At 43.8% G+C, this 144,179-nt stretch overlaps 3 protein-coding genes, 1 non-coding gene and 1 pseudogene across 4 annotated transcripts; 2 read left to right on the top strand and 3 right to left on the bottom strand.

Moving 5' to 3' along the window:
* LOC121578977 overlaps positions 1-1,343 on the top strand; it is a 1,568-nt pseudogene extending 225 nt beyond the window's left edge.
* A 30,090-nt stretch (positions 1,344-31,433) lies between these two features.
* On the top strand, positions 31,434-38,778 carry LOC121579457 (T-cell leukemia homeobox protein 3). Its single transcript, XM_041894057.2, has 3 exons — positions 31,434-32,154; positions 34,344-34,581; positions 37,291-38,778. Exons 1-3 carry the CDS (start codon positions 31,713-31,715, stop codon positions 37,502-37,504), a joined length of 894 nt encoding a protein of 297 aa, XP_041749991.1. The 5' UTR covers positions 31,434-31,712; the 3' UTR covers positions 37,505-38,778.
* A 1,477-nt stretch (positions 38,779-40,255) lies between these two features.
* Positions 40,256-44,860, bottom strand: LOC121579458 (nucleophosmin). The gene is made up of 11 exons (XM_041894059.2): positions 44,747-44,860; positions 43,321-43,400; positions 43,078-43,197; positions 42,873-42,966; positions 42,557-42,663; positions 42,262-42,305; positions 42,139-42,184; positions 41,976-42,056; positions 41,621-41,761; positions 41,393-41,467; positions 40,256-41,132 (listed from the first exon to the last, which is right to left on the bottom strand). Exons 1-11 carry the CDS (start codon positions 44,793-44,795, stop codon positions 41,082-41,084), a joined length of 888 nt encoding a protein of 295 aa, XP_041749993.1. The 5' UTR covers positions 44,796-44,860; the 3' UTR covers positions 40,256-41,081.
* Positions 41,207-41,278, bottom strand: LOC121580393. Its single transcript, XR_006003050.1, has one exon. It is a non-coding gene; the product is annotated as a small nucleolar RNA SNORD61 (small nucleolar RNA).
* Positions 44,861-65,419: 20,559 nt separating the features above from the next.
* Positions 65,420-117,907, bottom strand: LOC121579456 (Kv channel-interacting protein 1). The gene is made up of 9 exons (XM_045224408.1): positions 117,024-117,907; positions 116,716-116,881; positions 67,999-68,123; positions 66,931-67,000; positions 66,740-66,810; positions 66,503-66,610; positions 66,310-66,414; positions 66,081-66,143; positions 65,420-65,818 (listed from the first exon to the last, which is right to left on the bottom strand). The coding sequence occupies exons 2-9, from the start codon at positions 116,801-116,803 to the stop codon at positions 65,771-65,773; spliced, it is 678 nt and encodes a 225-aa protein (XP_045080343.1). The 5' UTR covers positions 116,804-116,881; positions 117,024-117,907; the 3' UTR covers positions 65,420-65,770.
* Between the last annotated feature and the right edge of the window lie 26,272 nt (positions 117,908-144,179).

The raw sequence follows: 144,179 nt of genomic DNA, 5'->3' as shown, positions 1-144,179 counted from the left end.
AGGGAGGGCTCACCACACTACACCTCAGTCACGGTGAAGCCGGGGGATACAGAGTTTGACCTGAGCCTTTTTGAGCAGGCGGTGTGTAATGTCCTGGAGGGACACAGGCCTGGTCCAGATCAGAGAGCTGGTGCCCATTCTGAGGGCTGCCCACAGCTCCACCCGCACCATGCTCTCCATTATGCTGGAGGACCGTGCCCTGATGGCACAGCTCAAGGACTCAAGCTTTGACCTCATGCTCACAGGCCCTGGCATGCCTGATGGTATCATCTTAGCGCATTACTTCAACCATGGTCTACAATATGCGCTAGATGAGCTTTGGAAAGGGCCATTTCTCCTTATGTGCCTGTACCAGGCTCTGTGCTCACTGACAACATGGGTCTCCTCCAGAGGACACAGAACCTCATGCATTACATAATCAACCTCCTCCAGGAGTGCCTGTTGGACCTACCCATTTACAGTGACATACTGTATCAGCATTTCCCCCTAGGGACTGACCTGCTGGCCATGCAGCAGTCAGGTGACGTGTGGCTAATGAGGGTTCCCATGGCCCACGATGCCTAATGTGGTCTAAATGGTGGGGGTGTTCCAGTGCCGACCGGCAAAGCCGCTGCCTGGGGAGCTGGATGCCTTCATGCAGAGCTCTGGAGAGCAGAGGGTGGTGGTGATGTCCCTGGGCACCCTGATCTCTGCTCTGCCGAAGGAGGTGACAGGCTGTTGCTGCTGCCTTCGCCCAACTGCCACAGAAGGTGGTGTGGAGGTTCATGGGAGAAAGACCGTCCTCTCTAGGGTACAACACCCTGCTGCTGAACTGGCTCCCCCAGAACGACCTCCTGGGCCACACAAAGACCCATGCATTTGTGGCCCATGGAGGCACCAATGGTGTCAATGAGGCCAATTACCAAGGTGTCCCTGTGCTGGGCCTGCCTCTGCAGTTTGACCAGCAGGACAACCTGGTGTGTTTGCAAGCCAGAGGGCAGCCCGGGTGCTGGATGCAGCCACACTCACTGAATGGGAGTTCCTGGAGGCGCTGCAGGACATCCTGAAGAACCTCTCTTACCAGTGCAGAATGAAGAGACTATGCATCCTACAGCGTGCTGCCTTCTGGGTGGAGTATGTGATCAGGAACAAAGGCCTACAGCATGCCCTGGTACTCCTACTACAGCCTTTATGTGCTGGCTCTACTATTGACCATCCCACTGGGCTCTGTAGGTGCTCTGTTCTCCTTTGTCAGAATGCTACTCAAACGGAGGTCCAAGAAGACAATGCCCCAACCAGATAACACAAAGATGGAGAACAAACCTAAACCAAAGGGGGAGAAAAAGGTGAAAACACACAACTAGATAAAAAGAAAACAGAGAAAATGTCCCATGCAGATAGGAAAAAAACATAGAAAATCCAGATAGTGAAGAGCAAAGCACAGTTAACTGGACAGATGCTTTTAAAAAACTATTTTTAGCCCTTTTTCTCCCCAGTTGGTAGTTACAGTCTTGTATATTGCTGCAACTCCTATACAGACTCAGGAGAGGTGAAGGTCAAGAGCCATGTACCCTCCCAAACACAACCCTGCCAAGCCACACTGCTCGCTTAACCCGGAAGCCAGCCGCAGCAATGTGTCGGAGGAAACACTGTCCAGCTGGCAGGCACCCGGCCCGCCACAAGGAGTCGCTAGAGTGCAATGGGACAAGGAAATCCCTGCCAGCTTAACCCTCCCCTATCCCAGACAATGCTGGCCAATTGTGCACTGCCTTATGGGTCTCTCGGTCACGGCCAGCTGTGACACAGCCTGGGATCAAACCCGGGTCTGTAGTGATGCCTCAAGCACTGCGATGCAGTGCCTTAGACTGCTGCGCCACAGAGACAGATGCTTTGATGGAGATTTTAAAAACAAGGTCAAGCAAAATAAGTTGTACTGTAGTTCTTACTCACAATTCACTGTGGATCATATGCAAAAGGTGCTTCTACATCTGCATTGCTTTCTGTTTAGGGTTTTAGGCTGGGTTTCTGTATAAGCACTTTGTGACATCTGCTGATGTAAAAAGGGCTTTATAAATACATTTGATTTGATAAACAATACTGGTACATAATATAGGTTGTATAGTGCATTGCTGTCACTTTAATTTGTTTGCTGAAAGAAAGCTTATCTCAACAGTGATGAAATACCTGTCTAAAAAGTACGGAGCAGCATGAAACGTGCTGAAAATAAAATTGTATAGTATTGTTTTGTCAATGTTATAACACAAATCTAAAAACAAAATTATCTGTACAAATTGATACATTTGTTTTTGAGTGCATGAAAATTAAAAATCATAAGGGAATTTAAGTGTTTTAAGTCAATTGGTGATGGATTAACAATGCGTTTAATAATATCTGAAGTGACAGTGAAGATGCGACTCCGGGATGCTGATCTTCTAGGCAGATGTTGCAAAGAAAAAGCCATATCTCAGACTGCCCATCTAAATCCTTTCCTTTTATTGGCCATCTGAGATATGGCTTTTTCTCTGCCTAGAAGGTCAGCATCCCGGAGTCGCCTCTTCACTGTTGATGTTGAGACTGGTGTTTTGCGGGTACTATTTAATGAAGCTGCCAGTTGAGGACCTGTGAGGCGTCTGTTTCTCAAACTAGACACTCTAATGTATTTGTCCTCTTGCTCAGTTGTGCACCGGGGCCTCCCACTCCTCTTTCTATTCTGGTTAGAGCAAGTTTGCGCTGTTCTGTGAAGGGAGTAGTACACAGCGTTGTACGAGATCTTCAGTTTCTTGGCAATTTCTAACATGGAATAGCCTTCATTTCTCAGAACAAGAATAGACTGATGAGTTTCAGAAGAAAGTTATTTGTTTCTGGCCATTTTGAGCCTGTAATCGAACCAACAATAGCTGATGCTCCAGATACTCAACTAGTCTCAAGAAGGCCCGTTTTATTGCTACTTTAATCAGCACAACAGTTTTCAGCTGTGCTAACATAATTGCAAAAGGGTTTTCTAAAGATCAATTAGCCTTTTAAAATGATAAACTTGGATTAGCAAACACAACGTGCTATTGGAAGACAGGACTGATGGTTGCTGATAATGGGACTCTGTACCCCTATGTAGATGTTCCATTAAAAATCAGCCGTTTCCAGCTACAATAACCATTTACAACATTAACAATGTCTACACTGTATTTCTGATCAATTTGATGTTATTTTAGTGGACAAAAAAATGCTTTTCTTTCGAAAACAAGGACATTTCTAAGTGACCCCAAACTTTTGAACGGTAGTGTAGCTAATAGAACTAATGCGTTAGTAAACCCATGCAGTAAAGTTACAGTCACTAAGCAGTTTAGCGGTTACACCGGCGGGTCCCGGTGGCAATAAATTAATCAAACCAAAAGCTTACCTTGAATTGGAAGAGTTCCAGTGTTGTGTTGGATAGTCATAGCCAGCTAGCTAACATAGCATCCCTCTGTTTGAGCAGGGTGTTTTGAGTAGGCTAAACTAGCTAGCTGCATTTTCTAGCCAAGTAAGTGAAACTGAAAGTGAAAAAAAAAAATCTCTCTCTCTCTCTCTCTCTTGCTTCTCCTTCATTTTTAAAGAAATTAATTTCTTTGAAACTGTTCACTATTGTCTTTCTCTCTCTTTGAGTCAACTACTCACAACATTGTATGCACTGCAGTGCTAGCTAGCTGTAGCTTATGCTTTCAGTACTAGATTCATTCTCTGATCATTTGATTGGGTGGACAACATGTCAGTTCATGCTGCAAGAGCTCTGATGGGTTGGAGGACGTCCAATTACTGTGTAAGTCTATGGAAGGGGGTGAGAACCAAGAGCCTCCTAGGTTTTGTATTGAAGTCAATGTACCAAGAGGAGGACGGAAGCTAGCTGTCCTCCGGCTACACCATGGTGCTACCCTACAGAGTGCTGTTGAGGCTACTGTAGACCTTAATTGCAAAAAAAGTGTGTTTTAATCAATTATTTGGTGACGTGAGTATATTTAGTATAGATTTATCTAAAAAGGATAACTTTTAAATGTTTTACAATTTTTATTTTTATGAAATTCACTGAGGAGGATGGTCCTCCCCTTCCTCCTCTGAGAAGCCTCCACTGCTACTGCATGAACATTGATGTGTAGTCTTACTAAAAATTAAGTGTACATTTTGGTTCTCATGTCTCAGCTGCCACAACCACCACAGTCAGTTTGACAAAACAATATGATTGTGGGTTGTCGGAAAAGCATGTTTAATGTTGTAGTACTCAGTTTTGACTGTTGAATTCTTTGTAGCATCCACAATGGCACTAATTTCCATCACCTGTTGTCCCTCTGACTCTACAGTACTCATAATGTCTTACTGCATCTCCAAGGCTGAATATTGACTACAGTACAGTGAGGGGAAAAAGTATTTGATCCCCTGCTGATTTTGTACGTTTGCCCACTGACAAAGACATGATCAGTCTATCATTTTAATGTTAGGTTAATTTGAACAGTGAGAGACAGAATAACAACAACAAAATCCAGAAAAACACATGTCAAAAATGTTATAAATTGATTTGCATTTTAATGAGGGAAATAAGTATTTGACCCCTCTGCAAAACATGACTTAGTACTTGGTGGCAAAACCCTTGTTGGCAATCACAGAGGTCAGACGTTTCTTGTAGTTGGCCACCAGGTTTGCACACATCTCAGGAGGGATTTTGTCCCACTCCTCTTTGCAGATCTTCTCCAAGTCATTAAGGTTTCGAGACTGACGTTTGGCAACACGAACATTCAGCTCCCTCCACAGATTTTCTATGGGATTAAGGTCTGGAGACTGGCTAGGCCACTCCAGGACCTTAATGTGCTTCTTCTTGAGCCACTCCTTTGTTGCCTTGGCCGTGTGTTTTGGGTCATTGTCATGCTGGAATACACATCCACGACCCATTTTCAATGCCCTGGCTGAGGGAAGGAGGTTAGCAGAAAAACACCCCCAAAGCATAATGTTTCCACCTCCATGTTTGACAGTGGGGATGGTGTTCTTGGGGTCATAGGCAGCATTCCTCCTCCTCCAAACCACAACACTTTCACCCAGTTCTCCTCTGAATCATTCAGATGTTCATTGGCAAACTTCAGACGGGCCTGTATATGTGCCATTTTACATTGTCCATGATTTCAAGTTTAGTAAGAGGCTGTAGAGCAAATCCGTCTGTCTACACCCGTGTCTCAGAGTTCAGAGATTTCATCAACAACACCATCCGCTTCTTCTCTCCAGAGCAAGACTATAACCTGAGTGCTATGAAATGCTTGTCTTGGCAATCCCTATCAATTTAAAACAATTATTTTCTCTTATCTGCTCCTTCAATTTAATATTTCTTCAATTACTTCCAGTCTCTCCATCCTTGTCCCATTCCACTCCCTTTTTCTCCCCTACTTACCTCTGTTTCTTTTATTTTTGGGGTATTTTCCTCCCCTCTAGTTCATTCACCCTTACGTTTTCTACTTGTCCCTCTGTTATGCAGCATCACCTCTTGAGGTTGCTTTTTTCATTGCAAATTGAACTTAAATTGATTAATCAAATTACAGCAAGCATGAACTCACTCTGGTCTGTAAGAATTGTTATGTCACCTTAACCACATGTTTTGCACCCATTTTCAAGTTTGCTCTTTATGGCAGAGTAAAAACATTAATCCTTTAATGACAGTATTCAACATGATTTCAGAGAAATATTACTGATTGCAAGATATATTTGTGTTATCCTAAAATCACCAGCAGAGGGGGACAGAGAAGGGTGTAACACTCAGATGAGATCCCTTCCCTGAGCTTTCATCTTCGGGAGTCAAACATTCATACATAGATGGCTAGCCTGGATGAAGTGTTCATACAGCACAGAGAAAAAAGAAAGATGGAGAAAAACCCATACAAATAAAGAGATTGAAGGATATAGAATGAAGATAAATCACTGTAGCTAACTGAAGATGAACACTGAGACTGTAGTCACTAATGTAAGTTTCTAATGACTCCTCTTATCTCATTATAAGCTGTCTCTCCCTCCCTCCTCCACCCCTCTACCCTCCTCCGCCCCTCCTACCCCCCGGTTGGTTGGCGATGATGGGAATAGCAATTAAGACGCTGCTCTCACAAATGGCTGTTTTCATTAGCTTGGTCATAAGAGAGGGAGAGAAAGTGGGAAGGGAAAAGTCTGCAGATAGGCATACACAAACACACACAACATGCATGATGAGAGAGAGAGAGAGAGAGAGAGAGAGAGAGAGAGAGAGAGAGAGAGAGAGAGAGAGAGAGAGAGAGAGAGAGAGAGAGAGAGAGAGAGAGAGAGAGAGAGAGAGAGAGAGAGAGAGAGAGAGAGAGAGAGAGAGAGAGAGAGAGAGAGAGAGAGAGAGACTGATGGTCTTAATAACAGTTTAAGATAGCAAGGTCATTAGCCTGTACTCAAGTGATGAGGAATCCTGCAGGTCACAGAAACGTATTACAACAGCCTACTTAGTGCTAACAGAACTGCCCTATTTGTATTAACCATGAAGATATTAAAACTGAAAACCAATTAAGAGTAAGACAGCACGATCAAACCCTTACCTTCGAGCCTGACCATTCATATCGCCACAGTTATCTTTCCTGTCACTCTCAAACCCTTTCACTGACTGACACACACACACACACACCTCTATTTTCCACGCTCAGTATTACACGTCTCTCAACTGTTTCCATAACAGTTAACTTGTTGTTGATTTGTTTCTCACATGAAATACTCCTGTCTAAATTCCTTTAGGGTCGCTCACTGTCCCAAAACAAGTCATCCTTACTGCTCATTTCTCCTCTCCTCTTCAACTGCCCCCTCTTGCCCCATTTCCATTCCTTTCTTCTCAAAGTCCTTGGCTTGAATCAAATTGGCCTCTTCACTTCACTAATGTGGATGGTGTCTGGTATAAGGGGTTTTACAAGAGAGCGGTATAAAAATATTGACTCTAAGTCTACTTTCAGTATGTTCTCTACCATTCTTAAGTTTTGCCTACTGTTTTACTGATTTAATTTGTTATTATGAGGAAGAGATGTGAAGATTTTTCATTTAATGTTTCATGGTCTAATAATGTGCTCGCTCTCACTCTCCGAGATATTCACAAACATTACTCCACACCAGTGTCGACCCGTCATTCAGGGCAGGTGAGGCAGAGCCCCAACTGTTTTGAGCCCCACATTTTTAGCAACAAAACAAGAATATACAGTGGGGAAAAAAAGTATTTAGTCAACCACCAATTGTGCAAGTTCTCCCAATTAAAAAGATGAGAGAGGCCTGTAATTTTTATCATAGGTACACGTCAACTATGACAGACAAATTGAGATTTTTTTTCCCAGAAAATCACATTGTAGGATTTTTTATGAATTTATTTGCAAATTATGGTGGAAAATAAGTATTTGGTCACCTACAAACAAGCAAGATTTCTGGCTCTCACAGACCTGTAACTTCTTTAAGAGGCTCCTCTGTCCTCCACTCGTTACCTGTATTAATGGCACCTGTTTAAACTTGTTATCAGTATAAAAGACACCTGTCCACAACCTCAAACAGTCACACTCCAAACTCCACTATGACCAAGACCAAAGAGCTGTCAAAGGACACCAGAAACAAAATTGTAGACCTGCACCTGGCTGGGAAGACTGAATCTGCAATAGGTAAGCAGCTTGGTTTGAAGAAATCAACTGTGGGAGCAATTATTAGGAAATGGAAGACATACAAGACCACTGATAATCTCCCTCGATCTGGGGGCTCCACGCAAGATCTCACCCCGTGGGGTCAAAATGATCACAAGAACGGTGAGCAAAAATCCCAGAACCACACGGGGGGACCTAGTGAATGACCTGCAGAGAGCTGGTTCCAATGTAACAAAGCCTACCATCAGTAACACACTACGCCGCCAGGGACTCAAATCCTGCAGTGCCAGACGTGTCCCCCTGCTTAAGCCGGTACATGTCCAGGCCCGTCTGAAGTTTGCTAGAGTGCATTTGGATGATCCAGAAGAGGATTGGGAGAATGTCATATGGTCAGATGAAACCAAAATATAACTTTTTGGTAAAAACTCAACTCGTCGTGTTTGGAGGACAAAGAATGCTGAGTTGCATCCAAAGAACACCATACCTACTGTGAAGCATGGGGGTGGAAACATCATGCTTTGGGGCTGTTTTTCTGCAAAGGGACCAGGACGACTGATCCGTGTAAAAGAAAGAATGAATGGGGCCATGTATCGTGAGATTTTGAGTGAAAACCTCCTTCCATCAGCAAGGGCATTGAAGATGAAACGTGGCTGGGTCTTTCAGCATGACAATGATCCCAAACACACCGCCCGGGCAACGAAGGAGTGGCTTCGTAAGAAGCATTTCAAGGTCCTGGAGTGGCCTAGCCAGTCTCCAGATCTCAACCCCATAGAAAATCTTTGGAGGGAGTTGAAAGTCCGTGTTGCCCAGCAACAGCCCCAAAACATCACTGCTCTAGAGGAGATCTGCATGGAGGAATGGGCCAAAATACCAGCAACAGTGTGTGAAAACCTTGTGAAGACTTACAGAAAACGTTTGACCTGTGTCATTGCCAACAAAGGGTATATGACAAAGTATTGAGAAACTTTTGTTATTGACCAAATATTTATTTTCCACCATAATTTGCAAATAAATTCATTAAAAATCCTACAATGTGATTTTCTGGAGAAAAAAAATCTCATTTTGTCTGTCATAGTTGACGTGTACCTATGATGAAAATTACAGGCCTCTCTCATCTTTTTAAGTGGGAGAACTTGCACAATTGGTGGCTGACTAAATACTTTTTTTCCCCACTGTATATATATATATATATATATATATATATATATATATATATATATATATGTATATAAATACAGTACCAGTCAAAAGTTTGGAGACACTTACTCATTCAACGGTTTTTCTTTATTTTTACTATTTTCTACATTGTAGAATAATAGTGAAGCCATCAAAACTATGAAATATCACATAAGGAATCATGTAGTAACTAAAAAAGTGTTAGGCAAATCAAAATATATTTTATATTTGAGATTCTTCAAATAGCCACCCTTTGCCTTGATGATGGCGTTGCACACTCTTGGATCTCTCTCAACCAGCTTCACCTGGAAGGCTTTTCCAACAGTCTTGAAGGAGTTCCCACATGTGCTGAGCACTTGTTGGCTGCTTTTCCTTCACTCTGCCGTTCGACTCATCCCAAACCATCTCAATTGGGTTGAGATCGGGGGATTGTGGAGGCCAGGTCATCTGATGCAGCACTCCATCACTCTCCTTCTTGGTCAAATAGCCCTTACACAGCCTGGAGGTGTGTTGGGTCATTGTCTTGTTGAAAAACAAATGATAGTCCCACTAAGCCCAAACCAGAAGGGATGGTGTATCACTGCAGAATGCTGTGGTAGCCATGCTGGTTAAGTGTGCCTTGAATTCTAAATAAATCACAGACAGTGTCACCAGCAAAGCACCCCCAGACCATAACACCTCCTGCTCCATGCTTTACGGTGGGAACTACACATGCGGAGAGTATCCGTTCACCCACACCGCGTCTCACAAAGACACGGCGGTTGGAACCAAAAATCTCCAATTTGGACACATTTCCACCTGTCTAATGTCAATTTCTCGTTTTTCTTGGCCCAAGCAGGTCTCTTCTTCTTATTGGTGTCCTTTGGTAGTGGTTTCTTTGCAGCAATTCGATCATGAAGGCCTGATTCACACAGTCCCCTCTGAACAGTTGATGTTGAGATGTGTCTGTGATTTGAACTCTGTGAAGCATTTATTTGGGCTGCATTTTCTGAGGCTGGTAAATCTAATGAACTTATCGTCTGCAGCAGAGGTAACTCTGGGTCTTCCATTCCTGTGGCGGTCCTCATGAGAGCCAGTTTTATCATAGCACTTGATGGTTTTTGTGACTGCACTTGAAGAAACTTTCAAAGTTCTTGAAATGTTCCGTATTGACTGACCTTCATGTCTTAAAGTAATGATAGACTGTCGTGTCTCTTTGCTTATTTGAGCTATTCTTGCCATAATATGGACTTGGTATATTACCAAATAGGGCTATCTTGTCACAACACAACTGATTGGCTCAAACGCACTAAGAAGGAAAGAAATTCCACAAATTCACTTTTAAGAAGGCACACCTGTTAATTGAAATGCATTCCATCAAGCTGGTTGAGAGAATGCCAAGAGTGTGCAAAGCTGTCATCAAGGCAATGGGTGGCTATTTGAAGAATCTCAAATATAAAATATATTTCCATTTGTTAACACTTTTTTGGTTACTACATGATTCCATATGTGTTAATTCATATTTTGATGTCTTCACTATTATTCTACAAGGTAAAAAAAAACATGAATGAGTAGGTGTGTCCAAACATATGACTGGTAGTGTATATATATTTTTTGGTCTTCCCTGTTTTGCAAGTTATTTTGGCATTAATACGTGTCACATATCAGCCATCTATGTATGAATGTTTGACTCCCAAAGATGATAATAATTTGGTCTATTTTTACCTCTTAATTTCACCTACAGTTCTGACTCGGTGGTGCACATGTAGCCTATAACCTGTTTTTGAGAAATGTAATCATTGAATATTGTAAGAGCTTTCATTGTCTGCTGATATGCCCCCTTTATTTGTCCTACGGTTCTGACTTGGTGTACAGGGAGAACACTGTAAGAATGGCCCATGTTCTGAATTCTGTCGCAAACATTTGAAAAGTGCTGAACAAATAGTCATATTGACTACGTCTGTCCTGGCTCGCTCAATAACCTCTTAAGGATCTGACCCTTTTTTCAATTTTCGCCTAAAATGACATACCCAAATCTAACTGCCTGTAGCTCAGGACCTGAAGCAAGGATATGCATATTCTTGATTCTATTTGAAAGGAAACACTTTGAAGTTTGTGGAAATGTGAAATTAATGTAGGAGAATATAACACATTAGATCAGGTAAAAGATAATACAAACAAAAAAACATGCGTTTTCTATAAAAACATTTTGTTCCATCATCTTTGAAATGCAAGAGAAAGGCCACAATATAATATTGCAGTTTAGGCGCAATTTAGAGTTTGGCCACTAGATGGCAGCAGTGTGTGTGCGCAAAGTTTCAGATTGATCCAGTGAAGCATTGCAATACTGGACTATTTTGTATCAAGTCTGCCCAAATGTGCTGAATTGGTCAGTTGATACATTTTCAAGTACATAACTATAGAGAACAGACAAAAATGATATGGTAATACAAAATGTAAGTTTACATACTACATAATCATGTCATACATTATTATCTTATACACTAACTGCCACACATCTAGATGGCCGGTCGTGGGTGTGGAGCCAGTTCCCAGTTCCTAGAATTGAATATAAAAATTGATTTTATCAAACAAACCTATGCTACATTTTATCTCTGGATGACAAATCAGAGCAAGATTACTGAATATAAGTACATTATTTACCTTCAGAGGTGAATGTATCAAATCCAGTAGCCGTGATAATTTTTTTGTTGTTGTGCACTTTCCTCAAACAATAGCATGGTATGTTTTCACTGTAATAGCTACTGTAAATTGGACAGTGCATTTAGATTAACAAGAATTTAAGCTTTCTGCCCATATAAGACATGTCTATGTTCTGGAAAGTTTGCTGTTACTTACAACATTCATGCTAATCACATTAGCGCACGATAGCTCAACCGTCCCATATACGGGACACCGATCCCGTAGAGGTTTTTAATATCTTAATCGAAATTACGGATAGCCTCTTATGCGCTTGTCGTCCCCTTATGCCATAGTTTGTACATCTCAATTGTCAGTAGAAACCACATTTGTTTAAGCTAGTCAGCAATATCGACAACACTACCATTCAAAAGTTTGGGGTCACTTAGAAATGTCCTTGTTTTCAAAATAAAAGCTTTTTTTTTGTCCATTAAAATAACATCAAATTGATCAGAAATACAGTGTAGACATTGTTAATGTTGTAATTAAAAAGCCATATCTCAGACTGCCCATCTTAATCTTTTCTTTTTATTGGCCAGAAGGTCAGCTTCCCGGAGAGCCAGTTTGCGCTGTTCAGTGAAGGGAGTAGTACACAGCGTTGTACGAGATCTTCAGTTTCTTGGCAATTTCTCACATGGAATAGCCTTCATTTCTCAGAACAAGAATAGACTGATGAGTTTCAGAAGAAAGTTCTTTGTTTCTGGCCATTTTGAGCCTGTAATCGAACCCACAATTGCTGATGCTCCAGATACTCAACTAGTCTCAAGAAGGCCAGTTTTATTGCTTCTTTAATCAGCACAACAGTTTTCAGCTGTGCTAACATAATTGCAAAAGGGTTTTCAAATGATCAATTAGCCTTTTAAAATGATAAACTTGAATTAGCAAACACAACATGCCATTGGAACACAGGACTGATGGTTGCTGATAATGGGCCTCTGAACACCTATGTAGATATTCCATAAAAAATCAGCCATTTCCAGCTACAATAGCAATTTACAACATCAACAAAAAACCAAAAAATATTTCGAAAACAAGGACATTTCTAAGTGACCCCAAACTTTTGACCGGTAGTGTATGTTTTTTTTAAAGGCTGTAAATGAGGCTGAATTAACTGTTTCGCTGCCAGACAAGGCTCCGCTGATAGCCAGGTGTAGCAGTAGTAAGGTGTTGGGACAGCTGTTGGGACTCTGCTGTTGGGACAGCTTTATGTAGGACCTAACAGTTTGTGGGCACCGTTTGCCACCGTTATAGTGCAATTCATGTATTGTTTAATGTTGTGTTGTGGCTTTACTGGCATGCATCCCACATTATTTATTTTTTTCCCCACCAAGATTTACATGCTAAAATCGTCACTGCTCCACACACAGTGTTGATTGTCATTCTCTATGACCACCCTAGTGTACAGGTTCAGTGTTTATCACACAGAATGTAAGCCACAACACACTAACACCATTCTCTTTGTGCTTTTCAAACATATATTGTTATCAAGATCTGTTAGATTGAGTTGAAGTTTGAAATAGCTCATGTCTGAGCACCTCTCTCTCACACACACCCGCACGCACGCACAGACACACACACACACACACACACACACACACACACACACACACACACACACACACACACACACACACACACACACACACACACACAAACTAGCTGAACAAGATCAGATACTATTACTGATTATTCACCAACACCAGATGAATGGTCTACACCCAAATTGGCATCCCTTAGACATAAGACCCTCCCATCTGCCATTCTTTCTCCCTCTAGTCTTTTTCCTTCTCTTTCTAAAACACCGTGGCTCACGGTCTTTGTCTGTGCTCTCTGTTATCCATCCTTCTTTTCTCTGGGTCGTCCTCTCCTCCTGCACTGTGTCTCGTCTCCCCCCTCTTTGTCATCATGTGTCCCGGGGTTATGATTCTTATGATTTATAAGACCCTGCAGTCGCTCTCTCGCTCTCTTTCTCCCTCCCTCCTCTCTCTCATTCTCTCCGTCTTTCTCTAATCGTTCATACTTGCATCCCCTCAGGCCGATCTCAGAAGTAATAATGAAAATGATTTAACCCCTATGTGGCCAACACCTCTGACCTCAGTCACACACATTCACGCACACACACGCGCGCACGCTCACACACACTCATTATACTACTACTAATCTCCTATTTAACAATAATATGAAGAGCAAAAGATGCCTTATCTTGGCATAGAAAACATCAGCATTACCCCTCTTTCTTTGTAACTATCTTCAGGGTTGGGTAGGTTACTTTCTAAATGTAATCTGTTACAGTTACTGTTTACCTGTCAAAACATTTGATCAGTAACGTAACTTTTGGATTAGCCAAATTTAGAAATGTAATCTGATTGATTTCAGTTACTTTTGGAATACTTTCCCCTTAAGAGGCATTAGAAGAAGACAAAAAGGATCCATCAAATGCATTTGGTGTGTCATCATAGTGGTCTCTGACTTGTGGTCAAACTCGCTCAGGGGTAACAAATTTGCGCCTTTTTTCAATGCTGAATTGAATGTCATTGAGAAAACAGAAAGGTGTCATAATGTACTTTTTTTTTCGCAAACATCCTTTCTGAATTAGTAATCCAAGAAGTAATCATCTAGTTTTTTGAAAGTATCTGTAATCTGATTACAATACACTGTTGTAATCAGACAACATGTAACTGATTACATGTACTCAGTTACTACCCAATCCTGGCTATCTTTACTGTCTCTCTGTCTGTCAGCCGCCAATTGAGGATTCCATACACATCCGATATTCTCAGAAATGAAGATTTTCCTAATTAGGAACTGTTAATTACACTTTTGGACTAATGGGCTTAATCACCAGAACATAATTTGCTTTCAGATTCACAACATTCCTCCCTGATTTAGACAATGATCTGTTTAGTAAACAATACAGCTTAATTGCCTACATTTGCATAAACAAATGAACTAATTAATTACAATTAAGCTCAACCTGATGAGTCTGTGTACAATTACAGTCTTCTTATCCCTGGAGTGAGACTTCACACAACACATTACGCACAAGTGTGTGTGTGTGCACATGTGCTTGTGTGTGAGCACAAGATGGTGAGAAAACATAACCAATCCATTCTTTGAAGACTGACTTCGTCATTTTTTCTTTATTTTCTCCTCCTTACCTCTCTTTTTCTTTTGGGTTTGGAGATGGAGGGACCTCTCCCCTCCTTTTCTGTGTCGGAATTTAATATGCAACTTTTTATTGGAAAACAATTGCGCGTGCCTGCGTGAATCCTGACCGCAATATATCTGTTAGCGCCCCTAATCCGATCAGTACAGGGAGGGCTATTTATCACCGCAGATCCAGGGCATTTCAGCCTTCTTTTTATTATTTTAATATATTTCTGAGCTATTAAATCACTAAATGATGAATTAGGGCTGTCCGCCACCCTTTCACCAGCTTGACAGAAAATGATGCACTACCCAATTTGAGTGGTCATTTGGACTTTTAAAGACAAAAAATGAGCAAAAAAAAAGTCCAATACTTTTCCGTTTGTATTTTTTTATTTCCCACCCCCTCCGTGCTTTTCAACTGGGTGTTTCTTAATAATGCTGCTTATTGGGGCTTTATTGCCATGTTAGTGAGGGCAGCACCAAAACTATCTTCAATATTCATCCAATTACCAAACACACACACACACACACAAACACACACAATCTGAAGACAAATAGCACACACTCTGTATTTCTGTTTTGCTTTGTTTCCTTTCACACTTGTGAATACATGCATTGATTCACTTGGTACACACCATCACATCAACTGATCTGTTCATACTTTGATTTCAACCAGTAAAACTAGTTTTCATTTTATTGCCTGATGATGCGATTTAAACACCTTGTCGGAGATGTTTACATACAACCCATACTTTCCCATTCATATTCAGACATTTCACACAGAACAATTGTTATACATAGCTAATAAACTCAATTTAAGTCAGCAAATATATCATTAACCTGGTCTTGTTAGCAGTGCCCCATGTCATTTACCGGATTCCATCGTAACATAACCATAATCTGGATTAACCTGTTCATTTTTGGCTAGCTTCTATAATTACTGTCTTTATTAACAGACAGTTTAGTTTATGCACAGGTGGCTCTACAGTGGATTTTGTTGGCATCAAGGCCTGAGTCACTATTCAGATCATCACAAACAAGATGTTTTCAATTCTTCTCATTCCCTTCTCTTTACTATCTCACGCTTCTCTGTCTGTCTGTCTGTCTGTGCGTCTGTCTGTCTGTCTGTGTAGAAGTTCTGGGATTGGGGCAGGTCTGGGGTTGGGGCAGTTCTGCTCCAGCCCAATAGAGGGCACTGGTGTGGCCATGTGACAGTGAGGGAGTCGTCCCCTGCCACCTCAGCTCAGGGACAGCTGTCTCTCCCCCCCCCCTGACCACCCTCAGGAGTCCTCACACCAATCAGCCCTGCCCAGCCAGAATCAATTAGCACCGGGAGGGGGGTGGACGAGATGGGGGAGAGGGGGGCAAGGACCCACAGAGGACGACTGTCCCCACACATGGCCCTGTCTCTGGACACTGTCTCACTCCAGAACCCCAAAGCCTCCACACAGCACCTCGCCTCGCTTTCCTGTGATCCAACCACCTCTCTCTCTTTCTCTCCTCTCCTCCCAGATCCCTTCCATCTGTTCTCCTGTTCTATTCCCCCTCGTGCATCACTACTGCATCTTATCTTCCCTCTCTTTTTATAATTTTTTCCTCATCTGTCTTTTCAATGGTTTACAATCTGCCTATTTCCTCCTTCCCTCCATCTCTGTCTTCATTAATAATGGTACGAAAGAGGAGAATATTATGAGAGGGGAGGGAGATGATACTGAAGTATAGAGCCATAGTGTGGACCTCATGAATTACCTGAGATGAGAGGAAGACTTGAGGACAGTGGAGGAGTGAACGTGAGAGAGATGGCTTAAGGAACGCTTGGTCTTTATTGCTGCTGAAAGTACAATTGAAACCAGTTAAAGATGTGTGTTAATAAATGTTAAATAGGACAGCTAGAGGGCCTGGAGTCACCTCCCTTATTGCTTGCCCCCTCACCCACGTTCCTCCTCTTCCCATCTCTCTGTCCGTCTCTCGCTCTCTCACTCCTCCATCTATCTTTCCTCTCCTTTCATTCTCACCTTGGCCCATCTCTCTCTCTCTCTCTCTCTCTCTCTCTCTCTCTCTCTCCCTTCAGAAAGTGAGGGATGAATAATTTAGCTTGCAAAGGGAATACAAAGGGACTTCCAGAATTCCCCCATATCCATTCCTTCATCTATTTTACCTCAGTAATATGTTCCTATTTGTTGCATCTCACAGTAACTAAAACACAACTTGCATCATACATTGGTAAAGTGCAGCTTCATGAACAAGTGGTACAGTATGATAAGTGGTCAGAGCGCAGGACTCTCTCTCTCTCTCTCTCTCTCTCTCTCTCTCTCTCTCTCTCTCTCTCTCTCTCTCTCTCTCTCTCTCTCTCTCTCTCTCTCTCTCTCTCTCTCTCTCTCTCTCTCTCTCTCTCTCTCTGTGGATTAAGATGGTATTGATCACTCAGGCCATTACTGGGTGATAATCACTTAGATGCTCAGAGATCTACTGACCCATTAACAAACACACTAATTGACAAGCTAGGATGCAATGGCTGACAGAGAAGCACAGACAGAGATCCACACAACGCTCAATCAATATTGACATGCCTTGGAGAGGAAACCCTAGCACTTACTGTCATACTACAGAGGACCAGTGGGTGTCAGTCCATCTGGAGCAGTGCTCAGCTTTCCTGCTCCACATATTCACAGGAGGAGGGGCTGACGCTGGTGGGATAGAGGGAGAAGCTCAGCGTCAAACAATACGCACTGACAATATTTACATGTATTTCCAACCAATATGGAGTATCTGAATTCACATTTTGGAGGAAGTGAGAGCGAGAGAGCGAGAGAGCGAGAGAGAGAGAGAGAGATAGAGAGAGAGAGAGAGAGAGAGAGAGAGAGAGAGAGAGAGAGAGAGAGAGAGAGAGAGAGAGAGAGAGAGAGAGAGAGAGAGAGAGAGAGAGAGAGAGAGAGAGAGAGAGAGAGAGAGAGAGAGAGAGAGAGAGAGAGAGAGAGAGAGAGAGAGAGAGAGAGAACAGGACATCGTTTTGGAGGAGGAGAGGGCGAGGGATTTTGAGATAGCCCTCTTCCACTCCTACTGCGCTAATTGCGTTTTCCCAGAGTAGAATTGAGTTCCAGAGAAAGAGAGAAAGGCCAGAGGCTTTTCATAATTGTATCGACAGGAAAATGAATGTGATGAATCGCGTTCATTCAGCACGTCCTAGATTTATTGTATTTTCCTCCAGGCATTAATCGCTGTGAGAGGGAGAGAGGGAGAGGGAGAGAAGGAGAGGGGGAGAGGGAGAGAGGGAGAGAGGGAGATGGAGAGAGGGAGAGGGAGATAAATAAAAGAGGAAAGGAAAGAGGAGAGAGAGCTAGGGGAAGGAGTGCGGGAGAGATCCCCACCCACCCACACACACACACACACACATGCACACACACACACACAAACATGTGCACACACACATGCACACACAAACACGCACAAACACAGAGATCCCCACCCACCCACACACACACACACGTTGAATCAGCAGCGGACCTAAGACCCAGGTTTCACAGGTCCTTTGTAACCAACAGTAACTGAGTTTTCATCGCCTGTTCATGTCTCTGAGACCCATGTGGCGGAGACTAGATGAAACTTTGTTCAGGCAAAGTTCAGTGGCTCAGTGACTGAAGAGTCATTCGCCGTCGCAATCTTCGCTCTCTCTCTCTCCCACTACTCTCCCCTCTTTTATCCTATCATCTCTCTCTTCTGCTAAATCCTTCTCCCTCCTGTCTCCTGATTCTGCCTCTAACACCCTACTCTCCACCCTTTCTGCATCCTATGACACGCACTGTCCCCTTTCTTCCCGGCCAGCTCGGCCCTCCCCTCCTGCTCCAAGGCTGAGTGACTCATTGCGAGCTTACAGAAAATTGAGGAAATCTAAACTTCCTGAGGACCTATCATCCTTTCACTCCCTCCTCTCTACCTTCTCTTCCTCTGTATCCGATGCTAAAGCCATCCGCTTTCTACCACTTTACATTTCAAGCTTCTGCCTCTAACCAGAGAAAACTATTTTCCACCTTCTCCTCCCTCCTTAATCCTCCACCCCCTCCCTCCCCCCCCTCCTCCCTCTCTGCGGACGACTTCGACAACCACTTTGAAAAGAAGGTTCACGACATCCGCTCCACATTCACTCAGCCTATTTAGTCCACTGGTCTCACTCACACAGAACTACCCTATGCCTTGACCTCTTTCTCCCCTCCTGCGACTAGTGTGGTCTGGCCACCAGACAACCTGCCCGCTCGACCACATCCCCTCCCTTCTCCAGACCCCTCTGGAGACCCTCTACTATTCCTCATTTCCCTCATCAACTCATCCCTAATCACAGGCTGCGTTCCCTCTGACTTGAAAATGGCCCAAGTCCCCTCCTCAAGAAACCAACACTTGACAAAAACTATAGACCTGTATCCCTTCTTTATTTTCTTTCCAAAACACTTGAGCGTGCTCTGATCAACTCTCTTGTTATCTCTCTCAGAACGATCTTCTTGACCCTAACCAGTCAGGCTTCAAGATGGGTCACTCAACCGAGACTGCTCTTTTCCGTGTCACGGAGGGTCTCCTCACTGCCAAAGCTGATCAATCTCACCTCTGTTCTCATCCTCCTAGATCTATCCGCTGCCTTCCACATCATGAACCATCAGATCCTCCTGTCCACCCTCTCAGGGCTGGGCGTCTCAGGCTATGCACACTCTTGGATTGCAGCCTACCTGGCAGGCCACTCCTACCAAATGATGTGGAGAGGATCTGTGTCTGCATCACGTACTTTCACTACCGGTGTCCCCCAGGGCTGAGTTCTAGGCCCTCTCCTCTTCTCTCTATACACCAAGTCACTCCACTCCATCATATCCTCACATGGTCTCTCCTATCATTGCTATGATGATGACACTCAACTACTTTTCTCCTTCCCCCCTTCTAACACCCAGATGGTGACAAGCATCTCTGCGTGCCTGGCAGATATCTCAGCTTGGATGTCTGCCCAATACCTCAAGCTCAACCTCGACAAGATGGAGCTGCTCTTCCTCCCTGAGAAGGCCTGCCGGCTCAAAGACCTCTCCATCACGGTTGCAACTCTACACAGTGTCGCCCTCCCAGAGTGCAAATAACCTTGGCGTGACCCTGGACAACACCCTGTCGTTCTCTGAAAACATCAAAGCAGTGACTCGCTCCTGCAGGTTCATGCTCTACAACATCCATAGTGTATGACCCTACCTCACACAGGAAGAGGCACACGTCCTAATCCAGGCACTTGTCATCTCCCGTCTGGACTACTGCAACTCGCTGTTGGCTGGGTTCCCTGCATGTGCCATCAAACCCCAGCAACTTATCCAGAACGCTGCAGCCCACCTGGTTTTCAACCTTTCCAAGTTCTCTCATGTCACCCCGCTCCTCCGCACACTCCACTGGCTTCCAGTCGAAGCTCACATCCACTATAATACCATGGTGCTTGCCTACGGAGCAGCAAGAGGAATAGCCATTGCCTACCTTCAGGCTATGCTCAAACCCTACACCCCAACCCGAGCACAGCGTTCTGCCACCTCTAGTCTCTTGGCCCTCCCACCCCTACGGGCAGCTCCCGCTCAGCCCAGCTCTTCTCTGTCCTGGCACTCCAATGGTGGAACCAGCTTCCCCCTGAAGCTAGGACAGCAGAGTCCCTGCCCATCTTCCGAAAGCACTTGAAACCCTACCTCTTCAAAGAGTATCTTAAATAATCCCCCTCCTCACCCCGACCCCCCATATTGAGGAAAAGTGTACTTACTATGCCTGTGATATGTGGTTGTCCCACCTAGCTATTTTAAGATGAATGCACTAACTGTAAGTCACTCTGGATAAGAGCGTGTGCTAAATGACTCAAATGTAAAATGTACATGAGTCAACCAGGTTACACACTGTCTCAGATACACCAGGGAAATGGCTAGTCTCAGTACAGTATGTGCTCTTTAGGATAGCATTTTTATGTATGACTCCAAATAGTCAACATGAAGTAAAAAATGCATTTTTGTGAACTTTAATAATTGTTATTCTGCATTTGATCCACTAATCTCTCAGGCTATTTCCTAAATCCTACCCCTCCATTCACAGCTACATCCCCTCCCTCCCTCCCTCTACCAGAGTGCTCTGACTCCAGATGAATCCAGAGCTCATAAAGTGTGTGTTTGAGACCCATCCATCATGCTTGTGTGAGAGAGGGAGGGGAGGAGAGTGAGATAGGACTGAAACAAGTGTGGGCGTTGTGTGTGTGTGTGTGTGTGTGTGTGTGTGTATGTGTGCGTGCGTGTGCACGTGTGTCTGCTTGCGTGTGTCATTGGGGTTGTGGTCGACTCCATTCCTGATATGCAATGTCTGTGTTTTAAATAGCGATGTGTACGTACCATAGGAGGCTGCTTAGGGGAGGGCGGCCCATAATGGCTGGAACAGAGCGAATGATGTATTTGATACCATTTCACTTATTCCTCTCCAGCCTTTACCACAAGCCCGTCCTCCCCAATAAAGGTGCCACCAACCTTCTGTGGTATGTACATATGAAAGTACATTTGTGTGTGCCTGCAAACTTCAAACACAAAAAGCAGGTGATATCTGGTGATATCTGGTGATAACCTGCATTTACAAAACATTATCAGTGGAGTTCATGGCTGGTTGTATTGGGCTTTAATGACTAATCCATCCATTTAGTATGTTGATATTCATAAAACCCCTTATTTAAGAATATTCCCAGTCACAAATCCCCTTCACTAACCTCTGCACCATACTGAGGCCTTCCCTGTTAGGTGACTAGCCCCCCTACTCTTTCACACACACACACACACACACACACACACACACACACACACACACACACACACACACAAACACACATGATTCAAAATCCAGAGTGTTTGGATGGACTGACGGTACCTTGCTTCTATCAGATATATTAGTCATCTCTCACTGAGGGATATTTCAAGCTAAGATTAAAAATGGAGGAGAGCACTGAGAGAGAAAAAAGGAGAGAAAGAGATGGATGAGGCCTATCGTAGACAAACAAAGCGTTAAAAAGGGTGGAATAAAGAGAGCTTTTATGAGTAGATGGTGGGCGAGAGAGAGAGAGAGAGAAAGGAGAGAGATGGATGGATGAGAGAGGTGGTGGGCTGCTGGGAGCCCCAGACGAGGCACTCAGAGAGGGGATGGAGGCAGGAGAGGTAGAAGGCAGGGCTCTGGGCTGCTGCCCCCAGGCAGGGCAGGTGGGACAGCAGGGGGAAACTGGTGGCTCAACAGCTTGCTCCACCCTGAGGGCCAAGCAGGCCAAGAAAAAGCAGGGGGCTGAAGTAACGCTGCTGCCAAGGAGAGGGAGGCCGCTGCTGGTGGCAGCTGGTCCTGGCTCCCCCCCACCAGCAGGCAGCAGGCAGGGTGAGAAGGTCAAAAGCCAGTCGTTAGGAGGACAAAGGGAGGCACAGCGACAAGAGAGGATAATCGGCTTTTATTGAGTGCCGTTGACAAGGCTCACGGTGCTGCAGACACAGACACCACACACACAGACATCCCTTGCCCCGCGGGTGAGTGTGAGCAAAACACAAACACACGAACGCACACAGACACATACAAACGAACACAGGCACACACACACGAACACACACACTCATGCACACGCACGCAAGCACACACAAACAATAACACACATTATTGGTCCATATCTGTCATTATGACCCTTCTCCTCCTTTGCTTTTCAACGCTGCACCCCATCCCACAACCCCTCACCCCTTCTTCCTTGTTTTTCATTAGTGTGGTAAGCAGCCACGCGTTCAACCATCAGAGGAGCGGTTCTGCACTCCACAGCACTTAACATCAGAGATCTGCATCATGTCCTTCACTGACCTATCTTCTAGAACTACATTCTACCTAAATCTACGTCACTACTCTTTATATGATCCAAATCTAGAAATTAGAAAACAAATCATGATAATGATTTCCCTAAAAACACACTGTATGTTCTAAGGATTTATTTTCGTATCAACGCTGTACCTCTCGTATCATGCCTCTCACCATTCTATCACTGTTGTCCTAGACACAACACCCTTCACCTCTCTCCCCCATCATGTTCTATCGTGTTATAGAGCTCAGAGACACTCAAACATTTGCATTTTAAAACAAATACAACTAATCTCCACTTACCCAAGTATACACACTACTCTTGGACACAAATCCATCTTTAACAATGACAACAAGCTGAAAAGGACTTAAGACAAACTTCAATATCCAAATCCGGACCTGAGACACAACCAACCCTGCGTTAGTGTTGTCAATCTGCAGAGTGTGACGTGTTAAGCCCTCTCACGCGACCGGGCCGTTATGTGAAACCAAAGCCCTGTACCCCTCTGTTTAGTGAGGTTACAGACACACAATCAACCATGAGGGAGACAAGGAGATCGCTTCCGATTGCAGCTCGTCTCCACAGAGCGTGGCATGTTAAACTCGGCTCAATCAAGCGTGCTCTGCTGAGCGGGGCACGGGGGGGTCCAGCCTGGTAATGTGATACACACACATTCAGCCCTGTGAACATGATTGCCATGTTACTGTCTGTCTGCCTGTCTGAGCATCTATCTCCCTTCCACCAGCCCTCGTACCCTGCCGGAACACACAGAGAGAGAGAGAGATACAGAGATTTACATTTACGTTTTAGTCATTTAGCAGACGCTCTTATCCAGAGCGACTTACAGTTAGTGAGTGCATACATTTTCATACTGGCCCCCCGTGGGAAACAAACCAACAACCCTGACGTTGCAAGCACCATGCTCTACCAACTGAGCTACAGGGGACTATGAGATCAAATGTACATGATCAAATGCAAATCTTAGAATCAACTATTAAAGACTACCAGAACCCACTGGATTCTCCAATTACATTGAATGAACTACAGGACAAAATACAAACCCTCCAACCCAAAAAGGCCTGTGGTGTTGATGGTATCCTCAATGAAATGATAAACTATACAGACCCCAAATTCCAATTGGCTATACTTAAACTATTTAACATCATCCTTATCTCTGGCATCTTCCCCAATATTTGGAACCAAGGACTGATCACCCCAATCCACAAAAGTGGAGACAAATTTGACCCCAATAACTACCGTGGGATATGCGTCAACAGCAACCTTGGGAAAATCCTCTGCATTATCATTAACAGCAGACTAGTTCATTTCCTCAGTGAAAACAATGTACTGAGCAAATGTCAAATTGGCTTTTTACCAAATTACAGTACGACAGACCACGTATTCACCCTGCACACCCTAATTGACAAACAAACAAAACAAAACAAAGGCAAAGTCTTCTCATGCTTTGTTGATTTCAAAAAAACTTTTGACTAAATTTGGCATGAAGGTCTGCTATACAAATTGATGGAAAGTGGGTTGGGGAAAAACATTATAAAATCCATGTACACAAACAACAAGTGTGAGGTTAAAATTGACAAAAAAACACACATTTCTTTCCACAGGGCAGTGGGGTGAGACAGGGATGCAGTTTAAGCCCCACCCTCTTCAACATATGTATCAACGAATTGGCGAGGGCACTAGAACAGTCTGCAGCACCCGGCCTCACCCTACTAGAATTTGAAGTCAAATGTCTACTGTTTGCTGATGATCTGGTGCTTCTGTCACCAACCAAGGAGGGCCTACAGCAGCACCTAGATCTTCTGCACAGATTCTGTCAGACCTGGGCCCTGACAGTAAATCTCAGTAAGACAAAAATAATGGTGTTCCAAAAAAGGTCCAGTTGCCAGGACCACAAATACAAATTCCATCTAGACACCGTTGCCCTAGAGCACACAAAAAACTATACATACCTCGGCCTAAACAACAAACTTTCACAAAGCTGTGAACGATAACGATCTGAGAGACAAGGCAAGAAGGGCCTTCTATGCCATCAAAAGGAACATAAAATTGGACATACCAATTAGGATCTGGCTAAAAATACTTGAATCAGTTGTAAAACCCATTGCCCTTTATGGTTGTGAGGTCTGGGTCCGCTCACTAACCAAGAATTCAGAAAATGGGACAAACACCAAATTGAGACTCTGCATGCAGAATTCTGCAAAAATATCCTCTGTGTACAACGGAAAACACCAAACAATGCATGCAGAACAGGATTAGGCCAATACCCGCTAATTATCAAACTCCAGAAAAGAGCTGTTAAATTCTATAACCACTTAAAAGGAAGCGTTTCCAAACCTTCCATAACGAAGCCATCACCTACAGAGAGATGAACCTGGAGAAGAGTGCCCTAAGTAAGCTGGTCCTGGGGCTCTGTTCACAAACACAAACAGACCCCACAGAGCCCCAGGACAACAACAACAACACAATTAGACCCAACCAAATCATGAGAAAACAAAAAGAGAATTACTTGACACATTGGAAAGAATTAACAAAAAAACAGAGCATGCTATTAGAATGCTATTTGGCTCTAAACAGAGAGTACACAGTGGCAGAATACCTGACCACTGTGACTGACCCAAACTTAAGGAAAGCTTTGACTATGTACAGACTCAGTGAGCATAGCCTTGCTATTGAGAAAGGCCGCCGTAGGCAGACCTGTCTCTCAAGAGAAGACAGGCTATGTACACACTGCCCACAAAATGAGGTGGCAACTGAGCTGCACTTCCTAACCTCCTGCCAAATGTATGTCCATGTTAGAGACATATATTTCCCTCAGATTACAGAGATCCACAAAGAATTTGAAAACAAACCCAATTTTGATAAACTCCCTTATCTACTGGGTGACAAACCACAGTGCGCCATCACAGCAGCAAGATTTGTGACCTGTTGCCACAAGAAAAGGGCAACCAGTGAAGAACAAACACCATTGTAAATACAACCCATATTTATGTTTATTTATTTTCCCATTTGTACTTTAACTATTTGCACATTGTTACAACACTGTATATATACATAATATGACATTTGAAATGTCTTTATTATTTTGGAACTTCTGAGTGTAATGTTTACTGTTAATATTTATTGTTTATTTCACTTTTGTTTATTATCTACTTCAGTTGCTTTGGCAATGTTAACATACGTTTCCCATGCCAATAAAGCCCTTAAATAGAATTTGAAATTGAAATTGAATTGAAATTTAAAATGAAATTTTGAGAGAGAGAGAGAGAGAGAGAGAGAGGCAGGGCATCTCTCCAGGGGGTGGTGGGCAGAGAGGGTATTCATTCCCTCCCTCAGGCAGACCCTCTTACTGCTCTTTGTTCCTTAAATACTCCCAACTAGCAGGTTACTCTGAAGCATGGCCCATTGTCTTAAACAGCTGTCTCTACCATTATCTGTCTCCTCTACTGTGTTTAGCCATCCCTTTCTTTCTTTCAGCCTCCATAATCAAGTGCAGCAGGCATTTCTGCAACACTAACTGTCTGACTGGACTCTGCTGGAGGCCGCAAATGCTGAGGTCTGCTTCCTCTTATTCCTTCTTCCTCCTCTCCCTCCTCCTCTCTCTCTCCTCCTCCTCTCCCTCCTCCTCTCTCTCCTCCTCCTCTCCCTCACCCCTGGGACGGAGTTAGAAGACTGTTAAAGGAAGACTGCATTACTATGATGCACATTTACCCGTTTTTGTCCATTGAACCATCACCGTCACTGTAGTTGAATTACTCTGTAAACATCCAGCGTAATGGTCAACATTGTTCGCCGGTGAAAACAGACTCGCTGCTAATCTAAATCACATTCCTGCTTTGTTGAGAAAAGTTTAATGTTGGGTTCATCATTTCACGATAAACTTTCAAATTCAATTTGATCACATTGGGAAACAAACTGACAGTTTACATTACCTTTAAATTCCAATTCCCCTAGTAGACTACTTGTAACTTTTATAACACTCTATAACTATACACATACAGTACAATAACATGACACTATGTCCATAATTTCCCAAATTAGTTTGAGTAGTGTCCAATGCCTATATCAACAGGTAATCAGACTGACAGAACAGCTGTAAAACAATACAACTGGTGTTTGTATTTAAAACCTTCCCCTTTGCTTTACAGCCATTGCATTTCTATTATATTTTATTAATTATACAATTACTAAATTAATGTTTCAAAGCACAAATTGAAGCATTTTTGCTAGCTATAACTAATAGGACTGCATATACATTGGAGACATTTATACAATTAAATGTATGACCAGAGTGTAGGCCTACTATTCATTCTTCCAGAAGATTATAGGATTGGTGTGAACATTTCTGAGTTCCTACATATCCTTGAGGTGTCATATTACTTAAGTGCCCTATTTACCCCTCTGTAAATAGGGCACTTAGATTGGTTTTACTCTCAGAATCTCAAAGGCAGATGCACATAAGATTAGAATGGAAAAACACTATAAATTCCTTTTTTTTTAAGACTCCTATAAATATGAATCAATTAATAAAACTGGAGGACAACTGATGCTGTGAATGTGTTTGTTTTGCCTTTAAATTGTGTGAATAAGTCTGATTGCATGTTATTTGTAGACCATTAATAAGTAATGGATGCCTTGTTTTAAGAGCAGATGCTGTTTGAACAACTGTGTGTGTGTGTGTGTGTGTGAGTGTGTGTGTGTGTGTGTGTGTGTGTGTGTGTGTGTGTGTGTGTGTGTGTGTGTGTGTGTGTGTGTGTGTGTGTGTGTGTGTGTGTGTGTGTGTGTGTGTGTGTGTGTGTGTGTGTGTGTGTGTGTATGTATGTCTGTTTTCTGCTAATGTCTGTGCAGCTGTGAGTACTCTGAGTGAGTCCATTGGCATATGTGTGGGTAATGGAAAGTGTGCAACAGCAGCAGATACTTCCAGACTGATGGCCATAGAGAAAACCTCATTGGGATTGATGACCTCAGGAAGGGCGAGTGGGGGAGGATGGTGTGTGTGTGTGTGTGTGTGTGTGTGTGTGTGTGTGTGTGTGTGTGTGTGTGTGTGTGTGTGTGTGTGTGCGTGTGCGTGTGCGTGTGCGTGTGCGTGTGCGTGTGCGTGTGTGTGCGTGCCTGCGTGTGCGTGCCTGCGTGTGTATGCAGCTAATTGTAGTTCATTAACACAAACTTTCATTCATTGCATTTACATTTGACATTTTATGCTCTTATCCAGAGCGACCTAGTCCTCAAATGCAGCAACCTTCAATCTAATCAGTTCACTATGTCCTTTTTCATCTGCTGACTGCAAGGAAAGTAGAGCTTTTTCAATCTATTTCTACGCATACTTCTTCTGTACAATTATCAATATTGTAGTATTGACACTGGCCACCAACGGGACAAGCTAACACAAATTGTGGTAAGAAAGGCAATAATATTCAAACAAACACCACACACCACACTGAGCTTTTTGAGGTTTATTACTGTGCCAGTGGATCCCATATTACATAACTGTATGCCATTGTGTTGTATGGTAATGTAATCCGGAGTTCAGGCCAAACACATATTACTTCACATGATTAAAACACACATTGATGTCACCTCATACCGCCAGCATGCCAAAGTGTTTAACCTTGGGTGCACTTGTGAGACAGACTGTCTTATTTTCCCTCTACAACTTTTGAAACCCACTGAGAAATGGGCGATCAAACCGATGGATTGACCAAAATAAATTAAAGCATGAAATCCCTCTATCTTCCACAAAAGCAAATAAAAAACAGGGGCATTCGAGATGTTAGAGTAATTACTGCGATCTGCATATGAGGGTGCGCGTGCCGGACCGCCCCTGGTGCTGTTTTTATTGCGTGTGTCTGCCTTTATCAATTTCCCCATGCATGGGTAATGGAAAGTCTGGCAGGCTCGCAGCTAAAGCGCAGCAGACAATATGCAAAAAAGACGACGCTGCTTTTGAATAATAAATGATGCGCTTTTATAGCGCCTCTAAAACGCCTCTGATGCTACAATATGAAAAGGCTATGATAAGTAATAGTGCATTTAAAAAGGATCTAGTATATTTTTATTACTACGTTTAAAAAAAGCACAGAATGAGTGAGACGGGGAGGGGAAAATGGGTTGAATGAGGAGGGGTTGGAGTGAGAGAGATATCAGTATGATTGCAATAAAAGGAATGGAAGAGAAAAGCGCCAAAATTCCCTCCCAGCGAAATAACCTGCTTAATGAAAGTTTACCGTCTCTCGCTCTTTTTCTGTGCCACTCTTGTCTCCTCTTATGAAATATTAACTACATTGTTATATAAAGCTCTAAAGCTTAATGCTCTTTCATATTTTGCCATTGTTTTTCTTGTCGTTCTCTACCATATTATTTTCTGGGCTTTAATGGAGCTGCTTTTAATTTGGTTTACATTGTGCGTCATATGCGCCTTCTGCGTTGTGCAGGCAGATTGACAAATAGTCAATTTTACTCCGGGATTTGAGATCAATGGCCGAGTATACAGAATTGGCATGCTTTTTCCCAGCCCTTCAGTTTTCTTCATTTCTTCCAGTCGTTGTCAATGCCCCAATAGTAGGCATAGGTCTAATTGTGATGGTGATGAGGATGGCGACTGAGTGCAATGTTTTACGTTTTTTAATAAATACAATAAACAAAAATGGGGGGTTATGCAATGTGCATTGGACACAATAAATGGAAATGATTTAAACATGCACATAAAGCAAGGGTCAGAGAGGGCTCTGGGCTGGCCATGAGGGGTTATCCATGTCCACCACTAAGCGCCATGGGATGACGTAAGTGTCCTCAGCTCAGCCACTGGCAGAGAGCAGGTCTCAGTGGAATGGGGCTTCCTAGCATCAGCACTCACTAATGGTCTATTAAAATATCAACTACTTCAAAGTAAACTGATTTTTCCTCGGTCAGCTTGAATCCCCTGAAGCTAATCAAACGCGGCGGCCAGGCCCAAGGAGCATAATCGCTTTTACGCGGCAGATTACAAGGAACCACTTAGATCCAATGTCAGCAGATCCGGTGTCCTGGCGCTCCCCATTCAGTTAACGCGTGGAGTGGAAACTCTTTTCCCCCGGTATAAATAAATGGTGTCCCCGTGCCACTCTTGACCGCCAGCACAAAGCAACCCCACAAAATCTTCAAAAACTGAACGTGAGCTCTGTTTAACATGAATTCGTATAACGAACTAATAGGCCTAATAATGGCAATATTTTCAATTCGGCAAATTGAACAAATACCAGGCCTAATTTTAGCCTATAGCCTAACCTGAAACATTGGCATAATAAACAGTTGCGATGCGTGTAATTTTCTTAATAAGCTAGTTGTTTTCACTGAATCTGAAAAATATGCCTTTTGAAAACAAAAATAAAACATGGCTTTTATGCACACAGCAGGCTAATATTTAGCATTGAAACGACCAGCGACTTCCTTGGAGTGCATGGAGTTTAGAATTTAGCAACAGCTGATCTACTAAATTACTAGACTATAGCCGATGCATAATGCATTACACAAATCTGTCTTCCAAGATCAAAGCTCAAATTCGCTATTGACATGAATCGACACGTTTAAGCGAATGAAACATATATTTTTGAATTATTTTTTAAAATGATATCCCATCTTCAGACCAACAATATATGGCACGTGAGACCATCTCAGCTCGTCATCATCAAATCAATATTCTACGCTATGTATATAATTAATAACAGCCTAATAGGATAATAATAACAATAATAATAATAATAATAATAATAATAATAATAATATAGCCTAATGTTTTTAATAGGACAGTAAATAAAATCAGTTGATTTTCGTTGTATGAAAACCATCGAACTTCCACTCTGATTTGAATCAAGATTACCGCTGCCCCGGTGAAATGTATATGGTTGTGTCCAATCAATTAATTAGTGGCTGTTTATAAGGAGTTCTGCTCCTCCCAGTTCCCCCACTTCCCACTGTGCAAAAACTGGTTGAATCAACGTTGTTTCCACATAAGTTCAACAAAAAAATGCAATGTGATGACATTGAATCAAAGTTGAAAACTGATTGGATTTGAAAAAGTTATCAATTTAAAGCTTCAATATGTAACTTTTTGGGTGACCCAACCAAATTCACATATAAATGTGTGTTATATATCTGTCATTCTCATTGAAAGCAAGTCTAAAAAGTGGTAGATATGTTCTATGTAAACTATTTCTATGCTGCCCATTCTTGAAGTTTAATTTTTTGCATCTTTTACTTTTGGTTTTGTACACCAGCTTCAAACAGCTGAAAATACAATATTTTTGGTTATGGAAAATATATTTCACAGTGGTTTAGATGGTACAATGACTCTCTACACTATACATGCTTGTTTTGTCACATAAACTGAAATTAGGCAAACTATTAGAATTTTAGCAACCAGGAAATGGTGGAGCGATTTCTGCTTAGTCATCTTTAAGGACATTTAGTGTTTTTTTCACCCAACTTTTGACCTAAATCCAATGACATGCTGACATGTTTTGTTGATTTCAATTTGAATTGATGTTAGTTGACAACTCAACCAAATGTAAATCAAAACTAGAGGTTGAAATGTTGTCTATGTCCAGTGGGTTGCCACTGATGTAGAAATACGCTAATTTGGAATGCATGCTAATCATTAGGCCTATCAAAGCATTGTCATGAAATCTCCGAAAGCATTCGGTTTTTCATAAGCCGTGGTTATGATAGCCTATAACAACACAACATTGGTGGTCGACTATAGGCCTACAGCCAATATATTAATGAATCCGCCACAATGAGCGCTTTTTAAGAAATGATGTCACTTTGGAATGTTCCTTCAGCTCGCATTCAATTCAGCAAATTAAAGTTAAAACTTCAACCAATGAGGTGCAGGAAAGCTACTCTAACCAATCGGAAGAGGAACAGAGGAAACACTATTGCGTGCGGGGGGTGTGGTGGGCAAAGTAGAATTGATCCGAACTGCGATTGTCCTGCACAGCGAAGTCAGTGTGCCAAACTTCAGCAAATCGCAAATGGACGGATCCGTCAATGCCGCGAATGATGGTGGAAAACTCGCTGCCATAGAAAGCCATAGAACGCAAACTATCCAAAACGAGCTTTAAAAGGGAAAGAGCTAGATGCTTAACTCAACATAACCCATTTTTACTCGTAGGCTACATCATACCGTTTGCAACATCGGCTCTGTCCGAGGACTGCGTAAAGGTGCTGGAAAGGTTCTGGGAGCGAGAATGGAGCGGGCGCCAAGCTCAAGCCCCAGCGGCGTAAGTCAGCCCCCACAACCTGCCCAGCATGAACCTATTAGTTTCGGCATTGACCAGATTCTCAGTGGTACCGACCAGGACGGTTCACAGAACACCACCCGGAGTGGTTCGGATACTGGCAACTTCACAAGTGGAGGAAGTTACCACCTCGGTAGTCCAACTGGAGCCAGTGCAGCGCCCTTCACTTCGCTTTCCGGTTCTTTCCATGGCATCGCATCATCATACGAGGAATCAAGTGCATACGGAGTGAACTTGACTTTCACCCCAGGAGGGGTGATACGGGTTCCGGCGCACAGACCGCTGGCCGCCGCAGTGCCTCCTCCTATAGCCAGCGCGGTACCCGGGCTAGGCAGCATCAGCTTCCCCTGGATGGAGAGCAGCCAAAGATTCGCAAAGGAAAGATTCGCAGGTAAACTATCTCCATTCAATGTGTAGGCTATTTTAGTCCAGGAGTGGTTTAATCTGGGACTGGGTAAACGGCCCTAAAAGCAGATTGTTGGGATGTACTGCAGTAGGCCTGATATTCACCAGCCTATTAAGAGGAATTCAAAGAGGAATTTTCGTTTCACTCATGGAGTTTAAATGGATTTGACCACGTCCACAAATAAATTATACAGGACTAGTCGAATCAATTCACCAGATTAACTTGAATTGTAGCCTAATTCTGAAAGCTTTATACTGAGGGAAAATGCGGATAGAAATAAAATCAACAACAACATTGCATGCAAGCAAAATGCAAACAGATCTAAATGCAAACAGTTCAAAATAAGGAAACATTGAATTATTCATTATCCTATATTATTTCATATTTCAAAGTAAGGTTTAGCCTAACTCAAAGGAGAAAGTCTGACATAAAAAAACAACTTTAAAACATGGGGTAGAAATACTGGCCGAATTAGGTTCGTTCTCTCGAAGCGATGAATTGGGCACAACAATACTTTGCAAGTTGCACCATTACAACTATGTCAATATAACAATAAGCACACTTTTCATGTAGGTTTTACCACACAATTGAACAAGCAAATATGAACTGATCACAAATATAAAACTGCAACCCGTGTTATTCTAATAAATAAACACAGGCCTATTTCATCGGAAGACCAAAACTGTAGACTCCCATTCAAATATAATTATTTAACTTTGTATCAATTTAGAACCGTTTATGAAAATAAACACATTTTATCCAAATTTGGAATAATACTTCGATTTAGATCGATAGGAGGGGTGTGCTGTTATCGACATTTCTCAGATACATTGCACAAGTGTTTCAGACTTCTTCGTTGGCTATTAGCTACATCACTTGTCTCTAGCAACTCGACCTAATTATGTTACTACTGAAGGAACAGTTATTGCTTGGATTTTGAATCCTGTGTGTGTGTGTGTCTTGCTAAACGGGACATATTATAATGCTATGTGTATTATGATGATGATGATGATGATGATGATGATTGTTATTATTACTACAATTTGGCCTATTATTATAATCATTATTATTATAATCATTATTATAATAATAATTATTATTATTTCCACACAATATATACAGTTGTTGCAGTATTTAAAACCATAATTTGGGGTACTAGAAGGGGTAAAGCCTTACATAATGTGCATTTATTTCTATTTCTATTTCTATTTCTGTTTATTCAAACTAAATGTTTACATGGAACATCTAAATGAACTAAGAGTATAAAATACTTTTAACTAAGTTATTCCTTTATTGAGAGAAATGAACGCTAAAACAGATAATTGGTCAATACTTATGGTAGGCCTACTGTTTGCCATTGTCATATTGTAATTACATTTATTGTAAATTAGACACTCCAGAAAAAAAGTAAAATAGGAGAACCTCTTCATCTGTAACGTAAAATATTTTCCCCTGTAACATTTATCAGAACCTTTGTTTTTCTTCTGGAGGGCACTATGTAAAGTGTCATTAATATTGCAGGAGGGTTATATATGATTGCCTGTCAGCGTTTTGTGACAAAAGGAAGAATCTCTCCACATCAGAAATGAATGGGGAAAAACACTCAACCTCTTTTCATGGACATCCTCAACATTATTGACTGTCAACGTATGTACATATTCTGAATATACAGCACTATTACAGCAATGTCTGCTACTACTAGACAATAACCCATAATGTAAGAGGAAATATAATACAAAGATCTGAATTTTGAGCAGTACTTTTATCAACTAACCATGGACTAAGACTGAGTTGATAATTTTGCCATGTTTCAAAATAGATAGAAATAAGTTAAACGTATGTTCAATTTGGATTTTGCGTTGATTAGAATTAGATTAGAATTATTCAATTAAATAAATCGGCCTCTAAAGACCCATAGAACACCTGTAAAACCTATTCAGCTGTACTCCAACATTCCAGTTCTATGAGAGAGAGGGGAGGGTGGTATATAGGTCAAACCAATGAGCATGTACATTTATTTTGATTATAGTATCAATTTAGAGATTTTAATGCGGACTACAATGTCCTTCAACAAATTGAACACAACATAAGAAGATCGAGTGAACCTGTGCATGACCTGCTTTTTTTGTTTGTCCAATGCCCCCACACGCATGCACACACACACACACACACAGCTGCACTGACGCCATTCACAGTGACCCGGCGGATTGGTCACCCCTACCAGAACCGCACCCCTCCGAAGAGGAAGAAGCCACGGACGTCTTTCTCCCGGGTGCAGATTTGTGAGCTAGAGAAACGCTTTCACAGACAGAAGTACCTGGCCAGCGCTGAGCGGGCCGCTCTTGCCAAGACCCTCAAGATGACCGATGCACAGGTCAAGACCTGGTTCCAGAACCGCAGGACCAAGTGGAGGTGAGACGCTGGGCTGGAGAGGGGGAGGAGGGGAAAGAGATGAGGATGAGTTGTTGTCTGAGTGGTTTCTCTGGAGAAAGACGAGGATCTAGTCTGCGTTTACTCTAGAGTGGTCAGCAGAGAAACACATCATCAGTTACCACTTTCTGATGTCAATTTTCAATTTTAAGAATTATAGCTTGAATACAATATCCGCAGTAACTTTGAGTTCTAATACATGTTATAGAGGTGTGTTAGGTCCCTACCTAACTGTGTATCAATGCTAATGGAAACCCAATAACTCAGGTGAGCAAAACCTAACAGGCATATCAAATCAAATTTTATTGGTCACATACACGTGTTTAGCAGCTGTTATTGTGGGAGTAGCGAAATGCTTGTGTTTCTAGCTCCGACAGTGTAGTAATATCTAACAAGTAATATCTAACAATTTCACAACATATACCCAATACACACAAATCTAAGTAAAGCAATGGAATTAACAATATACACTGTACAGCTCAGCCTCACAAACCCAACCTTTTTTTTACCCACCATGACCCTCTACAGCAGGGGTGGGCAAACTTTTGGGTTCAAAGGCCACATTGAGATTTCGAAATTCAACGGAGGACCGCACAGATTTTTTTTAATACAGATTTGTTTGTCAAAATCAATTTGCGTGGCAGAAAAAGGGCAGTCTTTAGAAAATATATAGGTCCATTATAATTTCTACATACTTTCTATCTAGTTATAGACGTTGAAGAGTGGGCGGGAGTGTTTTTCTAACCCAACATAAAATCGTTTTTTTACTCAAACCTCCAGCGGGCCGGATTGAATGGACTTGCGGGCCAGATCCGGACCATGGGCCATAGTTTGCCCACTCCGCTCTGCAGTCAGAACACAAGTCTAGGGACAGTCCATGGATTATGCTTTTCCTAACACCGTTCACTCAGCTCTATAGAGTGTCATTAATATTGGACTAAGTGTTTGGATCAAAGATTTTGTGACATATGGAAAATATGTCTTGACAGTTTTGGAGTTAAAACATTCAGATGTAATAGCTTAACCTATAAAATATGAAGTGGATCACTTGCACACCCACACAGTCAAATGTAATGTAGGCAACACAATAAATTGTGATGTTATATCACGAAGGAGCATTTTTGGAGCATAGCAATAAACCTGAATACAATAAACAGTGTTAAGAGAGTTAGTTTGAAAGAGCTAGCTTTATGAGTATTGCAAAGTTATGGCTCTAGTGTCGTCTGTGTTAGATTGGTTCAGTATTAAGATATGCCTACTGAAGAAGGCTTACCATTTGACTCATAACAAAAATTAAATAGCGTGTCTTATGTAGGACTAGGCTAAATCTACGTGAGCTATGTCGACACATATATGTATTTGACAAAGAAAACCATAAGTTATATAGCCAACAACTGTACAACTAGCCTACTATATGGTAATATCAGTTGTGTACCGCAGTTTCCGCAAGGTCTGAGCAAATGGGGGGCCAGCTAACTTTCCACAATTCTACACATTTTGCTATGGGGCAAACAGAAAAATGTGTCTTCTAGCTAATCTCATGTTATTTTACACATTTTGCCAAGAGGCTGAGAGAAAATGCTGCAGTTTTAAAGAGAATTTCCTGCAATTCTACACATATTGCCATGGAACAGAGAGAAAAATATGCAGTTTTATAGCTAATCTCATGCTATTCTACACATTTTGCAATGAGGCTGAGATCTTTTTGTATTTTTAAAGGGGGGGTATGCCAGTGGGTAAAATCATTATGAAACGTAGCCTATCCTAACCCACTGTATAGGCTAAGTATCTCCACCCCAGAGCCCGTGGGCTGTTGCGCTCACAGTAGCTTGGGCCTACACACTGTCTAAAAAAGATGTCAGGCTCAGCGCAAATTTATCAAACATGAATACATGCAACATTGTAGCCTATTATGTGTAGCTCAGTTGGTAGAGCATGGCACTTGCAACGCCAGGGTTGTGGGTTTGATTCCCACGGGGGGCCAGTATGAAAAAAAAATGTATGCACTCACTAAGTGTAAGTTGCTCTGGATAAGAGCATCTGCTAAATGACTAAAATGTAAATGTAAAATGTATTATGAAACAATTTGCCGCAAGATTAATGCCACTGAAATACACTGAACTTTATTATATTTCCAGAAAAATAAACGTACGTGATGATACTGTCGCCTAGTCTAGCTACTGCGCAGGTTGCCGCTGGAAAAGGTCAAACAATGAATAATAAATTACCTATTTAATATGTTTGCAAATAATCAATATGTTACTATTTTTATAACCAATAATAATAATATTTTTTATAGTGCTTTCTGCAAAATATAAAATATACACAGAAGGTTCTGTTATCTACATTATCTGCAAGACTATCTGCAAGAGTTGCTCCATCTTGAGTGCAATAATGTGCAATCATGTTCTGTTTGGCAACATTGGTTAGTGTCCTCTCTGGTTTCACCCATGTGTCATTATGGCTCATGTCAGTGTGGTATCTCTCCTGCTCTACTGTTTCAACCATGTGATAGCTGCTGACAGGTGGTTGTCATCAGTGTCCCTGTTCTAATGTTGGCCTCGATGTCTCTGGGTGCATCACATTTTCTCTCTGTGTAACCATATCCTCTAACAGTGAATCTTAATAAGTGTCCTGTCTACGTCTGTCCTGTCCCTGTCCTCTCCCTACCTGCCCTGTCTTCGTTGCCAGGCGACAGACAGCTGAGGAGAGGGAGGCGGAGCGTCAGCAGGCCAATCGGCTGATGATCCAGCTGCAGCATGATGCCTTCCAGAAGTCCTTGAGTGACTCGGTTCCGTCCGATCCACTCTGCATCCACAACTCCTCCCTGTTCGCCCTGCAGAACCTGCAGCCGTGGGCTTCTGAGGAAGCAGCAAAGATGGGCCGTGTCACCGCTCTAGTGTGACAAGGACAGGGTGGGGCCCTCTGGACATTACACACTCGGACTGGCCAAAATGCTTACTGACTGATATCTAAGAAACTGCACAAAGGTGATCAGTGAGCAAATTGAATTGAATGATTTATTATTGTCCTTCCAGAACATAGCCAAAGTGTGTCTGAGGGAGTCTGAGGATGCAACAAAAACTCCAGTTCCTAAGTACCCTGATATGATCTGGACATGCAGACTGTTTGGTGGGCCCTTTGTGTCAGATACATCCTGGGTGGTAGCCTATTACCTGTGGTGATGTACGTGACATGTCACTGAGCCAGCCCCATAATTCCAAACGGACATATTGACTGACTGACACAGCACAGATTGGCTAATTTGTTCCTCCCACGTCCCATCTGTTCCTTCACCACTACAGTTACACTATCAGCTCTGTGCCCCTGCATCTCAGAGCCGACCAGTCTGCAAAGGATGAGAAAATGGATGGGAAACGGGGAGAGAGAGAGAGAGAGAGAGAGAATACACTAATGTTCTGAGAATATATAAACCTTTGTTGTTGCATGGAATCAATCTCATCATCCTCTAATTTTCCATCTTGAATTACATCCAATTGTTTCCTCTTTAGACTGCTAGTTAGCAGGATTTTTGTATTGGGTGGAGACGGACTTAGGCAACACTGATCCTTGAAAGCCACTGAATGTATTACATGCTTTGATTCCAATCTATTCACACTCTAAAGCTCAATTAGGGGGCATAATTACATTTGAATAAGAAGGCAAACTATAAAACCAGATATCCACAAGTGAGATATTGTAGGGTCAACTGCTTATTGTTCTATTGGGCTAGTGTTTGGTGATGTCTGGACAAACCAGATAACTGCTACCTCTTTAAACAGGATCCACCCGGAACACTAGCAAGACATATACTTTGTTTTTATAATTCATTGAAGGGTTAATACACAGCTCAAGGGCTATTTTAAAATAACATTTGCAAGTGGGACAAGAAGCAATCCAGTAAAAGAGGAAGCAAATTATTTATAGTGTTGTTTTATTCATGCCAGGCTGGACCCATTCACTGGGAAGAGTAGTGCATGAGGGTGGCATACCAGACCTGAGAGGTGGAGAGTCTGGTTGACTTGTGGTGTAAAGGACTTGTCTTATGAGTCATCTGAGAATATTTGACGCAGTGTAATAGATGGATGATAACAGGATCTCTCCCTATGTATCATACTTTGTATTTGATAAATATGTAAATAACTAAACAAAACCTAATAATAAAAAATAATTATCTTGTTTTAGCTTTGAATCACTCTTTATTTTCCAGTACCCTTCTATTGGTCTCCATAGCTACTTTGTTTACATATACAGTGAAATATCTGCAGAACATGCTCATTACATTCAAATAAAATGCAAACAAAACGGCACCATAAAGATCGATACCACTAACGTTCTCTCGCACACAAACACATTGACCAGGGCGGATTTTGCCTACGACAGATCAAAGGCACTTACAGGGGGTGAGAGGAGATCCACAGAGACCATAAAAAGGCTTTCCCCATTAAATCCCCCCTCACTGAGTGCTGTTGACTCACATTCAGCTGACCTGTGGGGAGATGGATAGGTCTCAGTGTTGTGTCCATTATGAATGTGGTAAAAAAAAAGGGACATAACAAAAGGTATCTCAGCATCCCCATATAAAGCTGCAGAATCACCAATAGCTCTTTAGGTAGTAGGCCTATTCATATCCATACACACTAGAGCTGAGCAGACGTGATGGTGCAACAGGACTAACCCTCTTCCTGATAGTCTGAGAGGCCATTAGGGAGAGCAGCCATTAATAAAGCCTCTCTGCTCAGGCTAATTGATACAGGAAGTCTCCTGACCTCCTGGACCCGCTCCAGGTCTTGGGGGAGGATGAGATGAGATCACCCCTCAGGGATGCAACACAACCAAGGCTGTCAGCACAGGGCTTACTTATACACCAGCCCCCTCTGCTGGCCAGAGTCTATACTGACTCAAAGGGGAATGAGACTGTGAGTCTGTCAACCTTATTTGGGACCAAAGTAATATAGAAGATGCATAGTAGTAGTTGGGTTACTGGCTGGTGTCTTGTATTTGTCAGAGCGAAGTGGTGGAGAATGGGTTTACCTGTCAGACTTTGAACAGGGCTGAAATCATACCTCGGTGTTATTCCAGTTATTTTTATGTCCCTCAGACATTGTGTAAATGTTGATAAAACATGTAACAGTTGAATAGCATACATCTGTGTCAAGCATAACACATCAACCCTGTTACCCATAGATCGGTTAGAAATGTTTTAAGAAGTTCCAATATTGTCATGCTTGCATTCAATTTCCCCTTCCTGTTACACACAAGCTTCCATTATTTGCAGCTGTAGTCATGTCTGCATCATTGAGTTGTCAACAATGGACAGACCTGCCCAAGGAAGGAATAACAGCGCCATCTCGTAGAGTTTAAGGTGGTGGGCCAACAGCTAAGCAGATGTCTGCCAGACATCTAGGTTTATTTTCATGTTTGAGCCTATTATCAGAGTAGGCCGGTAGTTTACCCTCAAAATACCGTAATTCATAATTTCACCTTTTTTGTAATATTGCAATTCAGACTTCGGCGTCTGTATTATGGGATTAAATGGGAACGCATTGCAAATGGCATGACATTAATCCTTATTTATTGACAGTAGAAGCTTTCATCAAAGGCTTCACACTGAAATTGTTCCATCTAGTCAACCATCAATAACACGAAGCAAAAGTAAATCTCCTCCAGAACTTTTATTGTGGATCACAATATTTCTGTGGATGGAGAACTGCTCATATACTTTATGTATTACAATTCAACAGATCAGAAATTACAAGTTCACAAAGCAGGTATGATACAAATAGGAATATGTTACTTTCAAATGACATTCATGTCACCGGTGAATTAGCTGCTTTACTCTACCCTTACTGCAAAAAATATAAACTTGTGAGAATTACTTAAAACCTTTGAACAGTTAAATGAATAAAATGCTTGGCCAAATGTTAATGTCGCAGACCTTTAGGAGCCTACCCTCTGGAAGGGAAGGACAAGTATCCCCAAACTCAACACCTTACGGATGACATGGAACGGTCGTCATTTCACTTTACCCATCTTTTAAAGAATTCAAAAGGAACATATATCTTCCAAAATGCCAGAGGAACAGTTCTCGGACACCAACTGACCAGACTTCAAAATGCTACGTACAACACCGTAGCAAGGATTTCATTTACAAAATGCAAAGTTCCAAGTGGGTTTTCCCAGGTCCATCCACATGAAAGCTGGAATAGTATCACCCTTCCCGTCCTCTTTGAGAGGGTGAGGATGCTGGAAGGGCCAGGGATGATGGGGCTGAGTCCTATTAGCTCCACACTAGTCTGTGTGCCACAGCAGGGCACTGGACAGGCTAAATGCTGCAGCAGTTTAGAGTAACAGCGCACAAGGCATCGATTCAGACATGGGAAGGGTCAGGAGAGGGCAGAGTAGGAAAGTGTTTGGGGGGTGGGGGGGAATGGGTGAGATGGCAAAAGTAATCCCCCCAAAAAAAGGTTAAACAAAAAAAGTTATTTGCTGTCTTCCACAGTTTGTCTCCACTTCCACAGTTCCTCTATGGTCTGAAAAAGATTGGGGAAAACATTTACTAAAGTATAATCACAATTGTGTAATTGTCAGAAAACATGTCATTAGTGAGCTCAGAACTTCTTAGAGGTATTGGTGTGTTTTTCTCATTGCTGATCAAAACCAAATTAGTCTTCATTGCTCTTCACGGATGCTTTGATTCGCTGACAGCACTATGGTTGTCACTTTCCCAAACATTCAATTGAATCTGTGTTCTTGACAAATGTCATGATGTCCCTGAGCAGCATTAACACACCTTGGTTTCTGTGACTCTGTAGCTGTTCTTCACAAAGCTCTCAAACTTGGGCTGGAGTTTAGGCAACTTCACTCCCTGAAATAGCAAGACTTGACATTAGTATAGGTATTCAGATGTGTCCCTATACCACTTCATACACTTGGGTTAGGCCAGTCTTTCGGGTTAACAGTTCTTTAGCAAACATCAGATAAAATCAACTCATCATGACATTTCTCATAATCCAACAACCTTCTCCACAGTCGCCATCATCTTGGCCTTGAGCTCAGGGACGGTGAGGATTGGTTTGGGGGTCAGGGGAGTTTTGGGTGTTGCTTTGGGGGTCTGTCCATTTTTAGGAGTCTGTCCACCCTTGCCGCCAGGGGTCTTTGCCTGTGAAAATCAGACAAATTGTTAGACAAGACATGTAACATGACATACATAGATCACTACATTAATGCTCTCAGAAATGTTAAGTGGCCATCTTTAGTCTCAGTCTTTTGGTAAGCAGTGTTGAAAATGCGTCAGTAGATCATCAGCTCAACAAATATCATCTTCAACTAGACGCCATGTGATAGTAGGGCAGAAGATGCGTAAGAGGACTAACCTGTTTTCCGGCTGGTGTGTTACCTTTAGGGCCCTTTCCATTGTGGGCAGGAGTTTGAGGTTTGGACGGAATCTTCTTAGCCTGAGAAAAACAGAGGTTTCATGTGACATTTTCTTCGCTTTCAAGGGTAGAATGAGTATAGGCTTAAATAAAACACACTCACCTTAACAGGAGATTCTTCAGCCTCACTCTCCTCTTCATCCTCATCCCTAAAGAGGTGTCACATGTTACAACTCAACTCTTTTATAAAACCTCAGCGAGGAGCTAAGTCAAACATTACACTTACTCATCGTCATCATCCTCGTCATCAACATCCATCTTCATCTTTTTCTGTGAAGGGTGAAAGGGAAGGACATGGAAGTGAGGATGTGTGTAGCAAGAGCAAAGACTGGAGAACATTCTCTAAGAAATGGGAGTGGCCGACTACAGTCTCAGTCTTTTGGTAAGCAGTGTTGAAAATCCTTCAGTAAATCATCAGCTCAACAAATATCATCTTTGACTACAGAGGCCAACGCGATAGTAATGCAGCAGATATGTACATTGTGACAACAGCGACTTTCCAGCCAGTAGTCGGGACTAACCTGAGATTTAAGTGCCGGTGCTGATGCGGGCCTTTTCTTGGACGTTTGTACCTCTTCTTCATCTTCCTCTTCATCATCTTCATCAAAAGACTGGTCTCCTCCCATCACTGGTGGAATAACAATTTATGTTAACTTTGAGTATATAGGATACGGCATCCTCAAAAAGGCTAAAATCACTCAGAAAAGTCAATGGCCATCTTCAGTCTCAGTCTTTTGGTAAGCAGTGTTGAAAAAGCTTCAGTAAATCAGCTCAACAAATATCATCTTCGACAACAGATGCCATGGCAACACTGTCCTAGGATAAAGTTATACTCACTGACAAGGTGCTGGCCACTGATGTGGATTGGCCCGGAACCAGCCTTGAGACGGAAAACTGCTGGGGGTGTGATTGCGAATCCACCAAGACACACCTGCAGCACACAATTAACTCTTTACTTAACATGAACTCTACACAGGCCATACAACCACAATCTCCCACTCAGGGATGGCACAGAAGTATTGATGATACTCTGACTACTCACACTTGGCAGGGTGGACGGTTTGAGTGAAGCCAGCACAGCCTTAACCTTCTGACCCTCCGTGTCCTGTCCTTCCACCTCCACGATGTGCAGCTCATCCTTGGTGCTGAGGTCCACACACAGCTAAGAGCAATCAACAAGAGACACCAAGTTCAGAAATACTTTAACATACCTAGGAGGAAAAATGGATAACCAGAAAGAAATTAATATTTTATTCCATAGAAAGGAGATATCAGTAACCCTCACCATCCTTAAGTCCAGCTGGTGCTCAAAGTCATCTTCTTCTGGGTTGAAGACTACATCCTTCCCAGATTTCAACTCGCACCCTGTTGAGAAAAAGGGTATATTACATAAGAGAAAATGCATTGCTATCAACAAAAGGATCCTACGTTGGGGTGCGCAACACATACTTGTGGGATGCCATAGTGTAGTTTCAGGCTTTTCTAGACAGTTAAATAGCTGACAAAAAAAAGACTCAGTTGAAGACTGATATGTTTAAATCAGTTTGGTTTCTGCTTTGGCTGAGAAACAAGCCTGCATCCAAACCGGTCCTGTGCAAATAAGGTTGCCTACCCTGGACATCTCCTTAAAAGGTCGACTGAGGTGAGGCAAACATGTGGGTCACCAACCCACGTGGTTGAAAGAACACTGCACCCTGACCATGTTGTCAATGAAACTAGCTAGCCAACTAATTTAGGTAGGTAGACAGGCTATTAACCAACATAATAATTTGGGTCGCTGAACTACACAATTTATAAAGACATCACATGCCACATTTTATTTCAAACGTGTTTGTCCAATCAATTTTAATCTGAAACAGTTAACCCCAAATCACTGACAAAGCATGTCATCATCAATGTACTTCATATACTACTTTCATAAAGTGGAATAATTATAGATAAACATAACTTTAGCCAACACTAGTAATTTGGGCAATGTTCACAAAATCGGTTTGAGCTGCAAGGACATTTTCTAGAGGGCCTTGTGCGCCATCTTTAAATAAAGCACGTGTTGAACAATTTTATACACATGGAGTGGTACCTAGCCAGTGAGAAGCTAGTGTAATTTGGGCAATGTTCACAAAAATCGTGTTGTGCTGCATTGACATTTTCTAGAAGGCCTTGTGCGCCATCTTTAAATAAAGCACGTGTTGAGCAATTTGACACGCATGGAGGGGTACCTAGCCAGTGAGAAGCTAATGTCCATCAGTCTGGCTCAGTTAACGTTACAACAAATACAAAATCGACCAGGTCACCGAGACCTTCAAAACATAACTCACCAAATGTGGTCTCAATATGCTTGTCTAACTAGCTAGGATGGCTAGCTAACTAAAATTAGCTCACCTATGCTAACTACCGGCTAGGTGGCTAACGTTAGCTAAGTTGATATCTCGTGGCTAAACTGGGTAAGTCCTTTCCATTCCCAAATAGTGTTATGTAACGGTATTTAGACCATAAGTTGTTGAAACTCCGACATGCTCCCATTACCACTAGTTGTAGCTCTAAAGTTAGCTAATTGTGCTAACATTAGCTGGCTGTACCTCGTGTGTCTGGGGAACAATTTTTTCCCCCTTTTATCTACAATAGCTAGCTTGCTGATCTATTTATTACATTCAAGTTATTCCGAAAAAAAACAAAACGAATTATGTTACTTCAAATAGAGAGTATCTCACCATAGAGAAAGGTCTGTGGTCCCATTTGTTCCTCGTCCAGCCCGTTCATTTTCTTTGCCGAGACAACGCTCTTCGAAGATAATGAAAAACTAAAAGGCCCTCTCACTACGCAGACACACTACCCGTGCTCAATGGCCACGCCTTCTTTCTTCTTCTTCTATTGTATTTTGGCATTCCGCAAACACACATTAGAGGTGCATTCCGCCCCCTACTATGTGGGGTGAAAACTGGGAAACTTCAACACAGAAAGAACACGTGGACATAGGGAAAGTGTGGGGAAAAAAACACTAATATTATTCCCCCAAAATGTACAAAACAAAAATATATGCACTCCTTTAGTCCGATTCAAATGTCTACTCAGATCCCTACAGGCTCTGGGGCCTGAAATGGAAGAGCATCTTCAGACAGTATTCCCATGCAATGTTTCTGCTGTGAAGCCCTGGAGATCCAAAAACCTTTTAGCCACATTCACAATCATGTCCAGTTTCTTTGATTTCTTGTTTGGCTTGTACCGTTCATCACCTGCACCTTAACTCAACAGAATCTATGGAGTTAGATTTGTTTCTTTATTTAGTAAGTGTGTCTACCACGATCAGTGCGTATATTAAACATAATTCACAAATAAAGCTATGATCTGTGAATATATACAAATATTTCGTAAATAAAACCATAATTCGTGAATATGTACAAATATTTCACAAATTAAACCATTATCTGTGAATATGTAAAAGAAAATTCACATACCTCACAAATAAAACTACAATTTGAACTAATGTAGAATAATGTGACCAAATGTTCAGAAATCCCTAACATTTACAACTGTGGAATGTGCATTTGCACGTTCAAAAAGTGCTTGTTGATCTGTATTCAGTGCTTACAGAATAAAAAATATCATCATTCGCTATCAGGTGCACTTCATAGTTCCAGGTAGTTATCCATTATGGAGACAGGGATTGTGTCAAAGAGTGTATGGTTTATATTTGTAACCGGTACAGAGTACAGAGTCAATGTGCGGGGGCACTGGTTAGTCGGGGTAATTGAGGTAATATGTACATGTATTTATAGTTAAAGGGACTATGCATAGATAATAAACAGAGAGTAGCAGCAGCGTAAAAGAGGGGGTGGGGTGGGCGGGACAATGCAAATAGTCCGGGTAGCCATTTGATTAGCTGTTCAGGAGTCTTATGGCTTGGGGGTAGAAGCTGTTGAGAAGCCTTTTGGACCTAGACTTGGCGTTCCGATACCGCTTGCCATGCGGTAGCAGAGAGAACAGTGTATGATTAGGGTGGCTGGAGTCTTTAACAATTTTTAGGGCCTTCCTCTGACACCGCCTGGTATAGAGGTCCTGGATGGCAGGAAGCTTGGCTCCAGTGATGTACTGGCCATACGCACTACCCTCTGTAGTATCTTGCGGTCAGAGGCAGAGCAGTTTCCATACCAGGAAGTGATGCAACCAGTCAGAATGCTCTTGATGGTGCAGCTGTATAACTTTTTGAGGATCTGAGGACCCATGCCAAATCTTGAGGGGGAATAGGCTTTGTCGTGCCCTCTTCACGACTGTCTTGGTGTGTTTGGACCATGATAGTTTGTTGGTGATGTGGACACCAAGGAACTTGAAGCTCTCAACCTGCTCGACTGCAGCCCCGTCGATGAAAATGGGGGCGTGCTCAGTCCTTATGATCCTGTAGTCCAAAATCATCTCCTATCCCACGTTGAGGGATAGGTTGTTATCCTGGCACCACACGGCCAGGTCTCTGGCTTCCTCCCTATAGGCTGTCTCATCGTTGTCGGTGATCAGGCCTACCATTGTTGTGTCGTCGGCAAACTTAATGATGGTGTTGGAGTCGTGCCTGGCCATGCAATCATGGGTGAACAGGGAGTACAGGAGGGGACTGAGAACGCACCCCTGAGGGGCCCCCGTGTTGAGGATCAGCGTGGCAGATGTGTTGTTACCTACCCTTACCACCTGGGGGCGGCCCGTCAGGAAGTCCAGGATCCCATTGCAGAGGGAGGTGTTTAGTCCCAGGGTCCTTATCTTAGTGATGAGCTTTGAGGGCACTATGGTGTTGAACGCTGAACTGTAGTCAATGAATCACATTCTCACATAGGTGTTCCTTTTGTCCAGGTGGGAAAGGGCAGTGTGGAGCGCAATAGAGATTGCATCATATGTGGATATGTTGGGGCGGTATGCAAATTGTAGTGGGTCTAGGGTTTCTGGGATAATGGTGTTGATGTGAGCCATGACCAGCCTTTCAAAGCACTTCATGGCTACAGACGTGAGTGCTACGGGTCTGTAGCCATTTAAGCAGGTTACCATAGTGTTCTTGAGCACAGGGACTATGGTGGTCTGCTTGAAACATGTTGGTATTACAGAGTCAGTCAGGAATCAGTAAGGAACAGGTTGAAAATGTCAGTGAAGACACTTGCAAGTTGGTCAGCACATGCTCAGAGTACACGTCCTGGTAATCTCTCTGGCCCTGCGGCCTTGTGAATGTTGACCTGTTTAAAGGTCTTACTCACATCGGCTACGGAGAGTGTGATCACACAGTCGTCCGGAACAGCTGATGCTCTCATGCATGCTTCAGTGTTGCTTGACTCGAAGCGATCATAGAAGTGATTTAGCTCATCTGGTAGGTTGGTGTCACTGGGCAGCTCGCGGCTGTGCTTCCCTTTGTAGTCTGTAATAGTTTGCAAGCCCTGCCACATCCAATGAGCGTCAGAGCCGGTGTAGTACGATTCAATCTTAGGCCTGTATTGACGCTTTGCCTGTTTGATGGTTCGCCGGAGGGCATAGCGGGATTTCTTATAAGCGTCTGGGTTAGTGTCTCGCTCCTTAAATGTGGCAGCTCTACCCTTTAGCTCAGTGTGGATGTTGCCTGTAATCCATGGCTTCTGGTTGGGGTATGTATGGTTACTGTGGGGACGACGTCATCGATGCACTTATTGATGAAGCCAGTGACTGATGTGGTGTACTCCTTATTGCCATCGGAAGAATCCCAGAACATATTCCAGTCTGTGCTATCAAAACAATCCTGTAGCTTAGCATCTGCGTCATCTGACCACTTCTTTTTTGACCGAGTCACTGGTGCTTCCTGCTTTAGTTTTTGCTTATAAGCAGGAATCAGGAGGATAGAGTTATGGTCAGATTTGCCAAATGGAGGGCGAGGGAGAGCTTTGTATGCATCTCTGTGTGTGGAGTAAAGGTGGTCTAGAGTTTTTTTCCCCTCTAGTTACACATTTAACATGCTGGTAGAAATTAGGTAGAACGGATTTAAGTTTCCCTGCATTAAAGTCCCCGGCCACTAGGAGCGCTGCGTCTGGATGACGTTTTCCTGTTCACTTATGGCCTTATACAGCTCATTCAGTGCAATCTTAATGCCAGCATTGGTTTGTGGTGGTAAATAGACAGCTATGAAAAATATAGATGAAAACTCTCTTGGTAAATAGTGTGGTCTACAGCTTATCATAAGATACTCTACCTCAGGCGAGCAAAACCTAGAGACTTCCTTAGTATTTGATTTTGTGCACCAGCTGTTGTTTACAAATATACACAGACCGCCACCCCTTGTCTTACCGGAGTCAGCCGTTCTATCCTGCCGATGTAGCGTATAGCCCGCTAGCTGTATGTTGTCCATGTCGTCGTTCAGCCACGACTCGGTGAAACATAAGATATTACAGTTTTTAATGTCCCGTTGGTAGGATAACCGTAATCTTAGGTCATCCAATTTATTCTCAAATGATTGAAGATTGGCTAATATGATTGATGGGAGAGGCAGTTTACTCGCTCGCCGTCGGATCCTTACAAGGCACCCCGACCTACGTCCACGATATCTCTGTCTCTTTCTCATGCGAATGACGGGGATTTGGGCCTTGTCGGGTGTCTGTAGGATATCCTTCGCAGCCGCCTCGTTGAAGAAAAAATCTTCGTCCAATACGAGGTGAGTAATCGCTGTCCTGATATCCAGAAGCTCTTTTTGGTTATAAGAGACGATGGCAGAAACATTATGTACAAAATAAATTACAAATAACGCGGAAAAACACACATAATAGTACAATTGGTTAGAGGGCTGTAAAACGGCAGCCATCTTCTCCGGCGCCATTCGCTCCTTTGTCATTTCAATGGCATAGAGTGAAATCTGGGTTTATGAGTGTAATTCAACTGATGGTATGTGTTGCTTAGACAGAGACGACAAAAGTATTTGGTTTGGTGATGTAGAATGGAAGGCTTGTAGCGTGTTTTGGTCCAAATAGAAAGACTCACTTATTTAGCAGGTATAGAGACGATTGCGTGGTAGTCATTTTTTTTTGGCGTTGCCTAAGGGTTTGCTAAATTAAACGATTGAGAATGGTGCCGGTATGTCTATCAATAAATGGGATATTGATCCTATGTATATAAATTCAATATATGATGGTAAACTACAGCAAGTGTTTGGTGTTACTTGTAGCCTACTTAGAAAGAACAGTTACCTACATCTGCTGTATTCTAATAATGGCGGATTGGTGGTTTCATATGAGCTGTGTGTCACGGTTTCGGCCGAGGCTGCCTCTCTTCCTTGTTCGGGCAGGCTTCGGCGTTCGTTGTCTCCAGAATACTAGCTGCCACCGTTGCATGTTTCTATGTTCGTTTGCTTTTGTCTGTTTGTTGTGACACCTGTTCTCGTTTAGTGTAATTAGTGTCCTATAAGTTTCTCGTTGTGTTTGTCTAGTGTTGTGTGTGATTGATTTTCTGTCGTGTGTTGTGCTTGTATAATATATTACTTATTCGCTCGGTTGAGCTTTACTCCACTGTGTTGGAGCGTTTACGCACATGGTTTGTGCGCCTTTTGGTTTTTGTCGCCTTCGTGCGTAGTTTCTCCTTCGGGCCAGTGTGTTCGATTTTTCCCTTGTTGGGAATTGCACTAAAGTCTTTTGGACTATACTTCGGTGTCCTGCGCTTGATTCCACCACTACACCCACCTACAGCATTCCTGACACTGTGGCTATGATCTTAGTTGATTACAGGGGAAATAGAATGTAGTTTAGGACGCACAGAGAAGCGAATGTCTTATCTTCATGGGAAGTGAAGCAAGGGAATTCTGAGAATAAAAGGAAATATAACATTGACTGAGGACTATGGCAACTTTTGGTTGAGGTCACTACAGAAGTATTATGGACATACTATCGTAATAGATAAACTGAACCAAACATGACGTTACTACAGCAATTTAGGATGGTTAATGTTGTTAGGTTAGTTTTTAAACCCTACAGTAGAGGTAAATGCAGAACGCTGTTTGAGAATGTGTGTTATTTTGTCTACTTGTAAAAAAAAATGGAAGAGTGTCCATATTTTTGTCTGCTGGTGTTAACCATTGGGGCTCGCTGAAACGTGAGAGCGCTGTAAGGGACATTATGGCTTACGTTAGGTGTACAAGGATCAATGGTTGCTGTGGAGAAAGAAGTCATAGGGGGTTGAATGTTTGGTGTGAAAGGGCTAGCTAGTTAGTGGTGAGAACTAGTGACGTTTAGAGTGGTGACGTAACTTGCTATGCGACGTGGAAGTAGTTGTTTTTCCTTGCTTTGCAAGGATCGTGGATTTTGTGGAGCGACGGGTAACGGTGTTTCGATGGTGAATGTCGTCGATGTGTGTAGAGGGTTCCTGGTTCAAGTCCAGGTAGGGACGGAAGCAAACTCTTACATTGATAATGTTGATGTGCATTACTGGTTTAATTGATAACATTATAGGAAAGAGATTGTCTTACCAAAACATAGTGGATAGTATAACATAGTAATTAAAGTTGCATCGCTGTGAATAGATGTTTTATTTGTTTTGACTATAACTTCACAATAATTTATATTCTGTTGAAGTACCGTTAGATGGAAAGTCAGCGGTAGAGTATGATAGATATTGTAGAGTGTTTTCTGTGTTACAAAGTAAGTAGGTTAATTGGGAGATGTGAAAGGTTGACTTGGATTGTTTGAATAGAATGGTATTAAAATTATTATTTCTATTTAGGTGAATGAAAATATGTTATTAGGTAGTAGTGGTGTCACGATCGTCAGGGAGAGACCAAGGCGCAGCGTTGAATGCGAACATTATATATTTATTTAGAATGATCACACGATCAAAACAACAACGATAACGTGACGTCTACAGTATAACACATACCAAATCCGAACAAGAAACCACAAACACAAAGTGAAAGACAGACAGTTAAATATGGCTCCCAATCAGAGACAACCAGCTGACACTCGTTGCCTCTGATTGGGAGTCACTCAGGCCAACATAGATAGACAACGACTAGAACCTAAACAAAATAAACACCCTGGCTCAACATACGAGAGTCCCCAGAGCCAGGGCGTGACAAGTGGTTTGTGGAGACAATTTACTAATGACATGATTTCGTAAGAGGGTGAAAGAAGGTAGTGATAGTTGGGCTGTATTGACATATGTAGGACGTATTGGGATAATGTAGATCACATATCTAGGTAGTTGAATATGGAACGTTCTTTGACAATTTTTGATTATTATTATTCTATAGTTTGTTTAAACAACAGTGAGTTATGCAGACAGTTCATTAATTCTAAAAAAACGATAATCTGGTTGAGAGCTTCAAGTTCCTTGGTGTCCACATCACCAACGAACTATCATGGTCCAAACACACCAAGACAGTCGTGAAGAGGGCACGACAAAGCCTATTCCCCCTCAGGAGACTAAAAAGATTTGGCATGGGTCCTCAGATCCTCAAAAAATTCTACAGCTGCACCATCGAGAGCATCCTGACTGGTTGCATCACCGCCTGGTATGGCAACTGCTTGGCCTCCGACCGCAAGGCACTACAGAGGGTAGTGCGTACGGCCCAGTACATCACTGGGGCAAAGCTTCCTGCCATCCAGGACCTCTATACCAGGCGGTGTCAGAGGAAGGCCCTCAAAATTGTCAAAGACTCCAGCCACCCTAGTCATAGACTGTTCTCTCTGCTACCGCACGGGCAAGCGGTACCGGAGTGCCAAGTCTAGGTCCAAAAGACTTCTCAACAGCTTCTACCCCAAGCCATAAGACTCCTGAACAGCTAATCATGGCTACCCGGACTATTTGCACTGCCCCCCCACCCCATCCTTTTTACGCTGCTGCTACTCTGTTAAGTATTTATGCATAGTCACTTTAACTCTACCCACATGTACATATTACCTCAACTACCTCAACTACCTCAACTAGCCGGTGCCCCCGCACATTGACTCTGCAACGGTACCCCCCTGTATATATAGCCTCCCTACTGTCACTTTATTTTACTTCTGCTCTTTTTTTCTCAACACTTTTTTTGTTGTTGTTTTATTCTTACTTTTTTTGTTTAAAATAAATGCACTGTTGGTTAAGGGCTGTAAGTAAGCATTTCACTGTAATGTCTGCACCTGTTGTATTCGGCGCATGTGACCAATACAATTTGATTTGATTTGATTTGATTTGAGTTGTTACTATTAGGCTGATGGATTAAGTAAACATTTTTTGTAAATTCTGAAGTTATTAAACAATAGGTTTATATTTTAAAACATCTATGCAACAGGTTGTGATGATTAAATTACTAGAAAGGGGTTATAGGTTTATAGTAGAAGGTGTAGTCAACTTAATGAAACGTGGTATTATCTAGTGTCTTCTGAGTGGGAGTTTTTTTTTCCAGGATTGATGGAAGTCTACTATAGTATTATGTTAAGGGGAAAAAATAGGAGACAACGTATCAAACCATTTTTAAATAGATGCCTGGGATACAATATCAAGTCTTACTTATGTGGAGTAAGTGATTGTATTGGCTAATGAATGAAATATGACATTTTAAAGGGATGACATTAACTACAGTGGGGAAAACAAGTATTTAGTCAGCCACCAATTGTGCAAGTTCTCCCACTTAAAAAGATGAGAGAGGCCTGTAATTTTCATCATAGGTACACGTCAAGTATGACAGACAAAATGAGAAAAAAAATCCAGAAAATCACATTGTAGGATTTTTAATGAATTTATTTGCAAATTATGGTGGAAAATAAGTATTTGGTCAATAACAAAAGTTTCTCAATACTTTGTTATATACCCTTTGTTGGCAATGACACAGGAAAACAGCCCCAAAGCATGATGTTTCCACCCCCATGCTTCACAGTAGGTATGGTGTTCTTTGGATGCAACTCAGCATTCTTTGTCCTCCAAACACGACGAGTTGAGTTTTTACCAAAAAGTTATATTTTGGTTTCATCTGACCATATGACATTCTCCCAATCCTCTTCTGGATCATCCAAATGCACTCTAGCAAACTTCAGACGGGCCTGGACATGTACTGGCTTAAGCAGGGGGACACGTCTGGCACTGCAGGATTTGAGTCCCTGGCGGCGTAGTGTGTTACTGATGGTAGGCTTTGTTACTTTGGTCCCAGCTCTCTGCAGGTCATTCACTAGGTCCCCCCGTGTGGTTCTGGGATTTTTGCTCACCGTTCTTGTGATCATTTTGACCCCACGGGGTGAGATCTTGCGTGGAGCTCCAGATCGAGGGAGATTATCAGTGGTCTTGTATGTCTTCCATTTCCTAATAATTGCTCCCACAGTTGATTTCTTCAAACCAAGCTGCTTACCTATTGCAGATTAAGTCTTCCCAGCCTGGTGCAGGTCTACAATTTTGTTTCTGGTGTCCTTTGACAGCTCTTTGGTCTTGGCCATAGTGGAGTTTGGAGTGTGACTGTTTGAGGTTGTGGACAGGTGTCTTTTATACTGATAACAAGTTCAAACAGGTGCCATTAATGCAGGTAACAAGTGGAGGACAGAGGAGCCTCTTAAAGAAGAAGTTACAGGTCTGTGAGAGCCAGAAATCTTGCTTGTTTGTAGGTGACCAAATACTTATTTTCCACCATAATTTGCAAATAAATTCATAAAAAATCCTACAATGTGATTTTCTGGATTTTTTTCCCTCAATTTGTCTGTCATAGTTGACGTGTACCTATGATGAAAATTACAGGCCTCTCTCATCTTTTTTAAGTGGGAGAACTTGCACAATTGGTGGCTGACTAAATACTTTTTTCCCCCACTGTATATAAGGAGAATCAGATATTTCCTATGTTGTTGATCAAATAAACGAGAATGGATCATTTGATATGGGATCACAAAGAGCAGATTTGGGGGTTCAATAATCATTGTGAGATTTAAAGAGGATAAAGTCTGAAGAGTAATCAATTAAAAATAATCATTATCAACTCGAAGAACTTTGAGTGGTTTTCATCTTTTGAGAGATTTTATATAATATTTATCTGGTGTAGTTATGAGGTATTTGATTCATATAAACGATTATTGATGAGATAGGACTATGTATATCGGTATTATGTTTTGTGTGTACTTACTATCTTTGGATTACTGATTGTAATTGCATGTTAATGAAATGTATAATTTCTCTTCCAGGAGCAAGGGGATTTCCTTATCTCATTGGAATGTTTCACAGGGCTAGGGGGAGCAGTTTAGGAAATGTAGGCAGTTTTATACTTAAGCCGTGAAAAAGAGCTACTAAATTAACTAAGGCCTGGCTATTTTTTTTTCAAATAAACACACAACCCACCTAGGATGATTTTTATATAGGGTTCTTATTTTTGAATTTTAAAGGCTTCAACAAGTCAAAGGTGATAAGTCTTAAAGGAGCACACACAGTTAATTTTATGACGTTGTTTTCTTGTTTTGGGTGAATTTCGGGTATAAACATGATTTCTTATGAGAAGGAATGTCATGAAGACTTAATGTACAAATGGGATACACAACATTTATGGAATGTTTTGAATGTTGGGAATGATTAGTTTACTATAGAAGGGAACAATTCGTTGAATGATTTCAATGACCTCTGAACTCTGTCCTGACTTTCTAGTGTAAATTGATCACCCACACTGGAAATGCCAGAGGCATGGGAGGAGGAATTTAAGGTAATTTATTATACTGAGTTGAGGGTAATTTCTAATACTGAAAATTATGAAGAAGTTTATAATTTGGCAATAATCCCAAAAATGTATATGATTCGGACCATGACAAGGAAAGAAAAAGAGAGCTATCCCTGGATGAGGGATACCTGGAGCTAATCAATTGTACTATTATTTAATTACTTTACGGGATAAAAGTAAGTTAAGGTATTATCAAAAGTTGTCATTGTAATGTCATTTTAAATTTTGGTTTAACAAACAATGTTGTTGTTTTGTTTTGAAAGCATGAATCACGTTGTGACTCATGTGTTCAGAAAAGGGGGTAGTACTTGTCACGATCATCAGGGAAGAGAAGTAGACCAATGCGCAGCGTGATGAATGAACATGCTACTTTATTATATTAAAGCACGAACAAAAACAATAAACGACTCGTGAAGTCCACGGTGACAATGACCGAACACGGAACAAGAACCCACAAACACAAAAGGAAAACAGACAGTATAAATATGGCTCCCAATCAGAGACAACCAGCCAACAGCTGACACTCGTTGCCTCTGATTGGGAGTCACTCAGGCCAACATAGAAATACACAACCTAGAACCCCCCAACATAGAAATAGAACACATAGAATGAACACACCCTGGCTCAACATATAGAGTCCCAGAGCCAGGGTGTGACAGTACCCCCCCCTAAAGGCGCGGACTGTGACCGCGCCTCAATAAGAGCAAAACAGGGGAGGGCTGGGTGGGCATACCTCCTCGGCGGCGGTTCTGGCTCCGGCCTTGCCCACCACCCTCAATAATCCCCCATAGCGCCCCTGGTCCGGTCTGGCCCCACTGGCAGGAGCTGACCTGAACGTAGCAGGAACGGCTAGCTTCAGCTCCGTTGTGGAGCAGATGAGCGGTACCTGATTTGGCACCGATGACCCAGGCACGGGTTGTGCCGGACTGACGCACGCGCACCCCCTGGCTTGGTGCGTGAGGCCGAACGGACCGGACCGGGCTGACGATGCGCACCCCTGGCTTGGTGCGTGGAGCAGCAACGGGCCGGACCGGGCTGACGATACGCACCCCTGGCTTGGTGCGTGGAGCCGAACGGGCCTCACCGGACTGACGACTCGCACCCCTGGCTTGGTGCGTGGAGCAGCAACGGGCCGGACCGGGCTGACGATGCGCACCCCTGGCTTGGTGCGTGGAGCCGGAACGGGCTTTACAGGGCTGACGACTCGCACCCCTGGCTTGGTGCGAGTAGCAGGAACGGGCTGGACCAGGCTGACGACTCGCACCCCTGGCTTGGTGCGAGTGGCAGGAACAGGCCGGGCCGGGCTGGCGACGCGCACCGTAGACTTGGTGCGTGGAGCAGGGACAGGCCGGGCTGGGCTGGCGACGCACCCCGTAGGCTTGGTGCGTGGAGCAGGGACAGGCCGGGCTGGGCTGGCGACGCACCCCGTAGGCTTGGTGCGTGGAGCAGGGACAGGCCGGACTGGGCTGGCGACGCACACCGTAGGCTTGGTGCGTGGAGCAGGGACAGGCCGAACCGGGCTGTGGAGACGGATAGGAGACCTGGAGTGAAGAGCGGCCACAACCCGTCCCGGCTGAATGCCTACCCTCACACACTCTGTGTGAGGCATCCGCACAGGACGTACAGGGCTGTGTACCCGTACTGGCATAACAGCACGTGACACTGGAGCAGGATATCCGGGACCGCGGAGAGGCATTGGAGACCACGAGCGTTGAGCCGGCACACTCCGTCCTGGCTGCATACCCCCCTTCGCACGACACGTGCGGGGTGCTCGCACAGGACGTACAGGACTATGCCGGACCACTCGTGGCACAGTACGCCGCTCCGCATACCGCGGAACCTGCCCCGTCCCATGCTGCCTTGCCTGAGTACGGGAAGTTGGTTCCGCTCTCCATCCAGGCTCCGCCAACCTGCCTTCTGGCCCCCCTAACCCGGTGGCCTCCTCTCCAAATCGCCCTGTGGCAGCCTCCTGCTGCCCAGCCGCCCATGCCGTGTGCCCCCCCCTAAAATTTTTTTGGGGTTGCCTCTCGTCCGTCCGACGATGGCACTGCTGACGCCGCTGCTCCTCTCTCGCCAGGGCCTTAATCCTAGCCCAAGGTCCCTTGCCCCGAGCATGTCCTCCCAGGACCACGATTTGCCCACCTGGGCCATCGCCAACCTCTCCATCTCCTTACCCGGCGCTTCCTCCCATGTCCAGTCTGCCTGCTCCTGGACACGCTGCTTGGTCCTTTTATGGTGGGTTCTTCTGTCATGATCGTCAGGGAGAGAAGTAGACCAATGCGCAGCGTGATGAATGAACATGTTACTTTATTATATTAAAGCACGAACAAAAACAATAAACGACTCGTGAAGTCCACGGTGACAATGACCGAACACGGAACAAGAACCCACAAACACAAAAGGAAAACAGACAGTATAAATATGGCTCCCAATCAGAGACAACCAGCCAACAGCTGACACTCGTTGCCTCTGATTGGGAGTCACTCAGGCCAACATAGAAATACACAACCTAGAACCCCCAACATAGAAATATAACACATAGAATGAACACACCCTGGCTCAACATATAGAGTCCCAGAGCCAGGGTGTGACAGTACTGATGGTATGAGGATTTATTGGTACATTTGCATATTGTAGTAAGAATATGAGCTGTAGTAATTAATGTGTTATGGGTTAGATTAAATGTTTTTGGTGAAAATGTATTTGTGGTATAAGGTAGAATGTAGAGGAGGCATGTTAGATGGAAAGAGTGGACTATAATAAGCTGCAAGTATGTGCACTTCCTAATCTATAGGTTTTTCCTGACTGATAAGAAGACAGTGTAAAGTAGCATGCTGTGTCTCACCTAACAATGTTATGAAGACTTTCTTTCAAAAAGGTGAAGGCTTCTTTGCCAGAACTAAGAGTAGAATCTGGGCATTTTCTGCGCATTGGTGACTATGTGGCAGTAGAGGATTATTGAAGTAAGAGCTGGACAGAATCTAGGTGGAGAGGTTAGTAATAGGTGTTGCTGACTACCTCGATGGAAGGCAAAGTAGCAGAGAGAGATACCTGCATCTATTTGTCCCACTGTAGAAGGTAATCAAAATAATAGGAGGAAGATGGAACTGCCACTGTGGAGCATTGTTTTTGTTTTTGTGTTTATGTCTGTGTGTCGTTGCAGCAGTGAATTCCATATTGGTGTGATGCAAGAAGGACACACTACACAGAGAGATGTGAACAGAAATTGGGACGTATATTAGAAATAGGTATTAAGAATAATTGTTAAAACATAATAATTTGCCATATGGTAAATGTTTATATGGATTTATTGGATTAGAAATCAATATAAATATTATGTTTGTCTTCTAGTGAGGTAAATACAGATGGTGTATTGATGCATAGAAGGGATCATTTGGCCTAGAATGGTGTGAACCTAAATAAAAGTAACAAACTATGAACCGGCTGAAGATGAATATCAGAGCCGTTGAAGATGTTTCTGTAAAGCACCACTTCTACGTGCAACTGGTGTACAACAGACAATCAAAGCTATCAACGGATTTTCTCATGTTTTTATCTTGAAGGAGTGGGAAAGGAGTCCACCATTGAGTGAGAATGGAGAAAGATATGTTCAAATGCAACATTTCTAATGTTGTGGGCATAACGGTTGACAAATGGACAAGACAATGGGTTGTGGAGTTGGTGGTGATTCGAATGAGACATTGTAGTTTTGACATTGTCATGGGCAAGTCATTTTGAAATATGAAGCTGTCTGAAGAACATAATGAAGAGACGCCAGAAGATTTAAGTGCCGGAGAAATAAAGGGGTTGCTTAGATGTGTTGATAATAAAATTGGGTTTATATAAATTTGCTAATTTGGGTGTTAGGTATATATACTGCTAAATTAATAGTATTAAGAATGCATTGAGATAATGATCTGTATTTATTATCAGGATGAGGAAAGTCATAATAGAATGATGGATGTTTATACTGTATGTTAATATAAGTGTACATTCTGACAGTTGTAATGGGTGATGAAAGTTGAAGGTTTTTAATTTTGATTGATAAGGGTCAAGTGAATCAATAACAATTGTCATTTTAAATTTGGTTGAGTTAAGTAATTTGGTTGGTTATAATTTAGAAGATGACTGAGTGATTTAAGTAAATCATTAGTATGTATTAGTATAATTATTTTCAAAATGAAGGATATTGATTGTACAATTTAGAAATGTCTTATATAGACATTATGGGTTAAAACAGTGATACATTATGGTAATGTCATAGGATACACTTATATGATTTATTTTGAGTAGACATTGTTGAATCATACTGTTTGACACATGGAAGTTAATGTGAGGATTGTGAATGAAATCATGAATATGTTGATTAATTCAGTTAACATATTAACATATTAGTCACTATATACAGTGGGGAAAACAAGTACTTAGTCAGCCACCAATTGTGCAAGTTCTCCCACTTAAAAAGATGAGAGAGGCCTGTAATTTTCATCATAGGTACACGTCAAGTATGACAGACAAAATGAGAAAAAAAATCCAGTAAAATCACATTGTAGGATTTTTAATAAATTTATTTGCAAATTATGGTGGAAAATAAGTATTTGGTCAATAACAAAAGTTTCTCAATACTTTGTTATATACCCTTTGTTGGCAATGACACAGGTCAAAGGTTTTCTGTAAGTCTTCACAAGGTTTTCACACACTGTTGCTGGTATTTTGGCCCATTCCTCCATGCAGATCTCCTCTAGAGCAGTGATGTTTTGGGGCTGTCACTGGGCAACACGGACTTTCAACTCCCTCCAAAGATTTTCTATGGGGTTGAGATCTGGAGACTGGCTAGGCCACTCCAGGACCTTGAAATGCTTCTTACGAAGCCACTCCTTCGTTGCCTGGGCGGTGTGTTTGGGATCATTGTCATGCTGAAAGACCCAGCCACATTTCATCTTCAATGCCCTTGCTGATGGAAGGAGGTTTTCACTCAAAATCTCACGATACATGGCCCCATTCATTCTTTCCTTTACACGGATCAGTCGTCCTGGTCCCTTTGCAGAAAAAACAGCCCCAAAGCATGATGTTTCCACCCCCATGCTTCACAGTAGGTATGGTGTTCTTTGGATGCAACTCAGCATTCTTTGTCCTCCAAACACGACTGAGTTGAGTTTTTACCAAAAAGTTATATTTTGGTTTCATCTGACCATATGACATTCTCCCAATCCTCTTCTGGATCATCCAAATGCACTCTAGCAAACTTCAGACGGGCCTGGACATGTACTGGCTTAAGCAGGGGGACACGTCTGGCACTGCAGGATTTGAGTCCCTGGCGGCGTAGTGTGTTACTGATGGTAGGCTTTGTCTTGTATGTCTTCCATTTCCTAATAATTGCTCCCACAGTTGATTTCTTCAAACCAAGCTGCTTACCTATTGCAGATTAAGTCTTCCCAGCCAGGTGCAGGTCTACAATTTTGTTTCTGGTGTCCTTTGACAGCTCTTTGGTCTTGGCCATAGTGGAGTTTGGAGTGTGACTGTTTGAGGTTGTGGACAGGTGTCTTTTATACTGATAACAAGTTCAAACAGGTGCCATTAATACAGGTAACAAGTGGAGGACAGAGGAGCCTCTTAAAGAAGAAGTTACAGGTCTGTGAGAGACAGAAATCTTGCTTGTTTGTAGGTGACCAAATACTTATTTTCCACCATAATTTGCAAATAAATTCATTAAAAATCCTACAATGTGATTTTCTGGATTTTTTTCCCTCAATTTGTCTGTCATAGTTGACGTGTACCTATGATGAAAATTACAGGCCTCTCTCATCTTTTTTAAGTGGGAGAACTTGCACAATTGGTGGCTGACTAAATACTTTTTTCCCCCACTGTACAATTGAAGTATTGGGTGATATTGATATGGATGTTTAGAGTGGTAAATATCTATGTTGCTAGGCAAATACTTAATTGGTTCCTATCATGGGGTTATGCTATTTTCATATGATCTGATTATGGTTGAATTCTTAAAGCAGGAATAGTTTAGGGATGTACTGATTTAGCAGGGAGTGAAAATAGAGTGTTATAATGTGTATGTCTTCTCAGGTATATTAGGAGAACAAAGTATGAGTTGAACATCTTTTATCTTTCATCTTTCATCTTGTATCTTTTAACAGTCTTGGATTTTTAAGCAATTGGGTCTGAGATGTCACTCATTAGAATATATAAGTGATAATCACATCACATTGTATGCTATTAAAGTAGATAAAGAGGGAATGTATGTGATTACATAGGGGATACATGTTGGACATTAAGATTAGGAAGGTTTTGGGAATTTAACTAAATATATGGGAAATATTTGAGACTTGCAGGAAAGCATTAAGAGTAATAATTCTTAATATATATCATGTCATTACAGTTTAGAGTCCATTGATAATGTTGATTGAGGAATGGGGAATGTTAAGTTGGAAATGTATAACGTGGATTTTAAAGTTTAAAGGATTGAAGATGTGGAAAAAAGACTATCTCAGTAGATCAGATAGCGCCCCAAGTGACCAGAGAAAAGCTTGGGGTTCCTCTGTATGAAAATGGATGAAGACTGAAGTTATTTTTATTTTGATATATTCATTTGAGTATATTGTCATGTCCATATAACTTATGAAGTGTCATGGATCTTTGTTTTTGTATGGATGATGTCATTATGTTAAGAATTTCTATGGATGTTTTTCTTGGTAGCAGGTCTAAGATGATGAGTCAGTTATCTAGCATAGTTTAGGGTCTAGTCATATATACCGTATTGGTCCGAATATAAGACGACCCTGATTATAAGACGACCCCCCGTTTTTCAACACAAACATTTAGAAAAACAGATTTGCAGACTAGATTTGCCGAACAAAGAACTTCATTTTATTTTAAAATAACAATATTAAAAACACAGTGAATTAAACACAAAGGCAAACTATGTACAGTATGATTCAAAATTAATATCAAGCAATAATAAAGCAACATTTTTAAATAACAGAGAAAATACAGGCCACACATTTAACTAAACTTAACAAAAATTCGCCAAACTTCTCCTCCGATGTCTCTCTATCCCTCACACACGTCCTCTGCCCGCTGTGTTACGCTCTCGCTGTCATCGCTCCCCAGCTGCTCCGCTTCCACCGGCTCCTCCCAAAGCACGTCGTCCTCGCTGCCGTCCAATGCATTTGAGATGCAACATTTTTTAAAGCCATCGATGATGCTCTGTGAGGGAATAGCATCCCATGCATGCAGGATCCATTCACACAGTAGACGGACTGACGGCTTCTGTATTTTCCCGGTCGGTGTGAGTGCGTGGTTTGCCAGACAGGAGCCACTCTGTGTATTTTTTCGCAGGTTATCCTTGAAAGGCTTGTTCACAACTACGTCCAACACCTGTAGCTGGCTTGTCATTCCCCCTGGTATGATCACAAGATCCCCGTTCATTGCTCGCACCTGACTTTTCACGGGCTCAGTCAGATGTCCGCGTGAACGCATCCAGAACGAGCATGTTCCTCCTCTTCCTCAGTCCCCCGTAGCGTGCGCCCCACACAACCTTTAGCCAGTCCACTACAAGCCCCGACTCCATCCAGCCCTTCTCCTGGCGCGCACAATAATGCCAGCTGGCATTGGGTCCTTTGGCACAGTCTTACGCTTAAGAATGACATACGGGGGAGTTTGCTGCCACCAGCTGGAGACATGTCAACATGACAGTGACGCGGCTCTTCTCGCTGCCGTTGATTTCACCAACACAGACTTTTCTCCCTTTCTATTGACAGTCACCGATGTTGGCATGTCGAAATAAACGGGTGTCTGATCAGCATTGCCGATCTGATCCAGCGGGTAGGAGTGCTTCTTCCTCAGGTTGATAACAAAGCGCTGAAACGAAAGCAGCTTCTCTCCGAAGTCTGACGGCAGGCGTTGGGCCAAACTTCGTTCTCCGTCTAAGTGACAGTCCATTACGCCGCATCATCCCTACGACACCAGCCGAGGCTGGCTTTAAATCCAGTGATGTTGAGCTCTCTGGCGATTTCCAGGGCCTTAACCTGGATGACAGCTCTGGTAATGGGCATTCCCTCACTTCTTTTTCCCTGACATATTCAAAAACCCTCCGGTCAACCTCAATGAAACGACCACTTTGAGGACCACGGAAGGATTTTCGCTGACTGTTAGCATCTTTTAGACGTTGTTTTTCTGCTCGCCATCTTCTTACATTACACTCAGTGACCCCGAATGTCTTGGCAGCTTGGCAGTTGTTAGATGACTCTGCCTTATTGACAACCATTATTTTGAAATTGGCATCATAGCTCCTCCGCTGTTGTTTATTGACCTGGCCCACTTTTGAGCCACTTGTCTCTAAATGGTCAGCCTGTCTTTCCATCTTTAAACACCGTAACGGGCTGGTTGTTAGGACGCCTCTTCCCTCCGTCCGGGAACGAATTTTTGGCGCCATCTGTGCCCGCGAATGTGTATTGACATTTAAAGGGAGCGCCCGAAGAAGAGAAACTGCGCTCTGAATACTAGACCCCGAATATAAGACGACCCGACTTTTTTGGACCTATTTCGAGGGGAAAAAAGGCCGTCTTATATTCGGACCAATACGGGTACTACTGATTGGAGAATATTGTATTTTATATGAATTGTTGGGGGTTTAGTAATGTTACTTACCACAAAAGAAGAAAAAAAAAGTGGATTGATATAAGGTTTTTATAGTGTTACGATGTCATGTCATAGTATTGTGTGGACCAGGGGAGAGTTAGTGGATAAGTGGCTTGGTGCCACAGAGTCTGCATTCCTTATGTCAAAGGAGATTACTGAGGTTGATCTTAGAATAATTGATGGACAGGATATAGTGACAGGGGTAAAGGGTAATAACATCAAGAGAAGGGAGTGCCCATGATGGGTACCAGATGGTCGTGAAGAAACGTGTAGCAGAGAGTATATAAGCGAGAGTATTTCATTCTAAGTCAGTTCGGAATGGTAATGTCTGTTGTCATATATAACCATGGTACCATATTAAATATATTATATGAACTCCCCATCAAAAGTGTCTAAGTATCATTACATTCTTAATCACTTGATACCCTAGAAACTCATCATAACACCCTTACAGGGCACTCCTGGAACTCAGGAAGGTAGTTCCAACCACATCGTCTTTCTGGAATGCGGGAAGATTTTCTTTGGTCTAGTCCAATCATCACAGCTTTTTACTGAAAGAGACGTATTTATTAATATGTGCTGTACGATCATTGATTATCTTCATATTTTCTTTGATTCAGAGATCCCCTTTCTCTCCCTCTCTCTCACACACACACACACACACACACACACACACACACACACACACACACAACACAACATATTCTCAAAAACATTTTATTGATAGCATTTGCACTGTACAGCAGAACATGAAAGCCATCTTGCACACTTAGGAGGAACTGACAAAGTTAACACAAATTAGTAATTCCTTGAATAAAAATAATAATTGCTTCACATTAGAAGAGTGGTGGCTTTGTTCTGTGATGCGTTTGGGGTTTTAGCTAACTACTGTGTCTGTGTCTCTCCTTACCTTTGTTTTACTGACACATTCCCTCTCTCCATAATAATACTTAGTTCACATTTCTGTATTCCTCAGTGGGTTTAGACACACATATACTGTAAATGCACACTTCAACAGAAAAGCCACAATGCCAATGACCAACACCATTCACATTGCATTACGCAGATGGTAATTTCCCATCATTAGTTAGATCCAACCAACATACAAGATTATGTATCATCATAGTCATAAACCAAGTCTATTGGGTGTATTTGTAAGCACACATTATAACAGGCATCAGTCAGGGACAGACAGACAACTACAGGAATAGACAGGAGAGCGACAGCAAAGCCAACACAGAGATACGGTGGTCACCACGACAACAGTAAAACAGACACAACATATGACATTTAAAACAAACAAATAATACATTAGGACAACCTCGTATTTTCCAGCATAAACACATGAATAAATAAGTAGATATGTAGATCATATCAGTCCATAAATCATTCACTGGATGCATGAGTTGAGTACAGAGGTTAAGAGGTTATTAAAGGTCCATGTCCTGGTCAAGCAAATGGTTGGTCAGGTGCATAGAGTAGAATCATGATTCTATTTCTATGGTAGGGAGGGAGGGATCCCTCTGGCTCAAGCATGCATCTATTTTGGCAAAAATAACAAAGTCAAAAGAACCCAAAGTAGCCCAGTGTAGGTTCCGGAGGTAGGGGGCCAGAGTTTCCACATAATAAGTGGGAGCAGCGTATAGGTTTGAGTTTTCTCAGCTGTTTCACACTTCAGTCTGTGTTGTATGATCATCTGATTTACAAACCTTCATGTCACATGTCACATAAAAAGGCAGAAAGCATTATCCAGGTAATTAATCTGCATGCTCCCGGGCTCAGCAATATGACAAGTATGTCCAGGGGTCTCTCAGGAAGCCAGGTCGTTCAAGATTGACGTCGAAATTCGACGTCTATCCATGTCCTGAGGACGTTGGGTAATGCCTTCAAAACTGGACACTAGGGGCAATAGTAAGTGCTATTACCATCAAGTAGGCTTGGGTAATCCTGTGACTCTGGATCAGAAGGTTACGTGTTTGATCCCAGTCGTGGATATTAGTTTTACATTTTTAATTTGAACCCTAACCCAAACCTTAACCCTTACCTTAACCATTCGGAATGAGCGCCTAAACTTAACCCTTAACTTTGAAATGTGATGTTTGGAGCAACTTCGAAATTTGACATTTGGAGAACGTAGATGAATGTCTAATTCTGCAGTGAGACTGCTGCTTGTCGCTCTCAGCTGGTCATTTGGGCGGTTCTGGCTTCATTTGATCCACACAAAAGCAGGTAGCCAGGCAGAGACATTATTTGGCAAACACATGAATGCTGACAAGTTAGATGAGAGGATGAGAGAGAGACATACATACACATTCATCCACTCTGACAGACACACACAGATAAACAAACATGCGTGTGCAGACGCACACACTGAAACACAGACAGAATTCTCTCTAATTTTCTCATTTTTTCTCTCTCCTTCCTTCCATCAGCTCCTTTTTTACATCACATTTTCAAAGAGCTGCATGGATCTCATCATCATTTCATCCTGAGGGGAGAAGAGGAGAAAGATGGTGACAGAATGTTGCAACTAATTTGTTTCACCACAAGATGTCACCATTTCACCACAATATGTCACCATTTCACCACAAGATGTCACCACTTCACACCAAGCCAGACAGAGGGCTCCCTAATGTAAGCCATAGGGGGCAATGATGGAACTCAAAGCCTATCATAAAATAAGGATAGCATCTTACATAGACACCAACAGCAATATCGAATGTATAAACATATGCCTGTACTATACACACCTCCTGGCATGCGACAATGAACTCCTCTAAAGTCACAACTCCATCTTTGTTTTTATCCATTTTCTGTGGGGAGGGAAGAAGTGAGAGAAATTTAAAATATTTTTTCAGTAAGTATGAAATTGTTATTATGTGGTCTAAACTGTTGTGCACTCCTTAGGGTTTCATAACCTCCTACAGTAAGCATCTGTTTTGGTATTAGATTGTACTGTATGATGTTGGGTAAAGTCACCTGGAAAAAAGCATCCACATGCTGTTTAGGGACATCTCCCTTGAGTGCAGGGTAGGTATATTTCCCCATCATGTCGTAAATGGCCCTCACAATCTCAGTCATCTCCTGTAAAACAGAAATACAAACACTGTATTAATAAGTACAGCATATGTCAATATTTCAATATAACTGACATGTAAATGAACACACAGACCTCTCTGTTAATGTAGCCATCATTGTTGATGTCGTACAGATGAAAAGTCCACTCCAGCTTCTCTCTCAGAGTGCCCCGCAGCAGCGTAGACAGTCCCATTACAAACTCCTGAGTGAGTCACCACATAGGGAGAGAGATTAAAGAGAAAATACTAAGTAATAACACTAGTACAAATAAGATAAACACATTTTAATTTAAAGCATTCACTGAGTGATAGTGGTGGTGTGTGGTTTGTACTTCAAACTTGATGGATCCATTGCTTGTCGTGTCAAACGCATTGAAGAGATAATGCGCGTAAGTGCTGGCATCTGCAACACAACCAGATACAGGCATGAGATCTTTTTTTTATCCCATAGTGCTTGAAAATGAGTCGCAAACGAGAAAGGGCATGTTATGTATCTAAATGAGAGGTGTCTGGTTTACTGTACCTCCATGGGGGAAGAACTGGGCGTAGATGTGTTTAAATGTTTCTTCATTCACCACTCCACTCGGGCACTCCTGTGGAAACCATGTGAAAACATTACTTAAAGCAACAAAATAATGCAGCTTCTTCTGGTTAGCAGCCAGATCAACCAATCATTTACACTCGAATGGCACCACCCTTGGTTACAGAGTTAACATGTCAATCAAATCTAACAGCTAATTAACTAGCAATTAACTAGCAATTTGCATAGAACTTGTATGTGGGGGGGGGGTGTCAATGTGTAGGTGGGTATCTTAGCATGTTCATGTGTAGAGAATATATGTTTACATATATTCATATATTTTCCTGTTGGGTGTATATGGATAATGCAGCATGTAATTGTTGTTATGGTGTATGACAGGCTTAGTTCCTCTAGCTGCAGGCCTGTACAATCTGATTAGCAGCATATGAAGTAATGAAGGCACGAGGCTGAAAACATTTACATAACTGAGTCAGAGATGAGAGAGAAGAGAGCTTTGACATTAACACTTGTAAAGAAGAGAGGCAACATAAGCAGGAATGTATACTTAAGAGTGGCAGGGAGAGAGATAGCGGAGTAAAGACAGGGAGAGAGAGAGCGGGGTAAAGACAGGGAGAGAGATAGCGGGGTAAAGACAGGGAGAGAGATAGCGGGGTAAAGACAGGGAGAGAGATAGCGGGGTAAAGACAGGGAGAGAGATAGCGGAGTAAAGACAGGGAGAGAGATAGCGGGGTAAAGACAGGGAGAGAGATAGCGGGGTAAAGACAGGGAGAGAGATAGCGGAGTAAAGACAGGGAGAGAGATAGTGGAGTAAAGACAGGGAGAGAGAGAGCAGAGTAAAGACAGAGAGAGAGATAGCAGAGTAAAGACAGGGAGAGAGATAGCGGCATGAAGACAGGGGGAGAGATAGCGGAGTGAAGACAGGGAGAGAGAGAGCGGGGTAAAGACAGGGAGAGAGAGAGCAGAGTAAAGACAGGGAGAGAGATAGAGGAGCAAAGAAGATGAAGATAGACAGACAGTGGAAGGGAGGAGGAGGGAGGTGGTTGTGCATACATTCTTGAAGCCTCGGTAGAGGATCTGTAGCTCTCTCTTGGTGAAGTTGGTCTGGGCTTCCAACTGCTCCAGACCCTCTGGCCTGTGACACACCATGGTCATCTCCAACTCATCATCAATCTTGTCTAGAGAGAGAGAGGGCGGGAGGGAATGAGTGAGTATGTGAGGGAGGGAGGGAATTAGTGGGTATGTGAGGGAGGGAGGAAGATAGAGATTAATTGTGTGTTTATGTAAATAAATAACAGGAGACTAGCGCAAAATATCACAGATACATCATCGTTTAAACATCACAGACCTCACAGTTTCTTTCACAGTACATCCTATCAAAGTTGCCATAAAGAATAAGCTTTAAAGCTACCCCATATCGCTACTAGTCTTTGTATCGGTGGTGAGAGAGTCAGACAGCGAAACATATGAAAAATTGAGAGAAGCCTACAGAATAATTCTAGAGAAGATTATGAGAGCAGAGAGAGAGGTGTAATGGAGGCATGGCAAGAGGAGTTCAATATGAGAGGAGGAAAAGGGGAGGATGATGTTGGGAGAGGAAGAATACGGGAAAGAAGCAGGGGAGAAGGTTTTCAGAAGAGAGGAGACTGTATGGAGGAAGAGGAGGGAGGAGGGATTAGAGGTATGACATTGGTCTCCCCATCATGGACTTGGGGAACTTTACTGATGGTAACTTTGTGTTTTGGGTACCAGTGAGAGATGGATGTTGGATTAATGATGTGATGAGCTGGCATCCTCTCAGGAGGGGGCGGGGGAGGGACAGCCTCTGGCCCACTGGAGGAGACTAGGAAACATACACAGATGTGCTCCTCTCAGAACTAACACACCCACAAGTACACATCGCTATTTCGAAACACAGACTCTTGCATGTCAGGAATGGAGTCGATCATCACCCAATCACACATGCAAGCAGACACACACACACACACACACACACTTTGGGCTGGATGTGTCAATGTGTAGTTCATACATGCATAATCTATGAGCAGAATTACTGTTTTACCTCAATTAGCCACGAAATCCCTAGTTTTAAAGCAACTGTTTTTCTGGAAGCTATGCTGCCCCATTTCCCCTACATTTCCCCCCACCTGTGCCAGCCCCTAGTAATTCAGGTTCTAGCCAATGAGCTTCAGCCACTTGCCAATTGAGTGACAGCTAGCAAGATGCACACACAGTAGAGCGAGAGAGAGCGAGAGTAATGACGTGGTGCACATATCTGCACATATGTGACGTAGTACGCAATTTTCGGGGACCACTTTTGGCTCTTGAGCGCTACTTTCAGAACTACTGCCTAAAAAGTATACAAAAGTACCTAAGAATCTCTTGAAGAGAAGGAAACTGCACACACAAACACACACACACACATACTAGGGCTGAATGGCGGGAACCCGGTTACCGAGATTTACCGGGATTTACCGCCCAAAACCACTCCCTTTTTCCGGATAAATAACTGCTAGAAACTGGTAAATTATAATAAATTCTGTATATGAACAGCATGGCGTGAAATGGAACTGTTAAATTATATGTGATGTATAAATCTGGCTTCTCTATGGCCTCTGCATGATGAATCATCAACGCTCAGGGTGGGGATAGACAGCCCATCTCAGTATGGAGCGCAGTTCACAATGTATGTAGACCCATCAACTATCTCATCATGGTAACTTACTTTCTTGTAACAGGTAGGCCTACATTTGCTGCAGCATAGTCTACAGTGAGGGAAAAAAGTGTTTGATCCCCTGCTGATTTTGTATGTTTGCCCACTGACAAAGACATGATCAGTCTATAATTTTAATGGTAGGTTTATTTGAACAGTGAGAGACAGAATAACAACAACAAAAATCCAGAAAAACGCATGTCAAAAATGTTATAAATTGATTTGCATTTTAATGAGGGAAATAAGTATTTGACCCCCCCTGCAAAACATGACTTAGGACTTGGTGGCAAAACCCTTGTTGGCAATCACAGAGGTCTGACGTTTCTTGTAGTTGGCCACCAGGTTTGCACACATCTCAGGAGGGATTTTGTTCCACTCCTCTTTGCAGATCTTCTCCAAGTCATTAAGGTTTCGAGGCTGACGTTTGGCAACTCAAACCTTCAGCTCCCTCCACAGATTTTTTATGGGATTAAGGTCTGGAGACTGGCTAGGCCACTCCAGGACCTTAATGTGCTTCTTCTTGAGCCACTCCTTTGTTGCCTTGGCCGTGTGTTTTGGGTCATTGTCATGCTGGAATACCCATCCACAACCCATTTTCAATGCCCTGGCTGAGGGAAGGAGGTTCTCACCCAAGATTTGACGGTACATGGCCCCGTCCATCGTCCCTTTGATGCGGTGAAGTTATCCTGTCCCCTTAGCAGAAAAACACCCCCAAAGCATAATGTTTCCACCTCCATGTTTGACGGTGGGGATGGTGTTCTTTCGGTCATAGGCAGCATTCCTCCTCCTCCAAACACGGCGAGTTGAGTTGATGCCAAAGTGCTCCATCTTTGTCTCATCTGACCACAACACTTTCACCCAGTTCTCCTCTGAATCATTCAGATGTTCATTGGCAAACTTCAGACGGCCCTGTATATGTGCTTTCTTGAGCAGGGGGACCTTGCGGGCGCTGCAGTATTTCAGTCCTTCACGGCGTAGTGTGTTACCAATTTTTTTCTTGGTGACTATGGTCCCAGCTGCCTTGAGATCATTGACAAGATCCTCCCGTGTAGTTCTGGACTGATTCCTCATGATCATTGCAACTCCACGAGGTGAGATCTTGAATGGAGCCCCAGGCCGAGGGAGATTGACAGTTCTTTTGTGTTTCTTCCATTTGCGAATAATCGCACCAACTGTTGTCACCTTCTCACCAAGCTGCTTGGCGATGGTCTTGTAGCCCATTCCAGCCTTGTGTAGGTCAACAATCTTGTCCCTGACATCTTTGGAGAGCTCTTTGGTCTTGGCCATGGTGGAGAGTTTGGAATCTGATTGATTGATTGCTTCTGTGGACAGGTGTCTTTTATACAGGTAACAAGCTGAGATTAGGAGCACTCCCTTTAAGAGTGTGCTCCTAATCTCAGCTCGTTACTGGTATAAAAGACACCTGGGAGCCAGAAATCTTTCTGATTGAGAGGGGGTCAAATACTTATTTCCCTCATTAAAATGCAAATAAAAAAATAAAAAATTTGAAATGTGTTTTTCTGGATTTCTTTGTTATTCTGTCTCTCACTGTTCAAATAAACCTACCATTACAATTATAGACTGATAATTTCTTTGTCAGTGGGCAAACGTACAAAATCAGCAGGGGATCAAATACCTTTTTCCCTCACTCTACATTAATATAAAGACTGAATGCGCCTCTAATTTACCCATCTCCATCTGGCTTTCGGGAGTCACCTTATTTTTTAATTGTAAAGATATATATTTTTTAATTGCAGCTGCAGAGTTTTAAAACAGCCTATCACTCGAATATCGATGCTTTAAATCCATGCACGCTCGTGCACTCTCTTGCACTCTTTCTCTCTATCCATCAACACCAAAATAGATAATCCTGTTCTAGATTGATATATAGCCCTATATATAGATGTCCTAGCTTACCTCTTTCAGGTAATACATTCAATGCAGTATTAGCCTTACTGTATGTTTAGCTAATTAATGATGGGTTATGCATAATAAGCTTATGTCCTCTGTTTCTTCCGCAATATGCACACACCTGTGCTCCGCTGACCTCTCTCCTTAAAAAAACGCTCCTTAGATCTTGGAGTCCCATGCAGGAAAAGCTAGACTAGAATAGCTTGCTGGACATAAACATTTGAGCATTTCTTATACCAATAGACTATGCTGTTGAAAGCGAGGAAGGAATGAAGCAACAATAGAGAGAGAAAGAGGAGGTAGGCTAATAACATTAGGGGAAATATTATGAAATGCATATATGCATCAGCCTACTAATTATACAAATAGGTCCTATTATATTTGAAAATTCAAATTCACTAGCCTATACTTGTAACTTTGTAGGCCGCATGTGCTGCACCAGAATCACATGTTATCTACCTACTTTATCATGGTTTGAACGATGTGCATAATTCCAGTCCATCTAATGCAGTATAATACAATACAGTACAGTAATACAGTTCACACTCAAAAATATTAGCCTACTGGAGCGAGTTTCATTTATTTACCCAAGAGAGGATATAGCTAGCTGCATCTATGGGCTTTTATGTTTTTATGTTGTGCGTAATGTGCAGTAGCCTATATCATATATCAAAAGCTGCCAAACTTTTGGGCTTTTTTGGGATTGGGCTCATTAAATATCTTTAATGTCACGCTCATAAAATGTATTTAATGTATGGCTCAGTTAGCATCAGGCTTGAATTTTTGATCAAAGCTCTAATCAAATCCACACATAGGCCTATTTATATGCTTTATAATGCTTTTGAAGGACACTTCCAGTTTTGGCAGGAAATAACGAGTTACCCGGGAGAAAAGTGGTTTATTCTTGGGATGGAACAATTGTAAAATACTGGGGAAATATTTAAACCACACACACACACACACACACACAGGATTTGAGAAAGGGTGCGAGGGAGGGACATACAAATGAAGAAGGGGAGACTGTTGCAGAGGAAGTGGTGGTAATTACATTTTAACCTCTACAGGATTGGTGTCCCGTATACGGGATGGTTGAGCTAACGTGCGCTAATGTGATTAGCATGACTGTTGTAAGTAACAGCAAACTTTCCAGGACATAGACATGTCTTATATGGGCAGAAAGCTTAAATTCTTGTTAATCTAAATGCACTGTCCAATTTACAGTATCTATTACAGTGAAAAAACACCCTGCAATTGTTTGAGGAGAGTGCACAACAACAACAAAAAACGTTTTAGGCAACTGGTTTGATACATTCACCTCTGAAGCTAAATAATGTACTTACATTCAGTAATCTTGCTCTGATTTGTCATCCTAAGGGTGACATCCTAAGGGTGACATCCTAAGGGTGACATTTTATCCAGAGATAAAATGTAGCATAGTTTTGTTTGATAAAATCAATTTTTATGTTCAAATGAAGGAACTGGGTTCTGCAGTTTCTGGTTCCACACCCACCCCGCCCGGCCATCTAGATGTGTGAAAGTTAGTGCACAAGCTAATGATCCATCATGTATGACATTCCTGGGAGTGTGTAAACTTACATTTTGTATTACCATATCATTTTTGTATGTTCTCTATAGTTATGTACTTGAAAATGTATCAATTGACCAATTTGGCACATTTGGGCAGACTTGATACAAAATAGTCCAGTATTACAATGCTTCACTGGATCAATCTGAAACTTTGCACACACACTGCTGCCATCTAGTGGCCAAAATCTAAATTGCACCTAAACTGCAATCTTATATTGTGGCCTTTCTCTTGCATTTCAAAGATGATTAAAAAAAACTTTTTAAAAAACATGTTTTTTTGTTTGTATTATCTTTTACCAGATCTAATGTGTTATGTTCTCCTACATTCATTTCACATTTCCACAAACTTTGAAGTGTTTCCTTTCATATGGTATCAAGAATATGCACATCCTTGCTTCAGGTCCTGAGCTACAGGCAGTTTTGGGTATGTCCTTTTAGGCGAAAATTGAAAAAAAAGGGTCAGATCCTTAAGAGGTTAAATGTTTTACATTTTAACTCACAGAGGGAGACACTGAGCCCTCCATCATTCAGATTGAAGAGACTGATTTACTGCTGTACTGACAAATCCCACCTGTAACTTCTAATGAGCCACACTTCACAGATCTTACTGCATCACATTGAGTGTCCTTGTCTGTCTGTACCTCACGGATATAATACATAATTCCAACAGAATCTGCCCAAAGCTTCAATCCCCTTACAGCTGAATCAGCTGGTCCTGAGTGCCGAGCTCCTGCTGGCAGCTCCATGGTAATAGGACCCTTAACACACTGTGTAATCACCACTCAACCATCCTGAACACCCTTGCTGGATAGGCTTTTCTTTATCAGTTGAATCCCTTTATGCAGTACAGCTTGCATTGAATCTTGATCTTTTTTTGGATCCTCCATGTAATCCTTACATTTGATCAACTTCACAAATTGTGTTTTGGTTATTAGAGGGTTAGGTCCTCTGCTCATTACTTGAACTGATTAAATGATGATGTCAGTGAATTCAGATCACATATCAGTACCAACACTGATCATGCAGATGAAGAGCACAGTCTACAGGTTTATGATCATCTGGATGATAGATTATGAGATGATGAAGCATACACGTTAGAGGGCTCTTCTACAGGAGACAGACTTCACACACTCACTACACAGACTCTCACAAAGACACTCATTCCTCACTAACTTTGTTACGAGATATTTCTTTATCACACTCTCACTATGTGAAGTTAATTTACTGTGATTACTGTGAATCCGGCAAATTCTTAAAAAGACTGCCCTATCCTGGTCCACCTCTCTTCCAATATTTGTTATTCTACTCCTCCACTTGTTTTCATTTCCACTTGACCTCTTGGTCGATATGCTTTCTCAATCCTTCAATCCCTCTCACCAATCTCTCCCTCAACCTCTCTCTCACTCACTGTCACAATGTGTGATGTTTTAGTCATTTCTAGTTGTCATGGAGACAGACAGACAGACATGCAACATGGTTTGAACACGGGCACTAATTGAATAAATACATTAAAATGATGCACATACAGTGCATTAGGAAAGTATTCAGACCCCTTCCCTTTTCCACATTTTGTTATGTTACAGCCTTATTCTAAAATGGATTAAAAAATAATAATCCTTATCAATCTACACACAATACCCCATAATGACAAAGCGAAAACAGGTTCAGAAATATCTTATTTACATAAGTATTCAAACCCTTTGCTATGAGACTTGAAATTGAGCTCAGGTGCATCCTGTTTCCATTGACCATCCTTGAGATGTTTGTACAACTTGATTGGAGTCCACCTGTGGTAAATTCAATTGATTGGACATGATTTGGAAAGTATGGTATATGAAGAGGTATGACGTTGCTAATGTTTACAGTAGAGGGAGCCATTTTGTAGTGACACCCCTGTTCGTTGGAGACAGGTGATTGGACAGTAGAGGGAGCCACCCATATTTTTGCATATCTTATAAGTATAGGCTAGAGACAAAGGACGTTAGAACAGACATATTATTTTTGGACACTGTTCTCCAGACACTGCAGGCGTCTGTAAACGTATGCTGAAATCTTGTGATATAAATAAAACTTATAATCAAAGTACAGCCTAAGCGGACTCTTTGTTTCACAGCAATAATTAACAGCATTGACTCAACACTACAAAAGGCACACACCTGTCTATATAAGGTCCCACATTTGACAGTGCATTCTAGAGCAAAAACCAAGCCATGAGGTGGAAGCCATTGTCCGTAGAGCTCCGAGACAGGATTGTGTCGAGGCACAGATCTGGGGAAGGGTACCAAAACATTTCTGCAGCATTGAAGGTCCCCAAGAACACAACGGCCTCCATCATTCTTAAATGGAAGACGTTTGGAACCACCAAGACTCTCCCTAGAGGTGGCTGCCCAGCCAAAATGAGTCATCGGGGGGAGATGGGCCTTGCTTAGGAAGGTGACCAAGAACCGGATGGTCACTCTGACAGAGCTCCAGAGTTCCTCTGATGAGATGGGAGAACCTTCCAGAAGGACAACCATCTCTGCAGCACTCCACCAATCAGGCCTTTATGGTAGAGTGGCCAAACGGAAGTCACTCATCAGTAAAAGGCACATGACAGCACACTTGGAGTTTGCCAAAAGGCATCTAAAGGACTCTCAGATCATGAGAAACAAGATTCTCTGGTCTGATGAAACCAAGATTGAACTCTTTGGCCTGAATGCCAAGCGTCACGTCTGGAGGAAACCTGGCACCATCCCTACGGTGAAGCATGGTGGTGGCAGCATCATGCTGTGGGGATGTTCTTCAGCGCCAGGGACTGGGAGACTAGTCAGGATCGAAGGAAAGATGAATGTACAGATATCCTTGATGAAAACCTGGTCCTGAGAAGAAGACTCGAGGCTGTAATCGCTGCCAAAGGTGCTTCAAGAATGTACTGAGTAAAGGATCTGAATATATATGTGTAAATGTGATATTTCCAGGGTTTTTTAAATTATACATTTGCTAACATTTCTAAAAACCAGTTTTTGCTTTGTCATTGTGGTATTTTGTGTAGATTGATGAGGGGAAAAAACCAATTTAATCAATTTTAGAATAAGATTGTATTGTAATAAATGTGGAAAAAGTCAAGTGGTCTGAATACTTTCCGAATGCACTGTATAAACCAGCAAAGTGCACGCATAACCCTCCTCCCACATAAACAAACATTGGTAAGGAGAGCTTCACTGAATGTGTATGTGGTGGCTTGTTGTTCTGTGTGTTTATGGTGATCAAACAACACTCTGCCTGACTGAATAGGTTTATATTATGGATACTGACAGGCTCCTTACCATAAAACTGTGCAACATACGCACATCTCAGAAAGCCCTTCCTGCAGATAACTACTCACACAATCACACACACACACAATCACACACACACACACACACACACACACACACACACACACACACACACACACACACACACACACACACACACACACACACACACACACACACACACACACACACACACACACACACACCACACACCACACACCACACACACTGTACCAGTAATCATGAAGAAGAGCACAGAGAACAACCTGAATAACATCAGTTAATTACAAGCCCCCCCCCCCCCCAAATATGTTTTTTAAAATACCGAAATTGGGTTGTGCATCAGCAGTTTTTCCCTTGTTAGGTCAGTCACTGACAGTCACTCAATTAGCCCATGTAAGCAAAACATTTTTGGATTTGTAAGTTATTCTAGCCAGCTATCTAAACGTGTTGTAATCATGGTCGAATTACCGACTGATATGTTAAAAACTGCAAACATTTCTCTCCACCCTATACACAAGTTTACGCGCTGTATCCCGGGTGGCGCCATAACTCTACACAAATGCATTTCATTTCCGCCGGAAGTTGTTTGCACAACGTCTGCCGGTGTCAACACAGCGATGTCGACGCTAGCTTGGGAACACGGTTCTACTACTACTACAGCTAGAAAGGTGCCCATTCGCTCAACCACGGCGCCTGACAAGTTTTTGTCAGAACACTTACACCCATCCTTCCGTGGCAATGCCGCAACCCGTCAAGGAGCGGAGGGGGAGGAACTTGCAAGGGACTATTTGGAAACTCTGGGCAACAGCATTGAAACCAAAGGCTTAGTGGTGTGCGAAAAGGAACCGTGGCTTGCAGCATCTCCCGATGGAGTGATAAACAACGACATTCTGTTGGAGATCAAATCACCTGTGATGGGAAACAAGTCACTTACAGAATTTTTGGCAACAAAGAACTGCGAAATCACAACTGTGGCAAATGGAGATAGGGTAGATTACCATATTGCCTGCAATGGTCCAAAAGGCTACTACATGCAGGTACAAATTGGGATGCACTGCACAGGGCTTCAGCACTCCAAGTTGGTGATCTGGAACAAAACTGAGCACCTAGAAATCGAAGTACCCTACGACCAAGGCTTTGTCCAGGGGCATATCATAAGGCTGCGCACATTCTACTTTGCCCACATGCTCCCGAAAATTGTTGATGATTTTTTTGAGGGAAGGTTACAGTTCTGCAGTAAATATCTCAGCATTTTAAAACCAAAATAAACTGCCTTATTTAGGTCATGCCCACAGGAGCCAACAGATGTCCATTGTTTACATGATCTCTTTATGCTGTGCAATATATCAGTGTGCCTACTGTTTGAGTGAAAATAAAGTTTGATGTAATTTCAATCCTTAGAGTGCTACAATTTATTTTAACACAGTTCATAATTCATAGTAAGCTCATACTGTACATAAATAACACTGGATTAATTAATTGTTTTGAGGAAACTAAACAAATGGCTTCAACAAGAAAGATTGCGTGTTTAATCTTAACAGGTATTAAAAAGTAAAATACAAAAGCAGCCCACACAATTACATCACTATGAAAATATTCATATATAATATAAAAAAATACAATGCACGCAGTATTTGTTGTGTTTATCTGTATTTAATGAACAACATGGCTGGGTGTTGGTAGACAGGGACACAGGGCAAGATTCTAAACCTCACTGATCAGTGGACTCTTCAGGTTAACTAGGCCAGCACAGATGGTTAAGATGTTGTCCAGTTTCGGTGCCATGCTGATGGGAACATTCTGGGATAAAATCTTAAACACCTTCAGTCTCTGGATTCCTCTTTCCACATGTATGCGGACATTGGCTACTCGCCTGGTGCGTGTCGTCTCCTCATTGGTCAACTGATTGCGCCTGTAGGTGAAAGCAGGGATGTTCAAACTGACCCTTCTCTCATCAAGCAAGTCTCGATTGGTGAACCCACGGTCCGCCATGACCTCATCACCAGCCCTCAGATAGTCTAGGAACCCACTGTCCATGGTGATAAACTTATCGCTGCTTCTGCCAGCATAGGCATCAGATATAAACATGATTAGCCCATTAGGGGCCACAGCGACGAGATATTTCACAGTGTTGCGTGATTTATACTGGCTGAAAGTGTCACTCCTTGAGTCGTGGTTTGTGGCTCTCTGCATGGCACTTTCGGCACAGTCAATGATGCAGGTGGTTCGAGGGTAGTTCCTCTGAAACGACAAGGGCATGGTGGCACGAATGGTCTCTCTTGGAAGCCAGGGGATCAGGACTTTGAACTGTTCACCCATCACGTCAATCCAGTGACTAATCACAATGCTTGCCATGGATGTAGACACATTGAAGCGGTGTCACGGTTTCGGCCGAGGCTGCCTCTCTCCCTTGTTCGGGCAGGCTTCGGCGTTCGTCGTCTCCGGAATTCTAGCTGCCACCGATTGATGTTTCATGTTCGTTTGCTTTTGTCTGTTTGTTTCTACACCTGTTTCTGTTTTGTAGTAATTAGTGTCCTATAAGTTTCTCGTTGTGTTTGTCTTGTGTTGTGTGTGATTGTTACCGCTCAGTCTGTGTATTGCTCCGGTTGAGCGTTATTTTCTCCACTGTTTGCTGGAGCGTTCGTTGCACTTGTGTGTGCACTTATTTCATCCTGACGCACCTGTTTGTGCGCATTGTCTTTTCGCTTTCGTGCGTATTTTGCTGTCAGGCTTATTTCGTCCTGTTGCCTGTGTTTAGGCAGGAATACAGCTTTTTGGAATTCAGTCTGCTTCCTGCGTTTGATTCCTACACCACACCTACAACACGACCTGACAGAATCACACACCACACAGTATGGAATCAGCAGGAGCCGAAGCAGCACATTCAAGACTGGAAACCCAGGTTCGGAACAGCAAGAGCAGCTCCTGCAGATGGGGGGCCGCCCTGCAGGAGGTGATGACCACCCTCCGAGGCTGGGGTCCACCTCCACCGCCAGCCGCCCTGCCAGCACCATCGGCCAGCCCACCCAGTCCAGCGCCGGAACCTCGCGGAGTCCGACTATCTCTCCCGAGGTCCTACGACGGGACCGCAGCTGGGTGTCAGGGATTCCTGCTCCAGGTAGAGCTGTACCTGGCCACAGTACATCCGGCACCTTCAGGGCATGAGAGCGTGTCCGCCTGATCTCCTGCCTGGCCGGTAAAGCGTTGGAGTGGGCCAACGCGGAGTGGAGGAAGATCGACGCCACGACTATTACATACACCGAGTTCTCCCGCCGCTTTAGGGCGGTGTTCGACTCATCCCGGAGGGGAAAGCGGCGGGGAGCGTCTGGTCTTCCTCAGGCAGGGGAGGAGGAGTGCCCAGGAATTCGCACTCGAATTCCGTACTCTAGCGGCAGATGCAGGGTGGAATGAGCGGGCCCTCATCGATCTATACCGATGTAGCCTCAGAGAGGACGTCCGTCGGGAGCTGGCCTGTAGGGACACCAGTCTCACTTTCGACCAGCTGGTCGACATGTCAATCAGGTTAGATAACCTATTGGCTACCCGCGGACGTCCTGAGGGGGGTCCGTCCATTCCATCCTCCAGCGCATCCGAGCCGTGTCCTATGGAGCTCGGGGCGCTGGCGCTAGAGATAGGAGGAGTCGGCAGACTAGGGGTCCATCCACTGCACCAACTGTGGTCGGGGGAGGACACCGCTGCGGCTAGGTGCTGGGGATGGCCTCCTAGGGGAGATGACGACAGGTCCCGCACTGGGGATTCCTTCCAGGTGAGTAGGCGCCCCACTCACCCAGAGCTCTCTGTTGCCCATTTCTGTATGCCTGTATGTTTTCCACAGGTAGCACCTCATGCCCAGCATAAGGCGCTGGTAGATTCAGGCGCAGCTGGGAATTTTATTGATAAAAAGTTTTGTTTAGCGTTAGGGATTCCCCTCATTCCTGTTGATGTTCCTTTTCCCGTTCACGCCCTAGATAGTCGTCCGTTGGGTACGGGCTTGATCAGGAGGTCACGGCGCCACTTAGGATGTGTGCGCGGGGGGGATCATCAGGAGATGATTCAGCTGTTCCTGATTGACTCTCCTGCGTATCCGGTGGTGCTGGGCATGCCCTGGTTGAGTACCCATAACCCAGTGATTTCGTGGCAGGAGAGGGCTCTGATGGAGTGGTCTGCTCAGTGTGTGGGTAGATGTTTGGGCGTTTCCGTAGGGGCTACCTCGGTGGAGAGTCCAAACCAGGTGCCCGCATTGCACATTCCACCTGAGTATGGGGATTTGGCTATCGCGTTTAGTAAGGCGAGGGCGACGCGGTTGCCACCCCATAGGCAGGGGATTGTGCGATAAACCTTCAGGCAGGAGCTGCGCTCCCACGGAGTCATGTGTATCCTCTGTCTCAGGAGGAGAAGAAAGCTATGGAGATTTACATAGACGAATCGCTGAGACAAGGATACATACGGCCGTCCACTTCCCCGGCGTCCTCGAGTTTCTTTTTCGTGAAGAAGAAGGATGGTGGTTTGCGTCCGTGCATCGATTACCGTGGTCTCAATCAGATTACGGTGAAGTATAGTTATCCACTCCCGCTGATTGCGACCATGACTGAGTCGTTGCATGGGGCGCGTTTCTTCACGAAATTAGATCTCAGGAGCGCGTACAACTTGGTGCGCATCAAGAAGGATGATGAATGGAAAACAGCCTTTAGTACCACCTCGGGCCATTACGAGTATCTAGTCATGCCATACGGGTTGATGAATGCTCCGTCGGTTTTCCAATCATTTGTGGATGAGATCTTCAGGGACATGCAGGGACAGGGAGTCGTTGTGTACATAGATGACATTCTCGTGTACTCACCTACCCGTGTCGAGCATGTGGCCCTGGTGCGCAGAGTGTTGCGGAGGCTGGTGGAGCACGACCTGTATGTGAAGGCAGAGAAGTGTCTGTTTTTCCAGGAGTCTATCTCCTTTTTGGGGTATCAGTTGTCAGCGTCAGGGGTGAAGATGGAGGTAGACCGAGCGTCGGCCGTGCGTAATTGGCAAACACCAACCACTGTGAAAGAGGTGCAGCAGTTTTTGGGGTTTGCGAATTACTACCGGAGGTTTATCCGGGGTTTTGGGCAAGTGGCAGCTCCCATCACGTCTCTCTTGAAGGGGGGTCCGGTGCGTCTGCAGTGGTCAGTCGAGGCGGACAGGGCGTTTGGGAGGCTGAAGGACCTGTTTACCTCGGCTCCGGTGCTGGCGCATCCGGATCCCTCTTTACCATTTCAGGTAGAGGTGGACGCGTCTGAGGCCGGTATTGGCGCCGTGCTTTCACAACGGTCAGGCGCGCCACCTAAACTCCGCCCCTGTGCCTTCTATTCCAAGAAGCTCAGCCCGGCGGAGCGAAATTATGACATAGGGGACAGGGAGCTGTTAGCTGTGGTACAGGCCCTTAAGGTGTGGAGGCACTGGCTTGAGGGGGCTCAACACCCTTTCCTCATTTTGACGGACCACCGTAACCTGGAGTACATCCGGGCAGCGAGGAGGCTGAACCCTCGGCAGGCTAGATGGAGTATGTTTGACCCGTTTCTCTTTTAAGATCACCTACATCCCTGGGTCACAAAACGGGAAGGCAGATGCGCTGTCTCGGCTGTATGACGGGGAGGAGAGGTTCGTGGAGCCCACTCCCATACTGCCGGAGTCGTGTCTAGTGGCACCGGTGGTGTGGGAGCTCGATTCTGAGCTCGAGCGGGCATTACGCACCGACCCTAGTCCACCACAATGCCCGGAGGGTCGGAAAGTATGTTCCGCTCGAGTGTCGGGATCGATTGATCTATTGGGCTCACACGTCACCCTCCTCTGGACACCCGGGTATCGGCCGGACAGTGCACTGTCTTAGTGCCAAATATTGGTGGCCCACGTTGGCCAGGGATGTGAGGGTTTATGTTTCCTCCTGCTCGGTGTGCGCCCAGTGTAAGGCGCCTAGACATCTGCCTAGGGGTAAGTTACTGCCCCTGCCCGTTCCACAACGACCATGGTCCCACCTCTCGGTGGATTTTATAACTGACCTTCCCCTCTCTCAAGGGGAATACTACCATCCTGGTCGTTGTGGACCGGTTCTCTAAGGCCTGTCGTTTGCTCCCCATGCCGGGTCTTCCTACTGCCCTGCAGACCGCCGAAGCTATATTCACCCATGTGTTCCGGCACTCACGGGGTGCCCGAGGACATTGTGGCTGACCGAGGTCCCCAATTCACCTCCAGAGTCTGGAGAGCTTTTATGGAGCGGTTGGGGGTCTCGGTGAGCCTCACCTCGGGTTACCACCCGGAGAGTAATGGGCAGGTGGAACGCGTTAACCAGGATGTGGGTAGGTTTCTCAGAACGTACTGCCGGGATCGGGCCGGAGGAGTGGGCGAGATATGTGCCCTGGGCCGAGATGGCACAGAACTCTCTCCGCCACTCCTCCACCCAACTAACCCCTTTTCAGTGTGTTTTGGGGTACCAGCCGGTTCTGGCACCATGGCATGAGAGCCAGATCGAGGCCCCGCTGTGGATGAGTGGGTGCGGCGCTCGGAGGAGACGTGGGGACGCTGCACACGTCCATCTGCAGCGTGCCATACGTCGACAGAAGACGAGCGCCGACCTACACCGCAGTGAGGGGCCAGTGTACGCACCTGGAGATCGAGTCTGGCTCTCTGCCAGAAACCTGCCCCTCCGCCTGCCCTGTCGGAAGCTGGGTCGGAGGTTTGTAGGGCCATTTAAAGTCCAGAGAAGGTTGAACAAGGTATGTTATAGATTACAGTTACCAGTTGAGTATAAGTGTATTAACCCCTCGTTCCATGTGTCCCTTCTCAGGCCGGTGGTAGCAGGCCCACTCCAAGAACATGAGATCTTGAGACCCCCCGGCCCCGTTGGACATCGAGGGGTACCGGCGTACACCGTGAGATCCATCTTGGATTCTAGACGTCGGAGAGGGGGGTCTTCGGTATCTAGTGGAGTGGGAGGGGTGCACGTCCGGAGGAGCGGTGCTGGGTGCCGAGGAGAGACATCTTGGACCCGTCGCTCCTGACGGAATTCCATCGGGGGTATCCGACGCGCCCTCGCGCCCGCGGCCTCCGGGTCGTCCCCAAGGCCGGAGTCGGCGCGCGTCTGGAGCCGCGCGTCAAGGGGGGTACTGTCACGGTTTCGGCCGAGGCTGCCTCTCTCCCTTGTTCGGGCAGGCTTCGGCGTTCGTCGTCTCGAATTCTAGCTGCCACCGATTGATGTTTCATGTTCGTTTGCTTTTGTCTGTTTGTTTCTACACCTGTTTCTGTTTTGTAGTAATTAGTGTCCTATAAGTTTCTCGTTGTGTTTGTCTTGTGTTGTGTGTGATTGTTACCGTCAGTCTGTGTATTGCTCGGTTGAGCGTTATTTTCTCCACTGTTTGCTGGAGCGTTCGTTGCACTTGTGTGTGCACTTATTTCATCCTGACGCACCTGTTTGTGCGCATTGTCTTTTCGCTTTCGTGCGTATTTTGCTGTCAGGCTTATTTCGTCCTGTTGCCTGTGTTTAGGCAGGAATACAGCTTTTTGGAATTCAGTCTGCTTCCTGCGTTTGATTCCTACACCACACCTACAACACGACCTGACAAGCGGTGAGCAATATCTCCTAATATTAGGTTTAGTTTTAGTTTCATCAACGTCATAAGTATTTGGTCAACAACAGGAAGGGTAATTGATGGCTTACTGAAAGGCAACAACACCGTCACCAGGGTGAAGAATTGAACCATAAGCACTCCTGTATACAGCCGGGACCTAGCATCATCAATGACCGTGGTGCTGGTCACAGTAGGACTCATTTCTGCCTCGCACTGTGTGGCCTTGTCTACTTTAACAGACTGTGTTGTTGAACAGTAAATGTGATCAATATGTGACGGATCCTCCCATTGGGTCTGGGCATCTCGAAATTTTGGTGTAGCAGGCTCGGCCTCACAGACAGGCTGACAGGTTTCTGGAGCATCTAAAAAGGGGAAGAGAAAACATGGATGGAGCAAAATTAATGCAGGTATAGAGTCCTCTCACTACAAACATCACAATGGAAAAATGTGTACTACAACATTGCACTCACACGCACACACACAATCATCATCACAACAGCCTGCCACCTTGCATTGTATTTATGATGTAGACTAAGGCACACGCAGGCAGGCACACACACACACACACACACACACACACACACACACACACACACACACACACACACAAACAAATTAATGATGTAGCTATCGTGGGCATTGTTTGTCCCATCTCCAAAACAATCAACTGCCTTAGCAAAATACCGGTAGCAATGTTAATGTATGACAACTTATTCATAATTAACAGTATTGTCAGCTTCATAGCTAAAGTTGCTGAACTTACCCTCAGATTCAAGTCTGCGTTTCTTTATCTGGGGGAGGCAGTGGTCCGCTGGGTGAGTTGACGCCTCTTTGGCTGGGGAGGGCGATTGTATCCCAACCACAACTCTGGGAAAGGATTATCCTTGGTAGGTTTTTGGTCAACAAAGTGATAGGAACAAACAAAAACGTTGAGGGGTGGTTTCTTTAGATTCAATGCCTTCAGCCAGGTCCTTGATTCCGAGTCGGTATCAGGCTTGCGAAAAAATGTAAACAATGGAGCGCATGGACATTGCCTCTTCGTAGCTGGTTTGTGGTCGTAGCACTCTCTATCTAACCACTCGTTCAGGTGCTTTCTCGAGTTTTTGCAACCAACTACCGCACACGTCGTTCCCAAACCACTTTTCTTCATGTTGTAATTGTAATTTTTATATCCTCTTTGTCACTGCGATATCAGTGCTTTGTCAGCACAACGGAGCTAGCTAGCAAAACAAACCCAGCCCAGCAGAACGGAAGTGGATTGCATCGACGGGAGGAGTTCAGGAAGTAGAGCGGAAACGGCTCAAAAACTTGAGGCAAAATGTAGAATTGCAGGAAATGAGTTGTAAAACTACTAATGTTTCTCTCCGCCACATTGGCTACATTTGTAGAATTGGATAAAAAAAGTTATAAAATTGCTAAATCTCTTTCCACCCTATGATAAAAGGTGTAGAATTGCAGCAAACTTGCTTTAAAACTTCAACGTTTTCCCTATCCCCCATGGCAAAATTGCAGGAAATTTACTCTAAAAGTTACTTTTTTTCTCTCCACTGTCAATAGGGGGGCCACTAAAATGTGGGGTGTGCCCCCCAACAAAATTTGATTTAGGGCCCCCAAAAGGCTAGGGCTGGCTCTGACTGCATGTGTGGCTATAGATGTCAGTACACGGACCCTGAGCCACTGCAGCCCCTCATGTTGAGTTCAGATTTTTTGTGGCCCACACCCCCATCAAAATTGCCCATCCCTGCTAAAGAGTCATCAACACAGAGCTAGGGAAAGAGGAGGAGATAGATAAGGTGGGAATTATATAGAGGATGAAAAGCGGGTAGGAGATAGTGGTTGGTAGGATAGAGTGGGTGGTAGGATAGAGTGGGTGGTAGGATAGAGTGAAAGCGTGTAAAGGAAGCTGAAGTGATGAAGAGAAAAGGAGGGAGGCGAGGGAGGGAGAAAGAGTGAGAGAAGGTGAAAGAAAGTGAGAGAGAAGAGGACACAAACAAACACATGGAGGCAGAGAAGAATAAAGGGATCCAGATTATGGAACATGTCTGGAGGGGACAAGGAGAGGGAGAAGGAGAAGCGGGTGGAAGATTTAGACACACAACTCATTTAAATTGGAGTAAAGAAAAAGAGAACCCCATGAAACCGAGCCCAGCACGATGGTGAGGGACATACCCTCATTCTTCTCAGCCTGGATACAAAGAAATAGCAGGCCTCTCAAAACTAACATGGCCTCTATACTTCTGTAATACACAGCCAGAGTACTGCCACAACTACAGTCTGATTACTCAATACCACATATCACTGCAAAACAAACCCAATTAACTGAAAGACAAAAATTCCCATGACTCAGTCCCATGATGATCAGGACCAAATACAACCTCTGTGGAAATAGGTTTTTAATCAGTCGGTCACAATTAGGAGACATCTCCCATGAGTCACAGCCAGGTACAGACTGGACTGGAAATAGGCTAGTGGGCAAATCAGAGAGAGTGTCTGAGAGAGTGTCTGAGATTAGTACTTAATTAGTTAATGGTCTCTCAACCAATGGATATTCATCAGCACCTGTTCTGACAGGACTGTTTATAGAGTGGTGAAGTAGGAGGTATTGAGTAGTTTTAGATCCCCAAGGTGGAATGAGGTGACTCTTTATCTGACATGCTGTAAGAACCTCTGCGTCACACACTCTATCTATCCATCGCTTCATCTCTCCTCTGCAGAAGAAAAACAAGCTGTCTGAAGGAGATTTTTCTCTCACAAACCGCTGAAGGGGATTGAATGTGTTAGTGATGGTCAAATTATTTTCCAAGTGTTACCAAGTGGTTTTTGAGATGAATCCAACAGCCATCAGATGCTGCATATATCACTGCATTTAATCTGTGGGAAGCAAGGTCACATGATTAAAACTAACGCCAGCCTTAATTAACGGCAGGATTTTAATAAAGGAGATCAATCCTCCTAATTGATTGTCCATGCGAAGATTTATGCATACAGAATTGCCTCCCCCCCCACCCCCAAGCCATAACTCCATAGAATTACATTTTTTAAGATTGTCAACAGTTTGGAAATGGGTTTTTAATTTAAAAAGACGATGCAGTATATCTACATTCTGTTAACACCTACCATTAATATAAAAACATTTGTCCCATTTTAAAACAAGAAAACAAACAATTTAGAGAATTTTATCACTGAGAATAAGTCTGGGCAAACGTTCCATATCCCTCCAGTATATATCCTCCGACTACATGTGTAGAAAGCCATGCCTAACATGATTTTGGTGTTGCACCTTATGTAATACCACATAGTGTGACTCATTGTCCCTGGAGTCCCTCGAGTGTCTACACCATATCATAGCACCATAACTTCATTATCCATCCAATAGGCACCACAGAGTATTGTTCACATTCCCCTCTTATGCCCCCACAACCCTGCAGTCTCCATGACAACAGCCTTTCAAGCATATGGACAGGAAGAGGTATGAGATGTGAGCTCAGTGCCAATGTACAGTTGAAGTCGGAAGTTTACATACACTTAGATTGGAGACATTAAAACTCGTTTTTCAACCACTCCACAAATTTCTTGTTAACAAACTATAGTTTTGGCAAGTCGGTTAGGACATCTACTTTGTGCATGACACAAGTAATTTTCCCAACAATTGTTTACAGATTATTTCACTTATAATTCACTGTATCACAATTCCAGTGGGTCAGAAGTTTACATACACTAAGTTGACTGTGCCTTTAAACAGGTGTACCTGTGGATATATTTCAAGGCCTAACTTCAAACTCAGTGCCTTTTTGCTTGACATCATGGGAAAATCAAAAGAAATCAGCCAAGACCTCAGAAAATAAATTGCAGACCTCCACAAGTCTGGTTCATCCTTGGGAGCAATTTCCAAATGCCTGAAGGTACCACGATCATCTGTACAAATAATAGTACGCAAGTATAAACACCATGGGACCACACAGCCGCCATACCGCTCAGGAAGGAGACGCGTTCTGTCTCCTAAAGATGAATGTACTTTGGTGTGAAAAGTGCAAATCAATCCCGAACAACAGCAAAGGACCTTGTGAAGATGCTGGAGGAAACAAGTACAAAAGTATCTATATCCACAGTAAAACGAGTCCTATATCAACATAACCTGAAAGGCCGCTCAGCAAGGAAGAAGCCACTGCTCCAAAACGGCCATAAAAAAGCCAGACTACGGTTTGCAACTGCACATGGGGACAAAGATCATACTTTTTGGAGAAATGTCCTCTGGTCTGATGAAACAAAAATAGAACTGTTTGGCCATAATGATGATTGTTATGTTTGGAGGAAAAAGGGGGATGCTTGCAAGCCAAAGAACACCATCCCAACCGTGAAGCACGGGGGTGGCAGCATCATGCTGTGGGGGTGCTTTGCTGCAGGAGGGACTGGTGCACTTCACAAAATAGATGGCATCATGAGGAAGGAAAATTATGTGGATATATTGAAGCAACATCTCAAGACATCAGTCAGGAAGTTAAAGCTTGGTCGCAAATGGGTCTTCTAAATGGACAATGACCCCAAGCATACTTCCAAAGTTGTGGCAAAATGGCTTAAGGACAACAAATTTAAGGTATTGGAGTGGCCATCACAAAGCCCTGACCTCAATCCTATAGAAAAGTTGTGGCCAGAACTGAAAAAGCGTGTGCGAGCAAGGAGGCCTACAAACCTGACTCAATTACATCAGCTCTGTCAGGAGGAATAGGCCAAAATTCACCCAACTTATTGTGGGAAGCTTGTGGAAGGCTACCCAAAACGTTTGACAAAAGTTAAACCATTTAAAGGCAATGCTACCAAATACTAATTGAGTGTATGTAAACTTCTGACCAACTGGGAATGTGATTAAATAAATAAAAGCTTAAATAAATCATTCTCTCTACTAATATTCTGACGTTTCACATTCTTAAAATAAAGTGGTGATCCTAACTGACCTAAGACAGGGAATTTTTACTAGGATTAAATGTCAGGAATTGTGAAAAACAAAGTTTAAATGTATTTGGCTAAGGTGTATGTAAACCTCCGACTTCAACTGTACATGCTCACATGCAAACACATACAGTACGCACATTCTAACTTTGTTTCTCTTGAGAACACGTGCATCTGTGTGCACATGCATGCGCTCACACGCACACACGCACCAGAGAAGGCTGGTGGGAGGAGCTATAGGCTGGAATGAAATCAGTGGATTGGTACCAAACACATGGACTCTGTTTCATTGATTCCATTCCAGCAATTGTAATGAGCCTTTCCTCCTAAAGATCCACCCACCAGCCTCCTCTGACACATACAAACTGTAATAAAAGGCCATTGAGTCAGGGGCAATGATTCTGAACCCTGTTTTTCTCAAGGGCATCCTTATATATGAAACCAATCTTTCAACCGTGACCGTTGGACAGCATGAAATGTGCACCACAGCAAAGATACCACATATTTCACAAACAGAGGTCTCCCCTGATCACTGTTCCTCACCCTCCTCTGCTTTCACTAATGTGTCAGTAATGCTATCCATCTCTCTCTCCATTTTCTGTTTATCTGTTGTTCTGTCCCTTGACTTCTCTTTCTGTCCACACTTGTTACCGTACAACCATTAGGGCAGTATGAGTGGACATCGTTCCTATATGTTTTTTATATCAACAGTAATGTCATCCATTTATGTAGACCTATAGCACTTAATTTGTCCCCTTACTGTCTTAACTGTCCATCTATCTATCAGACATATTAGAGAGGGTAACCCTTGACCTGAAGCCCACAAGTATAATGCATTGTAATGTTGCAATAAAGCAGTCTAAGACTTGTTCTAAGCAATAATGTCACCCTTGTATTGTCATATTATCACCTTATTATGGTTATTAACTGAATCGATCATCATTGACCATCAGATTTAAACAATAAAGTCACATAGAAAGTTCCAATATATTATTAGTTGATAGTAAAACATCAGAAGGGCTCATGCTTTTAAAGGGATACTTTGGGATTTTGGCAATGAGGCCCTTTATCTACTTCCCCAGAGTCAGATTAACTAGTTGATACCATTTATGTCTCTGTGTGCAGTTTGAAGTAAGTTGCTAACTACTACTACTACTACTACTACCACTACTACTACTACTACTATTACTACTACTACTACTAATAGCATTATACTGTATATGCTAGCTTTGTGTTCCCATAGAGACAAAGACATGTCACAGCCATGCTCATGATCATTGGCTGCTGGATAAGGACCATGGTTATTCAGGTTCTCTATCCAGTTTGGGTGTCCCTGCTTGTCAGTCATTACTGTCTTTCTATGTGTCTGTCTTTGTGTTTGTCTCTCTCTGTCCTTGTCTCTCTGTGTCTCTGTGGTGTGTCTCTATGGTCTGTCTGTCTGTCTGCATTCAGAAAGTATTCAGACCCCTTGACTTTTTCAACATTTTGTTACGTTACAGCCTTATTCTAAAATGGATTAAATTGTTCGTTTTTTCCTCATCAATCTACCCAAAATACCCCATAATGACAAAGCAAAAACATTTTTTTTTTAGAAATGTTTGCAAATGTATAAAAAATACAAAACTGAAATATCACAGTTACATAAATATTCACACCATTTTCTCAGTACTTTGTTGAAGCACCTTTGGCAGCGATTACAGCCTCAAGCCTCCTTGGGTATGACACTACAAGCTTAGCACACCTGTATTTGGGGAGTTTCTCCTATTATATTCTGCAGATCCTCTCAAGCTCTGTCAGGTTGGATTGGGAGCGTCGCTGCACAGCTATCTTCAGGTCTCTCTAGAGATATTCAATCGTGTTCAAGTCCGGACTCTGGCAGGGCCACTCAAGGACATTCAGAGACTTGTCCCGAAGCCACTCCTGAGTTGTATTGGCTGTGTGCTTAGGGTTGTTGTCCTGTTGGAAGGTAAACCTTCGCCCCAGTCTGAGGTCCTGAGTGCTCTGCAGCAGGTTTTCATCAAGGATGTCTCTGTACTTTGCTCTATTCATCTATCCCTCAATCCTGACTAGTCTCCCAGTCCCTGCCGCTGAAAGACATCCCCACAGCATGATGCTGCCATCACCATGCTTCACCGTAGGGATGGTGCAAGGTTTCCTCCAGACGTGACGCTTGGCATTTAGGCCAAAGAGTTCAATCTTGGTTTCATCAGACTAGAGAATCATGTTTCTCATGTACTTAGTCCTTTAGGTGCCTTTTGGCCAACTCCAAGCGGGCTGACATGTGCCTTTTACTGATGAGTGGCTTCCGTCTGGCCACTCTACCATAATGGCCTGATTGGTGGAGTGCTGCAGGGATGGTTGTCATTCTGGAAGGTTCTCCCATCTCCACAGAGGAACTCTGGAGCTCTGTAAGAATGACAATTGGGTTCTTGGTCACCTCCCTGACCAAGGCCCTTCTCCCCCGATTGCTCAGTTTGGCCGGGCAGCAAGCTCTAGGAAGAGTCTTGGCGGTTCCAAACTTCTTCCATTTAAGAATGATGGAGCCCACTGTGTTCTTGAGGACTTTCAATAGCTCCTGTCTCGGAGCTCTACGGACAAATCCTTCGACCTCATGGCTTGGTTTTTGCTCTAGAATGCACTGTCAAATGTGGGACCTTATATAGACATGTGTGTGCCTTTCCAAATCATGTCTCAATTGAATTGAATTTACCACAGGTGGACTCCAATCAAGTTGTAGAAACATCTCAAGGATGATCAATGGAAACAGGATGCACCTGAGCTCAATTTCGAGTCTCATAGCAAAGGGTCTGAATACTTATGTAAATAAGGTATTTCTGTTTCTTATTTGTAATACATTTGTAAAATTGTCTAAAAACCTTCCCCCCCTCCCCCCCGCTTTGTCATTATGAGGTATTGTGTGTAGATTGATGAGGAAAAACATTTATTTAATGAATTTTAGAATAAGGCTGTAATGTAACAAAATCCGGAAAAAGTCAAGGGGTCTGAATACTTTCCAAATGCACTGTAGTTGACATACCTCTGGATGGTCATTTCCTTTGCTTTGTCTGCATGGTCAAAGTGCCGACCACTTGTTGTCGACGTGGACACCCGCCTGTTCAAACAAACGACTGAGCAGTCCTCCTCTCTCTATGGCTTTCTCCCTCTCTATATATCTGAATAAGCCTCTACCCCCCTCCTGTCTCTTCTCTGTCTGGTCCACGTTGGGTCTCTCTGTGGTGGTACCCCCCGATCCTGTCTCTTCTCTGTCTGGTCCACGCTGGGTCTCTCTATGGTGCCCCCCACCCCACACTCCTGTCTCTTCTCTGTCTGGTCCACGTTGGGTCTCTCTATGGTGGTTCCCCCACCCCACACTCCTGTCTCTTCTCTGTCTGGTCCATGTTGGGTCTCTCTATGGTGGGCCCCCCTTTCTCCTCTTCACCACACTGTCTGCGTGGGTGGACCATTTCAGTTTGTCAGTGATGTGTAAGCCAAGGAACTTGAAGCTTTCCACCTTCTCCACTGCTGTCCCGTCAATGTGGATAGGGGGGTGATCGTGGTTTCTATGGTGAAGAGGCGCTTCGTTGTGCCCTGAATGCTATTGAAAATGGGCAGGGCATTAAGGCAGCTGTCCATGCTTTTAATGTGCAATCCAAAACCCTGAGGTGCCACCGAGACAAGCAGGTCAAAACCCCAGGCCACAGCCATTTGGGTGGGTTACCAATCTTCACTGGCTCTTTCGAATGTGACCTGGTGAGTCATATCCCAAAAAGATAAAGAGCCCACGCCTGTCCAAAAACTTGCCTTTAATCTGGCGGAAAGGATGGGAATCCAAAACACATTCAGTGAAGATAGGTGGTTTGCAGTTATAGACTGGTTTTACGGTTTTATGAAGCTGCACCCAGAATTATCCATCCATATCACACAAGCAGCCAGTCTGGCTCGAGCTGTTGGCTTCACCCCCATCATGACCTCTACCCCTACCACAACCTCTGCCATAACATCAACCTCCACCATAACCTCCACCCCACAGCCTACCCAGCACCCACAGGTCTCCAGTGACCTTGCTCCGAATGTTGGTAAGAAAAAGAAACGTCAGCACTCATTTTCGGAAATACATAGTAGCATATAGAGTGATTAGAAATAAGTGTTTATTGAACCAATACTCATGAGTTCTTGTTGTTGTTTATTTGTTTGTTTCTTTTTGTTTAAAGTACCAGTTGTACAACAACAAACAGCGGCAGAGGTCATATTGGAATTGTCCCCCAGGCCAAGGATACAGGAAACGAGGCCTAAAAGACAAATAAACTACCCCATGTTACCCTACTCAGTGATGTGTTGTGTTGGATTTGCCCCAAACATAATGCTTTGTATTCAGGACATAAAGTTAACTTCTTATTTTTTGCAGTATTACTTTAGTTTCTTATTACTAACAGGATGCATGTTATGGAATCTTTTTTATTCTGTACCTTATTTTCACTCTGTCAATTAGGTTAATATTGTGGAGAAACTACAATGTTGTTGATGCATCCTCAGTTTTCTCCTATCACAGCCATTAAACTCTGTAACTGTTTTAAAGTCACCATTGGCCTCAAGATGAAATCCCTGAGCGGTTTTCTTCCTCTCCAGCAACTGAGTGAGGAAGGACGCCTGTATCTTCGTAGTGACTGGGTGCATTGATACACCATCCAAAGTGTAATTAATAACTTCACCATGCTCAAAGGGTTATTCAATGCCTGCTTTTTTTATTTTCACCCATCGACAAATAGGTGCACTTCTTTGCGAACCATAGGAAACCCCCCTCTATCTCTCTCTCTCTCTCTCTCTCTCTCTCTCTCTCTCTCTCTCTCTCTCTCTCTCTCTCACGCACACACACACACACACACACACACACACACGCACACACACACACACACACACAGACACACACACACACACACACACACATGGATTCTCCATTTCATGAGAAAAAAGATAATGATTGAAAGAACTACGACTGATTTCATGTAAAAACGTACACAGAGTTGTTGTGTAAGCATGTATGCACATACGCACGCACACACACTCACATATGCACGTACGCACACACTCACGCTGTGTTTGTGTGTCTCAGAGGGCAGCCCAGTTCCTTTAGCTGGAGCCTCCTTCTCTTTCTCTAATGGTCTGTATAAATAGCTGCTTGTTGCTGTTCCCTGCTTTGTCTGACGTTTGCTCTCATTAACTGAGAGGTTTGAGATGACCCCACTAACAGAGAGAGAGAGAGAGAGAGAGAGAGAGAGAGAGAGAGAGAGAGAGAGAGAGAGAGAGAGAGAGAGAGAGAGAGAGAGAGAGAGAGAGAGAGAGAGAGAGAGAGAGAGAGAGAGAGAGAGCAGAGGGGAGCTGTTCTTGAAGTCAAATCAAAACTTCACATCCTAATTAATTATAAGAAAAACTAACTATTTTGGGGACTGAGATTCCGATTCGTCCCAATTACGGTGGATTTCTGTCTGCAGAACAGAACGACCTATTGGAGACTACAGTATTCCCTCTGCACATGGCGGGATTCTACTCAACCCTGTTTCTGCTCTCTGTTGCATTTTGAGTGGTGAGTATTGTTTTGCATAACTGTCTGTGTTCTACATGCTGTTGGAATATATAAGTAACTGCATTAGTATGATGATGGGACAATTGGTATTCAGAGAGGGGATTGATCGAGAGAAGATAAATGGGGGGGGGGATAGGGAGAGAAGAGAAGTAGAGGGGGGGATAGGGAGAGCTTCAGTAGTTAGACAGACTGAATCCCCTCTGGGCTTGAATTAGGTGTAAGATAAATATTAGAGCATTTAGAGCCTGCCAATACATAGTTAGCTGTGTCTGCTTCATACTACTCCATCCATAGACAGTCCTCTCACAACCACACTAACCTCATTTATTTTGTCCTGAAGCAGGCCATCAGAGTCAGTCCCCACAGAATAAGAGTTAATCTGAATCAGGCATACACAGAAACAAAGACATCAACCATAACCAGTCTACGCAGGATCCAGGACTCAGAACCATGCAACAGCACCCCTATCATCTTTCTGCCTGTACAAGAGACAGACAGACTGACAGACAGAGACAGACTGACAGAGAGAGAGAGTTACAGTAGGACAGGACATTCTCCACCAGAAAGCTCCTGTGGATTTGAAGGAAGGGCTTCACATTTTCTGAGGGATTCTGTGTTTTTGCCCAGAACTTCTAATCCCATTGGCTCTGTACCAACACTGAAAATCTCTCTCTCTCTCTCTCTCTCTCTCTCTCTCTCTCTCTCTCTCTCTCTCTCTCTCTCTCTCTCTCTCTCTCTCTCTCTCTCTCTCTCTCTCTCTCTCTCTCTCTCTCTCTCTCTCTCTCTCTCTCCGACTGTGTGTGTCTGTGTGTGTCTGTCTGTGTGTGCCTGCACACGTGTCAGTGTTCTAAAAAAAATCTCCCATCGTTTAAAAATGCATCCCCTCTCTTTTTTCTAGACCCCTTTCAACTTTCTCTTCATACTTGAAAGGAATTCTGTTCTCCCTCTCGCTCTCAAATAGCAAAAAGACTGGAAGGCTTGGAGAAGAGGGAGAGCAAGTGCGCGAAAACAAAGTGCATGTTTACATTAAACGTTTATATGATGCATTCTATTCCCTTAACTCTAGTGGAAGGGATGTTGATAACTATGATAAGAATAGCCAGTATCAAATAGCCAGTATCTACTATATTCAGTATTCCCATGAAATCAGTTGGTGTTATGGCTGTCCTTGGGCTCTGTCAGAGGTCCTTTGTATTCATCTCAGTATTGACAATAGATCAGTGTTTCTCCACTAGTTCCAAACACTGTCCTGTATGTCACCATTGCATAGCCAGTAGAAATAGATGATCAGTGTATCTGTAGCACCACATACAGTGGAGTAGTATAGACAACCATCTGAAGGGCAGCAGGTTATACACACACTTTCACTTGAAAGGTAGTGTCTTAGTTACCAAACTGAGCAAGTGATGTGAGGCTGTGTGTGTGTGCCTGCATGTGTGTGTGTGTGCGCGTATGTGCACGTGTGTGAGAGTGAGTGTGTATTCATACATACAGCAGCGATTAATTAAACATCAAAGCATGAATAATCATGGATGTGTAACCATCTGACTCTCCCACCCTTCTCTTCCTGTATCTCACCTTCTTATCTCATGTTAACAGCCTCTTCCCTCTCTTTCTCTGCTTTCTATCAGCACTGTCTCTCTCCCTCGCTCTCCATTAAAAACAGCTCACAGCCAATTGTAACCATGAAGAGACTTTGGAACACTTTGATAATGGCCCAAAACATAGGGAACAAATACAGAAACACAACCACAACATCTCTCTCTCTCTCTCTCTCTCTCTCTCTCTCTCTCTCTCTCTCTCTCTCTCTCTCTCTCTCTCTCTCTCTCTCTCTCTCTCTCTCTCTCTCTCTCTCTCTCTCTCTCTCTCTCTCTCTCTCTCTCTCTCTCTCTCTCTCTCTCTCTCTCTCTCAATTCAATTCAATTCAATTTAAGGGCTTTATTGGCATGGGAAACGTGTGTTATCATTGCCAAAGCAAGTGAAGTAGATAGTAAACAAAAGTGAAATAAACAATAAATATTAACAGTAAACATTACACTCAGAACTTTCAAAAGAATAAAGACATTTCAAATGTCATATTATGTATATATACAGTGTTGTAACAATGTGCAAATAGTTAAAGTACAAATGGGAAAATAAATCAACATAAATATGGGTTGTATTTACAATGGTGTTTGTTCTTCACTGGTTGCCCTTTTCTTGTGGCAACAGGTCACAAATCTTGCAGCTGTGATGGCACACTGTGGTTTTTCACCCAGTAGATAAGGGAGTTTATCAAAATTGGGTTTGTTTTCGAATTCTTTGTGGATCGCTGTAATCTGAGGGAAATATGTGTCTCTAATATGGTCATACATTTGGCAGGAGGTTAGGAAGTGCAGCTCAGTTTCCACCTCATTTTGTGGGCAGTGTGCACATAGCCTGTCTTCTCTTGAGAGCCAGGTCTGCCTACGGCGGCCTTTCTCAATAGCAAGGCTATGCTCACTGAGTCTGTACATAGTCAAAGCTTTCCTTAAGTTTGGGTCAGTCACAGTGGTCAAGTATTCTGCCACTGTGTACTCTCTGTTTAGGGCCAAATAGCATTCTAGTTTGCTCTGTTTTTTTGTTTGTTCTTTCCAATGTGTCAAGTAATTCTCTTTTTGTTTCTCTCTCTCTCTCTCTCTCTCTCTCTCTCTCTCTCTCTCTCTCTCTCTCTCTCTCTCTCTCTCTCTCTCTCTCTCTCTCTCTCTCTCTCTCTCTCTCTCTCTCTCTCTCACACACACACACACACACACACACACACACACACACACAGTCAGATTAATAAAAACATGTTCTGTTTGGTAACCAGCTCTGTACCCCACAGCAGCCTCATAGTGTATTAAACACACTCACACAAAGTAATTCCTCTAAAACAAATGCAAACAGTGCTCTCACATCACAGTTGTAATTTGTTTAAAGGCTGATGTGCTGAATCCTCATAAACAAAATCAATGAACAATCAATAGGTAAACAGGTTACAAAAATGTGTCTACACACACACACACACACACACACACACACACACACACACACACACACACACACACACACACACACACACATTTTCAGGTGTTCTCATACCTCGTCTTCTGTAGTCGACCTGTTTGGTGTGCATGGAGAAAGTCCCCAGCACAATCCCCATCTCAATGTCTAGGTCCTCTTCTCTTCTCAAGACTTTTGATTTCTCTACCTCCGTCCCTGTCTTTCTGAGTTCCTCTCTGTTAGTCTGATCTCTATACCTCTACAGGCGGATCTCAGTTCCTGCTGTTCTCTTACACCAGTGTGTGCTTCTCTCTGCAGTAAAGTATTATCTTTGTTTCAAAATGCTCTTCACTCTTCCTCTCTCCCTCTCTCTCCGACTTGTTTTTCTGCTCCCTGAATCCTCCTCTCTAGTTCCTCCTCCTCTACTTTCTATCTTGTGGATTTTGAGGGATGCATGTATTACACACAGCGATAAGAGGGAGAGATGGGAGTGAGGAGAGGAAGAAAGAGGAGGATATGGATGAAAGTGTCACAAGTCCACAGAGAGTTATACACACACACGCCAAGTCACACACTGTGATTTAAGTGGGACATTTTACATTTGATTACATATTTTTTTCATCTCTCCTTCTCGCCTCAGTTCTTCATTACCCTCTATCTCACACAATCCCTGAAGACTTGAAGGGGACATGAGATGAATTGTTAAACCCTTTTTTTGTGATAAATAAATGGGTTTTGCTTTACAGTTTCCCTCTTGAGAACCCTTCATCCCCTCCTCATCTGTCATTCATAAAAGTCAACAGCATTAATAAACACAACATACTTGGAAGAATCTGGCCAACATGCTCATTCAAAGGCAGCAAACTAAAGTGTTACATGATAATGAAAAGTTGTGAGTAGATTAATTAACAACACATCCCTGAATTCTCATTTTGTCTCCACAGTGGTAACAGTCTTCACAGAAATAGTTCCCCTACCCTTTGCCTATGACAATTGCCACACACTAGCTATTTTATGGATCTCTCAGGATCACACACTCTCAGTGGCCCTCACACACCGAGGAGAGAGCTGAGCTGAGCAGAGTAGAGATTCAATAAGAGAGTTAATTACAGTCCCCTGGGAGGAGGGTCAAAGGAGGAGTGGTCATCTGTATCATTGACTCGATGTCCCCCTACAGTGATAACAGAGGGATCACCACACACCAGGACAACACAGGGAAGATTGGAGTGCACTGGAATGCACTGAACAATACTTATTATGAGGAAAAACCAATAACATTTGAGACCATGTCTCTTGTTCACTTTTTCACTGTGTCATTGTCCTTGGATGGTGTAATGCTGTGAGAGAGAAAAGGTTATGAGTTGGTAGAGACTATTTAAATGAGGGCAAGAGATAAAGACTGAGAAAGGGGAATAAAGAGACTGATGATCAGATGAGAACATAGCCTCAAAGAGAGGAGGGAGTGGTAGAGATCATGGGGAAAATATGAGACTTTTCTTTCTTCCCTGTCTGTGTGGATGGTACTGTCAGAGGCCAAATGCGTAACAAGCCTTAGTGCTTCTGGGCCTCGATCAACCCCCCTTTAATCTGTCCATACAAGAACTCTCATCCTTTCATCTCTCCATCGCTCTCCTATCGCTCTCATCTTAACCTTAACATCTCTCCCCCTCCTGCTCTGCCCTCGTTTTCCCTCTCTTCACACTGGGTCCTGACAGAGAAGACGGGGAAACCAACCAGCAGAGATGAGTCAAGAGGAGAGGAGAGAGTCTGTAATTGGTTTTTAATTATGGTACTCTCCATTAGTCTCCACTATTGGATCATGACTCTTTCTGAATGATGCTAGCCATTAAATAGTAATATCAGACATGAATACCTTAGTGGATGAAAGAGAGGAAAGAAGAAAGGCATCCAGACGTACTACTGTTGAGAAACACGTCTTCAGATTTAGGAGGAAGATCCCCTGAGTCTCTGCCCTACATATTCTATTTTATTTTACCTTTATTTTAACAGGGAGTTAAATCCATTAGGATTAATCAGACACTTTAATGGGAGGTTAATCGTTAAATACTACAGGAATAGTGGAACAGTACACTTAGGCTTCCACTCCCCATTCATAAATATTCACCCTAGCCCGTAGCTCTCTCTGTTCCCCCTTCCTGTCTTTTTCTTATAATTTATTTACATCCTCATGTTCACACTCACTATCCTTCCTCTTCCTCTCTCTCTCTCTCTCTCTCTCTCTCTCTCTCTCTCTCTCTCTCTCTCTCTCTCTCTCTCTCTCTCTCTCTCTCTCTCTCTCTCTCTCTCTCTCTCTCACACACACACACATTCACCCTATAGCATAAATTCAAATGACACCCTATTCCTTATACTTTTCTGTTTGGTTTCACTCTGTTTCAAATATTGTCTCACTCAATGCCATTCTACCTTCTACCATGGCCACTGATGGAGCAGGAGCACATTGCCATCTGGTGGTAAAATGAGATAGAAACGAGAATATCACCAAGAATAGCAAAAGTGCCTTTTCTTCACATTTTGTCAACCCCCGATAATGTATTTTCTGAATTTGAGAGTTGCATCTCTAACATACCAATTTATCTCTACCAAAGCTGTTGAGATTCTAAGAGTTGTATTACAATCAAGCATACATACTTAGTACATAAAACACACACAAACACACAAAACACACAAAACATGCACTCACTGTAGTAGTGCTTGTAATAGGTTGTTGTGGTGCCAATTCATAGCCAACAGATGGAAGCATTGCACACAATTTCAATAGCTTTACAGTAAACTTCCTGTCACCACCACGTCAAGCCAGGGCTATCTCATTTCCTTATAAGTGAATGGAATACCAGAAGTACATCAAATTAACTGAAATAGTAGAAAACAAACAGTGGATTTTTTCTCTATCTCAACATATACTATATAATTTTGTAATGTACCGTACCATACCATACTGCACTATACCAAACCGTACTATACTATACAGTAACATACTATACAGTACCATACTATACCATACTGAATCACACCAGACCGTAGTACCATACCCTCCTGTACCACCACCTTAGTTGAAGAACAGCTATGTTTGAGCCTACAACTAGGAACAGGGGTGAGAAATGAGCAGTGAAGGTCTTGTCAATGAAAGGATCAGTATCTGATATGGAGATAGAGAGAGAGAGAGAGAGAGAGAGAGAGAGAGAGAGAGAGAGAGAGAGAGAGAGAGAGAGAGAGAGAGAGAGAGAGAGAGAGAGAGAGAGAGAGAGAGAGAGAGCGAGAGAGAGCGAGAGAGATGGCAAATGAGGATAGGCTAAAGGAGACGTGGAGAAAGAACAAGAGAGATAGGAGAGAGAGGGCAGTGTTTGAGAGGGCGAGCGAGAGGAGGCCAGATATATAAATAAACTGAGAGGGGAATGAGATTACGTAAAAAGGGAGGAGAAGGGATTTAAAAATTCAAAGTGGCGATGCGCACACTGTCAGCTTCAATCTACTACCATGAGAGAGAGAGAGAGAGCTAGACAGAGAGAGAGAGAGAAAGAGAAAGAGAGAGAGAGAGAGAGAGAGAGAGAGAGAGAGAGAGAGAGAGAGAGAGAGAGAGAGAGAGAGAGAGAGAGAGAGAGAGAGAGAGAGAGAGAGAGAGAGAGAGAGAGAGAGAGAGAGAGAGAGAGAGAGAGAGAGAGAGAGAGAGAGAGAGAGAGAGAGAGAGAGAGAGAGAGAGAGAGAGAGAGAGAGAGAGAGAGAGAGAGAGAGAGAGAGAGAGAGAGAGAGAGAGAAAAGGCCTATAGGAAGCACAGGTTGAATAGAGTGGGGACTGGGTAGGTAGAGAAAGCAGAGTGTAAGTGGAGGAGAGGAAAGGATAGTGGTCCAGCCTGTGTACAATTAAGTGAGCAAGGCATTCAGGTGGATGTACTGTAGAGAAGGTTGAGTCACAGTGAGTATGTCTTGGAAGGGAAGAGTCAAATAATGTCACTGTACCTGCAGTGGTAGATGGAGGAGAGCATGGTCATGATGGTGAGGGGGAAGAGTGATGCTGCAGAGAGCAACTGGGGGTAAGAAAGAGGGGGATTAAATATCTTGGCCAAACCGGCCATGCGCGTGCATCAGTGTACGCCATCATGCGCATGATGGCGTAGCAGTGCGGTCGCTTTTATTCATTGTCCTTGTGTAAATATCCCGTTTCTTGTTTTTTTTGTCTATTTTGTATATATTTCTCAATTTTTACTTTTCATTCTTTAACTAAATATACTTTCCTGCAACCCGCCTCACCCAACGTGGAAAGGATTCTATTTCTTTATAACTTTCATCAAGAACCGTAAGCTGAAACTGAATGGCTACTTGCTATTAGTCACCATTAGCGTCTTCACCACTGTCCGTGGCCTACACTATCCACCAGCCAGCTCTAGCTCTAGCCTGGACAATTCGTCGGCCAGTTTGCACAGCGTGCTATCGACCCAGCGTGCTATCGACCCAGAGCTTATCGGACTTTCTGCCGGAATCACTGGACCCTAGCGCCGGATCATCGCAACCAGCTAGCTAGCTGCAACCTGTTGTTGGCTGATTACCATTGCCCTATAGCAAGCACCAGTTAGCCTTGAGCTAGCCTCAGGCCCATCTCCCGGGTATCTACCTCTCTGTCAACCGGACGGGACCTCCTAGTGTTGACACTGAGCCCCGCCGATCCAACACGACTGGTTTGCCGACGAAATAGTCTGATGTGGTTTCAACAGGCTTCCCGTTGCAGCGACCACGAAGATCCATCTGCCAGCCCCGGCCCGCTGGCACACGCAAACTACAACTGTGCTCCCTGCTAGCTGTGCTGAAGCACCAATTTGAACTGCTCTCGGACTCACATATTGCTGTTCACTGGACCTTATGATCACTCAGCTGCACAGCTGATGCCTGCTGGACTGTTCCTTTACACAGTACCCTGTCCTGTTTATTCTGTTTAGCCTTAGCCCAAACGTTATCGCTATTTCCAGTTGTTGTCTTAGCTCTCTCTAATAACACCTGTGACTGCTTTATGCCTCTCTCCCATGTCAATTATGCCTTGCCTATTGCTGTTTGGGTTAGTTCTTATTATACAATTTCACTGAAGAACCCCTAGTCCCTCTCAAACTGCCTCAAATAGTTCCTTTGTTCCACCCCCCATACACGCCGAGACCGGCTCAATCGGTGCCTCCAGTGACGCTATCTCTTTCATTGTTACCCAACGATTAGGGTTACCTGAACTGTACTCATATCCTTCCATATCCTTTTCTGTACATAATGCCCTGAATCTTTTCTACAACGCCCGGAGAACTGCCCCCTTTATTCTATGTACCCAACGCACTAGAAGACCAGTTCTTAAAGCCTTTAGTCGTATCCTTATTCTAGTCCTCCTCTGTTCCTCTGGTGATGTAGAGGCTAACCCAGGCCCTGCAGCCCCCAGTATCACTCCTACTCCCCAGGAGCTATCATTTGTTGACTTCTGTAACCGTAAAAGTCTTGGTTTTCTGCACGTAAATATCAGAAGCCTCCTTCCTAAGTTTGAGTTATTCACTGCGTTAGCACACTCCGCCAACCCTGATGTTCTAGCAGTGTCTGAATCCTGGCTTAGGAAGGCCACCAAAAATTCTGAAATTTCCATCCCCAACTATAACATTTTCCGTCTAGATAGAACTGCCAAAGGGGGTAGAGTTGCAATCTATTGTAGAGATAGCCTGCAGAGCTCTATCATACTATCCAGGTCTGTGCCCAAACAGTTTGAGCTTCTACTTCTAAAAATCCACCTTTCCAGAAATAAATCTCTCACTGTTGCCGCTTGCTACAGACCCCCCTCAGCCCCCAGCTGTGCCCTTGACACCATATGTGAATTGATTGCCCCCCATCTATCCTCAGAGTTCGTACTGCTTGGTGACCTAAATTGGGATATGCTTAACACCCCGGCCATCCTACAATCTAAACTAGATGCCCTCAATCTCACACAAAATATCAACGAACCTACCAGGTACAACCCTAAATCCGTAAACATGGGTACCCTCATAGATATCATCCTGACTAACTTACCCTCTAAATACACCTCCGCTGTCTTCAACCAGGATCTCAGCGATCACTGCCTTATTGCCTGCGTCCGTAACGGGTCCGCGGTCAAACGACCACCCTCATCACTGTCAAACGCTCCCAAAAACACTTCAGCGAGCAGGCCTTCCTAATTGACCTGGCCCAGGTATCCTGGATGGATATAGATCTCATTCCGTCAGTAGAGGATGCCTGGTTGTTCTTTAAAAGTAATTTCCTCTCAATCTTAAATAAACATGCCCCATTCAAAAAATACATAACTAAGAACAGATATAGCCCCTGGTTCTCCTCAGACTTGACTGCCCTTGACCAGCACAAAAACATCCTGTGGCGCACTGCATTAGCATCAAATAGCCCCCGCGATATGCAACTTTTCAGGGAAGGTAGGAAGCAATATACACAAGCAGTTAGGAAAGCAAAGGCTAACTTTTTCAAACAGAAATTTGCATCCTGTAGCACTAACTCCAAAAAGTTTTGGGACACTGTAAAGTCCATGGAAAATAAGAGCACTTCCTCCCAGCTGCCCACTGCACTGAGGCTAGGAAACACTATCACCACCGATAAATCTACAATAATCGAGAATTTCAACAAGCATTTTGCTACGGCTGGCCATGCTTTCCACCTGGCTACCACTACCCCGGCCACCAGCTCTGCACCCTCTGCTGCAACTTGCCCATGCCCCCCCCGCTTCTCCTTCACACAAATCCAGACAGCTGATGTTCTGAAAGAGTTGCAAAATCTGGACCCCTACAAATCATCTGGGCTAGACACTCTGGACCCTTTCTTTCTAAAACTAGCCGCCGAAATTGTCGCAACCCCTATTACTAGCCTGTTCAACCTCTCTTTCGTAACGTCTGAGATTGGAAAGCTGCCGCGGTCATCCCCCTCTTCAAAGGGGGTGACACTCTAGATCCAAACTGTTACAGACCCATATCCATCCTGCCCTGCCTTTCAAAAGTTTTTGAAAGCCTAGTCAACAAACAGATCACCGACCATTTCGAATCCCACCGTACCTTCTCCGCTATGCAATCCGGTTTCCGAGCTGGTCATGGGTGCACTTCAGCCACGCTCAAGGTCCTAAACGATATTATAACCGCGATCGATAATAGACAGTACTGTGCAGCCGTTTTCATTGACCTGGCCAAGGCTTTCGACTCTGTCAACCACCGCATTCTTATTGGCAGACTAAATAGCCTTGGTTTCTCAAATGACTGCCTCGCCTGGTTCACCAACTACTTCTCAGAAAGAGTTCAATGTGTCAAATCGGAGGGCCTGTTGTCTGGACCTATGGCAGTCTCTATGGGGGTGCCACAGGGTTCAATTCTTGGGCCGACTCTTTTCTCTGTGTATATCAATGACGTTGCTCTTGCTGCTGGTGACTCTCAGATCCACCTCTACGCAGACGACAACATTTTGTATACATCTGGCCCTTCAAAGGACACTGTGTTAACAAACCTCCAAACGAGCTTCAATGCCATACAACACTCCTTCAGTAGCCTCCAACTGCTCTTAAACACTAGTAAAACTAAATGCATGCTCTTCAACCGAACGCTGCTTGCACCCGCACACCCGACTAGAATCACTACTCTCGACGGGTCTGACCTAGAGTATGTGGACAACTACAAATATCTAGGTGTCTGGTTAGACTGTAAACTCTCCTTCCAGACTCACATTAAGAATCTCCAATCCAAAGTTAAATCTAGAATCGGTTTCCTATTTCGCAACAAAGCCTCCTTCACTCATGCTGCCAAACATGCCCTCGTAAAACTGACTATCCTACTGATCCTTGACTTCGGCGATGTCATTTACAAAATAGCCTCCAACACTCTACTCAGCAAATTGGATGTAGTCTATCACAGTGCCATCCGTTTTGTCTCCAAAGCCCCATATAATACCCACCACTGTGACCTGTACGCTCTTGTTGGCTGGTCCTCACTACATATTCGTCGCCAAACCCACTGGCTCCAGGCCATCTATAAATCACTGCTAGGCAAATCCCCGCCTTATCTTAGCTCATTGGTCACCATAGCAACACCCACCCGTAGTCTGCGCTCCAGCAGGTATATCTCACTGGTCATCCCCAAAGCCAACACCTCCTTTGGCCGCAATTCCTTCCAGTTCTCTGCTGCCAATGACTGGAACAAATTGCAAAAATCTCTGAAGCTGGAGACACTTATCTCCCTCACTAACTTTAAGCATCAGTTGTCAGAGCACCTTACCGATCACTGCACCTGTACACAGCCCATCTGAAATTAGCCCGCTCAACTACCTCATCCCTATATTGTTATTTATTTTGCTCATTTGTACCCCAGTATCTCTATTTGCACATCATCTCTTGCACAGCTATCATTCCAGTGTTAATACTAATTGTAATTATTTTTGCACTATAGCCTATTTATTGCCTTACCTCCATAACTTGCTACATTTGCACACACTGTATATATATGTATTTCTGTTGTATTTTTGACTTTGTTTTGTTTTACCCCATATGTAACTCTGTGTTGTTGTTTTTATCGCACTGCTTTGCTTTATCTTGGCCAGGTCGCAGTTGTAAATGAGAACTTGTTCTCAACTGGTTTACCTGGTTAAATAAAGGTGAAATACATAAAATAAAAAAATAAAAATGATAATTGTGTCTATCCCCACCAGACGCCATCAGGTTAAAATACCAAAACCAACTGTGAATCAATTATATTAATTTTGGGGCAGGTCAAAACCCACATGAAACATTCATGGATATTTAGCTGTTGCTAGCTAGTTTGTCCTGGGAGATGAATATTGCGTTGTTATTTTATCTGACATGCATATGGTCCTCTTTTTAGCTGGTTCTTTGTAGAATTCTGACCCGGAGTCATACAAAATGGTGTTTCTCTATTAAAACGATTAATCCACAGATAAAAAAGGGAACCTAGTTAGTTTTTATTTAGTTGTCTTTGATGAATCTCTCCTTGTTCGTCTTTCAAGCAGCCACGTGGGTTTGTATCTTTGTGAAAACCAGTAAGGAGGTGGGAGAGGCGGGACTCTCAGCGCGTCAAGCGTCTCAAATAGAAATAAGTTATATTTTTGCATCCGGCAACGCAGACGCGCGCAAGCAGTGTGGATGAAATGATTGAATAACATATACAAATACATTTATTTTGCAATGCTCGCGCACGCAATGTGGCCAGTGTAGCCAGGGTGTAAGGGGCAGGGCTAGGATGCAATGGAGGGGGACAAATGACCTTGCTGTGGCCCCACACCCCACCCAATGGGACCTGAGTCCAAGTGTTCTAACTAAACTCACCCAAGTGTATGCCAATGTGCGTGATCAGCCCTTATACCCTTTGTAGGAACGTAGATGTGCGTGTATCAAGGTGTGTGGGCCCATTTGAAGTTTGCATGTGTTGTGTGGGTGTGTCCGTGAGTGTGAGTTTGTGCGTAAGACTCTTTGTTGTGTTTGCATGTTCATGAGAGAATGTGCCTTCATCTCTGTGTGTGTCCAAGTGTGTGCGTGTGTGTTCAGTTTGTGCTCCTCTGGTCTCTCCAGAAAGAGGCGCCCAGCTTTACCCATAATCCCCTGGGAGAGAGCTGAGTGACTGGGAAGAAGGTGCAGTCAGCAACACCTCTCTTGTTGCGCTCACTCTCATTTCAATGTTCCGCTTCACTCCCTCAAGCTTCCCCCTCAAGACCCCTGAAAGGTATTTAAAAAATTAACTGTTAACCATAACCATGGTAACCAATACAGCTCACACACACATCTATGGTAATTAGTTTGGGATTAATTAATTAATTAATTCAGCAGTTTAGATATGCCTGAACAAATCAGATCTGCCACAGTCCAATGGACACATTTGCTCATACTAACACCTTGCGACTCAGGGATGTAATTTGTGTAATGCGCTAAACATAAGGTAGAACACAAGCAATCACTGGATAATGTTCCAGGAAATATTTACACCTTGTCTTCACAATGTTCACATTAAATGATCAAAGAAGCAAAACAAATAGATATATAGAATAGCATACAGCCATTTAAACGGAGACAAAAAACATGCCCTTAATTCATGGACCATACAACCCTCAATGGGTTGAATAGAAATCATGGACCTTTACTGTTGTTTTGGGCCTGCTGTGATTGGAAAATAATGTTGTTCATGCAACAAGGGCCAAGGGCACTCTTTCTTTCTTTCTTTCTTTCTTTCTTTCTTTCTTTCTTTCTTTCTTTCTTTCTTTCTTTCTTTCTTTCTTTCTTTCTTTCTTTCTTTCTCTCTTTCTCTCTCTCTCTCTCTCTCTCTCTCTCTCTCTCTCTCTCTCTCTCTCTCTCTCTCTCTCTCTCTCTCTCTCTCTCTCTCTCTCTCTCTCTCTCTCTCTCTCTCTCTCTCTCTCTCTCTCTCTCTCTCTCACAACCCCCCACAATTGGCCATATATAGAGATCCAAATACAGTACATGAGAGGCCAGGAAGGTAGGGCACTCTCCTTCTTTCACTCCATCTCTCCCTCTTTCTATCCCTTTCCCTTCTTTCATTCAACCTGCTCCCATGCGCTCTCTGAGTGTATCTGTGTGTGCTGAGTGGATGACTGGTGTAGCAGAGGAGCAGTCCCATGACAACCCAGCCAGGCCCATGAAGCCTGCAGATAGGAGGTATCTCAGGTCAGGTCCTATCAGCATTGCTTGTGAGGTCATATCCCAGGCATATACAGTGGTGTGAAGAAGTGTTCCTTCCTGATTTGTTATTTGTTTGCATGTTTGTCACACTTAAATGTTTCAGATCATCAAACAAATTTAAATATTAGTCAAAGATAACACAAGTAACCACAAAATGCAGTTTTGAAATGAAGGTTGTTATTATTAAGGGAAAACAAAATCCAAACCTACATGGCCCTGTGTGAAAAAGTGTTTGCCCCCCCTGTTATAACACAACTCAACTGTGGTTTATCACACCTGAGTTCAATTCCTCTAGCCACACCCAGGCCTGATTACTGCCACACCTGTTCTCAATCAAGGAATCACTTAAATAGGACCTGTCTGACAAAGTGAAGTAGACCAAAAGATCCTCAAAAGCTAGACATCATGCCGAGATCCAAAGAAATTCAGGAACAAATGAGTAAGAAAGTAATTGAGATCCATCAGTCTGGAAAAGGTTATAAAGCCTTTTCTAAAGCTTTGGGACTCCAGCGAACCACAGTGAGAGCCATTATCCACAAATGGCGAAAACATGGAACAGTGGTGAACCTTCCCAGGAGTGGCCGGCCAACCAAAATTACCCCAAGAGCGCAGCGACAACTCATCCAAGAGGTCACAAATGACCCCACAACAACATCCAAAGAGCTGCAGGCCTCACTTGCCTCAGTTAAGGTCAGTGTTCATGACTCCACCATAAGAAAGAGACTGGGCAAAAATGGCCTGCATGGCAGAGTTCCAAGACGAAAACCAAAAATAACATAAAGGCTCGTCTCATTTTTGCCAGAAAACATATTGATGATCCCCAATACCTTTGGGAAAATACTCTGTGGACTGACGAGACAAAAGCTGAACTTTTTGGAAGGTGTGTGTCCCATTACATCTGGCGTAAAAGTAACACCGCATTTCAGAAAAAGAACATCATACCAACAGTAAAGTATGGTGACGGTAGTGTGATGGTCTGTGCCTGTTTTGCTGCTTCAGGACCTAGAAGACTTGCTGTGATAAATGGAACCATGAATTCTGCTGTCTACCACAAAATCCTGAAGGAGAATGTCCGGCCATCTGTTCGTGACCTCAAGCTGAAGCGAACTTGGGTTCTGCAGCAGGACAATGATCCAAAACACACCAGCAAGTCCACCTCTGAATGGCTGAAGAAAAACAAAATGAAGACTTTGGAGTGGCCTAGTCAAAGTCCTGACCTGAATCCTATTGAGATGCTGTGGCATGACCTTAAAAAGGCAGTTCATGCTCGAAAACCCTCCAATGTGGCTGAATTACAACAATTCTGAAAGATGAGTGGGCCAAAATTCCTCCACAGCGCTGTAAAAGACTCATTGCAAGTTATCGCAAACGCTTGATTGCAGTTGTTGCTGCTAAGGGTGGCCCAACCAGTTATCAGGTTGTAAGGGGCAATCAAACAAATAAGAAATCAGGAAGGGGGCAAACACTTTTTCACACCACTGTACATACACAGACTAATGCAGAAATACACACAAACCTACATACATATACACACACAATCATCATGCACTCATTCTTTACTCATTATGGGAGGAAAGAGAAGAGGTGGAAGGAGAGGGTGTGCGCTAGTGTGCTGGGCCTGAATAGAGGCTTGCTGGATCTAATGTTACATTTACATAAGACTCTGCTGGAGAAGATTTGGCACCAGAACATTCCAGCGGTGCCAATGAGAGAAGAATAAATCATCTCAGCTGGAATTTGAGTATTTGTAATGAGAGGATGAAAGGACAAGGATAGAGTAAAAAAGGTAACGGTACTTAGTGGAACATGAGGACATAAAAAAAGAGAGAGTGGGAGGGAGAGAAAGAGAACCCTGAAATGGAAGCAGTGAGGAACATTTTGTAAACTGACACTTCAATTGTGGCTTCAGCCTCAAGGAGAGGGTAGTGAGAGGAAGGTCTTAGTCCTGCATGAATTTAGGTTTAGAACCCAAACACACACACTGACTCAAACACAAGGAAACACACCCACACACCCACACCCACACACACACAAACAGACACACACACAAACACAATGGTTTTACACCTGTACCCTTCCCAAAAGAGACAGATTGATTGCACTGTCATTCTCTGAAAATGTCAAGCACTTTTTCATTATCCTCCAGAGCTTACTGTATCACACAGAGCTGTAAAACAGAGTGATATATAAGAGCCAACCTTGCTTTCGCTCAACATAAAACACCATCCAACACAGACACACCACCATGCTAACCGACCGTGGCACCTAGAGGGAGAAGAAATGCTCATCCCTGAAACACTACCAGTGAGTTTTATCAGGCTCTGCCATAAATCCCTCCTGGAGACCCATCACACCAATTTGCTTATCTGAATTTAGAGGTTTTACACACCAACCAAACTTCTGGGAGAGCGCGATGGTCCCATTTTTATTAGAAATCCCTCAAGTGAAATGTTCACAATTGGGTTTTAATTTAACTGCCATCTAATAATGCCTGGTTCATTTGACACTGATGGATTGTCTATAGTGTAGATTTTCCAGCCCAGAGTTAGAGAGAAAGTGGACAGGTTGTTTCGTCCTTATCCAGCCGGTGAGATCATTGAGAACACAGACCGGTGGCCAGAGGCTGAATTACTTGATTAGTCTTCATTGAACAAGCTGAACCTGAGGATCCTGAGCCCGTGCCTACAGCCAGTCTCCTAGCCCTCTGTGGACACCGGGGGTAGAGTGGGCAGTGTGAGATAGAGGAAGATAAAGTGGACAGCAGACTGTATGTGATAAAGGAGCTGTATTAGTCTGAGTGGTCTTGTAGTGTACGCCTGATGTAGTGTTTTAGAGATAGAGATCCAGCAGCATTTAGCTATCTGCCGTCTTCCTGAGCTGTGTTGGCATGGTGACACACCATGCAGCTCTTTTCTGCTGATTTGGTGATAGGAGGTGAGGGATAGAGACAGCAGGCCACTGACACCAGGGGAGGAAGACACAGATACAATCAGATAGATGTGTGAAGGAGGAAAAGAGAGAGGGAAATTAAGCGGTGGAACAGGAGAGGGAGGTAGAGAGTAAGCACACAGACGTTGCCTGGGTGGAGGAAACAGAGGATGTGCCAGTGTGACTTGAGCTTATCACCTATCTCCTGAGGTCGATGACGGGGCGACAATGAAGCATGTGATACTACTGTTCACTACTGTCAGCCTCTGGCTTTGTCCCAGTACCTAGCTAATGTCCCGGTTACCCTAGCTAATGTCAAAGTGTACATGGACCTATAGATCAGATGAGCTCTCTTTATAAGATATAGTGCTACAGGCAAGTTGACAAACCTCATGGAGGATATTATGCAAAGGCTACAGACAGGCAATTGCACGGTAATGGAATTGCCCTGAGACTCAGATGTTTTACTAGAATGTATGCCAAAAAAACGCATTGATTTCGAAGTTTAACAAACCATTTAACTCTATGCACAAGGACTACTTTTAACAATTTACACTGAACATTTTACAAAAACACATTTACTGGAAGACCTGTGAATTTCAGTCAAATCTCCCTCAGTTTTTTATGAGACCATGTTTTCCAAAAACTCTCTTAAACAACTGCTCCATATTAAGATTAAAAGATGTCTGCAGAATGGGTTGTGTCAGCTGCACTTGAAGAAACTTTCAAAGTTCTTGAAATGTCCCGTATTGACTGACCTTCATGTATTAAAGTAATGATGGACTGTCGTTTCTCTTTGCTTATTTTAAGCTGTTCTTGCCATAATATGGACTTGGTCTTTTACCAAATAGGGCTATCTTCTGTATACCCCCCTACCTTGTCACAACACAACTGATTGGCTCAAACTAAAGCAGGAAGCACCAGTGACTCGGTTAATAAAAAAGCGGTCAGATGACGCAGATGCTAAGCTACAGGACTGTTTTGCTAGCACAGACTGGAACATGTTACGGGATTCTTCAGATAGCATTGAGGAGTACACCACATCAGTCACTGGCTTCATCAATAAGTGCATCGATTACGTCGTCCCCACAGTGACCGTACGTACATACAACAACCAGAAGCCATGGATTACAGGCAACATCCGCACTGAGCTAAAGGGTAGAGCTGCCGTTTTCAAGGAGCGGAACTCTAACCTGGACACTTATAAGAAATCCCGCTATGCCCTCCGACGAACCATCAAACAGGCTCTGACGCTCGTCGGATGTGGTAGGGCTTGAAAACTATTACAGACTACAAAGGGAAGCACAGCCGCAAGCTGCCCAGTGACACAAGCCTACCAGACGAGCTAAACCACTTCTATGCTCGCTTCGAGGCAAGCAACACTGAAGCATGTATGAGAGCACCAGCTGTTCCGGATGACTATGTGATCACGCTCTCCGTAGCCGATGTGAGTAAGACTTTTAAGCAGGTCAACATTCACAAGGCCACAGGGCCAGACGGATTACCAGGACGTGTACTCCGAGCATGTGCTGACCAACTGGCAAGTGTCTTCACTGACATTTTCAACATGTCCCTGACTGAGTCTGTAATACCAACATGTTTCAAGCAGACCACCATAGTCCCCGTGCCCAAGGACACTAAGATAACCTGCCTAAATGACTACCGACCCATAGCACTGACATCTCTAGCCATGAAGTGCTTTGAAAGGCTGGTCATGGCTCACATCAACACCATTATCCCAGAAACCCTAGACCCACTCCAATTTGCATACCGCCCCAACAGATCCACAGATGATGCAATCTCTATTGCACTCCACACTGCCCTTTCCCACCTGGACAAGAGGAACACCTACGTGAGAATGCTATTCATTGACTAAAGCTCAGCGTTCAACACCATAGTGCCCTCAAAGCTCATCACTAAGTGGACTAAACACCTCCCTCTGTAACTGGATCCTGGACTTCCTGACGGGCCACCCCCAGGTGGTAAGGGTAGGTAACAACACATCTGCTATGCTGATCCTCAACACGGGGGCCCCTCAGGGGTGCGTGCTCAGTCCCCTCCTGTACTCCCTGTTCACCTATGACTGCATGGCCAGGCATGTCTCTAACACCATCATTAAGTTTGCCGACGACACAACAGTGGTAGACCTGATCACAGACAATGATGAGACAGCCTATAGGGAGGAGGTCAGAGACCTGGCCGTGTGGTGCCAGGATAACAACCTCTCCCTCAACGTGACAATGACAAAGGAGATGATTGTGGACTACAGGAAAAAAATAGGACTGAGCACGCCCCCATTCTCATCGACGGGGCTGTAGTGGAACAGATTGAGAGCTTCAAGTTCCTTGGTGTCCACATCACCAACGAACCATCATGGTCCAAACACACCAAGACAGTCGTGAAGAGGGCATGACAAAGCCTATTCCCACTCAGGAGACTGAAAATATTTGGCATGGGTTCTCAGATCCTCAAAAAGTTCTACAGCTGCACCATTGAGAGCATCCTGACTGGTTGCATCACCGCCTGGTATGGCAACTGCTCGGCCTCCGACCGCAAGGCACTACAGAGGGTAGTGCGTACGGCCCAGTACATCACTGGGGCCAAGCTTCCTGCCATCCAGGACCTCTATACCAGGCGGTGTCAGAGGAAGGCCCAAAAAATTGTCAAAGATTCCAGCCACCCTAGTCATAGACTGTTCTCTCTGCTACCGCACGGCAAGCGGTAACGGAGCGCCAAGTCTAGGTCCAAAAGGCTTCTCAACAGCTTCTACCCCCAAGCCATAAGACTCCTGAACAGCTAATCATGGCTACCAGGACTATTTGCACTGCCCCCCCACCCCATCTTTTTTTATGCTGCTGCTACTCTGTTAATTATTTATTCATAGTCACTTTAACTCTACCCACATGTACATATTACCTCAACTACCTCAACTAGCCGGTGCCCCCGCACATTGACTCTGCACCGGTACCCCCCTGTATATAGCCTCCCTACTGTTATTTTATTTTACTTCTGCTCTTTTTTTCTCAACACTTTTTGTTGTTGTTGTTTTATTTTACTTTTTTATTTAAAAATAAATGCATTGTTGGTTAAGGGCTGTAAGTAAGCATTTCACGGTAATGTCTACACCTGTTGTATTCGGCGCATGTGGCAAATAACATTTGATTTGATTTGAAACACATTAAGAAGGAAAGAAATTCCACAAATTAACTTTTAAGAAGGCACACCTGTTAATTTAAATGAATTCCAGATGACTACCTCATGAAGCTGGTTGAGAGAATGGCAAGTGTGTGCAAAGCTGTCATCAAGACAAAGGGTGGATATTTGAAGAATCTCAAATATAAAATATATTTTGATTTGTTTAACACTTTTTTTGTTACTACATGATTCCATATGTGCTATTTCATAGTTTTGAAGTCTTCACTATTATTCTACAATGTAGAACGGAATTTCAAGGCACAAGGCAATGTTTCTTAAATTTACAGAAGGCAAATATATTCTCTATTAAACTAAATATAAGTGCTGGTAGGGGTCTTCAACATTATTGTGTTTTGATGTATTTCTTATACATTTTAAGACTTTTTCTTGTAGATGTTTTCTAAGAAATCAAAGCCTTTGCTTATTCAAAATTTGTAGGATGGAAAATGGTTGAAAATGTTATATATGCCTTAATAAAAAAATTATATATAAACTCTTAGCTGTCATTTGTCAGCCAATTTGACATGCTCCTATGAACTTCACATGTTGGTGCTCATGGGTCCTTTTACATGGAACTGACCAGACATACACTATCATTGAAAAGTTTGGGGTCACTTAGAAATGTCCTTGTTTTCGAAAGAAAAGCAATTTTTTTGACAATTAAAATAACATCAAATTGATCAGAAATACAGTGTAGACATTGTTAATGTTGTAAATGGCTATTGTAGCTGGAAACAGCTGATTTTTTATGGAATATCTACATAGGCGTACAGAGACCCATTATCAGCAACCATCAGTCCTGTGTTCCAATGGCACGTTGTGTTTGCTAATCCAAGTTTATCATTTTAAAAGGCTAATTAATCATTAGAAAACCCTTTTGCAATTATATTAGCAGAGCTGAAAACTGTTGTGCTTATTAAAGAAGCAATAAAACTGGCCTTCTTGAGACTAGTTGAGTATCTGGAGCATCAGCAATTGTGGGTTAGATTACAGGCTCAAAATGAAACTCGTCAGTCTATTCTTGTTCTGAGAAATGAAGGCTATTCCATGCGAGAAATTGCCAAGAAACTGAAGATCTCGTACAACGCTGTGCACTACTCCCTTCACAGAACAGCGCAAATGGTCTCTAAACAGAATAGAAAGAGGAGTGGGAGGGCCCGGTGCACAACTGAGCAAGAGGACAAATACATTAGAGTGTCTAGTTTGAGAAACAGATGCCTCACAGGTCCTCAACTGGCAGCTTCATTAAATAGTACCCGCAAAACACCAGTCTCAACGTCAACAGTGAAGAGGCGACTCCGGGATGCTGACCTTCTAGGTAGAGTTGCAAAGAAAAAGCCATATCTCAGACTGGCCAATAAAAATTAAAGATTAAGATGGGCAAAATAACACAGACACTGGACAGAGGAAGATTGGGAAAAAGTGTTATGGACAGACAAATTGAAGTTTGAGGTGTTCGGATCACAAAGAAGAACATTTGTGAGACGCAGACCAAATGAAAAGATGCTGGAGGAGTGCTTGATACCATCTCTCAAGGATGGTGGAGGCATGGTGGTGGTAATGTGGGAGATTTGTACAGGGTAAAAGGGATCTTGAAGAAGGAAGACTATCACTCCATTTTGCAACGCCATGCCATACCCTGTGGACGGCGCTTGATTGGAGCCAATTTCCTCCTACAACAGGACAATGACCCGAAGCACAGCTTCAAACTATGCAATAACTATTTAGGGAAGAAGCAGTCAGCTGGTATTCTGTCTATAATGGAATGGCCAGCACAGTCACCGGATCTCAACCCTATTGAGCTGTTGTGGGAGCAGCTTGACCGTATGGTATGTAAGAAATGCCCATCAAGCCAATCCAACTTGTGGGAGGTGCTTCAGGAAGCATGGTGTGAAATCTTTTCAGATTACCTCAACAAATTGACAGCTAGAATGCCAAAGGTCTGCAAGGCTGTAATTGCTGCAAATGGAGGATTCTTTGACGAAAGCAGAGTTTGAAGGACACAATTATTATTTCAATTAAAAATCATTATTTCTAACCTAGTCAATGACTATATTTCCTATTAATTTTGCTATATTTCCTATTCAAACTCATTTCACGTATGTTTTCATGGAAAACAAGGCAATTTCTAAGTGACCCCAAACTTTTGAACGATAGTGTAGTTACTTCCTTTCTCGCATAATAAGTACACTATCATATCTACAGTACATATCTAGCGTGAGAGTAAAGGATGATGCCAGGGAAAATAAGAGAACTGAAAGAAAACAGAGGAGGTAAAGGGGTGGTAGATGAGGAGGGTACAGTACCTTTGGTGAGCGTCCCAGAGACGAGTCTGCGTAGAGACTGAATGAACTTGAGCACCCCCTGTCTGCAGCGGCAGGTACAGCCAGCCATCCTGACACAGAGACAGGGGCTGACGTGGCCACTGGAGCGTCACTGGAGCTGATCTGCCACTGTCCTCCTCAATCACTCCTGATGGGGTAGAGAAGAGTAGAAAAAAAGAGTCTCTCAAAGGGTATGCATATGAGAGAGGAATGCCTTCTTCAAATAGTTGATGGGAGCCAAAGGTGGAGAAATGTCTCCTTCACTGGCTCCTTACACGCAAAGGACGTACCCTTTAAAATGATCCTGTTCAAAAACACAAATCTTCTTGATAAGGTCCTTAGAGATTTCAAAGTCCCCTTTAGAGAATCAACATGGGGAAAACTGTGAGGAAAGATGAAGTCGCTTGTAAGTTAGAGGTACCGGTCTTCCAGCCTTTCTGACATTGAATCCAAACTCAGACTAACACTCACTCAATCACTTATACACTCATTCACCCCATTTACACATTTTCTCACTAACACTCACCCACCCACTCACACACTCACCCACACACTCAGGCATACAGGTAAGATCCAAAGCCTGCTCTGTTGTACAGACAGAAAAACAGCCAGTAGTATCAGAAACAAAGATATGTTGGTAGGTAAGAAATACCCAGACATCCGTCTCTCAAACTTTTAAAAGGAAAAGTTGTGTTTCACAATCAGACGAGAAGGGAAAGATTAATAATTGAGTGGCTCAGGAAGGCATAGAATGCAGACCATCGTAGAGAGCTCAGTGTGCTGCAGAAAGTTCCCTGTGTCCATGGAGATGGCGTGTCCTCTCTTCTCTCCTGTGTTCTCTCCTCTCTCCTTCCCTCTGTATTTCTGTCTGTTTGATCACCCCTCTCTCCCCCCCTCTCTCCCTCAGTCTCTGGGGTGTTTCTCTTGAGGTCACTGTGGACAGCAGGGTATTCTCTCTCTCTCTCTCTCTCTCTCTCTCTCTCTCTCTCTCTCAATCTCGCTCTGTCTGTGTGTGTTGTCTGGTCCTCTCTGGGCTGCTTATAGCTGGAGCCGTGCGTCTGTGCTGTTCTGTGCTGTTCTGTTCGGTTCTGTACTGCTGTGTAGCTCTGCTCCTGGACAGATCCCTGCAGCAGAGAACGCCACCCACTTCCACCGCTGTTTGCTCCCTCGCTCTCCCTCGCTCTCCCTCGCTCTCCCTCGCTCTCCCTCGCTCTCCCTCCTCCCCTTTCGCACATGTGCACTCTCTTTCTCTCTCTCTCTCTGTTGGTCTCTCTCTCACTTGCTGTCTCACACACTCTTCCTACCCCACTCGGGCACATAGCCACTTGCAGATGAGGCAACAATTGACATCCCTCTGTTCCCTCTTCCCCTTCCTCTATTTTATCTCTCTTTTCTTTATTTTAATTTATATTATTTCATCCTTTTTTAAGTGAGCCTTAAGCCACTGATTATTGCTTGCAGTCATTGGGTTAATACGCCAGCCAGCTACAGGGATTGTGACTGCTAGAGGAGGAAGCCACTGAGATTACAGTAGTACAGTAGTGCAGTAGTAGGACAAATTATTGGGATTATTGTGAGAAGAGGTTGTGGGAGGAAGGGATGGAGGTGTCATGAGCACTCTCTCTCCCTGGTAGCAACATTAATTGCATTCAATTATCTTCCACTCTGCTCACCTCCCTCTCTCTACTCAGCCTAACTAGCTCCACCTGCCCTGCTCTGCTCTTGTTACCTGGCCAGCTGCACTGCATTTCCCACTCACCATCCTCACCTTGCCTCACTCTGTTCTAATTACTCTGCCAGCTGAACTGCATTTCCCCACTACCTCTCCCAGTATATCAAGCCCTGTTTTTCAGCCAAGCCCTGTCAGATCGTCTTCAAACCCGGACCAGTAACCTGCCTGTCTGCGCTCTGACTCCTGTTTGTGATACCGATCCTTTCTTGACTGCCTCCTTGTTCTACTGCCCCGTCTATCCCAACCTGCCTTCTGGACCTCGACTACTCTCCGATCTTCAGCCCCTCCGGTAACTCGTTTCTGCCTTCTGTCTCTCACCACGATATTTGCCCAGCCCTGATCTGTACTTCTGCCTGCCATTCATATTGCTGTTGTGTGTGTGTGTTCCCCAGGTCTCCGACCACCAGATGAGCGTGCCCAGACGTTTCACCACCCTCAGCCCGATACGCCGCTCCATCACTGGGGAACACACACACTAAGCACTTGGACTGGACACCCCCGGACATTTGGTGACCCCCGGAGCACAGGTACCCACAGGAGGACCCTGAAAGACCCCTGACACCCCTGGGACTCCTTTTCCCGCCTGTAACCTTGAATAAAGAACTCTGAATTTGAACTTGCGCTCTTGGGTCCTCTTCTGTTCGTGACAGAACGATCTGACCATCATGGACCCAGCGCACTCCCTGACCACGATGGAGGAAGAGCCAGAGAGGACTGCCCTACAGCGACTGGAACGCTCTGAGGGAGACATAAATCGGATGGCTGGCGACATCGCTTCCCTTCTCCAGCTATTCAACCAGCAGCAACAACAGTTCCAACTGCAGCAACAACAGCTAGCCCAAGCCCTGCAACTACTCTCAAGCCCGGCTACTCCACCTGCACCCCCCTGGTCCTTTTGTTCCTGTACCACCGATACTCCTTCATCCCTCCGCTGGAGGTCCCAATGCTGCAGGCCCGGCAGTGCTGCCACCAGATCCCCACGCTCCTGAACCAAGGATTGGGAACCCGGAACGTTTTGATGGCAACCAGAAGCAAGTAAGACCATTCTTGAGCAGCTGCCGAATCCAGTTTGCACTACAGCCCAGGACTTTCTCAACAGAGGGAGCCAAGGTGGGGTATGTCATCACACATCTCACCGGTCGAGCTCGGTTGTGGGAACGGCGGAATTCGACCGGCAAACCCCAGCCTGTGCCTCCTTCAGTGCCTTTGAGGAGGAGATGTTAAAGGTCTTTGACCTAGGCTCGCCCACAGCCGAAGCGTCACAAGCTCTGCTCACCATCCGTCAGGGCAATCGGACAGTGGCAGACTTCTCCATTGACTTTCGTACCCTGGCCAGTCAAAGCTCGTTTAACCCAGAGGCACTGGTGCAAGCCTTCCTCCATAGCCTGGCGGACTATATCAGGGACGAGCTTGTTTCCCATGACCCGCCCTCAACGCTTGATGCCGCCATTGACCTTGCCGTTCGCATTGACCGCCGTATACAGACCCGGAGGAGGGAGAAGGGCCGTCTCAGTCAACCTGCCATCCGTACTCGGGTCGATACCGCTTCTGTCCAGCCCCTGCCTGTCAAGTCCCATAGCCAACTCAATCAGCCTGAGCCCATGGAGATTGGCCGTGCCTCTCTGACTCCCGAGGAGCGTCGGCGCCGTCTAAGCTCCAACCTTTGCCTCTACTGTGGTGGCGAGAATCACCGTGTCGCTACTTGTCCGGCAAAAGCCGCAGCTCACCAGGTGTAGGGGAGATCCGGGTGAGCTCAACAAGCCTTCAGTCTCCCTCCATCCGAAAGACCCTGCTTCATCTCCGCCTTCAGCTTTCTGACAAGACTCATACATTGGCCGCCCTTGTGGATTCCGGAGCCGAAGCAAACATCATGGACCCTGAGCTTGCACAGCAACTGGGCGTGAACCATCATCAACTGACACAACCCATTCCTGCACGAGCCCTGGATGGGCATCATCTTGGCACTGTCACTCATATCTCCGCCCCTGTGACAATCCTGCTGTCAGGAAACCACCAGGAGTCCATCCAGTTTCACCTCCTACACTCACCTGGCCAACCACTCATTCTTGGATACCCGTGGCTCCGTCAGCACAACCCCCACATCGACTGGGAGACAGGAACAGTCCGTGAGTGGGGAAGGAGTTGTCACCAGACCTGTTTAAGGGGGCCACCCTGCCCGTTCACCGGGAAGGATCTAGCGCTACCTCCGACATATCCAATGTTCCGGCCTGTTACCACAGCCTGAAAGAGGTGTTCAACAAATCCAAGGCGACATCTCTACCCCCACACAGACCCTATGACTGCGCGATTGATCTCCTGCCTGGCACAGCACCTCCCAAGGGTCGTCTGTATTCACTGTCAGCCCCGGAAAGAAAGGCCATGGAGGACTACATTAATGACTCTCTTGCCTCCGGGATAATTAGACCGTCGTCTTCCCCCCGCAGGAGCGGGATTCTTCTTTGTCGGCAAGAAGGACGGTTCTCTTCGTCCATGCATAGATTACCGGGGTCTGAACGACATCACGGTTAAGAATCGCTACCCACTGCCCTTACTTTCGTCTGCCTTCGAACTGCTGCAGGGAGCCACTGTATTCACTAAGCTGGACCTTCGCAATGCCTACCATCTGGTGCGGATGAGGGAGGGAGACGAATGGAAGACAGCGTTCAACACACCAACCGGCCACTATGAATATCTCGTCATGCCCTTCGGCCTCACCAATGCCCCAGCAGTTTTTCAAGCCCTAGTGAATGATATCCTCAGGGACATGCTAAATACGTTCGTATTTGTGTACCTTGACGATATTTTAATATTCTCAAAGACTCTGTCAGAACACACGCACCACGTCCGGTTGGTCCTGCGCCGCCTGCTGGAGAACTCTCTTTTCGTGAAGGCAGAGAAGTGCGAGTTCCATGCCAAGACCGTTTCATTCCTGGGGTATGTGGTGACCGAGGGCAGCATTCAGATGGATCTCACGAAGGTGTCGGCTGTCACTTCCTGGCCAGTTCCTGAGTCTCGGAAGAAGTTGCAACAGTTCCTGGGCTTTGCCAACTTTTATAGGAGATTCATCAGAAACTATAGCACAGTGGCTGCACCCCTCACGGCGCTAACCAGCACTAAACAACCGTACCAATGGACATCAGCTGCTGATAAGGCCTTCAATATCCTCAAGACATGTTTCACTTCTGCTCCCATCCTCCAGATGCCAGATGCAGCAAGGCAGTTTGTGGTGGAGGTAGATGCTTCGGACGTGGGAGTGGGTGCAGTGCTTTCTCAAAGAGCAGCTGAGGATGGCAAGATGCACCCCTGTGCCTTCTACTCCCGTCGGCTAACCCCTGCCGAATGCAACTACGACATTGGGAACCGCGAGCTGTTGGCTGTCAAGCTCGCCCTTGAAGAATGGCGGCACTGGTTAGAGGGGTCAAAGGAACCATTCGTAGTGTGGACAGACCACAAGAACCTGGAGTATATCCAAACAGCCAGGAGGCTGAACTCCCGTCAACAGCGGTGGTCTCTGTTCTTTCGCGCTTCAATTTCACGCTCTCCTACCGCCCGGGATCTCGCAACATCAAACCTGATGCTCTTTCCCGGATGTTTCAGAAGGACGAGACCACCGCCATGACAGCTCCCATTCTTCCCAGCCACTTGGTCGTAGCGGCCCTCACCTGGGAGATCGAGAAGCAGGTCATGGAGGCTCTTCGGGACCAGCCAGGTCCAAGCACCAGCGCCCCCAACCGTCTGTTTGTTCCAGCAAATCTCAGGTCACCTGTGATTCAGTGGGGGCACGAATCCCGTCTGGCCTGTCATCCCGGCATCACTCGCACCCTTCATCTGGTCCGCCAGCGGTTCTGGTGGCGGGGATGAGACGGGATGTCCGAGAATTCATCCGAGCTTGTCCCACTTGTAACCGAAACAAGACTCCCAACCAGCCTCCTGCTGGGTTGCTGCAACCCCTACTCATACCCAAGAGGCCCTGGTCCCACGTTTCACTGGACTTTGTTACGGGCCTTCCGCCCTCTGACGGACACACAGTCATCCTTACCATTGTTGACCGCTTTAGTAAGATGACCCACTTCGTGCCCCTTCCCAAACTACCCTCTGCTAAAGAGACCTCCCAGGTGGTCCTGGAACATGTGTTTCGTATCCATGGCCTACCCCAGGATATAGTGTCAGACCGGGGCCCGCAATTCTCAGCAACCTTTTGGAAGGAGTTCTGTCATCTCCTTGGGGCCACCGCCAGCCTATCGTCTGGATTCCACCCGCAGTCAAACGGCCAGACTGAACGCATGAACCAGGAGCTGGAGAAGGCACTGAGGTGTGTGGCTTCCCAAAATCCCCGGGCCTGGGCTCAACACCTGCTCTGGGTGGAATATGCCCATAATTCACTCACCAGTTCCTCCACCGGGCTCTCCCCCCTTTCAGTGTGTCTACGGGTATCAACCTCCACTGTTTGCCAGCCAGGAGGCGGATGCCACCTGTCCGTCTGCTCTTGCGTATGCCCGCCGCTGCCGCCGCACTTGGGCCCAGGCTCGCACTGTGCTCCTGAAGTCTGGAACCAGCTACGCCGTCGGTGCCAACCGACGGAGGACCCCAGCACCTACTTACCGGGTTGGTCAGAAGGTCTGGCTGTCTGCCCGGGATCTGCCGCTGCGGGTTGTATCACGAGCTGGCCCCTCGCTTCATTGGTCCTTTTCCTGTGCAGAAAGTCATCAGTCCAACGGCGGTCCGACTTCAGTTGCCCGCTTCCATGCGGGTCCACCCCACCTTCCACGTCTCCAAGGTCAAGCCGGTCCATGAAAGTCCCCTGGTCCCTGCAGCTCCGGCGCCACCTCCTCCGCGCCTCGTAGATGGCGGTCCTGTCTTCACCGTCCGGCGGCTGCTCCGCTCTAGGCGAAGGGGTAGGGGTCTCCAGTACCTCGTTGATTGGGAGGGATATGGTCCAGAGGAGAGGACCTGGATCCCGGCCAGGAGGATAGTGGACCGGACCCTTATCACTGACTTCCACCGACTACATCCTGATCAGCCTGCAATCCGTAGGGAGCCGTCCAAGAGGGGTTCCTAGCCGTCCGGCCCGCCCTGCTCCTGTCTCAGTGCCTGTCCTGTCTCCCGACCGTGACCCTCCAGCTCCTTCTGAGGATGAGGAGATTCACTCGGACCGCTCGGAGGAGTTCTGACCCGCCGCCTGCTCCCCTCCACCCTCCCGGCATGATGTTGTTCTTGGGACTTCTGGGGCCGTCCCTTGGAGGGGGTCCTGTCATGAGCACTCTCTCTCCCTGGTAGCAACATTAATTGCATTCAATTATCTTCCACTCTGCTCACCTCCCTCTCTCTACTCAGCCTAACTAGCTCCACCTGCCCTGCTCTGCTCTTGTTACCTGGCCAGCTGCACTGCATTTCCCACTCACCATCCTCACCTTGCCTCACTCTGTTCTAATTACTCTGCCAGCTGAACTGCATTTCCCCACTACCTCTCCCAGTATATCAAGCCCTGGTTTTTCAGCCAAGCCCTGTCAGATCGTCTTCAAACCCGGACCAGTAACCTGCCTGTCTGCGCTCTGACTCCTGTTTGTGATACCGATCCTTTCTTGACTGCCTCCTTGTTCTACTGCCCCGTCTATCCCAACCTGCCTTCTGGACCTCGACTACTCTCCGATCTTCAGCCCCTCCGGTAACTCGTTTCTGCCTTCTGTCTCTCACCACGATATTTGCCCAGCCCTGATCTGTACTTCTGCCTGCCATTCATATTGCTGTTGTGTGTGTGTGTTCCCCCAGGTCTCCGACCACCAGATGAGCGTGCCCAGACGTTTCACCACCCTCAGCCCGATACGCCGCTCCATCACTGGGGAACACACACACTAAGCACTTGGACTGGACACCCCCGGACATTTGGTGACCCCCGGAGCACAGGTACCCACAGGAGGACCCTGAAAGACCCCTGACACCCCTGGGACTCCTTTTCCCGCCTGTAACCTTGAATAAAGAACTCTGAATTTGAACTTGCGCTCTTGGGTCCTCTTCTGTTCGTGACAGGAGGATGGATGGAAGATGGATGGAGGATGGATGGAAGGGGGAATGGTGGTGAATAGGTACGCGAAGAGGAGAAAATATGCTTCTAAAAAGCCTTTCATAATTCTAATTAAAGGGCAGATTAGTGTTGGGCCTTGCTGGGTCCACAGAGATATTCTTATCTGGAATGGTGTGAGTTTGAGAAGTGGATTATCCCCACGAGAAGGCATATCTCATTTTGTCATTACTGAAGCTGTTCAAATATGAACACTATCTAAACTGAGTGTACTAAACATTAAGAACACCTTCCTAATATTGACTTGCATGGACTCTACAAGGTGTCGAAAGCAGGGATGCTGGCCCATGTTGACTCCAATGCTTCCCACAGTTGTTTCAAGTTGGCTGGATGTCCTTTCGGTGGTGGACCATTCTTGATACACATGGGAAACTGTTGCACGTGAAAAACCCAGAAGCATTGCAGTTCTTGACACAAACCGGTGCGCCTGGCACCTACTACCATACCCTGCTCAAACAATGGAAATATTTGATTTAAGAAGTAATAGGGGTCAAAATGATTGGCTCCCCTGTTTTCAATACTGCGGCACCCTTGCCTGGCGAGGATAACCACACTGAGCCTTTTTCTAAAATGTTTTATCTTTGAACACAAAATCAACATTTTGCAATGGCAATCTCATTCTCTGGACTTGAACCCCATTGAAAACCTGTGGTTTGAATTGAAAAGGGCAGTCTATAAGTGCAGACGAAATATTCTGGATGGAGGAAAGATCCTTCCCAATGTCTTCTCCAATCTTATAAAACATTTGAGAAAAAGTCTCAGTGTCATTATCCTCACAAGGGGTGGGTGCTGGAGTATTGAAAACAGGGGATCTCTCTCTCTATTTTTTACTTCTTAAATAAAATATTTTTCTCTGATTTTATACAGAATTGTATTAGTATAAAATAATCTAATCTTTCCATGTTTTGGAGCATACAATATAGCTCAGTATTTGTATTATTTATTTTATACAATATTTTTTGTTAATCTTTATCAATCGATCCAATAATTTTGGACCCCACCGTATACAGCCACCTGCCACTGAATGGAAACAACACACAGAAAGGTACTGGTGGGGAAAGAGAGGAGAGCATGTAGGCTTTGCGCAGTGTCTTGCCAGTTAGAGGCACACAGCTGCGTACCAGGATAGCAATAATAATAAAGAATACATCTGCCGAGAGAGAGAGAGAGAGAGAGAGAGATTTTTTAAAGGGTTGTAAATGATAATGCGTAACTGTACTTGTCTAATAGGGAGCAGGAACTTCACGGGGGAAAAAGGGGGATACATAGAGGATGAGAGTATATACATGTTAGTGGGAGGAGGGCTTGATTGATTAGAAGTGAAGGATGCACTCTGTTAGCTGCTTTAAATATAGATGGACATTAAATACAGAGAGGGAGTGAGAGACATAGGCTGTGTTTACACAGGCAGCCCAATTCAGATCTTTTTTCTTCTTCTCACTAATTGGTCTTTTGACTAATCACATCACATCATTTCACATCAGATATTTTTCATTAAATAGCCGCAATATGTTTTAATGATGCATTTGGTGATGATTCTCACAAAACGTATAAACAAAAGCATTCACTGTGAAAGTTGATGCATGCAGGTGCTTCATATATAGGCTACACACTTCGTTCAATTGATCCAATCAGTTATGTTTTCTTGCTCAAACCGCGAGCAATACCTGTCAAACTCAGACTTTTTTCTCAAAACACAGGGATGTCGATTTGTACGGGACTAGTATTATGTAGTTTGCTAAAAAACAGTAGGTTATTCTGGTTAGTCAGTGTCCAGATTTCAGTTTGCATTTAACCCATCTAAACAGTAGGCTACAGTTCCCCTGACATGCCACAGGCCTATTTGAAGTCCCGTCTTGTGACTGTTATCATCCTCTTTTACCACCACCAAATATTTTCCAAACATGACTTTTCTGGCCCTCCCTTCTCTTTATTTTCAACTCTCCTTTCACAGCTTTTGTCTTATTGAATTAAACTTCGACAGTGTCCTTTTTGCCTCCGTGGAAAGACGTTACCTTTTTCTGCCTGTTCGCAAAAGCATTATTTGGGATTGGCTGTGTAGGCTATTTGGCGTGTGTATAGTTATGTGTATAGGCTTATGCACTAATACCAGATAACCTAAAATTAATAAAGAAAAACTTAAATGAAGCCTATATACATTTCACAATAATTATACATTTATGGATTTTTTTATTTATCCAACCTGCCTGCCACCCACCCGCCCTTCAGCCACACAATATTTAATGACCCTAAACCAGTCCGCCCCCCGGATATAACTGCGGAGACTGCGGGTTATGAGTCAACCCGCGCATCACTAACACACACGTTATCATCACACTCACGAAGACCGATACCACTCATTATGATATACACTGAGCATACAAAACATTAGGAACACCTTCCTAATATTGAGTTGCACCTCCTTTTGCCCTCAGAACAGCCTTAATTCGTCAGGGCATGGACTCTAGAAGGTGTCGAAAGCATGCCACAGGGATGATGGCCCATTTTGACTCCAATGCTTCCCACAGTTGTGTCAAGTTGGTTAGTAGTGTATATCTACTCAGAATAGCTCATTCCAACTCATTCAGCAGATGCTCAATTTAATTGAGATCTGGTGACTGGGCAGGTCACTGCAGTAAGCTGAATTCACTGTTATGTTCGTAGAACCATTCCTGGACAATCCTAGGCTTCGGGCATTATCCTTCTGAAAATATCAATTTGTAGATGGATACACTGCTGCCATGAAGGGATGCACCTGATTGCCAATGATGTTCAGATATCCTGTGGCATTCAAATGTTGCTCCACTTTTATCAAGGGGCCCAATGTGTGCCATGAAAACACACCCCACAACATCACACCACCACCACCAGCCTGCAATGTTGACACACGGCATGATGGATGCATGTACTCATGTGGTTTTATCCATACCCTAGTCCTACCATCAGCGTGAAACAGCAGGAACTGGGATTCATCAGACCAGGCAATATTTTTCCAATTCTTCAGTGTCCAGTGTTTTCATCCCTTAGCCCACTGCAATCGCAGTTTCTTAATTATTGGTGAAAGAAGTGGAACTCTGTAAGGTCGTCGGCTGCCATACCCCATTAATGTCAAGATACGACAAGTTGTGCATTTTTTTATTGGGTCTTTGGGCACCAATGTTGAACTGGACTGTCAGTTGGCTAACTGTAGCCCGTCTGTTGCTCTGCACAATTCGTGTCAGCCTCCTTTGTCCTCTTTCATCAATGACTTGTTTTCGACCATTGGCCTGCCGTTGGCTGGATGTCCTTTGGGTGGTGGACCATTCTTGATACACCCGGGAAACTGTTGAGCGTGAAAAACCCAGCAACAACAGTTCTTCAAAGGCACTTCAATATTTGTTTTTGCCCATTCACCCTCTGAATGGCACACATTCACAATCCATATCTCAATTGTCTCAAGGCTTAAAAATCCTTCTTTAACCTGTCTCCTCCCCTTCATCTGCACTGATTGAAGTGGATTTAACAAGTGACATCAAAAGGGATCATAGCTTTCACCTGGATTCACCTGGTCAGTCTATGTCATGGAAAGAGCAGGTGTTCTCCCTAAAAGTGATCAAGACAAAGGAGATGATTGTGGACTACAGGAAAAAGAAGAGGACCGAGCACGCCCCCATTCTCATCGACAGGGCTGTAGTGGAGCAGGTTGAGAGCTTCAAGTTCCCTGGTGTCCACATCACCAACAAACTATCATGGTCCAAATACACCAAGACAGTCATGAAGAGGGCACAACAAAGCCTTTTCCCCTCAGGAGACTGAAAAGATTTGGCATGGGTCCTCAGGTCCTCAAAAAATTATACAGCTGCACCATCGAGAGCATCATGACTGGTTGCATCTCTGCCTGGTATGGGAACTGCTCGGCCTCCGACCGCAAGGCACTACAGAGGGTAGTGCGTATGGCCCAGTACATCACTGGGGCCAAGCTTCCTGCCATCCAGGAACTCTATACCAGGCAGTGTCAGAGGAAGGCCATAAAAATTGTAAAAGGCTCCAGCCACCCTAGTCATAGACTGTTCTCTCTGCTACCGCACGGCAAGCAGTACCGGAGTGCCAAGTCTAGGTCCAAAAGGCTTCATAACAGCTTCTACCCCCAAGCCATAAGACTCCTGAACAGCTAATCAAATGGCTACCCACTGCTGCTACTCTCTGTTTATTATCTATGCATAGTCACTTTAACTCTAGCTACATGTACATATTACCTCAATTACCTCGACTAACCTGTGCCCCCACACATTGACTCTGTACCGGTACCCCCTGTATATAGCCTCCCTACTGTTATTTTACTGCTGCTCTTTAATTATTTGTTATTTTTATTTTCTACCTTTTATCTATTTTTTACTTAACACTTATTCTTCTTAAAAACTGCATTGTTGGTTAAGGGCTTGTAAGTAAGCATTTCACTGTAAGGTCTACACCTGTTGTATTCGGCGCATGTGACAAATAAAATGTGATTTGATTTGATTTGATTCCTAATGATTCCTAATCAGATGTGTCACAGTTGTGACCTATTTGCATACAATCTAGATGAAGAATATCTACTGGATAATTGATGAGTCATGTTATTTGGATTCTGTGTATTCAAACTCCCCTGTTTTTGTGTTCTGGGCGGCCGCCCACAGGAAGCAAATGCAGTCCGGAGGCATGGTGGTTTTGCTAGTGCATGTAGGGCTTCGTTTGAGAAGGGGGTAGCTGCATCCCAATATGGCGACCGGAGTATGGGCGAGTGGGTGTGTCGAAAGGAACGTAGTGGGCATGTGGAAAGGAGTGGGTGTGTTGAAAGTGCTCTGCTATAGGTTAGACAGTATTGATTCAGCTGTGTTTTTTTATTTTTTTATTACCATGCTGCAACTACCGTACATTGAGCTACCGTACCTCAAGAGTTTGGACTTCTGTTTTTAAGCCAGAGGATTAGTCTGAGTCGTATTTCACTGTTAGTTTTACACAAATAATTGTACACTTTGAGTTATAACATTGAAGATTGTTCATTTTTTATTACAAGTATTGATGATGGGTGTTGCTTCATGCGTGGTATGCATGTGCTTACTGTGACTGTCACCCTAACATTGGCTAATAGGTAGCTACTTTCCACACCGTTGCCAGATAGCAGTGCTTGTCAAGCGGAAGTGAAGGGCACTCTGTCCCTGTGTTGTTGCTGTGTTGTTGACGTTTATGCCCTCCCCATTGAGTAGTAGACTGTATGTGTGCATCAAGCTGACATATTAGTTATTTCTTGTGTAAGCTGCTATCATAGTTGAAATAAAATCCTCTGGCAACACGACCATGATAGCCAGTAGGAAACAGGCACAACACTGGAGCACTGGTCGCCGGCTTATTAGCGACTCGTAGTGCAGCCCAATCAGCCAAGCAAAATGGTCTTGAGTGGCAACAAATCTGCCCAATTAGCTGATTTACTTTCCATACACACACTCCTTTCAACACACCCACTCGCCCATACTCCGGTCGCCATATTGGGATGGAGCTACCCATACTTGCTTTGTTTGGTGAGCTCATGGCAAATGGAGGTTCTTTAAGATGAAATGGAAGTGTTGAGAAGATGGATGCCTGCTTTCCGTGCTGCACCACTTCCTCTGCTGCCCCTTTGTTTTCTTTGTTTTGGTTTGTATGATGATTTTAAATAGCATGGTTTTAGAGTAAAAAGTAAAATAAATGATATTTATGGAAACAAAGCGATTGAATGGAAATTAGAAACTGGAATGTGTTGAAATGGAAATAATGAAAACCATGTCTTAATAAATGTTGTCTGCCTCTGCTTCACTCTGCCTGCTCAACCCAGACCTAGAACCTGTCACCTTTCCACCTCGTGACACGTGCATAACTCATTTTATTTATTTATTTATTTCACCTTTATTTAACCAGGTAAGCCAGTTGAGAACAAGTTCTCATTTACAACTGCGACCTGGCCTAGATAAAGCAAAGCAGTGCGATAAAAACAACAACACAGAGTTACATATGGTGTAAACAAAACATAAAGTCAATAAAACAACATAAAATATATATACAGTGTGTGCGAATGTAGTAAATTATGGAGGTAAGGCAATAAATAGGCCATAGTGCAAAATAGTTACAATTTCGTATTAACACTGGAATGATAGATGTGCAAAAGATGATGTGCAAATAGAGATACTGGGGTGCAAATTAGCAAAATAAATAACAATATGGGGATGAGGTAGTTGGATGGGCTAATTTCAGAATGGCTGTGTGCAGGTGCAGTGATCGTTAAGTTGCTCTGACAACTGACGCTTAAAGTTAGTGAGGGAGATAAGAGTCTCCAGCTTCAGAGATTTTTGCAGTTCGTTCCAGTCATTGGCAGCAGAGAACTGGAAGGAATGGCGGCCAAAGGAGGTGTTGGCTTTGGGGATGACCAGTGAGATATACCTGCTGGAGCGCAGACTACGGGTGGGTGTTGCTATGGTGACCAGTGAGCTAAGATAAGACTGGGATTTGCCTACCAGTGATTTATAAATGACCTGGAGCCAGTGGGTTTGGCGACGAATATGTAGTGAGGGCCAGCCAACAAGAGCGTACTGGTCACAATGGTGGGTAGTATATGGGGCTTTGGTGACAAAACGGAAGGCACTGTGATAGACTACATCCAATTTGCTGAGTAGAGTGTTGGAGGCTATTTTGTAAATGACATCGCCGAAGTCAAGGATCGGTAGGATAGTCAGTTTTACGAGGGCATGTTTGGCAGCATGAGTGAAGGAGGCTTTGTTGCGAAATAGGAAGCCGATTCTAGATCTAAATTTTGATTGGAGATGCTTAATGTGAGTCTGGAAGGAGAGTTTACAGTCTAACCAGACACCTAGGTATTTGTAGTTGTCCACATACTCTAAGTCAGAGCCGCCGAGTCATATAGCAGTCACACTAGCAGTCATATATCAGATCAGTTCACACTCAATTAAAACCAGATCATTGAACTGGAGCAAGAGATGTATGGTACAGTGATCTCATGTTTGCATTGATGTCTGGATAATTATGTATCTAATGTATTTCCCAGTATCTGTGCATGTGCTGGTGTTGTGGTGTGTGTGTGCGTATATAAGCTAATTTGTGTAAAGTTTATTGATCTTGGTTTGATTATATTCCCTGAAACAGCCTGTGAGGTTTGAAGTTAATATGCGGATTATATCGAGGGATTAGTTTTACATCCACTCTGCTGTGTGTGGCCTTATCATGTACTCATTGTGTGCTTTCAAAGGCACTCATTAGAAAGCTAACTCTGGAGCACACTTAATACACTATACTGATAGCACGATAAGCTCTAAAATAGATGCTATTGAGCTGAATATTGAGAATTGAGAAATTACAAATTATACTTACAGAAAGCTGAGACCATCCTCTCTTCGACAGTGACAAGGGGACAAAGCTTTCAAAGCTGTGTTTTCCAGCAATTGCATTTTGAAATGTTATACTATCAGAACACATTTTTCTCTCGGGCACATGGGGGGAGATGAGAGTGGCTTGCTCATCACAGCAGCAGGTCCTAGTTTGGGTACAGGCTTACATAAATCATGAAGATAATGCACTTTACTGTTTGACCAAATCATGGTTTTAGCTACCCTCAAAAAGTTGATGTTTTGAGTGAGGTAACAACATATTTTTTACAATCCATGATCTTGTCTGTCTAACTGATGACCGAGTCAGAGAAGGTCTCTTTGCTGATGCCGCGCTTTACTTTGAATGTGAGTTTGCGTGACCTCAGCTGAGCCTATCAAAAAACCAGGCCAGCCATTGCCCACTGATCAGCCAAAGGCTCATTATAGATTAGTATTACAGTGTAACGTAAAAACATTAACAGGCCCATGGGCTGCCGGCCATGTCACCTTTTTCATTCTTCTATTTTTCTATTCATAAAAATGTGTGTGTGTGTGTCAATTTCGACCAGTCCACCCAACTCATAAATTGTCCAGCCCATCTGAAATTTTCCAGAATTGCCAGCTGGCCAATCCGCCCCTGTTTCCAGGTACCACTGTACCACTACAAAAGGTACTGCATAATTAGATGGTGGTGTTAACACTGCACAATTAAGTACAGTAGCCTATTTATTGTCCCATTGGTACGTCATTATGCAAAGCTAGCCTAACTCAAAACTATGCCCATGATATTGCTCCACCTTTTAATTCAGTGTTGCCACTTTGCTACCTGTGCAATAAAAACAAACATCCTAAAGACAAACAAATGGTAATGCTATTATTTAACTGGAAAGTACATACAGTACCAGTCAAAAGGTTTGGACAGACCAACTTATTCCAGAGTTTTTCTTTATTTTTACTATTTTCTACATTGTAGAATAATAGTGAAGACATCAAAACTATGAAATAACACATATGTAATCACGCAGTAACCAAAATAGTGTTAAACAAATCAAAATATATTTTATATTTGAGATTCTTCAAAGTAGCCACACTTTGCCTTGATGACAGCTTTGTACAATCTTGATATTCTCTCAACCAGCTTCTTGAGGTAGTCACCTAGAATGCATTTCAATTAACAGGTGTGCCTTGTTAAAAGTTAATTTGTGGAATTAATTTCCTTCTTAATGCGTTTGAGACAATCAGTTGGTAAAAGACCAAGTCCATATTATGGCAAGAACAGCTTAAATAAGCAAAGGTCAGTCAATATGGAACATTTCAAAAACTTTGAATGTTTCTTTAAGTGCAGTTGCAAAAACCATCATTAGTTACCAGCCTCATAAATTGCAGCCCAAATAAATGCTTCACAGAGTTCAAGTAACAGACACATCTCAACATCAACTGTTCAGAGTAGAATGCGTGAATCAGGCCTTCATGGTCGAATTGCTGCAAAGAAACCACTACTAAAGGACACCAATAAGAAGAAAAGACTTGCTTGGGCCAAGAAATACAAGCAATGGACATTAGACTGGTGGAAATCTGTTCTTTGGTCTGACGAGTCTAAATCTGAGATTTTTGGTTCCAACCGCTGTGTCTTTGTGAGAAGCAGAGTAGGTGAACGGATGATCTCCGCATGTGTGGTTCCCACCGTGAAGCATGGAGGAGGAGGTTTTATGGTGTGGCGGTGCTTTGCTGGTGGCACTGTCTGTGATTTATTTAGAATTCAAGGCACACTTAACCAGCATGGCTACCACAGCATTCTGCAGCGATACACCATCCCATCTGGTTTGCGCTTAGTGGGACTATCATTTGTTTTTCAACAAGACAATGACCCAACACACCTCCAGGCTGTGTAAGGGCTATTTGTCCAAGGAGGAGAGTGAGATGGTTTGGGATGAGGTGGACCGCAGAGTGAAGGAAAAGCAGCCAACAAGTGCTCAGCATATGTGGGAACTCCTTCAAGACTGTTGGAAAAGCATTCCAGGTGAAGCTGGTTGAGAGAATGCCAAGAGTGTGCAAATCTGTCATCAAGGCAAAGGGTGGCTTCTTTGAAGAATCTAAAATCTAAAATAGATTTTGATTTGTTTAACACTTTTTGGGTTACTATGTGATATTTCATAGTTTTGATGTCTTCACTATTATTCTACAATGTAGAAAATAGTAAAAATAAAGAAAAACCCTTTAATGAGTAGGTGTGTCCAAACTTTTGACTGGTACTGTATGTCAAAAAGGTATGTAATCAGAAGAAGTTCCACTAGCATTACCATATATTATAAACTGGGTGGTTCGAGCCCTGAAAGCTGATTGGCTGACAACCATGGTATATCAGACCGTATACCACGGGTATGACAAAATATTTATTTTTACTGCTCTAATTACGTTGGTAACCAGTTTATAATAGCAATAAGGAACCTCAGGGGTTTGTGGTATATGGCCAATATACCACATCTAAGGGCTGTATTGCGTTGCGTCGTTCATAAGAACAGCCCTTAACCGTGGTATATTGGCCATATACCACACCCCCTCGGGCCTTATTGCTTAATCATATATCAACTACTGTAGCAATTCTTCCTTATAGAATACAAACCATGATACTACATAAACAGCATCCAAAAGTACACAAAACCCCATCTCAACATGGTACAACAAAGCTGCTGCTGTTGCTGCAGTATTTCCACCCCATAATAACGGCATAAAAAGTGCTATTACCACCTCGTTAAGTAACTCATTACATAAACAGTGGTACATGTGGGTTAATAGGGGGTGGCATCATTCTCAACCGTGGCCAGGACACCCCAGATGTTTTCACACACTCTGTCAGAACCATTAGCTATTACTACCCTTCTTATTGGGTCAGCACACACCCCAGAGAAGGGTGGCTAATGTTAATCATCGTCTATTTTTAAACCCAGATATGAAATAAGAGATCAAATGTATATTAGCCTAGAGCTGAGAGAGCTCAGGGTTTAGAGGCCAACAAAGGAGGGTGAAACTAGAATTACTCTACTAAAGGTTGGACAGGAAGGAAATGGCTATAGCCTGGAATAATATATTGGGTTATTTGCACTTACTACTGAATTGCATTTTGGTCCCCTGTTATACATAGTAGAAAAAATGTGTCCTCAGTATCCCTGGCAGTAGGCAGCATTGGAGTGACATGTAGGTCAGAGGAAGGCAGGCTAATGAAAGATGTAATGAGACACACTGTCTTCCTCTGTTCCAAGTTTAGAGTGCTCCCTCTGCACAGTCAGAACTCTCAGACACTGAGTGCACATGATCTCATTTAAGCTGTGTTAGTAAATGTGTAAGTGCAAGTGGAAAGTTGGCTTTGTGGGTGTGTGTACTGTAGGCCTATGGTCGAGAAGAAGCTCACTCAGGTGTGGCTGAGTCTTCATCTCTTGGGGTTGGGGTCAACAAGAGGTCAGATGACATTTATTGGACTGAGTGCTGGGACAGATGTTAACTCCTAGTTTGCCGCAGTGAGAGACCATGTCAGCACAGCAGGAGCTCTAGAACAGTGTTTCCCTACCCTGGTCCTCAAGTACACCCAACAGTAAACAGTTTTATTGTAACCCTGGACAAGCACACCTGATTCAACTTATCAACTAGTTGTCAAGCCCTCAATGAGTTGAATGAGGTGTGTTTGTCAAGGGCAACAACAAAACTGTGTACCCTGTAGCTCAGTTGGTAGAGCATGGCGCTTGCAACGCCTGGGTTGGTGGTTCGTTTCCCACGGGGGTCCAGTATGAAAAATTGATGCACTCAACAACTGTAAGTCGCTCTGGATAACAGCGTCTGCTAAATGACTAAAATGTAAATGTATGTTGGGGGTACTCCAGGACCCGGGTTAGGTAACACTGCTCTAGAACACAGTGTTGTGTTGTGGTCTGTTGTCTTACTGTGTAGGTATGCGGTAGGGTTGCAGGAGGATGGCCCTGTGAGGCAGAGCTGTACAAATGAACCGAAGCAGTGAGAAGGGGAATTAAAAGCTGGTCGCCATGGAGATGCTTTCTGACATGGAGGAGGGGAAGGAGGTGGGTTAGAGCAGAGCATAGCAATCAATGGATGGCCACTGACTCACGTAATGTACTGAGTACCTTGTACTTTCTGCTTAACGCTTTAGATGAGGAATAATATGATGGTAAATACATATGTACACTGGGATCAGAAATAATTGACACCCTTGATAAAGATTAGCAAAAATTACTGTATACAATAAATAATTCAAATACTGAGCTATATTGTACGCTCAAAATAAGATTGCTCAGAGAAAGAGATTTTGTTTAACAAATCATATTTTTCTTCTCAAAAAGGCAGGGGTCAAAATGATTGAAACCTCTGTTTTCAATACCTTTCAGTACCTTATCTTAAAAGGTTAACAGCACTGAGCCTCTTTCTAAACGTTTTTATGAGTTGGAAAACACATTGGGAGGAATCTTAGACCATTCCTACATACAGATCCTTCCAGATCCTTGATAATCTTCGTCTGCGCTTATGTACTGTCCTCTTAACTTCAAACCACAGGACTGAGATGGCCATTGCAAAATCAGACCGGTTGTAAAACTGTGTGCGCGTGAACAAGCATTATAAGTCTGTCTGAATAATGCCCATTATGGTGATAATAATGCCCTTATTTGCTGTATACTTTGGAAGTATTAGAATTAGGCCAAGACAGTATGTCTAAAGGAAATATCAATGGCCAACTTGATCAAATGTCTTTGGAGGTGTTGGCAGAATGTTTTTGGTTTTTCATTGACATTTGGAGTATCTGACTGTTTCTGAAACACAAAAACAATTGCAAATTGTTGTGGACCTGTAAACAGATCGTTTGAATTCAATAATGTTTTGCATTTACTTTCTACTGAACCTAAATATGCTGCACTTCCTGCAAATTCTGAAACATGGTATAATGCAAAATATCAACTGTCTGTTCACCTGTTAAATTCCACTGTATGTTATAAACCACGCTCCCTTTTGGATGCATAGAGCAAAAACTTGAAATTATAATAACCTTTCTAATAGGCCCAATTAAATGAGAGATGCACATGGTAATGTTTTTAAAATGTTTTATTGAATATTTAAAACATACAATCTACTTGTAGTGAAGCCGCTCAATATCTACATCACATTAGTCATCTAACAGACTCCCATCCAGAGCGACCCACAGAAGCAACCAGGGTCAATGCCCTGCTCAAGAAGGGCACGTCGACAGATCTCTCACAAGGTCAAAAACGGGGACCCGAACCAGCGACCCATCAGCCACCGGCCCAAGCTCCCAACCGCCAGGCCACCAGCCCTCCAGCCCTCAAAGATCCCCCCACAGTTCCTCAAGAGCTGCCCCTCAACCCCCCCAAGACAAATAACATAATTACATTCCCCACACACAAGACAATACCTACCCCCCCTTCTTAATGCATTTGAGCCAATCAGTTGTGCTGTGACAAGGTAGGGGTGGTAAACAGAAGATAGCCCTATTTGGTAAAATACCAAGTCCATATTATGGTAAGAACAGCTCAAATAAGCAAAGAGAAACGACAGTCCATCATTACTTTAAGATATGAAGGTCAGTCAATCTGGAAAATTTCAAGAACTTTGAAAGTGCAGTCACAAAAACCATCAAGCGCTATGATGAAACTGGCTCTCATGAGGACCGCCACAGGAAAGGAAGACCCAGAGATACCTCTGCTACAGAGCATATGTTCATTAGAGTTAACTGCACCTCAGATTGCAGCCCAAATAAATGCTTCACAGAGTTCAAGCAACAGACAAATCTCAACATCAACTGTTCAGCGGAGTCGCAATTCAACGGCTCAGACACAAGACTTATGCTGCAGTAGTTTATGTGTCGGGGGGCTGGGGTTAGTTGGTTATACCTGGAGTACTTCTCCTGTCTTATCCAGTGTCCTGTGTGAATTTAAGTATGCTCTCTCTAATTCTCTCGTTCTCTCTTTCTCTCTGAGAACCTGAGCCCTAGGACCATACGTCAGGACTACCGGGCATGATGACACCTTGCTGTCCCCAGTCCGCCTGGCCTTGCTGCTATTCCAGTTTCAACTGTTCTGCCTGCGGTTACGAAACCCCTACCTGTCCCAGACCTGCTGTTTTCAACTCTTAATGATCGGCTATGAAAAGCCAACTGAGAGATCTGAGCACCTAGGACCATACGTCGGGATTACCGGCCGTGGTGACTCCTTGCTGTCCCCAGTCCGCCTGGCCTTGCTGCTATTCCAGTTTCAACTGTTCTGCCTGCGGTTATGGAACCCCTACCTGTCCCAGACCTGCTGTTTTCAACTCTTAATGATCGGCTATGAAAAGCCAACTGAGATTTATTCCTGATTATTATTTGACCATGCTTGTCACTTATGAACATTTTTGAACATCTTGGCATGGTTCTGTTATAATCTTCACCCGGCACAGCCAGAAGAGGACTGGCCACCCCTCATAGCCTGGTTCCTCTCTAGGTTTCTTCCTAGGTTTTCGCCTTTCTAGGGAGTTTTTCCTAGCCACCGTGCTTCTACACCTGCATTACTAGCTGTTTGGGGTTTTAGGCTGGGTTTCTGTACAGCACTTCGAGATATTAGCTGATGTAAGAAGGGCTATATAAAATAAAATTGATTGATTGATTGATTCAGAGGAGACTGCGTGAATCAGGCCTTCATGGTGAAATTGCTGCAAAGAACTTCACCTGACTTTATGCAAACTGGAAACCACATATCCTGAGGCTGCATTTATTGTAGCTGGGGATTATAACAAAGCAAATTTGAGGACTAGGCTGCCGAAGTTCCATCAACATATCGGCTGTTGTACTTGGGTTGCTAAAATTCTCGACCATTGCTATTCGAACTTCCGGGATGCCTACAAGGCCCTTCCCCGTGCTCCTTTCGGCAAATCTGACCATGACTCCATTTTGCTCCTCCCTTCCTATAGGCAGAAACTCAAACAGGAAGTACCCGTGCTAAGGACTATTCAACGCTGGTCTGACCAATCGGTATCCACGCTTCAAGATTGTTTTGATCACGCGGACTGGGATATGTTCCGGGTAGCTTGCGAAAATAATTTAGACGAATACACTGAAACGGTGACTGAGTTTATCAGGAAGTGTATAGGAGATGTTGTGCCCACTGTGACTATTAAAACCTACCCTAACCAGAAACCGTGGATACATGGCAGCATTCGCGCAAAACTGAAAGCGCGAACCACCGCATTTAACCATAGCAAGGTGACTGGGAATATGGCAGAATACAAACAGTGTAGCTATTCACTCTGCAAGGCAATTAAACAGGCAAAACATCAGTATAGAGACAAAGCGGAGTCGCAATTCAACGGCTCAGACACAAGACTTATGTGGCAGGGTCTACAGACAATCACGGACTACAAAAGGAGAACCAGCCACGTCGCCGACACCGACGTCTTGCTTCCAGACAAGCTAAACACCTTCTTCGCCCGCTTTGAGGATAACACAGTGCCAACAACGCGGCCCACTACCAAGGACTGTGGGCTCTCCATCTCCGTTAAGCATGTTAACCCTCGCAAGGCTGCCGGCCCAGACGACATCCCTAGCTGCGTCCTCAGAGCATGTGCAGACCAGCTGGCTGGTGTGTTTACAAACCTATTCAATCTCTCCCTATCCCAGACTGCTGTCCCAACATGCTTCAAGATGGCCACCATTGTTCCTGTACCCAAGAAAGCAAAGGTAACTGAACTAAATGGCTATCGCCCCGTAGCACTCACCTCTGTCATCATGAAGTGCTTTGAGAGACTAGTCAAGGATCATATCACCTGTACCTTACCTGTCACCCTAGACCCACTTCAATTTGCTTACCGCCCAATAGATCCACAGACGATGCAATCGCCATCACACTGCACACTGCCATATCCCATCTGGACAAGAAGAATACCTATGTAAGAATGCTGTTCATTGACTATAGCTCAGCATTCAACACCATAGTACCCTCCAAGCTCATCATTAAGCTCAAGGCCCTGGGTCTGAACCCCACCCTGTGCAACTGGGTCCTGGACTTCCTGACGGGCCTCCCCCACTTCGCTGATCTTCAACACTGGGGCCTCACAAGGGTGCGTGCTCAGCCCCCTCCTGTACTCCCTGTTCACCCATGACTGCGTGGCCAAGCACGCCTCCAACTCAATCATCAAGTTTGCAGACGACACAACAGTAGTAGGCTTGACTACCAACAATGACGAGACAGCCTACAGGGATGAGGTGAGGGCACTGGGAGTGTGGTGCCAGAAAAATTACCTCTCACTCAACGTCAACAAAACAAAGGTGATTTCTGGTTTGATTGGTGGTTTATTTATTCCCTTGATGTTCCCTTGTGATGATTCAACATTATGATGTGCATCTCATGAACATACATGAGTCATACTGTAGAGATTATACTGTGAGGATATGTTGCACTGTTTCTGCATTCTCTCTTCTCAGATATTTTCTTCTCTACCTGGTGCCCCTCATCAATCCATAATGAAAAATAATGAGTTTCTTCGTGACACTTCCCCAAAACTTAAGACTATCACCTCAGTGTTTCAGTTGGTGTCCTAGACCTAGTGAAATAACCCACTAAGTCTAGCATTGCACTAAAACCTTGACGTGTCCTGGGCGCAACTATACCCCTTTATGATGACTCCATTCTCATCTGTCCCTTGTTACACTGACTCCATACATCCTCTTACATATCTCCGGTATAACATAATGTTGATATTTCCTCTTCCTAGTAAACCTCTCTGGACTCCTCTATTCCCCCTCCTATCGCTCACATTTCAAATTCTTCCTAGTTTCTAAAAACCTTAAAATATGTTTTTAACCTCAAGAGTTTTCCGTCCTACCCCTCCATCCCTCTAACTAAAACTCAGGCCTATGTGATGGTTGTGTTGAGTCAGGTGAGAAGCCCAGGGTTGCTCTGTAAATTAACGTATTAGTGCAGCATTGCAGTGGACTTTAGTGGGTCGTTGTTTTCCATTCAGTGAAGCAATTTGGGAGCAAAATCTTTATGAAGCGACTCTGTTCTGTTCACTACTGCCTTTCCCCTGTGTTCCCCAAAGGATATGAAAGCCCCCCGTCCCCAGTGAAAGTTGCGCCCCTGCTGGAAAATCTATTCTCTCCACATCAAGGTAAAAACAGTACATCAAATACACTGACACAATTATCTTTTCTATACTATGCTGTAATGACTAGTCCAATATTTTTTTTACATTTCTTTACATTTTTTGTCATTTAGCAGACGCTCTTATCCAGAGCGACTTACAGTTAATGAGTGCATACATTTTCATACAATATGACTGAATTATCTAACTGCTTCTCTGTAAAGACACAGACAGAGGACATTTGTGACGTAATATGCTACATTCTCAGTGAAAATAGCCCTTGACCAAAAAAGTGACTTTAGGTGAAAAAATTGTTTCGCTCCTGAAACAGCAGAGCAGTGAGTTTTACCATCATTAATAATGCAAGCTTTCACAAATACAATGAGTCAGAAGAGGCTACAGCAGGAGGCTGCACCTCACGTACTAAATACACATCTCTGCCTACAGATGTAGGATCTTTATTTGTGCCAGTTTGCTACAGCAAGAAAATAATCGTGCAGCAACAGAAAATGTGAATTATGATGTGGATTATAATAAACATTTCGTAGGGGTTGATACATTTTTCATTAGGGCAAATCAAGTTTTTGCATTTTAAAGTGGAAATTACAAACTTTAGATGCCTTTTTAAGCCTCAAATACACTACAAGTTTGCATTTCCTGCAGTGCAGGAAAATTCTCAGCAACAAAAGAGTGATCAAATTAAGATCCTACATCTGTATTCAGACAGCTAGTAGAGCTGGCAAGGCCTTACTAATGGGAAAGAGGCTGGGAATGTGTGTCATTGAGGACAGAAGACATACACACATATCCACTTTGTCCCAGCAATTGCCTCTCTCTCTCCGCTGGAAGCGCAAGGATCAGAGTGCATGCCTTTTTTGCTACTTTTTCCAAATCGGCAATATAGAGTCACATCATGCAGCCCATATGCTTTCATTTCTAAGACATTCCCAGGTTTATAGGCCTCTCACAACTAAATAAATAATTGTATTGTTATGGTGTAGGCTGTATTAAATTGATTACCGTCTGACAGAATTTCATGACCGCCACGGCCCTAGGTCCACACACACACACACACACACACACACACACACAAACACACACATGCATACGGTCCTACCAAGCACGCAACAAACAGGCACAACCGAGAGACACATTCACACAAACATGCAAATCCACGTTCACAAAATGCCCAGAGAGACATATACACACACTGGATTGGGACCCATTATGTAAGCTGGTGCTGTATGGAGACAAAGAGCTTTTAGACATCATTCTGTTTCTCACTCCACTGAACTGGCTCAGTCAGTCAATGCAGGAGGCTCTATTTCTATCTCCACCTTTTTCTGTCTAGAAAGGCTGACAATTATTGCTCAGATACTATTTTAGCCTCACAATAACCTTCAATTCTTGTCACTCACAAATATCAACAGTGCCTTCAGAAAGTATTCACACCCTTTGACTTTTTCCACATTTTGTTGTGTTACAGCCTGAATTTAAAATTGATTAAATTTAGATTTTTGCCACTGGCCTACACACAATACCCAATAATGTCAGTGGAATTATGTTTTCAAAATGTTTACAACTTAATCTAAAATGGAAAGCTGAAATGTCTTGAGTCAATAAGTATTCAACCCCTTTGTTATGGCAAGCCTAAATAAGTTCAGGAGTAAACATTTGCATAACAAGTCACATAATAAGTTGCATGGACTCACTCTGTGTGCAATAATAGTATTTCAAATAAATGTTGAAAGACTACCTCATCTCTGTACCCCACACATACAATTATCTGTAAGGTCCCTCAGTCGAGCAGTGAATGTCAAACATAGATTCAACCACAAAGACCAGGGAGGTTTTCCAATGCCTCTCAAAGAAGGGCACCAATTGGCAGATGGGTATGGTGAAGTTATTAATTACACTTTGGATGGAGTGTCAATACAACCAGTCACTACAAAGATACAGGCGTCCTTCCTAACTCAGTTGCCGGAGAGGAAGAAAACCGCTCAGGGATTTCACCTTTAGGCCAATGGTGACTTTAAAACAGTTCCAGAGTTTAATAATAGCTGTGATAGGAGAAAACTGAGGATGCATCAACAACATTGTAGTTACTCTACAATACTAGCCTAATTGACAGAGTGAAAGTAAGAAAGCCTGTACAGAATAAAACTATTCCAAAACATGCATCCTGTTTGCAACAAGGCAAAAAATGTGACAAAGCAATTAACGTTTTGTCCTGAATACAAAGTGTTATGTTTGGGGCAAATTCTGTGTCAAGGGGTTCTGAAGGTGGGTGTGGTGCATGAATCAAGCGCAGGACGCAGAAGCTCAGTCCAAAAGACTTTAGTGCAATAATCACGTAGAAAATAAGCACAATAAGCCTGAAGGCGAAATCACGGCGCACACAGGCGTCAAACAAACGGCGCACTAACATGTGCGAAAACCCTCTCCAAAACACTGGAGGGAAGTACGTAGCTCCAACACGAAAACAGATGAGCAATCACACACAAAGACAAACACAACCAACGAGAACTAAATAGGACACTAACGAGGACTAACAAGACACAGGTGTACAACATAAAGACAAAACCAAACGAACATGAAACATCGATCGGTGGCAGCTAGTACTCCGGGGACGACGACCGCCGAAGCCTGCCCGAACCAGGAGGAGGAGCAGCCTCGGCCGAAACCGTGACATTCTGAGTGCCATTCTCCCTATTTTCTAGCATAGTGTTATGGGTATGCTTGTAATCGTTAAGGACTGGGGAGTTTTTCAGGATAAAAAATAAATGTAATGGAGCTAAGGACAGGCAAAATCCTAGAGGAAAATCTGGTTCAGTCTAAAACACAATGCCAAATCTACACTGGAGTTGCATACCAAGAAGACATGAAAATGGTTGTCTAGCATTGATCAACAACCAATTTGACAGAGCTTGAAGAATTGTGAAAATAATAATGGGCAAATGTTGCACAATACAGGTGTGGAAAGCTCTTAGAGACTTATCCAGAAAAACTCACAACTGCAGTATAATCGCTGCTAAAGGTGCTTCTACAAAGTATTGACTCAGGGGTGTGAATACTTATGTAAATGAAATATTTCTGTATTTAATTTTCAATAAATGTGCAAAACATGTCT

Source organism: Coregonus clupeaformis, chromosome 13 (assembly GCF_020615455.1).
Source record: "Coregonus clupeaformis isolate EN_2021a chromosome 13, ASM2061545v1, whole genome shotgun sequence".
NCBI lineage: Eukaryota > Metazoa > Chordata > Actinopteri > Salmoniformes > Salmonidae > Coregonus > Coregonus clupeaformis.
Note: the sequence above shows the minus strand (reverse complement) of the source record. Positions and strands in the feature narration are given on the sequence as shown.

Excerpts from the sequence above, each read along its gene's own strand:
- LOC121579457 (XM_041894057.2), top strand. The coding sequence starts at position 31,713 with ATGGAGCGGGCGCCAAGCTCAAGCCCCAGCGGCGTAAGTCAGCCCCCA. Across the intron at positions 32,155-34,343 it reads CGCAAAGGAAAGATTCGCAG|CTGCACTGACGCCATTCACA; the intron begins GTAAACTATCTC and ends ACACACACACAG. Across the intron at positions 34,582-37,290 it reads AACCGCAGGACCAAGTGGAG|GCGACAGACAGCTGAGGAGA; the intron begins GTGAGACGCTGG and ends CTTCGTTGCCAG.
- LOC121579458 (XM_041894059.2), bottom strand. The coding sequence starts at position 44,795 with ATGAACGGGCTGGACGAGGAACAAATGGGACCACAGACCTTTCTCTAT. Across the intron at positions 42,664-42,872 it reads CAGTGGCCAGCACCTTGTCA|TGATGGGAGGAGACCAGTCT; the intron begins GTGAGTATAACT and ends TTATTCCACCAG. Across the intron at positions 42,185-42,261 it reads GACGAGGATGATGACGATGA|GGATGAGGATGAAGAGGAGA; the intron begins GTAAGTGTAATG and ends ACACCTCTTTAG.
- LOC121579456 (XM_045224408.1), bottom strand. The coding sequence starts at position 116,803 with ATGGCTGGCTGTACCTGCCGCTGCAGACAGGGGGTGCTCAAGTTCATT. Across the intron at positions 66,611-66,739 it reads ATGGATCCATCAAGTTTGAA|GAGTTTGTAATGGGACTGTC; the intron begins GTACAAACCACA and ends TGACTCACTCAG. Across the intron at positions 66,415-66,502 it reads ATGGCTACATTAACAGAGAG|GAGATGACTGAGATTGTGAG; the intron begins GTCTGTGTGTTC and ends TCTGTTTTACAG.